Source organism: Pseudophryne corroboree, chromosome 10 (assembly GCF_028390025.1).
Source record: "Pseudophryne corroboree isolate aPseCor3 chromosome 10, aPseCor3.hap2, whole genome shotgun sequence".
Taxonomy (NCBI): Eukaryota; Metazoa; Chordata; class Amphibia; order Anura; family Myobatrachidae; genus Pseudophryne; species Pseudophryne corroboree.
Window position 1 is genome coordinate 312,324,432 of NC_086453.1, and position 142,259 is coordinate 312,466,690.

General features: G+C 47.6%; 1 protein-coding gene across 1 annotated transcript; it reads left to right on the forward strand.

Moving 5' to 3' along the window:
• Positions 1 to 25,107: 25,107 nt before the first annotated feature.
• Positions 25,108 to 99,364, forward strand: HYOU1 (hypoxia up-regulated 1). The gene is made up of 25 exons (XM_063943472.1): positions 25,108 to 25,284; positions 26,127 to 26,231; positions 39,627 to 39,720; positions 48,127 to 48,205; positions 49,595 to 49,749; positions 52,456 to 52,532; positions 58,052 to 58,233; positions 58,511 to 58,626; positions 77,164 to 77,350; positions 77,520 to 77,654; positions 77,772 to 77,854; positions 77,963 to 78,095; positions 78,206 to 78,393; positions 84,350 to 84,488; positions 84,757 to 84,817; positions 86,496 to 86,578; positions 87,183 to 87,332; positions 92,940 to 93,118; positions 93,215 to 93,302; positions 93,429 to 93,551; positions 94,328 to 94,461; positions 94,761 to 94,845; positions 95,980 to 96,232; positions 96,359 to 96,439; positions 96,847 to 99,364. The coding sequence occupies exons 2-25, from the start codon at positions 26,159 to 26,161 to the stop codon at positions 96,894 to 96,896; spliced, it is 2,928 nt and encodes a 975-aa protein (XP_063799542.1). The 5' UTR covers positions 25,108 to 25,284; positions 26,127 to 26,158; the 3' UTR covers positions 96,897 to 99,364.
• The last annotated feature ends 42,895 nt before the right edge of the window (positions 99,365 to 142,259 follow it).

Below are 142,259 nucleotides of genomic sequence, written 5' to 3' on the forward strand. Positions count from 1 at the left end.
AGCGTATTTCATGCCCAAACCAGTGTCGGGCAAGGCAAAATCCATGTGGGTCATATGCAAGTGACCCGACTCAGTTGATTTCAGCTGTCAAAATTGTTGCCCGAGACTCGTTAACCCTTGCAAAACTACAGCTACTTATTCAAAAAAGTAATTCATAATTCTGTGTATATGCCCACCTTGCCAGCGTATTTCATGCCCAAACCAGTGTCGGGCAAGGCAAAATCCATGTGGGTCATATGCAAGTGACCCGACTCTGTTGATTTCAGGTGTCAAAATTGTTGCCCGAGACTCGTTAACCCTTGCCAAACTATAGCTACTTATTCATAATAGAAAATGATAGTGTTAAGGTGCCCACTTGGGCAGCATATTTCATGCCCAAACCAGTGTTGGGCAAGGCAAAATCCATGTAGGTCATATGCAAGTGACCCGACTCAGTTGATTTCAGGTGTCAAAATTGTTGCCCGAGATTCGTTAACCCTTGCAAAACTACAGCTACTTATTCATAATGGAAAATGATAGTGTTAAGGTGCCCACTTGGGCAGCGTATTTCATGCCCAAACCAGTGTTGGGCAAGGCAAAATCCATATGGGTCATATGCAAGTGACCCGACTCAGTTGATTTCAGCTGTCAAAATTGTTGCCCGAGACTCGGTAACCCTTGCAAAACTACAGCTACTTATTCAAAATAGTAATTCGTAATACTGTGTATGTGCCCACCTTGCCAGCGTATTTCATGCCCAAACCAGTGTCGGGCAAGGCAAAATCCATGTGGGTCATATGCAAGTGACCCGACTCAGTTGATTTCAGCTGTCAAAATTGTTGCCCGAGACTCGTTAACCCTTGCAAAACTACAGCTACTTATTCAAAATAGTAATTCATAATACTGTGTATATGCCCACCTTGCCAGCGTATTTCATGCCCAAACCAGTGTCGGGCAAGGCAAAATCCATGTGGGTCATATGCAAGTGACCCGACTCAGTTGATTTCAGGTGTCAAAATTGTTGCCCGAGATTCGTTAACCCTTGCAAAACTACAGCTACTTATTCATAATGGAAAATGATAGTGTTAAGGTGCCCACTTGGGCAGCGTATTTCATGCCCAAACCAGTGTTGGGCAAGGCAAAATCCATATGGGTTATATGCAAGTGACCCGACTCAGTTGATTTCAGCTGTCAAAATTGTTGCCCGAGACTCGGTAACCCTTGCAAAACTACAGCTACTTATTCAAAATAGTAATTCGTAATACTGTGTATATGCCCACCTTGCCAGCGTATTTCATGCCCAAACCAGTGTCGGGCAAGGCAAAATCCATGTGGGTCATATGCAAGTGACCCGACTCAGTTGATTTCAGCTGTCAAAATTGTTGCCCGAGACTCGTTAACCCTTGCAAAACTACAGCTACTTATTCAAAATAGTAATTCATAATACTGTGTATATGCCCACCTTGCCAGCGTATTTCATGCCCAAACCAGTGTCGGGCAAGGCAAAATCCATGTGGGTCATATGCAAGTGACCCGACTCTGTTGATTTCAGGTGTCAAAATTGTTGCCCGAGACTCGTTAACCCTTGCCAAACTATAGCTACTTATTCATAATAGAAAATGATAGTGTTAAGGTGCCCACTTGGGCAGCATATTTCATGCCCAAACCAGTGTCGGGCAAGGCAAAATCCATGTGGGTCATATGCAAGTGACCCGACTCAGTTGATTTCAGCTGTCAAAATTGTTGCCCGAGACTCGTTAACTCTTGCAAAACTACAGCTACTTATTCAAAATAGTAATTCATAATACTGTGTATATGCCCACCTTGCCAGCGTATTTCATGCCCAAACCAGTGTCGGGCAAGGCAAAATCCATGTGGGTCATATGCAAGTGACCCGACTCTGTTGATTTCAGGTGTCAAAATTGTTGCCCGAGACTCGTTAACCCTTGCCAAACTATAGCTACTTATTCATAATAGAAAATGATAGTGTTAAGGTGCCCACTTGGGCAGCATATTTCATGCCCAAACCAGTGTCGGGCAAGGCAAAATCCATGTGGGTCATATGCAAGTGACCCGACTCAGTTGATTTCAGCTGTCAAAATTGTTGCCCGAGACTCGTTAACTCTTGCAAAACTACAGCTACTTATTCAAAATAGTAATTCATAATACTGTGTATATGCCCACCTTGCCAGCGTATTTCATGCCCAAACCAGTGTCGGGCAAGGCAAAATCCATGTGGGTCATATGCAAGTGACCCGACTCTGTTGATTTCAGGTGTCAAAATTGTTGCCCGAGACTCGTTAACCCTTGCCAAACTATAGCTACTTATTCATAATAGAAAATTATAGTGTTAAGGTGCCCACTTGGGCAGCATATTTCATTCCCAAACCAGTGTTGGGCAAGGCAAAATCCATGTGGGTCATATGCAAGTGACCCGACTCAGTTGATTTCAGCTGTCAAAATTGTTGCCCGATACTCGTTAACCCTTGCAAAACTACAGCTACTTATTCAAAATGGTGAATTATAGTGTATGTGCCCACTTTGCCAGCGTATTTCATGCCCAAACCAGCGTTGGGCAAGCCAAAATACATGTGGGTCATATGAAAGGGACCCTACTCTGTGAATTTCAGTTGTCAAATGTGTTGCCCAAGTCTCATTAACCCTTGCCAAATTGAATGATCTGAATAAGAAGCTGGAGCTCGAATAAGAAGTGAATAAGAAGCTGGAGCTTGAATAAGAAGTGAATAAGAAACTGGCCGAATAAGAAGCTAACTTCAGCCTCGTGGCCTGCGTATCCGTTTTAGTGCAGCATGACTGCACGGGTTAATTCATTTACATATTTAATTATTAGGGGAATTGGAAGTTTAAAATCACATAGTTTGTGTGAATTTTACTAGCAATAGTGAAACCCTAAATCATACCTCCCAACTGTCCCGCTGTCCCATTTTCCAAGGATTGTCCCGCTGTCCCACCTGCGGGCCGCAGTGTCTGCATAACACGGCACCTATTGACAGTGGCAGAAACTGTTTCTTAATCTGGGGTTATGTAGATAATGTAGTCCCATATATTGAACCTCTGGGGATTATAGCTACAATGTATCTCAATTCGTATTCATTTCAGTTGTTTAGATATTAAAATAACTTATTGCACAATGTTTTGGCAGACTGCCAGTGCCTCCACTGAGGACCTAATTCACACCTGATCCCTAGGCAGTAGCGGATCTTGCCACGGGCAAGCAGGACTTTTGCCCGGGGCGCCGGCGCCATCCAGAGGACGCCGCACCATGGCAAGATCCGCTGCTGCTGTGGTGCCCCCCGCTTCCGCGGCCCGTTGTGAAGGGAAACTAGACGCGTCGTGGGCTTCCCGCTGTGAAGGGAAACTAGACGCTACGCGTCTAATTTCCCTTCCTGGAGAGGACGCTTAGCGTCTAGTTTACCTTCGTGGAGAGGACCTTTGCTGTGCGGTGCGTGATGACGTCATCGCGCACTGCGCATCCTACAACAGTACATGGGGCGTAACTAACCACGCCCCCTGTATGAAGCCACGTCCCTAATGCCGCCCGGGGCGCCAGAAGCCCCGGAACCGGCCCTGTCCCTAGGCTGCATTATCATACAGCCTGCGATCAGGTCTGAACTGCGCATGCACCACAATGCACAGGCGCTTCGGTCCACAGCGAAAGGGAGCGCCAGGCAGCGACAGGATGGTGCAAGAAAAGTGATTGCACGGGCGATCGCAAAGTGACTGACAGGAAGAGGCCGTTTGTGGGTGGCAACTGACCGTTTTAGAGGAGTGTCCGGAAAAACGCTGGGAGGGTTTCTGACGTCAGCTCCGGCCCCGATCATCGCACTGGAAGAGAAAGTCCTGGTCTGTGCAGAGACATTTGTGCAGCTCTTCTGCACATGCGATCGCACCCCTACACAGCGATTTCCCCCTCCCCCTGTAGGCGGCGACTACCTGATCGCAGGGATGCAAAAAACACACCCTAGCGATTAGGTCTGAATTAGACCCTTAAACCCTTGCTGCAGATACAGTCCTGTGTAATATCTCCCATTCCACACATCAGACGTTGGAATGCTTAAAGTATATTAGATTTGAACAGAGACTAAATATTTGCTATATCCCTCCTGTAGTCAGTTCTTGTAAGACGATTTTTCATACATAGGGCAACCGAGTTCGACGGCCGAACCGGGATGTTTTTTTTAAAGGGGCAATCCCTTACTAGCCAAAACCATGCCTTGTAAGGGATTGCCTCTTTCAAAAAATGTCAGGTGGCATTACATCTGGACCCTGGTTTTTCTTCTATACCAGCGGTTCCCAAACTGTGCTATGCGCACTCCCAGGGGTACGCTGCGCACTGCTCGGGGGTACTTAAAAAACAAAGCCAGTAATGGCGGAAGTCTCCAGCGTCCCCCCAGCGCATGCCTGTCATTATTGGAGGACGCTGGGCAGCCCTGAAAGTGTGGCGCCAAACGCCACCTCCATTTCCCGGCCTGCTCGGAGCGTGACTGTGATGTAATCCCCTGGGTCCCCCTGGGGGGCTGGCTGGGTATGTTGTATAGGTCGCAGTGTCTCTGTCATCGCCGCTTCTAGTTTTCTTATTGCTGGCAGCGGGCAGGCAGGGACCAGGGCGGCAGGAGTCAGGGCTCAGAGGTAACTGCAAGAATTTTAATCATTCAGCATTTTGAATTCTGTGGAATTGAATATATATATAATAAGAATTTACTTACCGATAATTCTATTTCTCGTAGTCCGTAGTGGATGCTGGGGACTCCGTAAGGACCATGGGGAATAGCGGCTCCGCAGGAGACTGGGCACATCTAAAGAAAGCTTTAGGACTATCTGGTGTGCACTGGCTCCTCCCCCTATGACCCTCCTCCAAGCCTCAGTTAGGATACTGTGCCCGGACGAGCGTACACAAGAAGGAAGGATTTTGAATCCCGGGTAAGACTCATACCAGCCACACCAATCACACTGTACAACTTGTGATCTGAACCCAGTTAACAGCATGATAACAGAGGAGCCTCTAGAAAAGATGGCTCACTACAGCAATAACCCTATTTTTTGGTAACAATAACTATGTACCAGTATTGCAGACAATCCGCACTTGGGATGGGCGCCCAGCATCCACTACGGACTACGAGAAATAGAATTATCGGTAAGTAAATTCTTATTTTCTCTAACGTCCTAAGTGGATGCTGGGGACTCCGTAAGGACCATGGGGATTATACCAAAGCTCCCAAACGGGCGGGAGAGTGCGGATGACTCTGCAGCACCAAATGAGAGAACTCCAGGTCCTCCTCAGCCAGGGTATCAATTTTGTAGAATTTTACAAACGTATTTGCTCCTGACCAAGTAGCTGCTCGGCAAAGTTGTAAAGCCGAGACCCCTCGGGCAGCCGCCCAAGATGAGCCCACCTTCCTTTTGGAGTGGGCATTTACAGATTTTTGGCTGTGGCAGGCCTGCCACAGAATGTGCAAGCTGAATTGTACTACAAATCCAACGAGCAATAGTCTGCTTAGAAGCAGGAGCACCCAGCTTGTTGGGTGCATACAGGATAAACAGCGAGTCAGTTTTCCTGACTCCAGCCGTCCTGGAAACATATATTTTCAGGGCCCTGACAACGTCTAGCAACTTGGAGTCCTCCAAGTCTCTAGTAGCCACAGGCACCACAACAGGCTGGTTCAGGTGAAACGCTGAAACCACCTTAGGGAGAAACTGAGGACGAGTCCTCAATTCCGCCCTGTCCGAATGGAAAATCAGATAAGGGTTTTTACAGGATAAAGCCGCCAATTCTGACACGCGCCTGGCCCAGGCCAGGGCCAACAGCATGACCACTTTCCATGTGAGATATTTTAACTCCACAGATTTAAGTGGTTCAAACCAATGTGACTTTTGGAACCCAAAAACTACATTGAGATCCCAAAGTGCCACTGAAGGCACAAAAGGAGGCTGTATATGCAGTAACCCTTTTACAAACGTCTGAACTTCAGGGACTGAAGCTAGTTCTTTTTGGAAGAAAATTGACAGGGCCGAAATTTTAACCTTAATGGACCCCAATTTCAGGCCCATAGACACTCCTGTTTGCAGGAAATGTAGGAATCGACCCAGTTGAATTTCCTCCGTCGGGCCTTACTGGCCTCGCACCACGCAACATATTTTCGCCAAATGCGGTGATAATGTTTTGCGGTTACATCCTTCCTGGCTTTGATCAGGATAGGGATGACTTCATCCGGAATGCCTTTTTTCCTTCAGGATCCGGCGTTCAACCGCCATGCCGTCAAACGCAGCCGCGGTAAGTCTTGGAACAGACAGGGTCCTTGCTGGAGCAGGTCCCTTCTTAGAGGTAGAGGCCACGGATCCTCCGTGAGCATCTCTTGAAGTTCCGGTTACCAAGTCCTTCTTGGCCAATCCGGAGCCACGAATATAGTGCTTACTCCTCTCCATCTTATCAATCTCAGTACCTTGGGTATGAGAGGCAGAGGAGGGAACACATACACTGACTGGCACACCCACGGTGTCACCAGAGCGCCCACAGCTATTGCCTGAGGGTCCCTTGACCTGGCGCAATACCTGTCGAGTTTTTAATCATGTGGAAGACTTCTGGGTGAAGTCCCCACTCTCCCGGGTGGAGGTCGTGCTGAGGAAGTCTGCTTCCCAGTTGTCCACTCCCGGAATGAATACTGCTGACAGTGCTATCACATGATTTTCCGCCCAGCGAAGAATCCTTGCAGCTTCTGCCATTGCCCTCCTGCTTCTTGTGCCACCCTGTCTGTTTACGTGGGTGACTGCCGTGATGTTGTCCAACTGGATCAACACCGGCTGACCTTGAAGCAGAGGTCTTGCTAAGCTTAGAGCATTGTAAATGGCCCTTAGCTTCAGGATATTTATGTGAAGTGATGTCTCTAGGCTTGACCATAAGCCCTGGATATTCCTTCCCTGTGTGACTGCTCCCCAGCCTCGCAGGCTGGCATCCGTGGTCATCAGGACCCAGTCCTGAATGCCGAATCTGCGGCCCTCTAGAAGATGAGCACTCTGCAACCACCACAGGAGGGACACCCTTGTCCTTGGTGACAGGGTTACCTGCTGATGCATCTGAAGATGCGACCCGGACCATTTGTCCAGCAGGTCCCACTGGAAAGTTCTTGCGTGGAATCTGCTGAATGGGATTGCTTTGTAGGAAGCCACCATTTTACCCAGAACCCTTGTGTACTGAGACTTGGCTCGGTTTTAGGAGGTTCCTGACTAGCTCGGATAACTCCCTGGCTTTCTCCTCCGGGAGAAACACCTTTTTCTGGACTGTGTCCAGGATCATCCCTAGGAACAGAAGACAAGTCGTCGGAACCAGCTGCGATTTTGGAATATTGAGAATCCAAACGTGCTGCCGCAACACTACCTGAGATAGTGCTACACCGACCTCCAACTGTTCCCTGGATCTTACCCTTATTAGGGAATCGTCCAAGTAAGGGATAACTAAAATTCCCTTCCTTCGAAGGAATATCATCATTTCGGCCATTACCTTGGTAAAGACCCGGGGTGCCGTGGACCATCCATACGGCAGCGTCTGAACTGATAGTGACAGTTCTGTACCATAAACCTGAGGTACCCTTGGTGAGAAGGGTAAATTTTGACATGAAGGTAAGCATCCTTGATGTCCCGAGACATCATGTAGTCCCCTTCTTCCAGGTTCGCAATCACTGCTCTGAGTGACTCAATCTTGAATTTGAACCTCTGTATGTAAGTGTTCAAAGATTTTAGATTTAGAATCGGTCTCACCGAGCCGTCCGGCTTCGGTACCACAACAGTGTGGAATAATACCCCGTACCCTGTTGCAGGAGGGGTACCTTGATTATCACCTGCTGGGAATACAGCTTGTGAATGGCTTCCAAAACTGTCTCCCTGTCAGAAGGAGACATCGGTAAAGCCGACTTTAGGAACCGGCGAGGGGGAGACGTCTCGAATTCTAATTTGTACCCCTGAGATATCACCTGAAGGATCCAGGGGTCTACTTGCGAGTGAGCCCACTGCGCGCTGAAATTCATTGAGACGGGCCCCCCACCGTGCCTGATTCTGCTTGTAAAGCCCCAGCGTCATACTGAGGGCTTGGCAGAGGCGGGAGAGGGTTTCTGTTCCTGGGAACTGGCTGATTTCTGCAGCCTTTTTCCCCCCCTCTGTCACGGGGCAGAAATGAGGAACCTTTTGCCCGCTTGTCCACGAAAAGACTGCGCCTGATAATACGGCGTCTTCTCATGTTGAGAGGCGACCTGGGGTACAAACGTGGATTTCCCAGCTGTTGCCGTGGCCACCAGGTCTGAAAGACCGACCCCAAATAACTCCTCCCCTTAATAAGGCAATACTTCCAAATGCCGTTTGGAATACGCATCACCTGACCACTGACGTGTCCATAACCCTCTACTGGTAGAAATGGACAACGCACTTAAACTTGATGCCAGTCGGCAAATATTCCTCTGTGCATCACGCATATATAGAAATGCATCTTAGTGACTGCAGGGGAGAGACAGGGAGCTTCCCTCCAACGGAGCTGTGAGGGAAAATGGCGCCAGTGTGCTGAGGAGATAGGCTCCGCCCCCTTATCGGCGGCCTTATCTCCCATTTTTCTATGTATTCTGGCAGGGGTTAAATGCATCCATATAGCCCAGGAGCTATATGTGATGCATTTTTTGCCATCCAAAGTGTTTTTTATTGCGTCTCAGGGCGCCCCCCCCAGCGCCCTGCACCCTCAGTGACCGGAGTGTGAAGTGTGCTGAGAGCAATGGCGCACAGCTGCAGTGCTGTGCGCTACCTTGTTGAAGACAGGACGTCTTCTGCCGCCGATTTTCCGGACCTCTTCTGCCTTCTGGCACTGTAAGGGGGCCGGCGGCGCGGCTCCGGGACCCATCCAGGCTGGGCCTGTGATCGTCCCTCTGGAGCTAATGTCCAGTAGCCTAAGAAGCCCAATCCACTCTGCACGCAGGTGAGTTCGCTTCTTCTCCCCTTAGTCCCTCGATGCAGTGAGCCTGTTGCCAGCAGGTCTCACTGAAAATAAAAAACCTAAACTAAAACTTTCACTAAGAAGCTCAGGAGAGCCCCTAGTGTGCACCCTTCTCGTTCGGGCACAGAGATCTAACTGAGGCTTGGAGGAGGGTCATAGGGGGAGGAGCCAGTGCACACCAGATAGTCCTAAAGCTTTCTTTAGATGTGCCCAGTCTCCTGCGGAGCCGCTATTCCCCATGGTCCTTACGGAGTCCCCAGCATCCACTTAGGACGTTAGAGAAATATATTTATGTATTAACAGTTATATAGCGCACAAATATTCTGCAGCGCTTTACAGAGAATACTTGGCCATGCACATCAGTCCTTGCCCCAGTGGAGCTTACAGTCTATATTCCCTATCACATGTACAAAAACAAACTTTTCTGGCAAGGACGGATGGGTGGGAGGATTTATGAGACGAGGGGGTACTCATAAATGAAAAGCCTAATCAAGGGGTACGGGAGAGAAAAAAGCTTAGGAACCGCTGTTCTATACAATAGCAGAGATTACTGCACACTTGCACAGTCACTTATAATGTATGCAGTATGGAAGTAAGCAGTGCAGTATAATATTTCCCTCCAATGTGTTCTAGAGATATCTGCACTTTCTGCTTGTATCATGGGGGTAGTTCATCGCAGCAGCAAATTTGTTAGCAGATGAGCAAAACCATGGGGGTCATTCCGACCTGTTCACACGCTGCCGTTTTTCACAGTGCAGCGATCAGGTTACAACTGCGCATATATATGCATCGCAATGCGCAGGCGTGTCGTATGGGTACAAAGCGGATCGTTGCTGAGCGATGAATTTAATGAAGAATCCATTCGCACAGCCGATCGCAAGGAGATTGACAGGAAGAAGGTGTTTGTGGGTGGCAACTGACCGTTTTCTCTGAGTGTTTGGGAAAACGCAGGCGTGTCCATCGTTTGCAGGGCGGGTGTCTGATGTCAATTCTGGGACCGGACAGGCTGAAGTGATCGCAGCGGCTGAGTAAGTTCAGACCTACTCAGAAACTGCACAAAATGTTTTTGCTGAGCTCAGCTGCACAGGCGTTTGCACACTTGCAAAGCGAAAATACACTCCCCTATAAGCTGAGACTATCTGATTGCAGCGCTGCAAAAAGTAGCTAGTGAGTGATCAACTCGGAATGACCCTCCATGTGCACTGCAGGTGTGGCAGATATAACATTTGCAGAGAGAGTTAGATTTGGGTGGGTTATTTTGTTTCTGTGCAGGGTAAATAATGGCTGCTTTATTTTTACACTGCAATTTAGATTTCAGTTTGAACAAACCCCACCCAAATCTAACTCTCTCTGCACATGTTATATGTGCCCCCCCTGAAGTGCACATGGAGGGTCATTCCGAGTTGATCGCTAGCTGCCGTTGTTCGCAGAGCAGCGATCAGGCAAAAAAACGGCACTTCTGCGCATGCGTATGGTGCGTACTTTCACACAAGCCGATGCAGTTTCACACAAGGTCTAGCGACGCTTTACAGTCGCACTGCTGATCGGTGAGTGATTGACAGGAATGGGGCGTTTCTGGGAGGTAACTGACCATTTTCCGGTAGTGTGCTGAAAAACGCAGGCGTGTCAGATACAAACGCAGGCGTGCCTGGGGAAACGGGGGAGTGGCTGGCCGAACGCAGGGCGTGTTTGTGACGTCAAAACAGGAACTAAACAGACTGAAGTGATCGCTAGCTAGGAGTAAGTCTCGAGTTACTCTGAAACTGCACAATCTTTTTTTGTAGCAATGCTGCGATCCTTTTGTTCGCACTTCTGCTAAGCTAAGATACACTCCCAGAGGGCGGCGGCTTAGCGTTTGCACTGCTGCTAAAAGCAGCTAGCGAGCGATCAACTCGGAATGACCCCCATGGTTTTGCCCAACTGCTAACAAATTTGCTGCTGCGATCAACTCTGAATTAGACCCCATGGGGGTAATTCAGATCTGATTGCAGCAGCAAATTTGTTAGCTGATGGGCAAAACCATGTGCACTGCAGGGGGGGGGGGGCAGATATAACATGTACAGAGAGAGTTAGATTTGGGTGGGTTATATTGTTTCTGTGCAGGGCAAAAACTGGCTTCTTTATTTTTACACTGCAATTTAGATTTCAGTTTGAATACACCCCACCCCGATCTAACTCTCTCTGCACGTTATATCTGCCCCCCCCCCCCCCTGCAGTGCACATGGTTTATCCCAACTGCTAACAAATTTGCTGCTGCAATCAACTCTGAATTAGGCCCCATGTCCGTGATTAATGCTTAAGAGATTCTTAGTGCAGCACTATATCCCCATATAACCTGGAATATGAATGGTTGTGCAGCTTAATATAACATATACAAAATACTAACATAACAGGAGGTTAGTACAGCATAATAATGTGCATAGGCGTCCGGATGGTAAGTCAACATGGATTAGGTCGACAGTCCATAGGTTGACCACTATTGGGCGACATAGAGAAAATGTTGACACATTAGAGAGTGTACAAAGAAGGGCAACTAAAATGGTGCATGGCCTACATCACAAAACTTACCCGGAAAGGCTAAAAGATCTTAACATGTATAGTATGGAGGAGAGAAGGGAAAGGGGAGACATGATAGAAACTTTCAAATATACCAAAGGTTTTCACAAAGTTCAGGAGGGAAACATTCTTCAAAGGAAGAGAAGTATTAGAACTCGAGGACATACACTGAAACTGGAGGGGGGGGGGGGGGGGGGTTCAGGGGAAATTTAAGGAAAAACTACTTCACAGAAAGGGTAGTGGATAAGTGGAATAGCCTCCCAGAGGTGGTAGAGGCTAAGACTGTAGAGCAATTTAAACATGCTTGGGATAGGCATATGAATATCCTTACAAAGAATTAAGGTTCAAAAAGGGTTGAGATTACCTAAAGGATAAAAAGTAAAAGGGGCAGACTAGATGGGCCAAGTGGTTCTTATCTGCCGTCAAATTCTATGTTTCTATTAAAATATATATTCATACTTTACCATCCACGTGGGCTACGATTGGGAAGAGTAACCGGTGCCGGGTGCAGCGGTAGCAGAGCATGGCACCTTGCCTGCAGCATAGCGAGTAAAGCGAGACATGCATGGGGACGCGGTACACTAATTGGGGTTCCTGGTCATGTTACACAAAAAAACGACACCAAAAAAGTTGAAAATTTATGTGTTGACCATTTTAATGTGTCGCCCATTTTCCTGTGTTGACCATGCAATGTTGACCAATAGTGGTCGACCTATTGAGTGTCGGCCTAATCCATGTCGACCCATTGATCCATAACCTTGGTAAGGCGCAGACCGAAGCAGTATCATATTATTCTTTTGTTAATATAAGAATGAGAGCGACGTTTCTGCTGCAAAGGTGACTCCCTATTCTATGGATCACATCCACATATATCATTTAGGTAATGTAGTCAGCGTCATGCATATAACCTCGGCTACTGTCTATCTGAAGCCCGTTAATGGGTCCTCATTGGAGTAGCCATGGGTAGAAAATTAGTTCATTCATTAGTAAGCTTCCATGCAGTGGAATGATCTGGTATAAGTTAGCAGTCTAGTGTTCCTAAAATATAGGTAGAGTAGTGACAGTCCTCTACATAATAGATTGTATCAGCTGTATGTGGTGCTCGGTTAAGGGGTGTACATATGGAGAGATCCGTGCTTAAATTCTAAGCAATCTGACTAGATTGCTTAGAAATGAAGCACGGATCTCTCCGTGTGTAGGGTGCCGGCGACATCGATTCGCGGTACCACGCGAAGCTATCGCCGGATCTAGATTTGGCATGCATGCCTGCCAAATCTAGTGAGATCGCGCTATTCATGGCTGGATGAAATGAGCGCCCCCCCCCCACCTCGCTCAGCACACATTCCCCCATGTGATTGGCACAGACAATCTGTATTAGTAGAATAACTTTCTCATATTGTGACTCGTCCATACACAGTTCTACAGTCGTTAAACATTCAGCATTGTGTAGAGACAGTGGGCATCGGCATACAGAGCCCGCGCCTTGTTCCCGGGGACTTTTCCAGTGCGCATGCGGAAATCACTCGGAAATGGACTCCAGAGTGGTAAGTATACTATATGGGTGCAGTGTGTGCGGTGTGGGCCCCCCCCCCCACCCCTGGACCTAAGGGCCCGTGTGCACTGCAGGTGCAGGTACTTCATGTTAAATGGGCCCCATAATGAGATAAATTACCAATACAGATTTAGATGTTCAGGAGGAATAAACTAATACAATAGGATTCAGAAAATGTGAAAGACTAACTAATGTGTCTCTATATTTAACTGGGTTGGAAAATCCTCCTAAATGATATAGGTCTTATAGTATACTACACTAAACATTGATCTTCCGAGTCATTAAGATGCTCCGCCCCCTCCTGTCCCATTATACATAACCTTGTTCCCACACCTCTTCTGTCCTATCGCTGCAGCATACCCCATGCCGCAGCTGCGATTAGTCCTGCTTTCAGCGGGACAGGCCCCCAAGTATTTATTTCTATATGGGTGTTAGAGCAGTGATTGCCAAGTTATATTACCAACAACTATTTGCTGTTATATTCTAATGTCCAGCTAGTCTACTCTGTAGATATAGATTGGTGTTAATAAAAAGTTATGTAAAAAAACAAATGTATATCTTGGAAACTAATGCCCCTTTTAAACTGAAATGCCAGATATCACCCAGGATTTTGTGTAAGGGTCCAACCCAGATGCAAACCGTCTGAGACCACTTTCAGAGTGGTGGCTGGACCCGATGACATCACCGCCAGTGAGATGCGGTGAGATCAATGGCTGAGGAAGCACTGGCTAGTATCAGAGCAAGATTTACACACACATATAATTTGTTAGTGAGTTTTGACTATAATTTTTATTAGAATAACACAAAGATGATATTTATAAGTATTAAAATATATTCTTTGTATTATTCTAATCATTTTTATAGTCAAAACTCTGGATTGTACTGGAATATGACAGGTGAGGCTCTGCCTACTCTAACTGCACGTCACTGGTCACCTCACGTGTGACCAGTGCCAGCGTCTGGAGATTAGATCATCTCTTAATGTCGGCTCTCCCTATGCTATAAATAGGTGCCGAGTCGCATCGATATGGCTTACCCGTATACACTGCACCACGAACCGGGTCTTTCCTGGGACCAACCATGAAAGTCAGCCGGCTTGGATTCCCGGGTCACTAGACTCTCCCTGGTTATCACGCAAATAACCCGGATTTTTAGCGGCAGTGGAAAAGGGGTATAAGTGATTAAGATGATGAACGTTCAGTCTTTCTATGTGTAATAACTAGTTCTTAATGAGAAATAATAGCTGGAACAGAGTATATTTCAAGAGGGAAAGGGAATATCAAGTTCTAAATTAGTATAGAATATATAAGTAGAATATAAAATACAGTGCCTTGCTAAAGTATTCACCCCCCTTGGCTTTTTATGTATTTTGTTAGATTACAACCTTTAATTAAATTTTTTTTAAATCTGGATTTTATGTGATGGATCTGCACAAAAGTAAGTTGGTTTAGTGAAATGAGAAAAATTTATATAAAAAAATAATTTTTATAAATAAAAATTAGAAAATTGGCATGTGCATATGTATTCACCCCCTTTGCTATGAAGCCCCTCAAAAGTTCTGGTGCAACCAATTACCATCAGAAGTCACATAATTAGTGAAATGAAGTCCACCTGTGTGCAATCTAAGTGTCACATGATCTGTCAGTATAAACACACCTTTTCTGAAAGGCCCCAGAGGCTGCAACACCACTAAGCAAGAGGCATCACACCATGAAGACCCCGGAGCACCATCAAATCCATCATCGTCAAATGGAAACAACATGGTACCGCAATAAACCTGCCAAGAGAGGGCCGGCCACCAAAACTCACAGACCGGGCAAGGAGGGCATTAATCAGAGAGGCAGCACAGAGACCAAAGGTAACCCTGAAGGAACTGCAGAGTTCCACAGCAGAGACTGGTGTATCTGCACGTGACCACAATAAGCCTTACACTCTATAGAGATGAGCTTTATGGAAGAGTGGCCAGAAAAATAGGATTTTAATTACCTATCTGTAAATCCTTTTCTCGTAGTCCGTAGGGGATACTGGGAATTCATTTAGTACTATGAGGTATAGATGGGTCCACTAGGAGCCTTGGCAACTTTAAGAATTTGATTGTGTGCGCTGGCTCCTCCCTCTATGCCCCTCCTACCAGACTCAGTATAGGAAACTGTGCCCGAGGAGACAGACATACTTTGAGAGAAGGATAGATAAGAAAAGTGGTGAAATTACGAACCAGCACACACACAACAATAGGAAAGCCATGCCAACCAAACCTGAAACAGGAACAGTAACAGGTGAACAAACCCGAATACTTAACTAAGTAACAGTGCAGGAAAAACGGAGCACTGGGCGCCCCATACGGACTACGAGAAAAGGATTTACCGGTAGGTAATTAAAATTCTATTTTCTCTTACGTCCTAGAGGATACTGGGAATCCATTTAGTACCATGGGGAAGTACCAAAGCTCCCAAATCGGGTGGGAGAGTGCTGAGGTTCCTGCAGAACTGATTGACCAAACTGAAGGTCCTCAGAGGCCAAAGTATCGAACTTGTAAAACTTTGCAAACATGTTCAAACCTGACCAAGTAGCTGCTGCAAAGACGAGACACCCCGGGCAGCCGCCCAAGAAGAACACACCGACCTAGTAGAGTGGGCCTGTACAAATTTTAGAACCGGCAATCCTGCCATGGAATAAGCATGCTGGATATTGAGTCTGATCTAGCGAGCAAGAGACTGCTTTGAAGTAGGACACCCAATTTTATTGGGATCATAGAGAACGAACAGCGAGTAAGATTTCCGGAACCACAATAGGCTGGAGCCACAATAGGTTGGTTGATGTGAAACGCAGACACCACCTTAGGAAGACATTGCTGACGAGTTCTGAGTTCAGCTCTATCCTCATGGAAAATTAAGTAGGGGCTTTTGTGAGATAACGCCCCTAGCTCTGACACACGTCTTGCTGAAACCAAGGCCAACAGTGTGACGGTCTTCCACGTAAGGTACTTTACGTCAACCTCCTGTAACGGTTAAAACCAGTCCGATTGGAGAAACTGCAGCACCAAATTGAGATCCCAAGGTGCCGTGGGAGGCACAAAGGGAGGCTGGATGTGCAGGACACCTTTCAAGAACGTCTGGACCTCAGGGAGAGAAGCCAATTGTTTCTGAAAGTAAATAGACAAAGCCGAAATCTGGACTTTAATGGAGCTTAGGCGTAGGCCCACATCCACTCCTGACTGCAGAAAAAGCAGGAGACGTCCCAGATGAAATTCCACTGCAGAATATTGTCTGCTCTCACACCAAGAGACATACTTTTTCCATATACGGTGGTAATGTTTAGACGTTACCCCCTTCCTGGCTTGGATCATAGTCGGGATGACCTTGTAAAGAATTCCTCTCCTGGCTAGAATCAGCCGTTCAACTTCCATGCCGTTAAACGTAGCCGCGGTAAGTCTTGATAGACGAACGGGCCCAATTGCAGAAGATCCTCGCGAAGAGGTAGAGGCCACGGATCTTCGAGTCTGGCTTTTGGCGAAAGACAGATCCTCTGGTGCATGTGAAGATACGATCCGGACTATTTGTCCAACAGATCCAGCTGAAAAGGCCTCGAATGAAACCTTCTGTACTGAAGCGCCACGTAAGAGGCCACCATTTTCCCTAGAAGGCGAATACACAGTTGCACAGAGATCTGGGTTGGCTTCAGGACAGCCCGAACCATCGACTGGATTATCATAGCCTTAGCCAAGGGAAGGAACACTCTCTGAGACTCTGTGTCCAGTATCATTCCCAGGAAAGGAAGCCTCTGCGTTGGTTCTAGGTGAGATTTTGGTATGTTCAGAATCCACCAGTAGTCTGGTTGAGAGGCCAATGCTGTCCAACAACCACTCCCTGGACGGTGCCTTTATCAGAAGATCGTCCAGGTACGGAATTATGTTCACTCCCTGTTTGCAGAGTAGAAACATCATCTCTGCCATCACCTTGGTGAACACTCTCGGTGCCGTGGAGAGACCAAATGGCAGGGCCTGGTACTGGTAGTGGCAGTCCTGCAGTGCAAACCATAGATAAGCCTGATGAGGCGGCCAGATCGGAATGTGAAGGTACGCATCCTTGATATCCAGAGACATTAGGAATTCCCCCTCCTCCAGACCTGAGATCATCACTCTCAGAGACTCCATCTTGAATTTGAACACTCGTAAGTACGGGTTCAACGACTTGAGGTTAAAAATCGGTCTTACCGAACCATCCGGTTTCGGTACTATAAACAAATTGGAATAATATTCCTTGTTTTGTAGATGAGGTGGAACTGGAAGAATGACCTGAGTCTGTACCAGCTTTTGAATGGCGTCCTGTAAGGTTACACTTGCCTCTTGTCAAACTGGTAAGCCTGATTTGAAGAATCTGTGAGGTGGGAGCTCCTGAAACTCCAGTCTGTAGTCCTGGGAAATAAGGTCTATGATCCAGGGATCCTGGCATGAACCTGTCCAGATGTGACTGAAAATTTTTAGTCGGGCTCCCACCTGCCAGGCATTGCTGTCCATCATCATGCTGAAGGATTTGTGCCTAAAATGGAGTCAGACCCCTTTTAAGTCTGTAATGCCAGTCTGGGTACTGAGACCCAGTTCGCTCCCTCAGAAGCTGTGCGTCTGCACTGTGGGGGTCATTCCGAGTTGTTCGCTCGGTAAATTTCTTCGCATCGCAGCGATTTTCCGCTTAGTGCGCATGCGCAATGTCCGCACTGCGACTGCGCCAAGTAAATTTGCTATGCAGTTAGGAATTTTACTCACGGATTTTTCCTCGTTCTGGTGATCGTAATGTGATTGACAGGAAGTGGGTGTTTCTGGGCGGAAACTGGCCGTTTTATGGGTGTGTGTGAAAAAACGCTACCGTTTCTGGGATAAACGCGGGAGTGGCTGGAGAAACGGAGGAGTGTCTGGGCGAACGCTGGGTGTGTTTGTGACGTCAAACCTGGAATGACAAGCACTGAACTAATCGCAGATGCCGAGTAAGTCTCGAGTTACTCAGAAACTGCACAGAGATGTCTTATCGCAATATTGCGAATCTTTTGTTCGCAATTTTGATAAGCTAAGATTCACTCCCAGTAGGCGGCGGCTTAGCGTGTGCAAAGCTGCTAAAAGCAGCTTGCGAGCGAACAACTCGGAATGACCACCGGTGCACAAAGTCTGGAGACCCAGCCGCCCCATGTAGAAGCCGTGCATCTCCGTACCCTCGTGCTGCCATAATGGGCGGCGACCCGCTAACAGGGACGCCGTCTTAGTACTCACCACTCTTCTATCTTCTGGCTCTGTTAGGGGCGGCGGCATGCTGCTGGAATGTACGCTCACTGTGGTGGGGCTTGCGAATAGTTATCCTCAGAAGCTAGTGTCCTGTCAGCGAGGAATGGGACCATTAACCCTTCAAGAGGTTGGGCCGTCCCCCCCTCCCCCCCAAGTCCCACGAAGCAGGCAGGCTAGTGCCATCCAGTCCTGAAAATAACAAACAGATAAAATAAATGCAGAAAACTCTTCAGGAGCTTCCAGCGACGTGACCGGCTCATCCGGGCACATTTTCTAAACTGAGTCTGGTAGGAGGGACATAGAGGGAGGAGCCAACGCACACTATTAAATTCCCGGGATTGGCTTCCTTACTGTGTCCGCCCGTCCTCCAAGCCCTGCCCCACCCACCCCGCAGTCATAAATTAACTCACAAAACTGCAAGGCCGGGCGGGTGGGAAACTTAATTCAGACGTGATGACTGCAGGGGGAGCTGGGAGGATGCGACGGGTGACGGCCGCCATACCATCGGGCTCTGTGGTTGGAGACTGCGCAGCGTGACCTCATAGAGGTCACACTGCGCAGAGGGAGCCAGGCAAACTTATCTTCTCATCCTACAGTGCTGCCCTTTCTCTTGCTAAACAGTCATACTTCAAGAACCTCATAACCTCCGATTCTTCCAACCCCCGGCGCCTCTTTGCCACTCTCAACTCACTCCTCTGCCCACCTCCACCTCGTCTCCCTTCCTCATTCTCTGCTCTTGACTTTGCCACTTACTTCACATCCAAAATTAACTCCATACGTCAGGACATCACATCACACCAGACCATCAGCAACCAGCCTCCTCCCATCCCTTACCACCCCTCCCCATCCCTCTCACCAACTCTGACATCTTTCTCCCTTGCATCTGGTGAGGAAGTCATGGCCCTCACTCGTTCCTGTCCCCTCACCACTTCCTCACTTGACCCTATCCCCTTCCACCTCCTCTGCTACCTCTCTCCTTCTGCCTATTCCCATCTTTCCCACCTTCTCAATCTCTCCCTCTCGTCAGGCACTGTCCCCTCTGCCTTCAAGCATGCACTCATCTCTCCTATTCTTAAAAAAACCTACCCTTGATCCAAACACTCTCTCCAACTACCGACCCATCTCTCTTCTCCCTTTTGACTAAAAACTCCTTGAGCATATTGACTACAACTGCCTTACTTCCTATCTTTCCTCACACTCAATGCTTGACCCATTCCAGTCTGGTTTCGGGCCTCTCCTCTCCACTGAAACTGCCCGTACAAAAGTCTGCAATGACCTCCATGATGCTAAATCTAAGGGTCAATACTCTCTACTTATTCTTCTTGATCTCTCTGTTGCTTTTGACACTGTGGACCACCCTCTCCTACTGCAAATCCTTCACTCCATTGGTCTGCGTGATACTGCCCTCTCTTGGCTGTCTTCCTACCTCTCTGACCATTCCGTCTCCGTTCACTTCCACTAACTGTAGGTGTACCCCAAGGTTCTGTCCTTGGTCCTCTCCTTTTCTCTCTCCCTATACATCCTCCTTAGGAGATCTTATTAGCTCTTTTGATTTCCAATATCATCTCTATGCTGATGACACTCAAATCTATCTTTCCTCTCCAGACCTCTCCCCTGCTCTCCTCACTCGTATCTCCAACTGTCTCCCTGCTATCTCTGTTTTAACTTAATATGTCTAAGACTGAGCTGATCATCTTCCCTCCCTCCCGCATAACCTCACCTCCCACAATCTAATTATCTATTGATGGCACTACTATCTCCTCTAGCCCCCAAGTGCGCTGTCTTGGAGTAATCCTTGACTCCTCCCTCTCCTTCAAACCACTCATTCAGCACCTCTCCCAAACCTGCCGTTTTCATCTAAAAAATATTTCCAGGATCAGACCCTTTCTGACTCAGGATGCTACGAAGACCCTTATCAACTCACTGGTCATCTCCAGACTGGACTACTGTAATCTCCTCCTGACTGGCATTCCTGACAAATACCTCTCTCAACTCCAATCTATCCTCAATGCTGCTGACCGGATCATCTTCCTCACCAAACGAACTACGTCCACCTCCCCTCTCTTACAAGCCCTTCACTGGCTCCCCTTCCCTATCAGAATCAATTTCAAGCTTCTCACACTCACTTACAAATCCCTCACCCATTCCTCTCCGATTTACATCTCCGACCTTATTGTAGCATACTGGACTGTTAGGAGACAAGAGATTTGGACAGTTCCAAAAGCCATTTGATTCTTACAGTGAGTGGGAAGTTTATGGCCCCAGAAAGGAAGAAAAACAAAGGATAGAGGAGATGAACAGTGTGAGCGGAGAACTGGGTTGGAAGGCACAGACTAAGTGACCAGGAATGAGAGCCCATGCTAGGGCTGTGGCACAGGCATGGTACTCCACAGCCCCTGACATTATGGAGCAGCATGTAGGTGCTGCTAGGAAGAACAAGAGATATCCAGATTTGCAGTGGGAGAGCAGCAACGGCATGAGCAACCAGTGGAAGAAACAAAGGGGGTCCTCACCTTCAGGGGTACCATAGAAGCAGAACAGGAGGTGTGAGTCTTCGGGAGATGACTATCTGGGTGAGTGGTAGGAAACCACGTGAGGCATGAAAGGCCCCCAGCGATGAGTCCAGAAGAGATCCCACTTAGAATGTGGAGAACCCCCTGTGAATAGGGGTAGAACGCACCAAAAATGAATCTGTTTGCGGCCGCCGCACTACTGATTCCCAGAGACTGCGCCAGTATGTAATGTAATACTAACCCATCATTGTTTATGCTGTTATTGCCAGTGAAGCGAATGGAAGGAAATGCTGACCTGATCTAACCCATATGAATATTGTGCTGGAGAGAGAACAAGAAATTAAATGTTATTGTCGTGATAACCCTGTCTGAACTGTGAATAAACTGCTTGCTGTTTGTGATGAGATGGCCTGGCGTGCAATACTTTAAAATGAAAGACGGACCTGTTGCTGCCCTGCTATCACAATTATCTCCCTTTACACACCCACCCGTCCTCTACACTCTGCTAATGCACGCCGACTCTCCTGCCTTTTGATTTCCTCTTCTCACTCCTATCTCCAAGATTTTTCACGTGCTGCTCCATTGTTTATTTTAGTGTGCGCACTGGGAGCCAAATTGTCTAGAAATGGTTAAAGTGCCCGATAAGCGGGACTGTCCCACTGTGCACTCGGGACAGTTGGGACCAGTAACGGACTGGGGACACTTTTCGGCTCCGGTGTGGCGCCATACCGCGCGCGCACCGTGACACTGTGCTGCGAGTCGGGGGGGGGGGGGGGGGGGTCGTGGACTTGCGGCCCGTCCCCATATTTGTAAGAAACAGGTACTTCGCAGCGCGCAGCCTTCCCAGCAGGCCCGGCGCTACCCGCTCAGCAGAGTCTGCAAAGCAGGGAGGCGCTGTGCAGGAGAGGCGCTCTCCCTGCTCTGCTACTCCGCTGTGTGCGCTGTTGCTGTCGGCTGCCGCTGCACCCGTTAGCAGTATGACAGCACAGCGGCGCCGGCTTGGGGCTCCTCTTCGGTCAGTTCATACTTCTCCCGTCACTTCCTCCCTCCCAGGAACGCACGCAGCGGAGGTATTCTCCCCCCTTCCATGCACAGTGTCACAGACACACACACACCAACAGCAGGCAACTTCATCCGCACAGGCTGTCTCTCCTCTGTCACTGTGCTTTATGTTCCTGCACGTGAGACCGTGATGTGAGGTAAAGAACATTCTCTCTTCACTGTGTTCTCTGTGCCCTCCCCCGCTACATGCTGCAGGGAGCGTATTCAGGGCATCCCGTCTTTCTTAATACTGAGTTTAACTCTTTGAAATCCTTGATGTTTTCTTCAGTAATTGCTCATGAATGCTCCTGATGTGAGTGTACCCTTGCAATTATTATTTTTTTACCAGACCACTATATATCTCAATCATATGTCCCTGCCCATGTGAAATATCAAAAAGTGCAAATGAATCAAAACTGAGATCTCTATTCTATAGTAATATTTAATATATATAGCATTTTTCTCTGTGCATGCTAATATTTCATTTAAACACAATAAGGGTCAATTATGAACATGAGAAAAACAGACACAAATGTCTGTTGTTTTGTGACTGCGTACTCCTATCTTGTTACATCCCCATATGCACACAGTATACGTTTAGGATCCCGGCTGCCAGAATACCGACGGCAGCATCCCGAAAGGATCAGGACCCTGACGGCGGACAGGGAGGGTTAGGGGATAGAAGAGGTAGGTCAGGATGCTGAATTCACCCATGTCAGGTTTGCCGCCATCGTGATGCTGCTGTCGGTCTAATGACTGCCGGAATCCCAACTGCCAGCATTTAATACTGACTCCATGCGCATGCAAGGATGATGGTGAGCTCAGTTTTCACATATCATGATGGACGAAGTGGGCTGAGTATATAAGCATACCTCCCAACATGACCTCTCCAGGAGGACACAATACTCTGCTCCTGCACTTCTCTCTTACTGTATGATTACCATCATCTGTGCTGTACCCTAATACTGACCCAGTGCTCATACCTATGTCATACCTCCCAACATGACCCTCTCCAGGAGGACACAATGCTCTGCTCCTGCTCTTCTCTCTTACTGTATGATTACCATCACCTGTGCTGTACCCTAATACTGACCCAGTGCTCATACCTATGTCATACCTCCCAACATGACCCTCTCCAGGAGGGACAGAATGCTCTGCTTCTGGACTTTTCTCTTAACGTATGATAGCCATCACCTGTGCTGAAACACCTTTCTTATCCATTATCCTGTTCAACACAGGTGCCGGCAATCATACAGTAAGAGGGAAGTCCATGAGCAGAGCATTGTGTCCCTCCTGGAGAGGTCATGTTGGGAGGAATGGTATAAAGGGCCCCATACACCTCTGCGACATGTCCCTCTGACATGTCACAGGCAATCACCCTGGCAGCCTCCCGGGGGGGCAGGATCGCCCAAGATACATTGTATGCTGTCCTTTTGCATACGATATATCTTGGGGGATCCTGGCCGATCCCAGCCACTCCTGCGGGGTCGGACCAGATTGAATGTGCAGCGCATTCAATCTGGTGGATCCGATCCGATGCTCACGGGAACGCGCATCAGATCAGATTGAAACGCCTCCAAAATGCCCGATTTCATCCGATATATTGGGCCAAATGCCCAAAATCGGATGAAATCGGGCATTATTGTCCTAGTATATGGGGCCCTTAAGACAGGAATAGCAATATGCCTGGTTTTAATCACAAAGGCATTCGCACCACAACATTGTGCATTTACACTCTAGTAAGTGAGCATTAATGGCAGTAACTAACAAAAAGAAAAACGTGGAGGAAATACTATTCTTTACAGTGCAGTTCTGACCTTGGTTCTGCCTGAATGCTTATCTCTGTTCATTCCAAATTAAAATAACTATGATTTTAAATGTTTATTAGGAATAATACGCACCCCTTATTTTTTATTTTTTCCCCCCATGATTCAAGATTTGGAAACCCTCCTTTAATTATCCTGAATTTGCCCCTGGCCTCCCTTCCCCCCTGCACCTGTATGACAGACAGGCAGCAGCGGCAGGCACTTTCATTCTTCAGCACTGCCCCCTCCTTCCCTTCTCTCCTGTGGACATTATGTGTAAGAGGCACTAGTCCTTTGGACATTATGTGTATTAGGGGCAGTACTACTGTGGGCATTATGTCTATAAGCGGCATTACTACTGTGGGCATTATGTGTAAGGGCCACTTTTACTGTAAACATTATGGGGGAAATTCAGACCTGATCGCTTGGCTGCGTTTTTTGCTGTCCTGCGATCAGATAGTCACCGCCTACAGGGGGAGTGTATTTTCGCTGTGCAAGTCTCTGCGCAGCCCAGGACTTACTCTTCCAGTGTGATTGAATCCTGCTGATCAGGGCCGGAGCTGACGTCTGACACCCTCCCTCAAAACGCTCGAGCCCACTTGCGTTTTTCCGGACACTCCCTGAAAACGGTCAGTTGCCACCCACAAATGGCCTCTTCCTGTCAATTACCTTGTGAATGCCCGTGCTAATGGATCCTTCGCACCATCCCGTCACTGACCGTCAATGCCCATTGTAGCCATCCGATGCGCCTGCGCAATGCGACTCAGATGCATGCGCAGTTCGGATCTGATCGCCCCCTGTGCGAAAATGCACAGCAGAGATCAGAACTTGGAATTACCCCCTATGTGCAGTGTTATGTACGATTGTACTTCTGTGTGGCGTAATTAGAATTGGGGATACTATTATGTGGCCACGTCCCTTTCTTGTGAGACCACACTACTTTATGCGACGCGCGCCTTCAGCGTATGCTGTTCCTTTATTAAGTATGGGAGAGAGGGCGCAAATTTTTAGTTTGCAGGGAGGCGCCAGACACCCTAGCACCGGCCCTGCTTCCCAGCTATCTCTGTGATTGAACTGGCCATTCAGCCCTTCTGGCATTTGCCATACGTGCCAGATGGACAGTCCAGCCCTGGTTGGGACATTAGAACCACTGACAATGTAGCTATCATTTACCTAGCACCCTCTATAAACGGCTAGAAGCTGAGGCACACGTCACCTGCCCCTAATCTGCTGCTGCTACCATCACCTGTCACTACTACACCAAGGACACGCCGGAGATCTGATTCTGATGAAAGAAAGAAGAAACTCATTGCGTGACGTCACGGGGTCGTGGACCAATCCTCGCTTCTCGGAACGTGGACCAATGAGAACGGGGACCTAGAATAATCCCCGGAGGCCCATTGGCTAGTTCCCCGCGCTCGGCTGACGCTGCAGCTGCCGGCACAGCGTCCAATCAGCGGGCGCCGCGTTCCGGCCTGTGCGCGAGAGACCTGCCGCCGCCGCTTCACCCGCAGCGCGAGAGTCAGAGACAGGCAGCGCACACAGCGGGCACGGAGCACCGGGAGGGGCGGACACAGGTGAGAGACGCGTGGTGACAGGAGCCCCACGCTGCAAGGAGGCAGCAGTTCGGTGTAGTGCAGGTGTACGCCGGTGTGTTATAGTGGTGGCTTGAATGGCTCTGACACACGCCGTAGCGTGTATATACGGGGTATGGAGGCTGCCTGGTTATCTATTACATCATGTCAGAGTTCTCTCTGAGGTGTGCAGTGGGTGGCACCGGGGCATGCAATGGGCACAGGGGTGTGGGCATTTGTGGGGCTCAGGTAAGGGTATGTGTGGGGCACACTGAGTGGCACATGGGTATGTGTGAGACATGTGTGGTGCACAGTGGGTTTGCATGGAGCTCAGAGGTGTGGTTATGTATGGGGCACAGGGGTGTGGACATATGAGACACAGGTGTGGGGCACAGTAGGTGCCACGTGGATATGTGTGGGCTATAGGTGTGGTTGTGTGTGCACAGGGGTGTGGGCCACAGTGGCACATGAGTATGTGTAGGGCACAGGGGAGTGGGCATTCATGAGGCATAGAGGTGAGGGGCACAGGGGAGTGGGCATTCATGAGGCATAGAGGTGAGGGGCACAGTGGGTGGCACATGGGCATGTGTTGGGGGCTCAGGGGTGTGTGTGGGGCACAGTGGGTGGCACATGGGCATGTGTTGGGGGCACAGGGATGTGTGTATGCGTGGGGCACAGTTTGTACTATTCATGGAGGCAGGGTCATGATAGAAGGGGTAAAACTGGGCAAGGAATACACGTGAACGCCACGTGGGGATGTGTGTCTTTAACTGCACTTTATGAGCTGGGATTTGTGGTGATCTAATAAGTAGGTTTGTGTAATCCATGTTGTGTTCTCCCTGCAGCTGTGTATAGTGTGTGAAGAGCTACCTGGACAATGGGGCTTTCAACACGGATTGCCATATTACTGCTGCCGTTCTGCCTGCTGGCATTCCTGGCCACCCACACAGGTGAGACAGGGGTTACAATAGTCTGGGTTACCCCGGCATACATTTTATTGCAACATCAGTAGTCTGTTGCTAGGGCTAATCTGTGTTATGCAGCGGCAAAATAAAGTGTTGCATTTAGCATTGCTATTGTAGGGAGGGATGTGGGGCCTTCTGTTATAGTGCATCTTTTACATTTCCATACATCCCTGTACAATCTATATAATCCTTGCCCAACTCTCTAATCTGGGATTTTCTTCCCCAGTGGTGTGATTTCTCCTACATTTCAGTGTTCCTTTCTTTGTACTGTGTTTTCATTTAGAAAACCTATTGTAGTGTTAAGCACATAGAAATGAATGTAAAAAGCTCAGGAGTATGTAGGCCAATCCCGGGCTGTTTTTTTCAATCCCGGGATTCGGGATTGAAAAACAGTCAATCCCGGGATTGCAGTAGGGACCAGTAAAGGTTGTAGGTAGCGGTGCGGGAGGCAGGGAGGGTGTAGGTAGCGGTGCGGGAGGTAGGTAGTGGTGCGGGACGGAGGATGTAGGTAGCGGCGCAGGAGGGTTGGTAGCGGCGCGGGAGGGTGGGTGTAGGTAATAACACTTAATATTAGGCGGGCGGCAGCCATGGACACACTGAACGTGGCGGCATTTCAAATGAAGCGCCGGCCGCCAGACAACCAGAACTGGCAGACCGGCAGCCAATCAGGGAAGCGGCAGCAGCAGTCGCTCCTGATTGGCTGCGGCAGCTTCCCTGATTGGCTGCCGGTACGCCAGCTCTGATTGGCTGGCGGCCGGCGCTACATTTGAAGTGCCGTCGCGTTCAGCTTGTCCATGGCTGCCGCCCGCCTAATAGTGTTATTACTTACACCCACCCTCCCGCGCCGCTGCCAACCCTCCCGCACATGCGCACTGTAATCCCTTGCAGTGAGGAGTCCGTGCTATAACGGCCCTACGCACGGACTCCTCACTGCAGGGGGAGCCGTGATCAGCAGCAGCAATTCTAAGTGATCGAGCGGCTTGGATCGACCGAATCCGGAGACACCGCGGCCAGCAGCGGTGACTTATAGCGATCAGCGCTTTAGATACTACAATCCGGTACTCCCCACACCTTCTCCCCCTTTCTCTTTTCCCCATCACGGACGGACATTTGGTTTCCGGTGGCGCATCCGGACCCTGTAAGGCAATTTAGCACCAAGGTCCGCCTAACGCCACATACGGCTTCTCAAGTTGCCATCCGCTTTTCTCTTTTTCTCACGGCACAGCCCACGATCCTACTCTCATCTGTCCTCCGCTCATTTGATGAGGTCAGACAGCAGATGGGATCAGTGAACTGGAGTGCCTACTATCCTTTTTTTAGCTTTCACTTGTTTGGGAATTTTCAATGTATTTATTCTATTGCAATAGGTATCAACCTCTTTGAACAGTATGGCAATGTGTAACCAATGTGGATATATTAATACCTGAGATCTCATTTATTCTGTGCTCACAAAGATATGTACCAAAATCATTCTCTAATAGCAACATTATCTATTAGGAACAATTTAGGTGTGGGCAATTGCAGCTTAAATTTAACCTTGCTCTAAAGAACAAGAGATTTATTGATCTCAGCCCTCATATTATAAATTGATAGCACTAATTTAATTTGTTCCCTGTCTATTATTTTTTCTCTCATTTCGGACTCTGGCTCTGGCCCAAGTGGCGTATTTAGACCCTGCAAGGCTCATAAGCATCAGGGCCCATCTACCACCACGACGGGGTCTTCAGCCAGTGTGCCTATCTCTCTTATCTCCACGGCACAGTCGACGGTCCCACTCTCATCTTTCCTCCGCTCTTGGATGAGGTCAGACAGCAGATGGGATCAGTTTACTAGAGTGTCTATATTTATTTTCTTTACTTTTCTCGTTATATCACAATATAATTTGCCTATATGCAGTTATGTGAATCCAGAATACAGTTATTTACCAGTAGTATAGGATCTGTATTGAATATTGTTACCTGTTACCTTTTTTCCAAATGTTATCATGTGTTGATTGATTCACGTGGTTTTGCTACATTGTGACTAGAATTTGGCCCTAACATAAGGTAGCTGCCTAGGCACCTGCATCTGTCCTACACACTATTGGATACAAAATGTGTCAGGTTCTTGCTTAAGAACACATAAAAAGGATACATATGAACTAACAAATGCAGATGAGGTGCCCAGCATAGTCAAATCGCAACCATGTATTCTTTATTCACTAACACAGATATGGATAGCATTTTTGTTTAATTTCTATGGTAAAGGTATCAGTCTTTCATGCACAAGTTCTACTGAAGTGTGGGGAGAAGCCTATCCTAAGAAGATAATTAGCATCACTCACACCGCTTGGTAAAATCCAGACACATATAATTGGTCTGAATTTAAAGTTCTAATACCTAAACACTAATGAATTTTTTGATTATATGTGAGTAAATAAATATCACTACTGCTGCTTATCTGAAAGTCTGATAGATTACTATCATTGCCTTTTCATTATTTTCTGAGCAAAATACATAATTTTAAAATGACAGTATTTGCTCCCACTTATAGATTTTTACCACTGTTAATAAGGGGATTCACCAATTGATATTTATAGCATACCCCTTTCATTTTTTAGTCAAGTACTGAATAATAAAAGCTAAGTTTTAATCATTATAAATTTTTCACTAATTCATATATGTTATTGGTTTTGCTCCCAAATACTTTTGTAGGTTAACTACACCTATGGAGGGAAAGGAAAGATGAAATAAATCCTTTTTGGGAGCACTCTTATTTGAAAATTATAACAATAATAAATCATAATGTACAATGAGATGATGTGAAAATGAATAATCTAAAACTTAACATTTATTCTGTTCCTTAAAATATCGACCTGTACGGTCCGAAATAATTATAGGAAGGTGAAAATATAGATTAAAATAGTGAGAGTGAGCAGCATAGAACTGCTCCACCAGTGTTTTTCAATTGAAAATATAGGTGATCATCTTGGTGATATCCACAGTGCCTGGTATTCCTGAGTGGTCCCCCTTCAGAGTACTAGCCAGGTCTATCCTATCAGCTTCCGAGGTTGAAGATCGGGCTACTTTCAGGATAGTACGACCTTGAATAGTAAAGATGACATATGAAGGAAGAAAGAACCCACTTCTGCTGTCTGTACTCTGCCTGCTACTGCCTGCTACGTGTCACTGGAAAAATTGGCCCCAGGCTTTTCCAGATGAGAGTGTTGGAAAAGAGAGCCATGAGCTGTCTTAAAGTGGACTAAGATTATATACGGAAATTTTCTTCCACTTTAAATGGGAGAAAGAAGAGAAAAAGAAACACTTCTGCTTTCTGTTATGACAGCAAAATGTACGCTGAAGAGGGCAAAGCCCTTGCCAGCACTGCTGTCAACCAGATGAGAGTGATGAAAAAAAGGTAAAGGTAAAGCTCAAATAGAATGTTTAGGATAATTATAACTAAATAGTATGGAAGACAACAATAAATAGGCTGATGTTTCTGAGTGAGGAACTAATGTTCACACACTAATTAATTCAGTTGTATTTCCTAGGTATTGGTCATTCAACAAATAATAGTAATCCAGTTGGATAATCAAACAGGAGTAACAATATCTGTGGGGATGAACAAGCTCTTATTCACCTATAACGCATTTAAATGGTGGATCATTTGTAAAACTCTGGTCTCTCACATAAAAATGAAACAATGTTGCAGAAAAAATCCTCAAACATTTGGTCTGCAGAATTAATTCAAAGAATTCATTGATCAGATGCAATAAACCTGTGTCAATTCAACATGAAGATATATATATATATATATATATATATATATATATATATATATATATATATATACACATATATACACACACACACACACACACACACACACATCCTTAATTGTGCTCGTTGAATAGCACAGTATTGCAGAAGATATATCATCAGAAATAATTAGGCTAATTGATTCAAAAATTCATTTATCTTCGGATGGACAGATTATAGATTAGATCTATACAGATTCTGACACATTAAAAATGCTAATCAATAGTATGAACAATTCAATATAAATGTATCCATATATATGTATCCTTAATTGTGTTCATGAAGTAGCACCTCATTGCTAAAGGTATGTCATCAGAGATCATTAGGCCAATTAATTCAAAAACTCATTCATCAGATCGTAAGTTAGGTCTGTAAGGATTCTGACACTTTTAGAATACTAATCAATAGTGTAAACAGTCCTGAAAGAGCTTTTTGAAAAGAAAACTGCAACATGTGTAACACGTATAATAAAGCACCTCAATAGTAATTAAGGGATATGTGTAAATAAGCATAAATCCCAGATGGTAATCCTTAGCGTGAAGTATGGGAGGCGGGAGGGGGGAGCAGGGACAAATACAGCCGTGTATGAGCACTAGATGGTGACAGACATTACATTACCGGTTGCCGCTCCAAACCAGTTTGGATGCCGGCGTTTGTCAGTCTCCTCCGCTGCTTCGGCGTGGCCTGCTTCCGATCGGCCTCACACACCTCTCACATACACAGAGGTGCAGCGGCTGCCCGAACCAAGGAGGGGGGGCGTGACCGCACGACGTCCTTGATGACGTCAGTTCCTACGTACGTTTCACCGCTGGGCTTGTTCACGGGAGCCTCAATCCCACAAGCCCAGCCGTGAATTTATAAAGGAATACGTAAATGATCAAATGGTAATTGGAATCAATCCACTTAATCAGATGAAGTCTTTTCAGTTCATATGTAGTTTACAATCCGAATGATTCCAAAATAATGAATAACATTGCGCTAGATTTCATCTATATATTTAGTACAAAAATCTAAAAAATTAATCCACCCAAGTTGATTGGTAAATTAGTGTAGCAGTTGAATTGACGGACAAATCTAATTTAATTCATGATGTAATTAGACCGAAAAGCCAGGGAAGAGAAGTATTTCCTCATTAGAAAAAAATAATTAACTCTGATAGAGCAGCAAAAACCATATATATACAAAGATGTATATAGGAGGAGATTTTATATGCATGAATAGGACTACACAAAATGAGTGTCAAAGTGAATAGCTCTATAAAGATACTAAAAGAAGAAGGCATATATATGTATATGGGCATAGATCTGACACAAAAATTCATAGATTTAAATTTGAGCCAAGCAAAAAATTGAAAATATGAAATTGATTTATTTACAACAGCTGATTTTATATTTGTGGAGACTTAGATCTATGCCCATATACATATATATGCCTTCTTCTTTTAGTATCTTTATAGAGCTATTCACTTTGACACTCATTTTGTGTAGTGCTATTCATGCATGATTATTATATAAAATCTCCTCCTATATACATCTTTGTATATATATATGGTTTTTGCTGCTCTATCAGAGTTAATTAATTTTTTCTAATGAGGAAATACTTCTCTTCCCTGGCTTTTCGGTCTAATTACATCATGAATTAAATTAGATTTGTCTGTCAATTCAACTGCTACACTAATTTACCAATCAACTTGGGTGGATTCATTTTAGATTTTTGTACTAAATATATAGATGAAATCTAGCGCAATGTTATTCATTATTTTGGAATCATTCGGATTGTAAACTACATATGAACTGAAAAGACTTCATCTGATTAAGTGGATTGATTCCAATTACCATTTGATCATTTACGTATTCCTTTATAAATTCACGGCTGGGCTTGTGGGATTGAGGCTCCCGTGAACAAGCCCAGCGGTGAAACGTACGTAGGGACTGACGTCATCAAGGACGTCGTGCGGTCACGCCCCCCCTCCTTGGTTCGGGCAGCCGCTGCACCTCTGTGTATGTGAGAGGCGTGTGAGGCCGATCGGAAGCAGGCCACGCCGAAGCAGCGTAGGAGACTGACAAACGCCGGCATCCAAACTGGTTTGAAGCGGCGACCGGTAATGTAATGTCTGTCACCATCTAGTGCTCATACACGGCTGTATTTGTCCCTGCTCCCTCCTCCCATACTTCACGCTAAGGATTACCATCTGGGATTTATGCTTATTTACACATATCCCTTTATTACTATTGAGGTGCTTTATTATACGTGTTACACATGTTGCAGTTTTCTTTGCAAAAAGCTCTTTCAGGGCTGTTTACACTATTGATTAGTATTCTAAAAGTGTCAGAATCCTTACAGACCTAAGTTACGATCTGATGAATGAGTTTTTGAATTAATTGGCCTAATGATCTCTGATGACATACCTTTAGCAATGAGGTGCTACTTAATGAACACTTAAGGGATACATATATATGGATACCTTTTATATTGAATTGTTCATACTATTGATTAGCATTTTTAATGTTAGAATCTGTATAGATCTAATCTATAATCTGTCCATCCGAAGATTGATTCAAAAATTAATTTATCAGCCTAATTATTTCTGATATATCTTCTGCAATACTGTGCTATTCAACGAGCACAATTAAGGATATTTGTATATATATATATATATATATGTGGATATCTTCATGTTGAATTGACACAGGTTTATTGCATCTGATCAATGAATTCTTTGAATTAATTCTGCAGACCAAATGTTTGAGGATTTTTTCTGCAACATTGTTTCATTTTTATGTGAGACCAGAGTTTTACAAATGATCCACCATTTAAATGTGTTATAGGTTTATAAGAGCTTGTTCATCCCCACAGATATTGTTACTCCTGTTTGATTATCCAACTGGATTACTATTATTTGTTGAATGACCAATACCTAGGAAATACAACTGAATTAATTAGTGTGTGAACATTAGTTCCTCACTCAGAAACATCAGCCTATTTATTGTTGTCTTCCATACTATTTAGTTATAATTATCCTAAACATTCTATTTGAGCTGTACCTTTCCCTTTTTTTCATCACTCTCTCATCTGGTTGACAGCAGTGCTGGCAAGGGCTTTGCCCTCTTCAGCGTACATTTTGCTGTCACAACAGAAAGCAGAAGTGTTTTTCTCTTCTTTCTCCCATTTAAAGTGGAAGAAAATTTCCGTATTTAATCTTAGTCCACTTTAAGACAGCTCATGGCACTCTTTTCCAACACTCTCTCATCTGGAAAAGCCTGGGGCCAATTTTTCCAGTGACGCGTAGCAGGCAGAGTACAGACAGCAGAAGTGGGTTCTTTCTTCCTTCATATATCATCTTTACTATTCAAGGTCGTACTATCCTGAAAGTAGCCCGATCTTCAACCTCGGAAGCTGATAGGATAGACCTGCCTAGTACTCTGAAGGGGGACCACTCAGGAATACCAGGCACTGTGGATATCGCCAAGATGATCACCTATATTTTCAATTGAAAAACACTGGTGGAGCAGTTCTATGCTGCTCACTCTCACTATTTTAATCTATATTTTCACCCTCCTATAATTATTTCGGACCGTACAGGTCGATATTTTAAGGAACAGAATAAATGTTAAGTTTTTGATTATTCATTTTCACATCATCTCATTGTACATTATGATTTATTATTGTTATAATTTTCAAATAAGAGTGCTCCCAAAAAGGATTTATTTTGTCTTTCCTTTCCCTCCATATGTATAAATACAGAACATCCCTGAATATCAGTAAGCAAAAATGGAAAGTGTAGAAGAGTCGGTAGGTTTTTATGGGTGTGGTATGAAGGGTCAACCACACTTAGGTCGACAGTATCTAGATCAGGCCTGGCCAACCTGTGGCTCTCCAGCTGTTGTAAAACTACAAGTTCCATCATGCGTTGCCACAGTTTTGCTATTAAGGAATGCTAAAACCGTTGCAGGGCATGCTGGGATGTGTAGTTTCACAACATCTGGAGAGCCACAGGTTGGCCAGGCCTGATCTAGATCAACCAAAATTGGTCGACAGGTCAAAATGTCGATGTGAGTTTTTTTTTTTTTTTTTTTTTTTTAAAGTTGTTAGTGACCGGGAACCCGAATTAGTGCACCGTGTTTCTTCGCTTCGCTCGCCATGCTTCGGGCAGGGTGCCTCGCTCGACACAGGTTACTATTCGCAATCGTAGGCCTTGTGTATCGTTAAGTATGAAAAAGTAAAAAAAAAAAAAATTGTGAAACACTCATGTCGACCTAGAGACCCTGTCACCGGTTTTTATTTAGTTCTTGTTTTTCTGATGCCTTCAACATATTGCGGAAAGCACTGTGTAATTATTAGAGGCTGACCTGTAAGCACAGTCCAGCTTGGGATTTCTGTGCATAGGAGTGCATGAACGTTACTGCAGTTGACAGAGCAGGTGGCATTTTCTCACCAATATCCAGGCAGTGTTCCTGTCCCCTGTTGATCAGACAGGATGTTTGATGTAAGTGGCAGCTGTACAGCACTAGGTCAATGTTTACATAGCTAATGATTCGCATGGTTAAGATTGTTGGGGAAAGTAATAGAAAAGTAAGGTTTTACAGGCCACATGTTAAAAGGTTTCTTTAACCCTTTCACTGCGGAGTGTGACGTGTCATCTGCATATACCTTAAAACTGGTGAGGACAAGAAGCCCTCTCGTTATATGAAGCTAAGGAGCAAAAAGAAAATAAAACTAATTTACAGTATTTTTTCCCATCCTTTTGTAGCCAAAGCTGGAGTTCACTGATGCGGATATGGAGTGACGACGTTGCACGTCACTCTTGTATTTAAAATAAAAAAATATAGGATGTTTTTTCATTTACTCTATTTTCCCAACCATAGAACTTTCATGGTTGGTTTTGCCTTGTGTTCAGTGTGATCCCCAGGCAGTAAAAGTAAAGAATCATTGCTCCCCCTGGCTTCCAACAAATAATGGGCACCCATATTATAAAGTGGGCTGGGGATTCCCCTATTAGAATGATGGGGCTACTTAGTACTTATTGTCTTTTCACCTGTGAGAAAGATGATTGTTATTCTCTAATTAAAAAAAAAAAAAAAAAATTAAATAAAAGGTATAATTTGTTTGATTTTGTATCCAGTGTTTATAGAAATGTGAGTGTGAAGTTGTAATGACAGTTTTGCTGTCAGTGTCTATTGAAGTGGATAGTACTGTGCTACAGTATTATGGCTACGCACATCAGACCGTTACAGTACCCCAAACACAACGGTTACAGTGGAATGTTTTCTGGTTGTCTTTTTTTATTGATTTCATTAAGCATGAGATAATCCGGGTAAGAAGGTTTGCTTCATCATACATTTCTACGCTCAAGGTATTTGAATTGCAAATGACTTTGCTGAGCTGACACTGAAGTATAGTGAAGGCAAGGCAACACATGCACACATTTAAAGTGGATCCAAATGTGCTTTTTAGGCTCCGTTCGACTTTTAAGCCACCTATGATATTTGGCGGTTTGTGGCACATAATGGCTACTAAAGTGCTCATCTTTTTTACAAGGAGAAATCTCTTATGCCTTAGTGCGTATAAATGCTAGCCAGGTATGCTACGTGTGCACACAAGTATAAAAATACCCCCACAGTTTAAATGTGATACTCTGAATTTCATTATTGGCTTATATAGCTATGTGGCATATAATAAAAAAACAAAGCTCTTACGATGACAAAAATACCTTCTTTATCAAGTACTATGACACATGTCTGGGAATGTTAAGATATTTCCTGTTGTTATTCCCCACATACCCCATGTAGAAAACAAGCCAAATGTAACTGGAGAAAAATGTTGCTGTCAAGGATTATTGATTTACATGCTGGTATGGGAAAAACAGAGCATGGACCACGGTGGAAGAAAATGGTGCATGGATCATTCCATAACAAGTGAGATCAGGGTAGGGGTGCCCTCTCCTGCGGTAGATGGGCACCTCCAAACACACAGCAGCCAGGAAAACAGCGCACCATTCCTGGGTTTTTTTGTGTTTTCTAGCCGTGGCTAGTTTTATTGTGCAATACATAAAACAATAAATAAATCCTAGCACATCTGGGCACTAACTAAACATAATAGATGCCCACTTAGGGTGGTAAGACCTAATGTCCCTACCACAAACAGGCATATGCACAGTACTTACAGACAGTGAATGACCGTGTCTAATAACAGGCCTGTTTCCACAGGTAGAGAGACCCTGAGCCAAGCCCTGACACTGCTTTTTATCAGCCTCTTACAGGGGCAGACACTAATTAGCCTGTTTTCAGACTGGAGGCCAAAAGACCCAAAGTGGTCCTTTTGGGTTGGGTACTCACTTCTCTTTCACATCCACACCCCAGGATCCTTTATCCGGCTTTTACCAAAAGCCAAAAAACTCTCAGCAGAGCAACCACAAACACCTTCCTGGGGCTTTAAAATAGAGAAGAAACCTGGGGCTAACATATCTCCCAATTATCACTTTACCAGTGCTTCTATCACACAAGATATCAGGGTTTTTTTCTGCTTTGTTTAATGCTTTGCGTTGCAGTAGAACAAAGCAACCAATAATCAATCCGCAATGTGTTGGTTCTGACACCCTTCCCTGTGTGTTTTGTAGAATGTAGCTGATGGAAACTGAAATAATAGCTGCACACAGTGGAAATAACATTGTCCTGTCCTTTTTATTTTATGGGTCCTCGGATGCCTGTAACTTTCTAAGCAGAACAGCGACTTTTTTTATGAAACTGCTTCTTCATTGTCGAGGCCCCTCCCTCATACACTGACTCATACAAACAGAGCAACGGGGACTGGACCTCGACAACACCTGTAGCAGCTTGCCCAAAACCTAGCCTTGGGCAGGGGAGGGGTCTTGAACTGTGATGGACCATATTTCTGCCTATTTTCTTTATGGGCGAACTCCCTTTCGGTAGAGTTCTTCTATAAAGAGCTTGTGTAACTGATCCTTAATTTACAGGTGCAGTCTCTTTTTTTATTAAAGAACTCGTGCACATATCTTTATTATCTGTTGTAACCCATTCTTTAAAATCTAGCTTCCATTAGAGTAGAAGCGCAACAATAAGAGACCTTTCCACCTAGAGCACAATTGTAATGTGCAAGGTGGGACCTGTGTAATAACGGACTGTGCTGCTGCCTCTCATTTTGCCAAGGATAGATGTTTTTACATAGCAGTTGGGTTGCAGTGCATGCATCTGCCTTGCAAATACGTGACTTTGCATTGTTGGACAAGTCAATGGGGCAGATGTATTAACCCGGAGAAGGCATAAGGAAGTGATTAAACCAGTGATAAATGCAAGGGGATAAATGCGCCAGCCAATAAACTCCAATATGTAAATGAACAGTTAGGAGCTGATTGGCTGGTGTGTTTATCACCTTGCATTTATCACTGGTTTATCACTTCCTTATGCCTTCTCCGGGTTAATACGTCTGCCCCAATGTGCGATAAGCCTACTGGGCTGAGGTTGGAGAATACGCAGAAATTGAATGTACTCCGTGTGCGCCACACAATTTTAATAGTGAGCACTGTTTATTTACCTCTCTCCACTCCAATCTATCCTCAATGCTGCTGCCCGGCTCATCTTCCTCACCAAACGCACTACGTCTACCTCCCCTCTCCTACAGGCCCTCCACTGGCTTCCCTTCCCTTTCAGAATCCAATTCAAACTTCTCACACTCGCTTACAAAGCTCTCACCCACTCCTCTCCCATCTACATATCTGACCTTATCTCCCTTTACTCTCCCACCCGTCCTCTTCGCTCTGCTAATGCATGCCGACTCTCCTGTCTTCTGATTACTTCCTCCCACTCCTATCTCCAAGATTTTTCACATGCTGCTCCCTTTCTCTGGAATTCTTTACCTCTCCCCCTCAGACTCTCCACCTCTCTACAAAACTTCAAACGGGCTCTTAAGACCCATTTCTTTACCAAACCTAGCCAAATATCAACCTAACCCTCTGTTCCATGCTCTCTATGTACCCCATCTGTGTCACCCCTGTCTGTCTACCCCTCCCCTTAGAATGTAAGCTCTCACGAGTAGGGCCCTCTTCCCTCATGTGCTTATACTTTTCTTAATTTAACAATCCTCAACTGCCCAGATCCCGCAGTTTTTTGGCCACCTGGAACTTATCTCTATGTTTACTGGTGTAGTTATGCTTAGTTGCCCTGTACTTGTCCTATATTGTCTTCAACTGTAAGTCACTGTTTTCCTGTTTTGATTATGTGCATATGTACTCTGTAATTGGGCGCTGCGGAACCCTTGTGGCGCCATATAAATAAAGGATAATAATAATAATTGGCTATACCATTTAATGGTTTTTATTTATTTTTTTTTAAACCGTTTTTTATTTCCCACATTTTGTTTATTTTTGTGTAGTGGGAATAATAAGCTTATTGGGAGTGTGCCATTTTTCTGTGATGCCCCTTAGTATCTGTGTATGCTCGCACAATACAGCAAGTAATAGCCATGCTGATTACTGTGTGACTGCATGTTACTGAAACCTAACCGGCAAGACTACTGTGGAACCTTTGAAGTCCACCCGTCCTCCGTAATTGAAATGTTTTATGAAGCATGAAGATAAAAGGTGCGATTCAGCAGCAGCAGCCTCACCCGTGCAGCTGCAATAAGAGAACCGTGCCGCAGGAACACTGAGCCCCCCCGCCAATTTTAGAAATGAGTCCCCAGTCCTCAAAACTGGGTAAAATACGCACTGTAGCATGTTTTTGCGATCATTGGATTCGTGTATTAACAGGGTTGTTAAAACACGAATATGTGCTGCCAGTGGGACTAATTGAATAGCCCCAGGTGATCAGTTAGCCTGGGGTAAAATACCGTGGCTAATTGAATCCCCCCCAAGCATAATTACGCAATTGCTGAATTGTTAGAGCACGTAAAGGCAAATTTGGGTATTGGAACTTTATACATACGTTGCTGAGACAAATAATATCTAATGATGGTTAGTGTTACGTGGACTATAAATCTTCCAATAACTCTGAGAACATCTGTTCCTTATTAGTGTCATTGTTTTTTATGTTTGCTCCATTATTTTGTTTCTGCCCTGTCTATTTTTAATCATGGACTGTTCACGGAAGTGGCAGAACCACATATTACTGGCATCCATCCAGCCCTTGGCACCATATGAGAACTTTGAATCTATCAACAGATTTGCTGATAGAGTTGCCTCAGAGGGAGGATGAACTAAAAAATAAATTGAGATTCTTGTAAATAACTCTGTAGTGGGTGGGAAATCAGTATGGTGCGTATGCTGAGAGGTTGCACTATATTAGGGAGTGCGGCTGCGGTACATTACTTATTAGCAGCTATAATACTCTGCTACTTCTTTAGACAGTCTCTTGACTAACAGAGTAATGCATACAAGTAATCTATGGGGTATTTGTATTCCATTCATACAAAATGTAAAACTTCATTCTGAGAAATCATTTTGTAATATGTTCTTGAATACAGACTTCCGCTTCATCTCTTCCATTTAACAATATCCTATTAGTGCTTTGCTTTATATACTGCTGATCAACCCAGAATCAAGTGTTCTCCTTCTTCTTTCCCCTTGCAGAGTCTGTGGCAGTCATGTCTGTGGATTTGGGCTCTGAATGGGTGAAAGTTGCCATTGTCAAACCTGGAGTTCCTATGGAAATTGTGCTGAACAAGTAAGAGACATTGAGGCTGTATACGCAAACAAAATGCAAATGTATGACTATGTAAAAGGAGAAAGGGGAATAAAGTAACAACTTACACATCTGTGTAAGTGAAGTGTAAAACAGAAGCACAAACGTGTGATTGGGATCTCGCATGCATAGGTTTGCAAAAAGAGGTAGGATGCAAAAGCTGGTACCAGTTGTGGGAGGAGCTTGGCAGATCAGGGATGTTTCTTGCTGCATTCTGATAGGTGGAGGAACAACCCTGTTCTTACACTCTATAAATGGGACAATACTGTATCGGAGTTGTCGCCTCCAGAGAAGGGCAGGTCAGAATAAAGAAAATTTGACTGCACATAGGTCTAACTGCTGTTAATTCAATGCCATAAAAGTAGCATCCAGAAAGAAACAATGTTAAACTGCAACAATTTATATTATCAGAGTGCAGACCAGCTGTAAAGTTCAATGTAAACACGTTCTGCCTGAGTGCAGATCCTTTATAAAGATACAATGTTCATGTGGATGCACTGATTGCTTGAAACTAAGTTAATAACGTTAAGTAGGCACAATAGTGAGTACTCAAACCGGGCGTCTTAAGGGCCTAATTCAGCATGGATCGTAGATGTGCTAAAAATCACACATCTGCGATCCATTACACTGACTTGCGGGGGGACGCTCAGCACAGGGCAAGTCCGCCCCGCATGCCATCACAGCGGCTATGCTTTCGCATGTTTAGGGTAGCCCTCTGCCTACGCAACCTTGCTGCAAAGGCAGGTGTCTACTTGCCATGTTTTGCGTCGCTGTGTGACGTCACACAGCCATCACGGCCTACCCCGCAAATGGCCCGGACACGCTTGCATTGTCCAGACCGCGCCGCCGCCTAAACACCAAGTTGACTCCTCCTACCGCCCCACAAACGCCTCTATTTGTCAATCATGCAAAGGCATTGGCACAAGTGACAAGCCACAGCAGCGTTCCATGCTGAATTAGGCCCTAAGCCTCCACAGTCTTTAAGAGACTATTCTAACTGCGTCTATTCTCCACAGTCCCCGCTGGGTGATCATAATCTATCAGGCACTAATAATGCTTGATTTGATGTTTCAGCCTCCGTATAGGGTAAAATAACATAGTAGCTTTTAAAGTCCCTAAGCGGTTGGACATTTGTTTGTCTCCGAGTTAGAGTAGCGGTTAGGGAAATGCTGTGTGCAAATTTGTGATTTTCTGCTGCACAGCCAGCTAAAGATGGTAGTGCTGGGAGTAAATTCTGTTCCGGCACCAGTTAGCTGGACTTGTCAGTGTGGTCAGCTGTATTGGTACCGCACACTGGTGTTTGGTGCTGATGTGTCAGTGAATTCCAATACAGCTAGTAGCCAGTATCTGTCTTATAGGAAGTGGCCACCCACGGTCTGCAGACAGTCACAGTAAGTGGTGAACTTCTTTCTGTACATTCATCAGGAGTAGGGGAAGTGCCTGATAATACTGACTTTAAAGGAATATAATTTAGAAGATTCCTCTAAAAGGCAGGAAATTAAGGGCCTATTTAATAATGAGTAATATGCTTGATATAGCTCATTACTAATCTTAAATGGTGCTCCGACCAATCTAGTTTGTTTGAAAAATGACAGTTATGCTGAGCATACACACTACAGTTATCTGGCCAATTATCCAGCTTGTCCGTCCAATGCGTTACCTTCTAAAGGTTCGGTCAGCCGCATCGGGCAGTGACCAACTGACATTTCCCCTATTCCTTCATATGGGAGGGAATGCTGAAATGTCTCTTCCCCGGGGGCGGAGCGCTGATATCACGGCCAATACGCCGTGAGAGATCTCGGTGTATGCCTGTGATATCGGCACTGTCCGAGGCTGACCGATAAAATGTCTGTCGGTCTGGTCAGATCTGACCTGAGATCTGTTGAGTCAATTACACTTTCAGGCAATGTCTTTTATTCTGAAGCGCAACAAAACCAGCAACTAGAGAACAGTAGGCAGCAGCTTCTTTTTTGCTTCCAAAAGTCCCACGTGGAAAGGAGGTCAGGTATAAATACTAATTGAGCTGGTGGATGGGGAGGGTGATTAACACGAATGATATTCCCCATCATGGCACTTCCACAGTCTTGTTTGAAAGAGGGGAGCCAATTCTTTCAAACAATGTAACTCTTAGTAGTTATTATTTGGTGATCAGTCAGCAGACGGTAACACACTAGACTACAGAAAGTATACCAGAAATAATGGGGTTCTAATGACCAGACCTCCCTTATCCTGGCATCAGTGATACAGGGGTCACTTCAGTTCTTTGTGTAATAGGTTGTCTGTTTTATCAAAATGGGATGTCTTGTTATGCCTTCACATTTTATACCTTTTACTCAAACACCTTTTTATTTATTTTGTTAAAGGGAAAATGTGTGATTATTGTCAAATGCAGATTTTAATATTCAGTATAATTTGACCTATGCTATTATGGATTAATGCAGATACAGGTGATGGGCAAAAGGAAAGAATAGACACATTTGCAATTTAGCTGCACTAAACCTTACGCTGTCAGTAAGTAGTATCGCTTAAATTTATTATTTCATTTGCCCTGTACCAGTGGAGGTTTAATACAACTTTCTCCTTCGTCCTAGAGGATGCTGAGGACTCCAAAAGGACCATGGGGTATAGACGGGATCCGCAGGAGACATGGGCACACTTTAAGACTTTGAATGGGTGTGAACTGGCTCCTCCCTTTATGCCCCTCCTCCAGACCTCAGTTAGATTCTGTGCCCAGAGGAGACTGGTCACACACTAGGGGAGCTCTACAGAGTTTCTCTAAAAGACTTTTGTTAGGTTTATTTTTTTCAGGGAGCACTGCTGGCAACAGACTCCCTGCATCGTGGGACTGAGGGGAGAGAAGCAGACCTACTTCTGTGAGACTGATAGGCTCTGCTTCTTAGGCTACTGGACACCATTAGCTCCAGAGGGTCTGATCGCTTGGGTCGCCCTGCAGCTCACTCCCGTAGCCACGCCGCCGTCCCCCTCACAGAGCCAGAAGATTGAAGACAGGTGAGTAACCGAAGCAAAGAAGACATCGGAAGGCGGCAGAAGACTTCAGTCTTCCTGAGGTACCGTGCAGCGGTAGCGCTGCGCGCCATTGCTCCCGCTGACACAGGCACTGCATGGGTGCAGGGGGGGTGCCCTGGGCTGCAATATAAACCTTTTGGGCAATATCTAGCTAAAATAAAGTTCATAGGCACTGTTTTGAGGCCCCCGCCAGTATAATTATAGCGGGACCGAAGCGCGCCTTGTAGGGGGCGGTGCTTCCTCCTCAGCTCTGACCAGAGTCCTCTTCTCTCCACAGCTTGCTGCAGAGACGCTGCTCCTGGCCCTTCCACTGCTGTCACAAGTAACAGGGTGCTAAAAACGAAGGGGGGGGGGGGGGGGCACATAATTTGGTGATTGGTGGTATCATATTAAAGCGCTTATAGGTCTGGGGCATTTTGTTTTCAGACTGGTGCGGCGCTGCGTGTGAGCTGGCAAACTCCTTCTCTGTCTCTCTGAAAGGCCTTATTGTGGGTCTGTCCCCTTTAGTCCAGTGTGTGTGGGGGTGTCGGTACGTGTGTGTCGACATGGCAGAAACTGAATGCTCTTCCCAGGAGGAGGTTAGTGTGAGTGCCGAACAAAATGAAGGAGTGACTGTCGGCACCGCCGACTGCTGATTGGGTTGATATGTGGAATGTGTTGAATAGCAGTGTGGCTTTGTTGCACAAGAGGTTGGACAAATCTGAGTCTCAGAACCAAGCATGGAGGCAATCCATGGGAGACGTGGTGCCACACACTCTGGCCCCCTCGGAGTCCCAAAAACGTTCATTTACCCAGATAGCAGACACTGATACCGACACAGATTCTGATTCCAGTGTCTACTATAATGATGCGAGGTTACATCCTAAGGTGGCTAAGAGTATTCAGTACATGATTGTGGCTATAAAAGACGTGTTACATATTACGGAAGACCCTGCTGTCCCTGAGACAAGGGTCTGTATGTATAAGGGGAAGAAACCGGAGGTTGCATTCCCTCCCTCTCATGAACTGAATGCCCTTTTTGAAAAAGCCTGGGAAACGCCAGACAAGAGGTGGCACATTCCCAGGAGAATTGCTATGGCATACCCGTTTTCTTCTCAGGATAGGGTTGGGTGGGAGACAACACCCACGGTAGACAAAGCTCTAGCGCGCTTATCCAAGAAAGTGGCGCTGCCATCTCCTGAAATGGCATCCCTTAAAGATCCTGCTGATCGGAGGCAGGAAGCTACCTTGAAATCTATTTATGTCACAACAGGTACACTCCTCAGACCTGCTGTCGCTTCGGCGTGGGTGAGTAACACGATTGAAAAATGGGCGGATAATTTGTCATCAGACCTAGACACCCTGGATCGAGATAGCGTGCTGTTGACTCTGGGTCATATCGGGGACGCTGCAGTCTATTTACAAGAGACGGCGAGGGATATTGGCCTCTTGGGATCAAGGGCCAATACCATGGCAGTCTCGGCTAGAAGGGTGTTGTGGACTCATCAATGGAATGGTGATGCTGATTCTAAGAAGGCTATGGAGGCTCTGCCCTACAAGGGTGGGGTTTTGTTTGAAGGCCTCGCGGACCTGGTTTCTACAGCTACCGCGGGTAAGTCCTTTTTTCTGCCTTATGTTCCTCCACAGCAAAAGAAAACGCCTCCATATCAAATGCAGTCCTTTCGGTCGCAGAAATTCCGGAAAGGACGTGGGTCATCCTTCCTTGAGGGTAAGGGAAGGGGAAAAAGATGGCCAGCTGTGGCAAGCTCCCAGGAGCAGAAGTCCTCCCCGGCTAATGCCAAATCCACCGCATGACGCTGGGGCTCCCCTGCGGGAGGCCGCACCGGTGGGAGCGCGTCTTCAACTCTTCAGTCAGGTCTGGGTTCTCTCGGGCCTGGATCCTTGGGTTCTGGAAATTGTGACCCAAGGTTACAAGCTGGAGTTTAAAGACGTGCCCCCATGCCAATTTTTCAAATCTGCCTTGCCAGCTTCTCTTCCGGAAAGAGAGGTAGTGTGTGCGGCAATACAAAAGCTGTGTCAGCAGCGGGTCATTGTCGAGGTTCCCCTATCACAGCGGGGAGAAGGGTTTTATTCAAGCCTGTTTGTGGTGCCGAAGCCGGACGGCTCGGTCAGACCAATTCTGAATTTCAAATCCCTCAATGTGTATTTGAAAAGTTTCAAATTCAAGATGGAGTCTCTCCAAGCGGGGATCTCCATTCTGGAGGGGGGGGGGGATTTTATGGTGTCAGTCGACATAAAGGATGCTTATCTGCATGTCCCCGTTTATCCTCCTCATCAGGCGTACCTGAGGTTCGCTGTTCAGGATTGTCACTACCAATTTCAGACGTTGCCGTTTGGTCTTTCCACGGCCCCGAGGATTTTCACCAAGGTAATGGCGGAAATGATGGTACTCCTGCGCATGCAAGGGGTCACAATTATCCCGTACTTGGACGATCTCCTGATAAAGGCGAGATCACAGGAGTAGTTGCTAAAAAGCCTTGCGCTCTCCCTGCAGGTGCTGCAACAGCATGGCTGGCTCCTAAATTTGCCAAAGTCGCAGCTGATTCCGACAACTCGGCTGTCGTTTTTGGGCATGATCCTGGACACGGAATGGCAGAGGATTTTTCTCCCGTTGGAAAAAGCTCAGGAAATCCAGAACATGGTCAAGGAACTTCTGAAACCGGCAAGAGTGTCGATTCATCAATGCACTCGAGTGCTGGGGAAAATGGTGGCGGCCTACGAGGCCATTCCGTTTGGCAGGTTCCATGCAAGAACGTTTCAGTGGTACATACTGGACAAGTGGTCAGGGTCCCATCTACAGATGCACCGGAAAATAACTCTGTCCCCCAGGACCAGGGTTTCTCTCCTGTGGTGGCTCCAAAGTTCTCACCTTCTAGAAGGTCGCAGGTTCGGCATCCAAGATTGGATTCTGGTGACCACAGACGCGAGTGTCCGAGGTTGGGGAGCAGTCACACAGGGAAAAAATTTCCAGGGAAAATGGTCAAGCCAGGAAGCTTGTCTGCACATAAACATTCTGGAATTAAGGGCCATCTACAACGGCCTGCTACAAGCGGAACATCTTCGCGACCTGCCTGTCCTGATTCAGTCGGACAACATAACAGCCGTGGCGCACATAAACCGCCAGGGCGGGACGAAGAGCAGAGTGGCGATGGCGGAGGCCACCAGGATCCTTCGCTGGGCGGAAAAGCATGCAAGCGCTCTGTCAGCGGTCTTCATTCCAGGCGTGGACAACTGGGAAGCAGACTTCCTCAGCAGACACGATCTCCATCCAGGAGAGTGGGGTCTTCATCAAGAGGTCTTTGCAGAAGTGACAAGTTGTTGGGGACTTCCTCAAATAGACATGATGGCGTCACGCCTCAACAAGAAGCTGCCGACATATTGTTCCAGATCGAGGGACCCTCAAGCAGTAGCGGTAGACGCTCTGGTGACACCGTGGGTGTTTCAGTCGGTCTAATGTGTTCCCTCCACTTCCACTCATCCCAAAGGTGATGAGGATCATAAGAAGAACAAGGGTCCAGGTGATACTCGTTGTTCCAGATTGGCCACGGAGGGCCTGCTATCCGAATCTTCAGGAATTACTCACAGGAGATCCCTGGCCTCTTCCTCTGAGAGGATCTGTTACAGCAGGGACCGTGTGTGTTCCAGGACTTACCGCGGTTGCGTTTGACGGCATGGCGGTTGAACGCCAAATCCTAGCCAGAAAGGGTATTCCTGGGGAAGTCATCCCCACTCTACTTAAGGCTAGAAAGGAGGGAACGGCGAAGCATTATCACCGTATTTGGAGAAAATTATGTGTCTTGGTGTGAATCCAAGAAGGCTCCTACGGAAGAATTTCAGCTGGGTCGGTTCCTCCATTTGTTGCAAGCGGGTGTGGATGCGGGCCTGAAGTTAGGCTCCATTAAAGTGTAGGTTTCGGCATTGTCAATTCTCTTTCAAAGGGAGTTGGTTTTCGCTTCCAGAAGTACAGACCTTCGTGAAAGGCGTGCTGCACATCCAACCTCCATTTGTGCCCCCAGTGGCACCAAGGGACCTTAACGCGGTGTTACAGTTCCTTACGTCACATTGGTTTGAACCTTTCCAAAAGGTTGAGTTGAAATTTCTCACTTGGAAAGTGGTCATGCTATTGGCCTTAGCATCCGCAAGGCGGGTGTCCGAATTGGCGGCTTTGTCTCACAAAAGCCCCTATCTGATTTTTCATGAGGATAGAGCGGAGTTGAGAACTCGTCAACAATTTCTACCGAAGGTGGTTTCTTCTTTTCACATGAACCAACCTATTGTGGTGCCTGTGGCTACTGAAGCCTTGGCTGATTCAAAGTCCCTTGATGTGGTCAGAGCTTTGAAAATTTATGTAGCCAGAACGGCTCGGGTGAGGAAAACAAAGTTGGCGCTCCTGCTTCTAAGCAGACTATTGCACGCTGGATCTGTAGTATGATTCAGCAGGCTCATTCTACGGCTGGATTGCCGTTACCGAAATCGGTGAAGGCCCATTCCACTAGGAAGGTGGGCTCATTCTGGGCGGCTGCCCGGGGCGTCTCGGCATTACAGCTTTGCCGGGCAGCTACTTGGTCGGGGTCAAACACTTTTGCTAAGTTCTACAAGTTTGATACCCTGGCTGATGAGGACCTCATGTTTGCTCAATCGGTGCTGCAGAGTCATCCGCACTCTCCTGCCCGGTTTGGAGCTTTGGTATAAACCCCATGGTCCTTTGGGAGTCCCCAGCATCCTCTAGGACGAAGGAGAAAATAGGATTTTAATACCTACCGGTAAATCCTTTTCTCTTAGTCCGTAGAGGATGCTGGGTGCCCGTCCCAGTGCGGACTCTATATGCAGTAATTGTTCATAGTTATTGTTTAAGTTACACAACGGTTGTGTTTGAAAAAGGTCAGGCTGTTGCTGATCTGTTTTGGTTCACCCTGTTAACTGGGTTTAGCTGAGTGCCTTGTTCGGTGTGGTGTGAGCTGGTATGTATCTCACCCTTAGTTTCACAAAATCCTTTTCCTCGAAATGTCCGTCTCCTCTGGGCACAGTTCCTATAACTGAGGTCTGGAGGAGGGGCATAGAGGGAGGAGCCAGTTCACACCCATTCAAAGTCTTATAGTGTGCCCATGTCTCCTGCGGATCCCGTCTATACCCCATGGTCCTTTTGGAGTCCCCAGCATCCTCCTACGGACTAAGAGAAAAGGATTTACCGGTAGTTATTAAAATCCTATTTTTTATCATGAACTAAGTTCTCAGACTTCACAATTAAAACTTAGTAAAATGACTCAGTTGGATGTACTACATTTCCGACCATTACTGCTACTGTGGTTCAGTATAAATCCTTGATTGTGCTTCCCTAATGTTTGTTGCTTAATTCTGCAGGGAATCAAGGAGGAAAACCCCTCTTGCTGTTACATTGAAAGATAACGAGCGTCTGTTTGGTGATAGCGCTGTAGGAATGGTAAGTAACTATCCTCGTCCAATGCTTATTAGGCTACATAATAAAACTAACAAGTGCTTTTGATTAACACAAATCTCTAAGTTTATATAAACATAACTGTTCTGAGGGCTGTATTTATATGTAAGATTAGCAACTAATTTTCTTATTTCTATTCTATGTATTTGTCAGGGCTTCCTTTTTATCAGTCATTTAACTTTAGTTTTCTGCAGTGCGCTTCCTGTCTTCTCGCTGTATGAGTGACTGGCCTAATCTCAGTGCGCTTCCCGTCTCCTCGCTGTATGAGTGACTGGCCCGGTTTTGCAGTGCGCTTCCTGTCTCCTCGCTGTATGAGTGACTGGCCCAATCTCAGTGCGCTTCCTGTCTCCTCGCTGTATGAGTGACTGGCCCGGTTTTGCAGTGCGCTTCCTGTCTCCTCGCTGTATGAGTGACTGACCTAATCTCAGTGCGCTTCCCGTCTCCTCGCTGTATGAGTGACTGGCCTGGTTTGCAGTGCGCTTCCTGTCTCCTCGCTGTATGAGTGACTGACCTAATCTCAGTGCGCTTCCTGTCTCCTCGCTGTATGAGTGACTGGCCTGGTCTGCAGCGCGCTTCCTGTCTCCTCGCTGTATGAGTGACTGGCCTGGTCTGCAGCGCGCTTCCTGTCTCCTCGCTGTATGAGTGACTGGCCAGGTCTGCAGCGTGCTTCCTGTCTCCTCGCTGTATGAGTGACTGGCCTGGTCTGCAGCGCGCTTCCTGTCTCCTCGCTGTATGAGTGACTGGCCAGGTCTGCAGCGTGCTTCCTGTCTCCTCGCTGTATGAGTGACTGGCCTGGTCTGCAGCGCGCTTCCTGTCTCCTCGCTGTATGAGTGACTGGCCAGGTCTGCAGCGTGCTTCCTGTCTCCTCGCTGTATGAGTAACTGGCCTGGTCTCTAGTGCGCTTCCTGTCTCCTCGCTGTATGAGTGACTGGCCTGGTCTGCAGCGCGCTTCCTGTCTCCTCGCTGTATGAGTGACTGGCCAGGTCTGCAGCGTGCTTCCTGTCTCCTCGCTGTATGAGTAACTGGCCTGGTCTCTAGCGCGCTTCCTGTCTCCTCGCTGCATAAGTGACTGGCTTGGTCTGCAGTGCGCTTCCCGTCTCCTCGCTGTATGAGTGACTGGCCTGGTCTCCAGCGTGCTTCCCGTCTCCTTGCTGTATGAATTACTATTATTGCTTGTGACTGGAAGCATGCGAGATGGGTGAGAGCAAGGAGGGACTCCACACACACATTTAGCAGGCATTCATAGCCAGAACACAGTGATTATTATAGCTGTAGCCATAAGCTATTCATTTATTTGTTTTGCTTTTACAACCTAATTAAAGAGTTGACTGTACAAACTAACGTATGTCCTACTGCTTGAAATCTTCCCTACAGGCAGCTAAGAACCCCAAAGTGACTTTTCGCTACTTCCAGGACTTGTTAGGGAAGCGAGCAGAGAACCCACAAGTTGAGGCTTTTAAAAATAGGTTCCCAGAGTACAACATTGTGGCGGATGAGCAGCGCGGCACAGTTCTATTCAAGCTGTCAGAGTAAGTGTTCTCATGTCAGCAATGTTACTTTTGTTTCCCCAAGTACAAGTATGGGCTTCATAGGATACCATGACATGAAGTAAGCATAAATGTTAAAGCTGCACTGCCACCTGCACAATATAGATGTTAATGGGACTCCACACGAGAAGCCAAAATATCACACAGCCTCAGTCTTTAGCCGCTGTTGTGAGTGTCCCCAGCCGGTAGCCGGCAGGGTGCTATTTCCAAAGGTGGTATTGCAGCTTTAATTACACTGTAAAGATTTGCCTAAGATGAGCTTATAAAGTCACTTAGTCCAAATGTTTTGGTTGTCTAGACTCTAGCAAATGCCTCAGTGATGGTCATTTTATGGTCTGAACAAGTTTGACAATGGAACCTTTTTCTCTTTAATACATTGGAGTGACACTGTCAAGGAGTTTGGCAATTTGTTTGAATTGTGCACAAATGTGAGAAGCTCCTCCTGTCATTGATCCATCCATGTTGGCTAGGTGACCTAGGTGTAAGGGAGGCACTTCTGTGCAATGTGTTTTTTATTTAATTCCTATCTGTTATGGCGGTTAAAATCCATAATTAGTGTTGCGCAACAGCACCCACTTCTGGTTTCCTTACATATATCATGGATGCATATCTTCATGTGCCTGTGTGGGAAGAACGTCCATGTCTACACACGTCACCATTAGCAAATTTGTGATCTTTCTGTCTGGCTACAGAGCCAAGGGTATTCCCAACGAATACAGTGGTAATGACTGGCCTCCTAAGAGCCGTATCTTACAGTGGTTCCTATTTGGACATTCTGCTAATCAAAGCAGGATCCTTGTCCCAGTTCCTCTTACACCTCCAGGCTATGGAGTCACATAGACTGCTAATACATTACCAGTGTCGAAGGTCTATACCAGCAATTTTTCTGGAATTACTGTTTGATACTGCACTTCAGAACGTTCTAGATCCTAGATCTACGAAGACTAATAAGGTGTCTCCTGGATCTCAAGAGCATGTTATTTCTGTTATGTATGATGGATCTGGAGAATATAATTTCAATCTACGCAGCAGTTCAATATACACGGTGGGCAAAGTTAGGATATCGCCTGTCTATCCAAATAATATCTATCCCATCAGGTGTGCCAGCTGTATGTTCTGGAGGCTGAGGGTCAGCAACTTCCACAAGGGACTTTCTTCAGTTACTATATACTATACCTATAGACTCTAGTCCTGGGTGGAACAAAATTCCCCATCAACGTTCTAGAGTTTAGAGCAGTGTTGAATGATCTGGTCTAAGGTGGAAGACTGTAAAAATGAAGTTGGGATTGAGGTGTTCCTTCCTTCAAATTTTGGTTGAACACAGATGCTGTCATGCGGAGTCCATTTTTGAGCAAAGTAGACCTGTTTATGCTCAAGAGCCAGAGATCCAAAGGCATTTCTGGTGGACACCATGCCAGTTTCCTGGAAATTTCACCTAGGTTACCTTTTTCCCTATAATTCCTCAAAAGATCAAGAGAGGAGTCTGGTGTTATTCTAAGGGTGCCAGATTGGCAAAGGAGGTTTTGATTCTCAGACTTCCAAAAGATGGTACATTTTTCTTCCTGGCGACTTTTTCTGCAGTTAAACTTTTAAGGTTCACTTCTTTGGCATAACTGTCATTTGGCTTTACCAGCATTACAACTGAAGCCAACCATGGGGCAGATGTATTTAACCTGGAGAAGGCATAAGGAAGTGATAAACCAGTGATAAGTGCAAGGTGATAAATGCACCATCCAATCAGCTTCAATATGTAAATTGACAGGAGCTGACTGGCTGGTGCCTTTCAGCTCCTGTCAATTCACATATTGAAGCTGATTGGATGGTGCGTTTATCACCTTGCACTTATCACTGGTTTATCACTTCCTTATGCCTTCTCCAGGTTAATACATCTGCCCCCATGATTCTAAAGGGTAAGGGGTCTGTCAGACACCTAGGAAACCTGTTTCTGCTAGATACCACCATGCAGTTGTAAATTATATATCTTGGTGCAATAGTAGAGCGTTTTTTATACTTCCTGCCTTTGTTAGCCTGCCGGTTTTCTTTGACACCGAGTACGTTGATTTGCTAACGACTTAACAAACCTTTTACAGATAGATCACTTTGATTATTCATCCGAGAACGTCCATTTGGTCCCATTGTCCTTCAGTGCCATGACAGAAAAGAGGATGCCTGAGCTTTTGTTCAATCTGTCATTGTCCAGTTGGGGACACTATTCTCCATCTACACCCCTTTATGCTCATTTCTTTGTTGTTCATTTACATTTTTGTTTCAATGTTGGAGCCTTGTTTTCCTATTATTCTTGTATGGTGTTGTCCCTTTTTCTGAGGATTATTAGTATATTTAATAATGGAGTTTCCCTTATGGGTGGGGATTATGGGAGGATCTTTTGGAACGTGTGCAGAATTCTTACAAAGTGCCTAACTCCTGAAACCCCTCACCCCCCACCCCTTCCGTGGTCATTGTGTGTACCAGTAAACTGGGAGAACTGGAGTTAACAGAAGTACAAAAATACTGTGTGGAGGTGTGTTTTTTTATTTTATTTATTGACAATTATTCTAATTTGTCTAGAATAAATTCTATTATTGTAATGTATTGCCAGTTTCGCACAATCAGATGTGTTCTTGAAGAAGAAAAAAAAAAAGGTTTAATGTTCAAGCTGCTCTTCTGTGTCTTGGCATATTTTTATAGGGAACTGAGCTATTCACCCGAAGAGTTACTGGCAATGATGCTGAACTACTCCAGATCCTTGGCTGAGGAATTTGCAGGTGGGTTCTAAACAATGTAGTGTAGCTTGATCATTCATATGCAGGGACAGCTCACCATACCGAAGTTGCAGTTGCCATAAATTCTGCGGCAGCAGGAAAAAGTGCATTTTGTTCTTGGCCGCAGTTAATAAGTCTGAGAAAAATAGATGGGATGCCCCAAAGTCTTTTCAACATGTGGGTAATCTGGCATAAGAGCCAGCCCTCACTAATGGGGCACTGAGCTCCAAGTGTTTCTCTACGTAATCGTGCCTAACAAGAAGAATTGTCAAAAATGTATCTGGTATTCCTTTCCACAGGTACTTTAATAAAGTGCCATACCTGCTCATTCTGGATAAAGGGACAATGCCATCTGGTTCACCTGCCGTATAGGAATAGTGGTTTCTTGTTACCCTTAATAACTGCCTGTTACTGACTTCTCCTGCAGCGTTATGAGAGTTTTAGTTGCTGCCATCACTAGGTTCTTGCAGCAGAACCAGGAAGAGCTGCTTGTATGTGTGGTAATGCTGCTGTTGCAGCCCCACCACCACCTGGATAGTGACTGCTTATGCCCACTGATCACTTATGAGGGGTGTGCAATAAGTTTCCGGATGCACAAAAAGATTTATATTTACAAAGTGAACATTGCATTTATTTATTTATTTTTGTCAAAGTATTTGCCAAAGGAGTATATACAAAGATGCATGCGCTCAAATCACTTGGTAAAGCAGCTGGACCAGTCGGAAGCAGGTATGTATTCTACATGCTGGATGAAGGTCTCCATTGCAGCTTCCAGTGACTCCAAATTAATCCCACACATTTTGTGCTTGATTTGTGGGAACACTAAGTCGCAGGCGGCCAAGTCTGGACTGTATGGTGGATGACCAAGCTCCTGGATGCGTTTATGGGCCTGAGAAAACAACCACCTTACTATGGAGAAGGGCACAACGAACGCAAGTTCTTGAATGCTGCTTGGAAATAGCTTCCAGCACTTGTGGCAGGCATTGATTGGCGTACCAGTCCCAGCTGACAGTGCTGCATGAGTAGTACGTAGCTGCATGACCAGTCTTGGCCACAAAACAGCCACCACCTGCTTGGCCATTCTGCAGTCGTGTCGGAACTTCTGTGGCAGCGCACCTCCAACTATTGTCCACTGGGCAGACTGTTTGTTCTCTGGGATGTAACTGTAGATCCAGGATTAATCGCCACTAACGAATGCCCAGACAAAGGGCCTAATTCAGACCTGAGCACATCTACGATCAAAGTTTCGGACATGTGGGGGGACGCCCAGCACAGGGCTTGTCTACCCCACATGCTAGACCCTACCGCACCGCCCCCCCCCCCCCCTTCCCGCAGACGTGCAAAAGCATTGCACAGCATCGATTCTTTCGCACCTGCCGAGTAGCTCCCTGCGAAGGCAGGTGGCTACCCGCCATGTTTTTGGCCACAGTGGTTACGTATGACGTCATGCAGCTGCTGTGGCCCAGCCCGCAAACTTTCTGGACACGCCTGCATTGTCCGGAATGCACCCTCCGACGCTGTCCCAACGCCCCCGACACGCCCCCGACTGCCTCTGTCAGTAAGGCAGAGGCGATTGCACAAGTGAGATGCCTTTGCATCTCACTGTCTGCATATGCGCACTGTGACTGCTGCATGTCTGCACACATCACTGGGCTTCAGCCTGCTGCAGCATCCACGTATGAATTAGGCCCAAAGTTTGAGAGACTGCCATCACACTTGGCCAGCATGTAGCAGCACCAAGTCACCCGAGCCTCCTTCTGCTCTCGAGTCCTATGGGGCACCCATCGTGCAGAAAACTTGTACAGGCCAAGCTTTTAAAGGAGTATCAGGCGGATGGATCCTGGTGAGTTGCATATCTCATTATCTAATTGGGCCACGGTAACCCTGGTGTCCACCTCCACTGTGGCTCGCACCGAACCAACCTACCTTTTATAGGGTTAATGGTCCATATCCCCGATGAGAGAACAAAGCTCCTGAGGTGGTGTTTCACTTTACCCCTAGGGTGTGCGCGCACGCCGACAGCTTGCCGCCACCCCTAACAGAGCTGAAGATGCTGTTGCGGTGAGTACACAAACCGTGGTCCCGGTTAGCAGGTCCCCAGTTACAATGGCTGCATAAGGGCACGGCAAGCACTTAGCTGCGGTGCCCGCTGCAGAGACGCACACTGGCGCTGGCACAGAAGGGGGTATTTAACCTTGGTTTCTGCATTATGGAAAAAAAGCCAGTATAATTATACACCGGGACTGCGTGCCATTTAGGGGCGGGGCATCCCAGAGAGCAGGACCAGTGGCTCAGTGGCGCCATTTCCTGCTGCATCAGACTCCAGGCTGCATGCAGGGAAGCGCTGCTCCAAGGATCCTCTAAAGTCACCTTAAACTGGTACCAGGGGGATTTGTAGAAGGGGGGGAACCAATATATTGTCAGAAAAACTAGTTACCTTATCTAAGGCTCTAGTTTATGCCCTGCAAAGCACTGCTTGGCTGTGTGGCATTGTGTGCTGGTTTTATCCCTCTCTATATCGCTCCGTCCAGGCTGTCTGGGGTTCTGTTATTTCATTGCCACTGTTATTTCACTGCTAGTGTGTGTGTGTGTGCGTTCGTTCGTTCGTTCGTTCGTTCGTTCGTTCTGCTGTATCACCATGTCTGGCAAAAAGGCTGTGTGTCCATCCTGTAACACAAAGTTTTTCCCTTCTCCAGAGGGATCTTTGTTGTGTACTCAATGCACTCTCCCTTCTCAGGGAAGCAGCACACTGGAACCAGAATGGCTGGATTCATTTAAAGGAATATCATATAACATTAACTCTGAATTGGCTACTGCAAGGCAGGAAAGACAAATGCTTTTGTGGATGACTTTTTAGTTCATGCTTCTGACCACAGACCGGTTCCTCAGCCCCCCCTGCTGGTCTCACGGAAACACACACTCCCACATGTACTCCAGCTTCACCTGTAGCAAGAGTTACCTTGCAGGACGCCATTCAAAAACTACTACAAACACAGGTGATTATTCCAGTCCCTCCTCTGCTCCGAAGCAAGGGATTTTATTCAAGCCTGTTTGTGCTTCCGAAACTGGACGTTTCGGTACGGCCGATATTGAACCACAAATCTCTGAACCCGTATCTGCGTGTGTTCACATTCAATATGGAATCTCTAAAAGTGGTGGTTTCTGGCCTGGAAGAAGGGGAATTCCTGGTATCCCTGGATATCGAGGATGCATCCCTGCACATCCCGATATGGCCCCCTCGTCAGGTTTGTGTTACAGGACCGCCACTTCCAGTTCTGGGCCTTGCCTTTTGGACTCTCCACGGCACCGAGGGTGTTCACAGAAGTTATGCCGGAAATGATGCTGCAACTCCGCATGATGGGTGTAAACATCATCCCCTACTTGGACGATCTCCTCATAAAAGCGGTGTCCATGGAGCGTCTGTTGCAAAGCATCAACCTGACTACGCGTCTTCTTACGGACCATGGGTGGATCGTAAATCTCCAGAAATCACACCTGGAACCGTTGCAGAGACTTCAGTTCCTGGGGATGATACTGAACACTGTGTCTCAAAGTTTTTCTCCCTATGGACAAATCCATGACAATTTAGGCTATGGTCCGCTCTGTGCTCGAGACCCGCAAGATTCCGGTGCACCTTTGCAGCCGCCTACTAGGCAAGATGTGGCCTCCTGTGAGGCAATTCAGTACGGAAGGTTCCATGCCTGTTCTGTTCCAACTGGATCTGCTGGACAAGTGGTCGGGGTTGCACCTACACAGCACCAGAGAATATCCCTTTCACCGAAAGCGAAGATTTCCCTGTTGTGGTGGTTAGAGATCTCTCACCTAGTGGAGGATCGACAGTTCGGAATCCAGTCTTGGATTCTGTTGAAAACGGATTTGAGTCTCCGTGGTTGGGGTGCTGTGACCCAAGGGGTTCAGTTCCAAGGACTGTGGTCGCATCAGGAGTCTTCTCTTCCGACAAACATTCTGGAACTCGGGGCGTTTTACAATGCCCTTCTACAAGCCTGACTTTTCTCCAATCAGACTGGTTTGATCCTTCACACAGGGTGGTCTTGAAATATCTAACTTGGAGGACTGTAATGTTGCTGGCATTGGCTTCTGGAAGGCGTGTGTCGGAATTGGGGGCCTTATCCTCTAAGAACCCATATTTGATATTCCACGATGATAGGGCGGAGCTCAGGACTCGCCTGCACTTTTTGCTTAAAGTGCTGTCAGATTTTCACAAATCAACCGATAGTGGTTCCGGTAGTGTCTGATACGTTGGTTGCTCCAAAGTTCCTGGACGTGGTTCGGGCTTTTAAGACTTATGTCAAGAGGACAGCTCGTCACAGAAAGACCGACTCCCTTTTTGTCCTTTGCGACGCTACCAAGATTGGATGTCCTGCTTCCAAGCAGTCCATTGCTCGTTGGATCAGGATGACTATCCAATAGGCTTACTTTTGAGTTCTATTCAGGCCCACTCCACTAAGTTGGGTTCTTCCTGGGCGACTGCCCATGATGTCTCGGCCTTAAAGTTGTGCCGGGCAGCTACTTGGTCTGGTACGAACACGTTTGTAAAGTTCTACAAGTTCGATACATTGGCTGGTGAGGACCTTGAGTTTGATCAACCGGTTTTGCAGGGTTCTCAGCGCACTCCCACCCGTTCTGGGAGCTTTGGGTCTTCCCCATGGTACTAATACCATCCTAGTATCCCCTAGGACGTTAGAGAAAATAGGAATTTAATACCTACCGGTAATTCCTTTTCGCGTAGTCCGTAGGGGATAATGGGCGACTGCCTCAGTGCTACGTGTTTCCTGATTACATTGTTGTAAGTTTTCTTGGTTGGGTCTGCTGTTGCTGTCCTTGTTCTGGTTAGCGTTGCTATCCTTTGATACTGTTGTGTGTTGATTCGTTGACTCGCTGCTATTATCTATTGTCCGTCTCCTCTGGCACAGTTTTCCTAGACTGAGTCTGCAGGAGGGGCAGAGAGGGGAGGAGCCAGCTCACACTGATGATTTTTAAAGTGCCAAGGCTCCAATGGACCCAATCTATACCCCACGGTACTAATACCATCCCAGTATCCCCTACAGACTACGAGAAAAGGAATTACAGGTAGGTATTAAATTCCTATTTTCTTGTCTGTAAGATCCATTAGGAACGAGGGTCATTGTGGGCTTTTACAAGCTCGCTGTGGGGTATTCACCTCTTGCAGGATACTGACGTCAGATTTGGCCCACACCTTTAAAACAGATCCTCTCTCTGGTGAGAGGGAGGGAAGGAAATAAACAGTTTCTTTTCTGCCTTGAAAGTTAAGGGCTTGTGATACTGCCAAGAGCAGGTCATTTATTCGCTGCCATCAAGAGGAATACTCATCCAAATCTTTTCCCGCCCCACTGCATCTGAATGTTTGCATGACTGTAGCATGGCAGGGTGCCTCTGATATGTTGTTAGGGTTTTTTTTTTTTCACCTTGTTCTACTCATTGTATGTGTATCGTTATTAACATGCAATAAATGTAATACCCTTTTATTTCCTCTTTGCTAGAGCAACCCGTTAAGGATATTGTGATTACGGTTCCTGCCTTCTTTAACCAGGCGGAGCGCAGAGCAGTTCTCCAAGCTGCTCAGCTTGCTGGTCTTAAAGTGCTTCAGCTTATAAATGATAACACGGCAGTGGCTCTGAATTATGGGGTCTTCCGGAGGAAAGATATAAATTCCACTGCCCAGGTTTGCATCCCCTTGTTCTCTACATCAAATTTTATGCTACTCTCTCCCTTCACGTCTCCCTTTTGTTTCTCACCATAGATACTACTTGGTGGGCCTTTTCTGTTTTATAGATGATCACATTGCCCCCCATCCCCCTCCTCACTTATTCTTTTTGACATAACGCTACTTTTGCTGTTGTCACGTAGCTTTTCTTAGTTTAGTAAATACATTGTCATAAAAATACCTGTGATTGCTTTGGGGATCAATCTTCTCACCTACAGTTTATCATATATTACAGACCATTATGTTCTATGACATGGGATCAAGGAGTACAACATGCACCATTGTGACTTATCAGACTACAAAGACTAAAGATTCCGGGACGCAACCACAGCTACAGGTTCTAGGAGTTGGGTACGTAACACGTTGACCTTGTTCTGGGAAACGGAGTTGTGTAGGCTTACTACTGAAATTAAATGCTGCATAGATGGGCTTTTTTGATGCGAAAAGGTCTGTGGTTTGACACAGGTAATGTATATTTGTCCCTGTCAATGGACTGGTTGCTATTCCATGCAAGTCTTATAGAAAGGCATTCCCCGTTGGCAAAGATTGTAATTGATAATATAGCCTATTTGCTGTTTACACATTCACCTTCCTCTTTACCAAATAAAGGGAAAGTATTAAATCTTAACCCTTCTTGGTGCAGACAATGAGTGGGACTCATTATTCACATATACCTTAAAGTAGATTACTGGTGGGGAGTTGCAGCGAGTGGAATGGTGTGTGGAAGTGATGTCATTGTGCGTATGTGGAGTGTGTGGGGAAGAGTTAACTATCCATTCTTATCCTGGCATGTAGAAAGATGAGGGCACCCTTGCTTAAACTAGTGCCATCCTCTAACCTACTAGGTAGGCTTACCATACTGACCCTTTAAAGTGGTACACTTGAATAACACAGGTTCTGTGGCTGGCTGACTTCAAGCCTGCTTTCTCTAACGTCCTAGTGGATGCTGGGGACTCCGTCAGGACCATGGGGATTAGCGGCTCCGCAGGAGACAGGGCACAAAAATAAAGCTTTAGGATCAGGTGGTGTGCACTGGCTCCTCCCCCTATGACCCTCCTCCAAGCCTCAGTTAGGTTTTTGTGCCCGTCCGAGCAGGGTGCAATCTAGGTGGCTCTCCTAAAGAGCTGCTTAGAAAAAGTTTTTAGGTTTTTTATTTTCAGTGAGTCCTGCTGGCAACAGACTCACTGCATCGAGGGACTTAGGGGAGAGAAGTCAACTCACCTGCCATGGAGTCCGGTCCCGGAGCCGCGCCGCCGACCACCCTTGCAGATGCCGAAGATGGAAGAGGTCCAGAAGCAGGCGGCAGAAGACTTTTCAGTCTTCCTGAGGTAGCACACAGCACTGCAGCTGTGCGCCATTGTTGTCAGCACACTTCACACAGCGGTCACGGAGGGTGCAGGGCGCTGGGGGGGCGCCCTGGGCAGCAATGTATAATACCTTTTTATGTCTAAAAAATACATCACATATAGCCCTTGAGGCTATATGGATGTATTTAACCCCTGCCAGATCTCACAAACTCAGGAGAAGAGCCCGCCGAAATAGGGGGCGGGGCTTATTCTCCTCAGCACACAGCGCCATTTTCCTGCTCAGCTCCGCTGTGAGGAAGGCTCCCAGGACTCTCCCCTGCACTGCACTACAGAAACAGGGTAAAACAGAGAGGGGGGGCACTTTTTTTGGCGATATTACTATATTTAAGCTGCTATAAGGATACAACACTTATATAGGGTTGTTCCCATATATATTATAGCGCTTGGGTGTGTGCTGGCAAACTCTCCCTCTGTCTCCCCAAAGGGCTAGTGGGGTCCTGTCTTCAATAGAGCATTCCCTGTGTGTCTGCTGTGTGTCGGTACGTGTGTCGACATGTATGAGGACGATGTTGGTGTGGAGGCAGAGCAATTGCCGATAATGGTGATGTCACCCCCCAGGGAGTCGACACCGGAATGGATGGCTTTGTTTATGGAATTACGTGATAATGTCAGCACATTACAAAAATCAGTTGACGACATGAGACGGCCGGCAAACCAGTTAGTACCTGCCCAGGCGTCTCAGACACCGTCAGGGGCTGTAAAACGCCCTTTACCTCAGTCGGTCGACACAGACCCAGACACGGACACTGAATCTAGTGTCGACGGTGAAGAAACAAACGTATTTTCCAGTAGGGCCACACGTTATATGATCACGGCAATGAAGGAAGCTTTGCATATCTCTGATACTACAAGTACCACAAAAAGGGGTATTATGTGGGGGGTGAAAAAACTACCTGTAGTTTTTCCTGAATCAGAGGAATTGAATGATGTATGTGATGAAGCGTGGGTTAACCCAGATAGAAAAGTGCTAATTTCAAAAAAGTTATTGGCATTATACCCTTTCCCGCCAGAGGTTAGGGCGCGCTGGGAAACCCCCTAAGGTGGATAAGGCGCTCACACGCTTATCAAAACAAGTGGCGTTACCGTCTCCTGATACGGCCGCCCTCAAGGATCCAGCTGATAGGAGGCTGGAAACTACCCTAAAAAGTATATACACACATACTGGTGTTATACTGCGACCAGCCATCGCCTCAGCCTGGATGTGCAGTGCTGGGTTGGTCTGGTCGGATTCCCTGACTGAAAATATTGATACCCTGGATAGGGACAGTATTTTACAGACTTTAGAGCAATTAAAGGATGCTTTTCTTTATATGCGAGATGCTCAGAGGGATATTTGCACTCTGGCATCGAGAGTAAGTGCGATGTCCATATCTGCCAGAAGAAGTTTATGGACACGACAGTGGTCAGGTGATGCGGATTCCAAACGGCATATGGAAGTATTGCCGTATAAAGGGGAGGAATTATTTGGCGCCGGTCTATCGGATTTGGTGGCCACGGCAACTGCCGGGAAATCCACATTTTTACCTCAGACCCCCTCCCAACAGAAAAAGACACCGTCTTTTCAGCCGCAGTCCTTTCGGTCCTATAAGAAGCGGGCAAAAGGACAGTCATATCTACCCCGAGGCAGAGGAAAGGGTAAGAGAGGGCAGCAAGCAGCTCCTTCCCAGGAACAGAAGCCCTCCGCGGGTTCTGCAAAGCCCTCAGCATGACGCTGGGGCTTTACAAGCGGACTCAGGAACGGTGGGGGGTCGACTCAAGAATTTCAGCGCGCAGTGGGCTTGCTCACAGGTGGACCCCTGGATCCTGCAGGTAGTATCTCAGGGTTACAGGTTGGAATTCGAGAAGTCTCCCCCTCGCCGGTTCCTAAAGTCTGCTTTGCCAACGTCTCCCTCAGACAGGGCGACGGTATTGGGAGCCATTCACAAGCTGTTTTCTCAGCAGGTGATAGTCAAGGTACCCCTCCTACAACAATAAAAGGGGTATTACTCCACGCTATTTGTGGTACCGAAGCCGGACGGCTCGGTAAGACCTATTCTAAATCTGAAATCTTTGAACCTGTACATACAAAAATTCAAGTTCAAGATGGAATCACTCAGAGCAGTGATAGCGAATCTGGAAGAAGGGGACTTTATGGTGTCCCTGGACATAAAAGATGCTTACCTGCATGTCCCAATTTGCCCTTCACATCAAGGGTACCTCAGGTTCGTGGTGCAAAACTGTCATTATCAGTTTCAGACGCTGCCGTTTGGATTGTCCACGGCACCTCGGGTCTTTACCAAGGTAATGGCCGAAATGATGATTCTTCTGCGAAGAAGAGGCGTATTAATTATTAGAGATGAGCGGATTCGGTTTTACTCGGTTCTCAAAACCGAATCTTATTGGCTATCCAAAACACGTGACATCCGTGAGCCAATTAGATGCGGTTTTGAGAACCGAGTAAAACCGAGTAAAACCGAACCCGCTCATCTCTATTAATTATCCCTTACTTGGACGATCTCCTGATAAGGGCAAGGTCCAGAGAACAGCTGGAGGACGGAGTAGCACTAACCCAAGTAGTGCTGCAACAACACGGGTGGATTCTGAATTTTCCAAAATCTCAGTTGACCCCGACAACACGTCTGCTGTTCCTGGGAATGATTCTGGACACGGTTCAGAAAAAGGTGTTTCTTCCGGAGGAGAAAGCCAAGGAGTTATCCGAACTTGTCAGGAACCTCCTAAAACCAGGAAAAGTGTCTGTGCATCAATGCACAAGAGTCCTGGGAAAGATGGTGGCTTCTTACGAAGCAATCCCATTCGGCAGATTCCACGCACGAACTTTTCAGTGGGATCTGCTGGACAAATGGTCCGGATCGCATCTGCAGATGCATCAGCGGATAACCTTATCGCCACGGACAAGGGTGTCTCATCTGTGGTGGTTGCAGAGTGCTCATCTGTTAGAAGGCCGCAGATTCGGCATACAGGACTGGGTCCTGGTGACCACGGATGCCAGTCTGAGAGGCTGGGGAGCGGTCACACAGGGAAGAAACTTCCAGGGAGTATGGTCAAGCCTGGAGATGTCTCTTCACATAAATATACTGGAGCTAAGAGCGATTTACAATGCTCTAAGCCTGGCAAAACCCCTGCTTCAGGGTCAGCCGGTGTTGATCCAGTCGGACAACATCACGGCAGTCGCCCACGTAAACAGACAGGGCGGCACAAGAAGCAGGAGAGCAATGGCAGAAGCTGCAAGGATTCTTCGCTGGGCGGAAGATCATGTGATAGCACTGTCAGCAGTGTTCATTCCGGGAGTGGACAACTGGGAAGCAGACTTCCTCAGCAGACACGATCTACACCCGGGAGAGTGGGGACTTCATCCAGAAGTCTTCCACATGATTGTGAACCGCTGGGAAAAACCAAAGGTGGATATGATGGCGTCTCGCCTCAACAAAAAACTGGACAGGTATTGCGCCAGGTCAAGAGACCCTCAGGCAATAGCTGTGGACGCTCTGGTAACACCGTGGGTGTTCCAGTCGGTGTATGTGTTTCCTCCTCTGCCTCTCATACCCAAAGTACTGAGAATTATACGGCAAAGGGGAGTAAGAACGATACTCGTGGCTCCGGATTGGCCAAGAAGAACTTGGTACCCGGAACTTCAGGAGATGCTCACGGAAAATCCGTGGCCTCTACCTCTAAGACGGGACCTGATTCAGCAGGGACCGTGTCTATTCCAAGACTTACCGCGGCTGCGTTTGACGGCGTGGCGGTTGAACGCCGAATTCTAAGGGAAAAAGGCATTCCAGAAGAGGTCATTCCTACACTGGTTAAAGCCAGGAAGGAGGTGACTGCACAACATTATCACCGCATTTGGAGAAAATATGTTGCGTGGTGTGAGGCCAGGAAGGCCCCCACGGAGGAATTTCAATTGGGTCGATTCCTACATTTCCTGCAAACAGGATTGTCTATGGGCCTCAAGTTGGGGTCCATTAAGGTTCAAATTTCGGCCCTGTCGATTTTCTTCCAGAAAGAATTGGCTTCAGTTCCTGAAGTCCAGACTTTTGTAAAAGGAGTACTACATATACAGCCCCCGGTTGTTCCCCCAGTGGCTCCGTGGGACCTTAATGTAGTTTTGGATTTTCTCAAATCCCATTGGTTTGAGCCACTCAAATCGGCGGATTTGAAATATCTTACATGGAAAGTAACCATGCTACTGGCCCTGGCTTCAGCCAGGAGAGTGTCAGAATTGGCGGCTTTATCGTATAAAAGCCCATATCTGATTTTCCATTCGGACAGGGCAGAACTGCGGACGCGTCCTCATTTTCTGCCTAAGGTGGTGTCAGCGTTTCACCTGAACCAGCCTATTGTGGTGCCTGCGGCTACTAGCGATTTGGAGGATTCCAAGTTGCTGGACGTTGTCAGGGCATTGAAAATATATATTTCAAGGACGGCTGGAGTCAGAAAATCTGACTCGCTGTTTATACTGTATGCACCCAACAAGCTGGGTGCTCCTGCTTCTAAGCAGACGATTGCTCGTTGGATTTGTAGCACAATTCAACTTGCACATTCTGTGGCAGGCCTGCCACAGCCTAAATCTGTCAAGGCCCATTCCACAAGGAAGGTGGGCTCATCCTGGGCGGCTGCCCGAGGGGTCTCGGCATTACAACTCTGCCGAGCAGCTACGTGGTCGGGGGAGAACACGTTTGTAAAATTCTACAAATTTGATACCCTGGCTAAAGAGGACCTGGAGTTCTCTCATTCGGTGCTGCAGAGTCATCCGCACTCTCCCGCCCGTTTGGGAGCTTTGGTATAATCCCCATGGTCCTGACGGAGTCCCAGCATCCACTAGGACGTTAGAGAAAATAAGATTTTACTTACCGATAAATCTATTTCTCGTAGTCCGTAGTGGATGCTGGGCGCCCATCCCAAGTGCGGATTGTCTGCAATACTTGTACATAGTTATTGTTACAAAAAAATCGGGTTGTTCTTGTTGTGTGCCGTCTGTTCAGAGGCTCCTACGTTGTCATACTGTTAACTGGGTTCAGATCACAAGTTGTACGGTGTGATTGGTGTGGCTGGTATGAGTCTTACCCGGGATTCAAAATCCTTCCTTATTGTGTACGCTCGTCCGGGCACAGTATCCTAACTGAGGCTTGGAGGAGGGTCATAGGGGGAGGAGCCAGTGCACACCACCTGATCCTAAAGCTTTATTTTTGTGCCCTGTCTCCTGCGGAGCCGCTAATCCCCATGGTCCTGACGGAGTCCCCAGCATCCACTACGGACTACGAGAAATAGATTTATCGGTAAGTAAAATCTTATTTTTCACCTTGTTTTAATCAGCCACAGAACCTGTGTTTGGGTGTGTACACACGGTGAGATCCTTGCTATGCCCGATTTTCACTTGCGATTTCCCCTGAACTCCGGGAGCCCAGCACCACCGATTTTGACTAACTTTTCTTGAGATATGGACTATGTGTGCTTACGATTTTGGCTTATGTGAGATGGAATTGACATGTGAGATGAACTAGATAGTACACCGATCTAGCAAGGATTGACTTGCCTGCACAGTCTATCTTTTCTTGCGATGCAGACCTGGCAGGACTATGCATCGGGATCGCAAGGCGACTTTCACTTTGCGATCTGCACTAACTTTTCTTACGATTTTGACTATATAGTCAAAACCGAAAGAATATCTCACCGTGTGTACACACCCTTAATTCATGAGTGTCCCAGTTTAAAGGGGGATAGTATGGTAAGCATACTACTAGGTGCTCTCTTTTTATTTTAGTTAATTTTTTATGAGACAATGGGAATAAGATTTCACATGATAAATTTTAAGTGCAGATTTTATTAAGAAAACCTCCAACATAGAATCTTGCTTTATACTGTTTTGTAAAGGTAGATTAATTGCTAAGCAAGCAGCATAGACTTTCTGTGGGAGGCGTTAAAGGTGAAGATTTGTTTTCAGATCGTGGTCTTGCAATTTCAAGGGGGAAAAAAAAAACCTTTATTGGTTGAAGATTGACATTTTAGGAGTATAGGAGCTGATTGGCAGGTGCGATATCACCATACACTTATCAATGCTTTATCACTTCTCCAGACTTAATACATCTGCCCCACAAAGACATATTTTGTGAGGTTTTTTGAAGAAAAAAAAGTTACTTTGTGAAAGGATTGCATAACAAATTTGCTGAGCGTGATGTTGGAGTGTGAGAAGTGCAAACGTGAGAAACAAACAGCCCAGCACAAGTGAGAGAACACGGCAGCGAAAGGGGTTAAATGTTAGGTCTAATCTCTCCACCGCTATATATGCATTCACAGTTGGGACACATGAAAGTTCATGGTTTTCTCTGACGTCCTAAGTGGATGCTGGGACTCCGTAAGGACCATGGGGAATAGCGGCTCCGCAGGAGACTGGGCACAACTATAAAGAAAGCTTTAGGTCTAACTGGTGTGCACTGGCTCCTCCCACTATGACCCTCCTCCAGACTTCAGTTAGAATCTTGTGCCCGGCTGAGCTGGATGCACACTAGGGGCTCTCCTGAGCTCCTAGAAAAGAAAGTATATGTTAGGTTTTTTATTTTCAGTGAGATCTGCTGGCAACAGACTCACTGCTACGAGGGACTAAGGGGAGAAGAAGCGAACCTACCTGACTGGAGATAGTTTGGGCTTCTTAGGCTACTGGACACCATTCGCTCCAGAGGGATCGAACACAGGACCCGACCTCGATCATTCGGTCCCGGAGCCGCGCCGCCGTCCCCCTTACAGAGCCAGAAGCATGAAGATGGTCCTGGAAATCGGCGGCATTAGACTTCGGTCTTCAACAAGGTAGCGCACAGCACTGCAGCTGTGCGCCATTGCTCCTCATGCACACCTCACACTCCGGTCACTGATGGGTGCAGGGCGCTGGGGGGGGGGGGGCGCCCTGAGCAGCAATATTAACACCTTGGCTGGCAAAACATCACAATATATAGTCCCAGAGGCTATATATGTGATAAATACCCCTGCCAGAATCCATGAAAAAAGCGGGAGAAAAGTCCGCAGAAAAAGGGGCGGGGCTATCTCCCTCAGCACACTGGCGCCATTTTTCCCTCACAGCTCCGCTGGAAGGATCGCTCCCTGGCTCTCCCCTGCAGTTTCAAGCACAAAAGGGTAAAAAAGAGAGGGGGGGCACTAAATTTAGGCGCAGCAAATATAGAATATAAGCAGCTATAAGGGAAAACACTCAATTATAGTGTAAATCCCTGTGTTATATAGCGCTCTGGTGTGTGCTGGCATACTCTCTCTCTCTGTCTCCCCAAAGGGTTTGTGGGGTCCTGTCCTCTCAGAGCATTCCCTGTGTGTGTGTGCGGTGTGTCGGTACGGCTGTGTCGACATGTTTGATGAGGAGGCTTATGTGGAGGCGGAGCAGATGCCGATAAATGTGATGTCACCCCCTGCGGGGTCGACACCTGAATGGATGGTTCTGTGGAAGGAATTACGCGACCGTGTCGACTCCTTGCATAAAAGGTTTGACGACATACCAAATATGGGACACCCGGCTTCTCAGCCTGTACCTGCCCAAGCGTCTTAAAAGCCATCAAGGGCTCTAAAACGCCCGCTACCTCAGATGGCAGACACAGATGTCGACACGGATACTGACTCCAGTGTCGTCGACGATGAGACAAATGTAACTTCCAATAGGGCCACACGTTATATGATTGAGGCAATGAAAAATGTGTTGCATATTTCTGATGTTACCCCGGGTACCACAAAAAAGGGTATTAAGTTTGGAGAGAAAAAACTACCAGTAGTTTTTCCTCCATCTGAGGAATTAAATGAAGTGTGTGAAGAAGCATGGGCTTCCCCCGATAAGAAACTGGTAATTTCTAAAAGGTTACTAATGGCGTACCCTTTCCCGCCAGAGGATAGGTCACGTTGGGAAACATCCCCTATGGTGGATAAAGCACTCACACGCTTGTCAAAAAAGGTGGCACTACCGTCTCCGGATACGGCCGCCCTAAAGGAACCTGCTGATAGAAAGCAGGAGGCTATCCTGAAGTCTGTATATACACACACTGGTATTATACTGAGACCAGCTATTGCTTCAGCATGGATGTGCAGTGCTGCAGCTGCGTGGTCAGATTCCCTGTCGGAAAATATTGATACCCTAGACAGGGACACTATATTGATAACCGTAGAGCATATTAAAGACGCAGTCTTATACATGAGAGATGCACAGAGGGATATTTGCCGGCTGGCATCTAAAATAAGTGCAATGTCCATTTCTGCCAGGAGAGGGTTATGGACTCGGCAGTGGACAGGTGATGCAGATTCTAAAAGGCACATGGAAGTTTTGCCTTATAAGGGTGAGGAGTTGTTCGGGGATGGTATCTCGGACCTCGTTTCCACAGCAACAGCTGGGAAGTCTACATTTTTACCCCATGTTCCCTCACAGCCACAGAAAGCACCGTATTATCAGGTACAGTCCTTTCGGCCCAATAAGGGCAAGCGTGTTAAAGGCGCGTCCTTTCTGCCCAGAGGCAGAGGTAGAGGGAAAAAGCTGCAGCATACAGCCAGTTCCCAGGAGCAAAAGTCCTCCCCCGCTTCCTCCAAGTCCACCGCATGACGCTGGGGCTCCACAGGCGGAGCCAGGTACGGTGGGGGCCCGTCTCAAAAACTTCAGCAATCAGTGGGCTCGCTCACGGGTGGATCCCTGGATCCTTCATGTAGTATCTCAGGGGTACAAGCTGGAATTCGAGACGTCTCCCCCCCGCCGTTTCCTCAAATCTGCCTTACCAACAACTCCCTCAGGCAGGGAGGCAGTGTTAGAGGCAATCCACAAGCTGTATTCCCAGCAGGTGATAGTCAAAGTGCCCCTACTTCAACAAGGAAGGGGTTACTATTCCACAATGTTTGTGGTACCGAAACCGGACGGTTCGGTGAGACCCATTTTAAATTTGAAATCCTTGAACACATACATAAAAAAAAATCAAGTTCAAGATGGAATCGCTCAGGGCGGTTATTGCAAGCCTGGACGAGGGGGATTACATGGTATCACTGGACATCAAGGATGCTTACCTGCATGTCCCCATTTACCATCCTCACAAGGAGTACCTCAGATTTGTGGTACAGGATTGTCATTACCAATTCCAGATGTTGCCGTTTGGTCTATCCACGGCTCCGAGGGTATTTTACCAAGGTAATGGCCGAAATGATGATACTCCTTCGAAAGAAGGGAGTTTTAATTATCCCATACTTGGACGATCTCCTGATAAAGGCGAGGTCCAGGGAGCAGTTGTTGGTCGGGGTAGCACTATCTCGGGAGGTGCTACAACAGCACGGCTGGATTCTAAATATTCCAAAGTCACAGCTGGTCCCTACGACACGTCTACTGTTCCTGCGGATGGTTCTGGACACAGAACAGAAAAAAGTGTTTCTCCCGGAGGAGAAGGCCAAGGAGCTGTCATCTCTAGTCAGAGGCCTCCTAAAACCAAAACAGGTGTCTGTGCATCACTGCACGCGGATCCTGGGAAAGATGGTTGCTTCCTACGAAGCAATTCCATTCGGCAGGTTCCATGCAAGAACCTTTCAGTGGGACCTGTTGGACAAGTGGTCCGGATCGCATCTTCAGATGCATCGGCTGATAACCCTGTCTCCGAGGACCAGGGTGTCTCTGCTGTGGTGGCTGCAAAGTGCTCATCTTCAAGAGGGCCGCAGATTCTGCATACAGGACTGGGTCCTGGTGACCACGGATGCCAGCCTTCGGGGCTGGGGGGCAGTCACACTGGGAAGAAACTTCCAAGGACTATGGTCAAGTCAGGAGACTTCCCTACACATAAATATTCTGGAACTGAGGGCCATTTACAATTCCCTAAGTCAGGCAAAACCCCTGCTTCAAAACCAGCCGGTACTGATCCAGTCAGACAACATCACGGCAGTCGCCCATGTAAACCGACAGGGCGGCACAAGAAGCAGGACAGCGATGGCAGAAGCCACAAGGATTCTCAGATGGGCGGAAAATCACGTGTTAGCACTGTCAGCAGTGTTCATTCCGGGAGTGGACAACTGGAAGCAGACTTCCTCAGCAGACACGACCTCCACCCGGGAGAGTGGGGACTTCATCCGGAAGTCTTTCAACTGATTGTAAACCGTTGGGAATAGCCACAGGTGGACATGATGGCGTCCCGCCTAAACAAAAAGCTAGAAAGATATTGCGCCAGGTCGAGAGACCCTCAGGCGATAGCTGTGGACGCTCTAGTGACACCGTGGGTGTACCGGTCGGTTTGTGTTCCCTCCTCTTCCTCTCATACCAAAGGTACTGAGGATAATAAGGAGAAGAGGAGTAAGAACTATACTCATTGTTCCGGATTGGCCAAGAAGAGCTTGGTACCCGGAACTTCAAGAAATGATCTGAGGACCCATGGCCTCTGCCGCTCAGACAGGACCTGCTGCAGCAGGGGCCCTGTCTGTTCCAAGACTTACCGCGGCTGCGTTTGACGGCATGGCGGTTGAACACCGGATCCTGAAGGAAAAGGGCATTCCGGAGGAAGTCATTCCTACGCTGATTAAAGCTAGGAAAGAAGTTACCGCAAACCATTATCACCGCATTTGGCGAAAATATGTTGCGTGGTGTGAGGCCAGGAAGGCCCCAACGGAGGAATTTCAGCTGGGCCGTTTTCTGCACTTCCTACAGTCAGGGGTGACTATGGGCCTAAAATTGGGTTCCATTAAGGTCCAGATTTCGGCTCTATCGATTTTCTTCCAGAGAGAACTGGCTTCACTACCTGAAGTTCAGACTTTTGTTAAGGGAGTGCTGCATATTCAGCCCCCTTTTGTGCCTCCAGTGGCACCTTGGGATCTCAACGTGGTGTTGGATTTCCTAAAGTCACATTGGTTTGAGCCACTTAAAACCGTGGAATTGAAATATCTCACGTGGAAAGTGGTCATGTTGTTGGCCTTGGCTTCGGCCAGGCGTGTATCAGAATTGGCGGCTTTGTCATGTAATAGCCCTTATCTGATTTTCCATATGGATAGGGCAGAATTGAGGACAGTTTCTCCCTAAGGTGGTATCAGCTTTTCATCTGAACCAACCTATCGTGGTGCCTGCGGCTACTAAAGACTTGTAGGCTTCCAAGTTGTTGGACGTAGTCAGGGCCCTGAAAATCTATGTTTCCAGGACAGCTGGAGTCAGAAAGACTGACTCGCTATTTATCCTGTATGCGCCCATCAAGTTGGGTGCACCTGCTTCAAAGCAGACTATTGCTCGCTGGATCTGTAGTACGATTCAGCTTGCACATTCTGCGGCTGGACTGCCGCATCCTAAATCAGTGAAAGCCCATTCCACGAGGAAGGTGGGCTCTTCTTGGGCGGCTGCCCGAGGGGTCTCGGCTTTACAACTTTGCCGAGCAGCTACTTGGTCGGGGTCAAACACATTTGCTAAATTCTACAAGTTTGACACCCTGGCTGAGGAGGACCTAGAGTTTGCCCATTCGGTGCTGCAGAGTCATCCGCGCACTCCCGCCCGTTTGGGAGCTTTGGTATAATCCCCATGGTCCTTACGGAGTCCCAGCATCCACTTAGGACGTCAGAGAAAATAAGAATTTACTCACCAGTAATTCTATTTCTCGTAGTCCGTAGTGGATGCTGGGCGCCCGTCCCAAGTGCGGATTGTCTGCAATACTTGTATATAGTTATTGTTTAACTAAAGGGTTATTGTTGAGCCATCTGTTGAGAGGCTCAGTTGTTGTCATACTGTTAACTGGGTATTGTATCACGAGTTATACAGTGTGATTGGTGTGGCTGGTATGAGTCTTACCCGGGATTCAAAATCCTTCCTTATTGTGTCAGCTCTTCCGGGCACAGTATCCTAACTGAAGTCTGGAGGAGGGTCATAGTGGGAGGAGCCAGTGCACACCAGTTAGACCTAAAGCTTTCTTTATAGTTGTGCCTAGTCTCCTGCGGAGCCGCTATTCCCCATGGTCCTTACGGAGTCCCAGCATCCACTACGGACTACGAGAAATAGAATTACCGGTGAGTAAATTCTTATTTCTCTATCGTCCTAGTGGATGCTGGGGTTCCTGAAAGGACCATGGGGAATAGCGGCTCCGCAGGAGACAGGGCACAAAAAGTAAAGCTTTAGGATCAGGTGGTGTGCACTGGCTCCTCCCCCTATGACCCTCCTCCAAGCCTCAGTTAGATTTTTGTGCCCGGCCGAGAAGGGTGCAATCTAGGTGGCTCTCCTAAAGAGCTGCTTAGAAAAGTTTAGCTGGCAACAGGATCACTGCAACGAGGGACTTAGGGGAGAAGAAGTGAACTCACCTGCGTGCAGGATGGATTGGCTTCTTGGCTACTGGACATTAGCTCCAGAGGGACGATCACAGGTACAGCCTGGATGGTCACCGGAGCCTCGCCGCCGGCCCCCTTGCAGATGCTGAAACGAGAAGAGGTCCAGAATCGGCGGCAGAAGACTCCTCAGTCTTCTTAAGGTAGCGCACAGCACTGCAGCTGTGCGCCATTTTCCTCTCAGCACACTTCACACGGCAGTCACTGAGGGTGCAGGGCGCTGGGAGGGGGGCGCCCTGGGAGGCAAATGAAAACCTTTTTTGGCTAAAAATACCTCACATATAGCCTCCGGGGGCTATATGGAGATATTTAACCCCTGCCAGAATCCGTTAGGAGCGGGAGACGAGGCCGCCGAAAAAGGGGCGGGGCCTATCTCCTCAGCACACAGCGCCATTTTCCCTCACAGAAAGGCTGGAGGGAAGGCTCCCAGGCTCTCCCCTGCACTGCACTACAGAAACAGGGTTAAAACAGAGAGGGGGGGCACTAATTTGGCGTTAGAAATATATAAAAAAGATGCTATAAGGGAAAACACTTATATAAGGTTGTCCCTATATAATTATAGCGTTTTTGGTGTGTGCTGGCAAACTCTCCAAACTCTGTCTCTCCAAAGGGCTAGTGGGTCCTGTCCTCTATCAGAGCATTCCCTGTGTGTGTGCTGTGTGTCGGTACGTGTGTGTCGACATGTATGAGGACGATGTTGGTGAGGAGGCGGAGCAATTGCCTGTAATGGTGATGTCACTCTCTAGGGAGTCGACACCGGAATGGATGGCTTATTTAGGGAATTACGTGATAATGTCAACACGCGCCAAGGTCGGTTGACGACATGAGACGGCCGACAAACAATTAGTACCGGTCCAGACGTCTCAAAAACACCGTCAGGGGTTTTAAAACGCCCGTTTACTTTAGTCGGTCGACACAGACACAGACAGGGACACTGAATCCAGTGTCGACGGTGAATAAACAAACGTATTCCTTATTAGGGCCACACGTTAAGGGCAATGAAGGAGGTGTTACATATTTCTGATACTACAAGTACCACAAAAGAGGGTATTATGTGGGATGTGAAAAAACTACCGTAGTTTTTCCTGAATCAGATAAATTAAATGAAGTGTGTGATGATGCGTGGGTTCCCCCCGATAGAAAATATGGGCGGTATACCCTTTCCCGCCAGAAGTTAGGGCGCGTTGGGAAACACCCCTTAGGGTGGATAAGGCGCTCACACGCTTATCAGAACAAGTGGCGGTACCGTCTATAGATAGGGCCGTCCTCAAGGAGCCAGCTGACAGGAGGCTGGAAAAATATCATAAAAAGTATATACACATATACTGGTGTTATGCTGCGACCAGCGATCGCCTCAGCCTGGATGTGCAGAGCTGGGGTGGCTTGGTCGGATTCCCTGACTAAAAATATTGATACCCTTGACAGGGACAGTATTTTATTGACTATAGAGCATTTAAAGGATGTATTTCTATATATGCGAGATGCACAGAGGGATATTTGCACTCTGGCATCAAGAGTAACTGCGATGTCCATATCTGCCAGAAGATGTTTATGGACACGACAGTGGTCAGGTGATGCAGATTCCAAACGGCACAAAGGTGTATTGCCGTATAAAGGAAGAGGAGTTATTTGGGGTCGGTCCATCGGACCTGGTGGCCACGGCAACTGCTGGAAAATCCACCGTTTTTACCCTAAGTCACATCTCTGCAGAAAAAGACACCGTCTTTTCAGCTTCAGTCCTTTCGTCCCTATAAGAGTCATATCTGCCCAGGGATAGAGGAAAGGGAAGAAGACTGCAGCAGGCAGCCCATTCCCAGGAACAGAAGCGTTCCAACCCTTCTGACAAGCTCTCAGCATGACGCTGAGACCGTACAGGACCCCTGGATCCTACAAGTAGTATCCCAGGGGTACAGTTTGGAATGTCGAGACGTTTCCCCTGCGCAGGCTCCTGAAGGCTGCTTTACCAAGGTCTCCCTCCGACAAGGAGGCAGTATGGGAAAAAATTCACGAGCTGTATTCCCAGCAGGTGATAATTAAATTACCCCTCCTACAACAAGAAAAGGGGTATTATTCCACACTATATTGTGGTACTGAAGCCAGAAGGCTAGGTGAGACCTATTCTAAATCTAAAAAAATTTGAACACTTACAAAGGTTCAAATCAAGATGGAGTCACTCAGAGCAGTGATAACGAACCGGGAAGAAGGGGACTATCTGGTGTCCCGAGACATCAGGGATGCTTACCTCCATGTCCCAAATTTGCCCTTATCACTAAGGGTACCTCAGGTTCGTGGTACAGAACTGTCACTATCAGTTTCAGACGCTGCCGTTTGGATTGTCTACGGCACCCCGGGTCTTTACCAAGGTAATGGCCGAAATGATGGTTCTTCTTCGAAGAAAAGGCGTCTTAATTATCCCTTACTTGGACGATCTCCTGATAAGGGCAAAGTCCAGGGAACAGTTGGAGGTCGGAGTAGCACTATCTCGGATACTGTTACAACAGCAGGGGTGGATTCTAAAGATTCCAAAATCGCAGCTGATCCCGACAACAAGTCTCCTGTGCTTAGGGATGATTCTGGACACAGTCCAGAAAAAGGTGTTTCTCCCGGAAGAGAAAGCCAGGGAGTTATCCGAGCTAGTCAGGAACCTCCTAAAATCAGTGCATCATTGCACAAGGGCCATGGTAAAAAAATGGTGACTTCCTTCGAAGCAATTCCAGTCGGCAGATTTCATGCAAGAACTTTTCAGTGGGATCTGCTGGACAAATGGTCCGGATCGCATCTTCAGATGCATCAGCGGATAACCCTATATCCAAGGACAAGGGTGTCTCTCCTGTGGTGGTTACAGAGTGCTCATCTTCTAGAGGGCCGCAGATTCGGCATTCAGTTTTGGATGTTGGTGACCACGGAGGCCAGCCCGAGAGGCTGGGGAGCAGTCACACAAGGAAAAAATTTCCAGGGAGTGTGATCAAGTCTGGAGATTTTTCTCCACATAAATATAGCTAAGGGTAAATTTATAATGCTCTAAGCTTAGCAAGACCTCTGCTTCAAGGTCAGCCGGTATTGATCCAGTGGGATAAAACATCACGGCAGTCGCCCACGTAAATAGACAGGGCAGCACAAGAAGCAGGAGGGCAGTGGCAAAAACTGCAAGGACTTTTCGCTGGGCGGAAAATCATGTGATAGCACTGTCAGCAGTGTTTCATTCCGGGAATGGAAACTGGGAAGCAGACTTCCTCAGTAGGCACGACCTCCACCCGGCAGAGTGGGAACTTCATGGGGAAGTTTTCCACATAATTGTAAACCGTTGGGAATTACCAAAGGTGGACATGATGGCGTCCCGTCTGAACAAAAAACGGGACAGGTATTGCGCCAGGTTAAGAGACCCTCAGGCAATAGCTGTGGACGTTCTGGTAACACCGTGGGTGTACCAGTCGGTGTATGTGTTCCATCCTCTGCTTTTCATACCTAAGGTACTGAGAATTATAAGACGTAGAGGAGTAAGAACTATACTCATGGCTCCGGATTGGCCAAGAAGGACTTGGTACCCGGAACTTCAAGAGATGCTCACAGAGGACTTATGGCCTCTGCCGCTAAGAAGGGACTTGTTTCAGCAAGTACCATGTCTGTTCCAAGACTTACCGCAGCTGCGTTTGACGGCATGGCGGTGGAACGCCGGATCCTAAGGGAAAAGGCATTCAGGAAGAGGTCATTCCTACCCTGGTCAAAGCCAGAAAGGAGGTGACCGCACAACATTATCACCACATGTGGCGAAAATATGTTGCGTGGTGTGAGGCCAGGAAGGCCCCACGAAGAAATTTCAACTCGGTCGATTCCTGCATTTCTTGCAAACAGGAGTGTCTATGGGCCTCAAATTGGGGTCCATTAAGGTTCAAATTTCGGCCCTGTCGATTTTTCTTCCAGAAAGAAGTGGCTTCAGTTCCTGAAGTCCAGAAGTTTGTCAAGGGAGTATTGCATATACAACCCCCTTTTGTGCCTCCAGTGGCACTGTGGGATCTCAACGTAGTTCTGGGATTCCTCAAAACACATTGGTTTAAAACCAGTCAAATCTGTGGATTTGAAGCATCTCACATGAAAAGTGAACATGCTCTTGGACCTTGCCTGGACCAGGCGAGTGTCAAATTGGTGGTTTTTTTCTCAAAAAAGCCCATATCTGTTTGTCCATTCGGACAGGGCAGAGCTGCGGACTCGTCCCCAGTTCTCTCCCTAAGGTGGTGTCAGTGTTTCACCTGAACCAGCTTATTGTGGTGTCTTGCGCCTACTAGGGACTTGGAGGACTCCAAGTTGCTAGATGTGGTCAGGGCCCTGAAAATATAGGTTCCAGGACGGCTGGAGTCAGGAAAACTGACTTGCTGTTATCCTGTATGCACCCAACAAACTGGGTGCTCTTGCTTTTAAGCAGACTTTTGCTAGTTGGATGTGTAATACAATTCAGCTTGCACATTCTGTGGCAGGCCTGCCACAGCCAAAATATGTAAATGCCCATTCCACAAGGAAGGTGGGCTCATCTTGGGCGGCTGCCCGAGGGGTCTCTGCTTTACAACTTTGCCGAGCGGCTATTTAGTCAGGGGCAAACACGTTTGTAAAATCCTACAAATTTGATACCCTGGCTAAGGAGGACCTGGAGTTCTCTCATTTGGTGCTGCAGAGTCATCCGCACTCTCCCGCCCGTTTGGGAGCTTTGGTATAATCCCCATGGTCCTTTCAGGAACCCCAGCATCCACTAGGACGATAGAGAAAATAAGAATTTACTTGCCGATAATTCTATTTCTCGGAGTCCGTAGTGGATGCTGGGCGCCCATCCCAAGTGCGGATTATCTGCATTACTTGTACATAGTTACAAAAATCGGGTTATTATTGTTGTGAGCCATCTTTTCAGAGGCTCCGCTGTTATCATACTGTTAACTGGGTTCAGATCACAGGTTGTACAGTGTGATTGGTGTGGCTGGTATGAGTCTTACCCGGGATTCATAAATCCTTCCTTATTGTGTACGCTCGTCCGGGCACAGTACCTAACTGAGGCTTGGAGGAGGGTCATAGGGGGAGGAGCCAGTGCACACCACCTGATCCTAAAGCTTTACTTTTTGTGCCCTGTCTCCTGCGGAGCCGCTATTCCCCATGGTCCTTTCAGGAACCCCAGCATCCACTACGGACTCCGAGAAATAGAATTATCGGTAAGTAAATTCTTATTTTTTTGCCATTGCAGGTTTGACCGTACACTTGGTGGGCTTGAGATAGACTTGAGACTTCGGGACCGTTTGGCCGTGCTGTTCAATGAACAGAAGAAATCCAAAAAAGATGTTCGGGAGAACCCCAGAGCAATGGTTAAGCTTCTGAAGGAGGCGAACCGTGTAAAGACCATTCTGAGCGCCAACAATGACCACATGGCGCAGGTATGTTTTTTACCTGCACACCTCTTAGAGCTATCTGGGGATGATAGGCTTTCTCAATTGTTGTAAATAATAAAGTCTTCTGGAAGTAGACATTGACTGAGCATATGGCTGTTAGGTGGCCTCGAGCATACACTGTTTTCTGACTATGAAATATTTTCTTTGTGCCTAGATCGAGGGTCTTATGGATGATATTGACTTCAAAACTAAGATGACTCGTCAAGAACTAGAGGATCTGTGTGCCGATCTCTTCAATAGGGTGTCCGCTCCCGTGCAGAAAGCTTTGCGCAGTGCGGAGCTGACGCTGGTGAGAACACTGGATTAGATCATTCAGCCAAGGCTCCTTTTTGTTTTTTCTCTCCATGTTGCCTAATGTGCAATATATCTGACATATTTACATTTTTTTTTTTTTTTTTTTTAATAGGATCAAATTGATCAGGTGATCATTGTGGGTGGTGCCACTCGTGTCCCCAAAGTCCAAGATCTGCTGCTCAAAGCTGTGGGCAAGTGAGTATAGTACACAGTGCTGGTTGTATAGTTAATCAGTTTACTGTATATTTGTAATTCTCATGTTGTCGCTTCCTCATTGAATTACATAACGTTGTGTTGTCATAGGGAGGAGCTCTCGAAGAACATCAATGCAGATGAGGCAGCCGCTATGGGCGCTGTATATCAGGCAGCTGCTCTCAGCAAGGCATTTAAAGTCAAGCCGTTTGTTGTGCGAGATGCTGCGTTTTATCCAATACAGGTAAGCGCTCTTAACCAGACACTTCACCTGAAGAACCCCATAGGGGAAAATGTGCTTAGAGATTAAATTAGGGCTTCTCTCTGATGTCCAATGCCTCTTTCGTCATTCAGGTGGAGTTCACTCGGGAGCTGCAAGAAGAAAACAACGTAAAGAGCATAAAGCACAATAAGAGAGTCCTCTTCCAGAGGCTGGCCCCATACCCACAGCGCAAAGTGATCACCTTCAATCGCTACACTGATGACTTTGACTTCAACATCAACTATGGAGACCTCAGTTTCTTGGACCCTGAGGAGCTGAAGTGAGTGTGTCTCCAAGGCTTTTCTGAAAAGAAAAAAGTATATAGACCAAAACACTTATTTCTCTAACGTCCTAGTGGATGCTGGGGACTCCGTAAGGACCATTGGGAATAGACGGGCTCTGCAGGAGACTGGGCACTCTAAAGAAAGATTTAGTACTACTGGTGTGCACTGGCTCCTCCCTCTATGCCCCTCCTCCAGACCTCAGTTAGAATCTGTGCCCGGACAGAGCTGGGTGCTGTTAGTGAGCTCTCCTGAGCTTGCTAATAAGAAAGTATTTTAGTTAGGTTTTTTATTTTCAGAGAGCTTCTGCTGGCAACAGACTCTCTGCTACGTGGGACTGAGGGGAGAGAAGCAAACCTACTAACTGCGGCTAGGTTGCGCTTCTTAGGCTACTGGACACCATTAGCTCCAGAGGGATCGAACACAGGACCTGACCTTGTCGTCCGTTCCCGGAGCCGCGCCGCCGCCCCCCTCGCAGAGCGAGAAGACAGAAGCCGGCAGAAGCGGAGAAGACATCGAAATCGGCGGCAGATGACTCCTGTCTTCACATGAGGTAGCGCACAGCACTGCAGCTGTGCGCCATTGCGCCCACACTAACCCACACACTCCGGTCACTGTAGGGTGCAGGGCGCAGGGGGGGCGCCCTGGGCAGCAATTGATACCTCCTGGCGAAAGCTGCATATAGACAGTTGGACACTGTTATATGCATGAGCCCCCGCCATTATTTTTACACAAAATCGCGGGACAGAAGCCCGCCACTGAGGGGGCGGGGCCTTCTTCCTCAGCACTCACCAGCGCCATTTTCCTTCCACAGCTCCGCTGAGAGGAAGCTCCCCAGGCTCTCCCCTGCAGAATCACGGTAGAAGGGTAAAAAAGAGAGGGGGGGCACATAAATTTAGGCGCATTAATCATATACAGCAGCTACGGGGTAAACACTAAGTTACTGTGTAATCCCTGGGTTATATAGCGCTGGGGTGTGTGCTGGCATACTCTCTCTCTGTCTCTCCAAAAGGCCTTGTGGGGGTCCTGTCCTCATTTAGAGCTTCCCCTGTGTGTGTGGTGTGTCGGTACGCGTGTGTCTACATGTTTGACGAAGAAGGCTATGTGGAGGCAGAGCAAGTGCAGTTGACTGACGTGTCGCCGCTGACGGTGCCGACACCTGATTGGATGGATATGTGGAAGGTGTTAAATGATAATGTAAACTCCTTACATAAAAGGTTGGATAAAGCTGATACCTCGGGCCAGTCAGGGTCTCAACCCATGCCTGATCCTACAGCGCAGAGGCCCTCAGGGTCTCAAAAGCGCCCACTACCCAAAATGGTTGACACAGATGTCGACACGGATTCTGACTCGTGTCGACGACGATTATGCAAAATTGCAACCGAAAATGACAAAAATGTATGGGGAGAAAAAGCAAGAGGTGACTTTTCCCCCTTCACATGAGTTAAATGAGTTATGTGAAAGAGCGTGGGATTCCCCAGATAAAAGGTTACTTATGGCGTACCCTTTCCCGCCAGAGGACAGGGTGCGCTGGGAATCCTCCCCTAGGGTAGATAAAGCTCTTGCACGCTTATCTAAGAAGGTGGCCCTGCCGTCACAGGATACGGCCGCCCTAAAGGATCCTGCAGATAGAAAGCAGGAAAGTATCCTGAAATCTGTTTATACACATTCAGGGACTCTACTGAGGCCGGCAATTGCGTCGGCGTGGATGTGTAGTGCTGTAGCAGCGTGGACAGATAATCTGTCTGAGGAAATGGATACCTTGGACAGGGATACCATTATGCTGACCCTGGGGCATATAAAAGACAGTGTCCTATATATGAGGTATGCCCAGAGGGACATTTGCCTACTGGGCTCTAGAATTAATGCAATGTCCATTTCTGCCAGGAGGGTCCTGTGGACTCGGCAGTGGACAGGTGATGCCGACTCCAAAAAACACATGGAGGTGTTACCTTACAAGGGTGAGGAATTGTTTGGGGATGGTCTCTCGGACCTGGTTTCCACAGCTACTGCTGGGAAGTCAAACTTTTTGCCATATATTCCCTCACAACCTAAGAAAGCACCGTATTACCAAATGCAGTCCTTTCGCGCACAAAGAAGTAAGAAGGTCAGAGGTGCTTCCTTTCTTGCTAGAGGCAGGGGTAGAGGAAAAAAGCTGCACCTTACAGCTAGTTCCCAGGAACAGAAGTCCTCCCGGCTTCCACTAAATCCACCGCATGACGCTGGGGCTCCACGGGTGAAGCCAGGAGCGGTGGGGGCGCGTCTCCGACATTTCAGCCACCAGTGGGTTCGCTCACTGGTGGATTCCTGGGCCATACAGATTGTCTCAGGGATACAAGCTGGAATTCGAGGTGATGCCCCCTCAACGTTATCTAAAATCGTCCCTGCCAGCTTCCCCCATAGAAAGGGAAGTAGTGGTAGCGGCAATTCACAAGCTATTTCTCCAGCAGGTGGTGGTAAAGGTTCCCCTTCTTCAACAGGGAAAGGGATACTATTCCACAATACTATTGTGGTACCGAAACCGGACGGTTTGGTCAGACCTATATTAAATTTAAAGTCCCTGAACATTTATCTGAAAAGATTCAAGTTCAAAAGGGAATCGCTCAGGGCGGTCATTGCAAGCCTGGAAGAAGGGGATTTTATGGTGTCTCTGGACATCAAGGATGCTTACTTGCATGTCCCCATTTATCCGCCTCATCAGGAGTACCTCAGATTTGTGGTACAGGACTGTCATTACCATTTCCAGACGTTGCCATTTGGGCTCTCCACGGCACCGAGAATATTTACCAAGGTAATGGCAGAAATGATGGTGATCCTGAGAAAGCAAGGAGTCACAGTTATCCCATACTTGGACGATCTCCTCATTAAGGCGAGGTCAAGGGAGCAGTTGCAGATCAGCGTAGCGCACTCTCAGGAAGTGTTGCAACAGCATGGCTGGATTCTGAATATCCCAAAGTCGCAGCTGATTTCTCCGACGCGTCTGCCCTTTCTAGGCATGATTCTGGACACAGACCAGAAGAAGGTGTTTCTCCCGACGGAGAATGCTCAAGAGCTTGTGACTCTAGTCAGAGACCTCTTAAAACCGAAACCGGTGTCGGTGCATCACTGCACGCGAGTCCTGGGAAAGATGGTGGCATCGTACGAAGCCATTCCCTTCGGCAGGTTCCATGCGAGGATCTTTCAATGGGATCTGTTGGACAAATGGTCCGGATCGCATCTTCAGATGCATCGGCTGATCACCCTGTCCCCCAGGGCCAGGGTGTCTCTTCTGTGGTGGCTACAGAGTGCTCACCTTCTCGAGGGCCGCAGGTTCGGCATACAGGACTGGGTCCTGGTGACCACGGATGCGAGCCTCCGAGGGTGGGGGGCAGTCACTCAGGGAAGAAACTTCCAAGGGTTGTTGTCAAGTCAGGAGGCTTGTCTGCACATAAATATCCTGGAACTAAGGGCCATATTCAACGCCCTGAGTCAAGCGGAGCCCCTGCTTCGCAACCAACCGGTGCTGATTCAGTCAGACAACATCACCGCGGTGGCTCATGTAAACCGCCAGGGCGGCACAAGAAGCAGAGTCGCGATGGCGGAAGCCACCAGGATTCTTCGGTGGGCGGAGAATCACGTGCAAGCACTGTCAGCAGTGTTCATTCTGGGGGTGGACAACTGGGAAGCAGACTTCCTCAGCAGGCACGACCTTCACCCGGGAGAGTGGGGACTTCATCACGAAGTCTTCATTCAGATTACAAATCGATGGGAACTGCCAAAGGTAGACATGATGGCGTCCCGTCTCACCAAAAAGCTACAACGGTATTGCGCCAGGTCAAGAGACCCTCAGGCGATAGCTGTGGACGCCCTGGTAACACCGTGGGTGTTCCAGTCGATCTATGTGTTTCCTCCTCTTCCTCTCATACCCAAGGTGCTGAGAATCGTAAGAAGAAGAGGAGTGAGAACAATACTCATTGTTCCGGATTGGCCAAGAAGGTCTTGGTACCCAGAACTGCAAGAAATGCTCACAGAGGACCCATGGCCTCTGCCTCTCAGACAGGACCTGTTGCAACAGGGGCCCTGCCTGTTCCAAGACTTACCGCGGCTGCGTTTGACGGCATGGCGGTTGAACGCCGGATCCTAGCGGAAAAAGGCATTCCGGAGGAAGTTATTCCTACGCTGATAAAGGCTAGGAAGGACGTGACGGCAAAGCATTATCACCGCATATGGCGAAAATATGTTGCTTGGTATGAGGCCAGGAAGGCCCCTACAGAGGAATTCCAACTGGGCAGATTTCTGCACTTTCTACAGTCTGGAGTGACTATGGGCTTGAAGTTGGGATCCATAAAGGTCCAGATTTCGGCCCTATCCATTTTCTTTCAAAAGGAACTGGCGTCTCTTCCTGAAGTTCTGACGTTTGTTAAGGGAGTGCTGCATATTCAGCCCCCTTTTGTGCCACCAGTGGCACCTTGGGATCTCAACGTGGTGTTGGGTTTCCTGAAATCCCACTGGTTTGAACTACTTAAGACCGTGGAGCTAAAGTATCTCACGTCGAAGGTGGTCATGCTATTGGCCTTAGCTTCGGCTAGGCGTGTGTCAGAATTGGCGGCTTTGTCATGTAAAAGCCCCTATCTGGTTTTTCATATGGACAGGGCAGAATTGTGGACTCGTCCCCAATTTCTGCCAAAGGTGGTGTCATCTTTTCATTTGAACCAACCTATTGCAGTGCCTGCGGCTACTCGTGACTTGGAGTATTCCAGGTTACTAGATGTAGTCAGGGCTTTGAAGATTTATGTAGCCAGAATGGCTGTAGTCAGGAAAACTGACTCGCTGTTTATCCTGTATGCCCCCAACAAGTTGGGTGCTCCTGCTTCAAAGCAAACCGTTGCCCGCTGGATCTGTAACACGATTCAGCAGGCTCATTCTGCGGCTGGATTGCCGCATCCAAAATCAGTGAAAGCCCATTCCACAAGGAAGGTGGGCTCTTCTTGGGCGGCTGCCCGAGGGGTCTCGGCATTACAGCTTTGCCGAGCTGCTACTTGGTCGGGTTCAAACACATTTGCAAAATTCTACAAGTTTGATACCCTGGCTGAGGAGGACCTTGAGTTTGCCCATTCGGTGCTGCAGATTTATCCGGACTCTCTCGCCCGTTTGGGAGCTTTGGTATAATCCCCATGGTCCTTACGGAGTCCCCAGCATCCACTAGGACGTTAAAGAAAATAAGATTTTACTCACCGGTAAATCTATTTCTCGTAGTCCGTAGTGGATGCTGGGCGCCCGTCCCTAGTGCGGACTTTCTGCAATACGTGTATATAGTTATTGCTTAATAATGGGTTATGTTATGTTGGCATCCATTGTTTGATGCTCTGTTGTTGTTCATACTGTTGACTGGATAAGTGTATCACAAGTTATACGGTGTGGCTGGTATGAGTCTTACCCGGGATTCCAAAATCCTTTCCTTATAATGTCTGCTCTTCCGGGCACAGTTTCCTTAACTGAGGTCTGGAGGAGGGGCATAGAGGGAGGAGCCAGTGCACACCAGATAGTACTAAATCTTTCTTTAGAGTGCCCAGTCTCCTGCGGAGCCCGTCTATTCCCCATGGTCCTTACGGAGTCCCCAGCATCCACTACGGACTACGAGAAATAGATTTACCGGTGAGTAAAATCTTATTTTTCCTTTCTAATACGTTCTTTGAACATTTTCTTCCATCAAAATGTCTCTTGATGCTTAGCCGGGCTTTTAGCGCAATACTTGTATCAAGTGTAATTTGCATACATGTGCTAATGACCATTATTGCAAATATTGCGTTTGGTGTTCGTACTGAACTTTGACCCATCCGCATTGTATTAATATAATGTATCCCTGCCACATAACTTTCTCCCCCCCCCCCCCCCCCCCCACACTTCTAACCCCTAATACCTATTGTGTATTAACATGTAGGGTTTTATTTTATTTTTTTATTTTTTTTATCTTAGGATTTTTGGTTCTCTGAATCTCACTACTGTTAAACTCAGTGGGGTTGGGGAAAGTTTTCAGAAGAAGTCTGACTATGAGTCCAAAGGCATCAAGGCCCACTTCAACATGGATGAAAGCGGAATACTCAGTCTTGACAGGGTAAGGCTCACTGATGTTGGCATAGTGGTATCTAGGCATACAGAGGGGGGGGTGTGTGTGTGTGTGTGTGTATACAGTATATGAAAGTCTTCACATTCACAATAAGGTGATACAAATACAGTCATTAGTACAATTATAAAGTTGCATTACTTTCTCTTCATATATTCAAGTCGGCTGCCACAAAAGGACCTACCTTTGCGATTGCATGAAAAGGTTTTGCTATGATAGCCCAGGGCAGAAACAATGCGTTTTTCTTTTCTCTTTCCAGGTGGAAGCTGTTTTTGAGACTGCAGTGGAAGAAAAGCCAGAAATAGAATCTACGTTGACAAGTGAGTTAAATGTCCAGGCTCTTTACGGATCTAGCTAAGAATAAAAAGGTGGAAGGTTTGTGTGTTCAAGATTGATATTGCACAGTTACACAATAAGGAAAGGATAAGTGCAGCTTCTGTGTAGTTTTAGAACTATGTGCACCTCTTTCCGTATCACATGCACAGATTTGGGGCTTCAAAAACTGTGCTGTGGGGTAGATTTGCAGAAGCAAGCCGCCGCTTAGTGAGAAATCTTATACTGCATTACTGTTCAAGTCAAAACACTGCATTTGGCCAGCCTGTAAGCAATCCATTGATAGTTGGATACTTCTACCACTCATGGTTACAGTGGTCTGGGCCACCTACTCCTGAAAATCCTAAGGCACCTTTTACCAGATTGGCGATGGGCATGCGACCTCTGCTGAGCAGCTGTGTAGGGCCTGCCATCTGATAGTCTTCATTCATGTGTCTGCTCTCTGGTGCCAGTTTCAGAAAGAGGTGACTTCCTTTGATTGTACCCAGCAGATGAGGCATCTTTAGGATTCCAATTGATTGGAAGAGGAAACAAGGGGATTTTCCGTTGCGGGACCCTGAACGCCAACAGTGTACACTATTGTTTTTTAGTTATGATTTTGTATAGCATTGTAGGAGGACATTGTTCTTCTCTTCCTTGTTTGTTGTTATCTATATAGTCCTGTACTCAGTCGCGTCACTAGGGCGGTGCGGACAGCACCGGGTGACAACATCTGAGGAAAGGGACTTCAAAGTAATAGAGGCAGGCTCTGTGGTGTGTGGGTGCAGCTGCAGTCACCCCACTGGTGCGGTTAGTCTGGCAACTAGGGATGTAGCTGTACTGTCACAGCCGCCGCCGGGATATAACTCCGATCCGGACACATCCTTTCTCTTCCTAGAGTGCTGGAAGGAGCACAGTGATGTGGAGAGCTGTGCTTCTCTGGTGTGCCTCAACCGCTGCATTCTGACATGAGCCACTGTAGGGGACCCATTTGGGATATTATTTAAATTAATTTTGGCATTTGAATGCGCCCCTGTCGGCGGCAGATCATCGTGCCTGCCGCCAGTGTCCTAGTCTTGACAGTGGCTGCTCTGAACCGCTTTGGCCCCCTTCTGTAAGGTGTTTGGTTATGGTGGGTAACACCATGAGTTACTGCACAGGGTGACACCACTGCTGTGCTGCTTGGTTAAACCTTACTAGAGTCCTTGCAGGCGCAGGATATAGAGGCGAGGAGCTGCGTACGACTTTCAAACTTAAATTGTCCACAATCCCGATCCACTACTATAACCCAACTCCAGTATCGCCCAATCGGCTCAGAGAAAAAGGGTTTAAAACCCAGATTGTACTGCTGTGTGCTAGGAAATGCTTTGCTAACTCATTTTTATTTAATAGTTACATTAGGCACATACTTTTACATATTTGGAATAGATAATTAAATTGCCTTTACTCTAAGCACATTATGAGCATGAAAGTGGAATGGGTTTCTTTCATATTGCTATCTCTATGCTGTAACTATCTGTCCTGATGGTGGATCGGTTTCTTCGAACTTCTTCCTTACCCTCACCGAGGGGATAGTTTAATAGGGAGTACTTTTCGTGCACCCTGCTGTTACCTGTATGTGTTACGTTACACAAGCGGTGTCACCATCATGTTGTATGTGTAGTAATACTGCCTTGCCCTCCACAGAGCTGGGAAATACCATATCAAGCTTATTCGGAGGCGGAAGCTCCACCGCAGAGAATAAGGAAAACGCTACAGACACTGTCCAGGTGAGAGACCCTCATTTATTTAAAATACCCTCATTCTTTTTTTTTTTTTTTTTTTTTTTAGCTGTGGGTGAACGTTGGCAGTTATAATATATAATGCTGTACTCCATATATCGTGTCCCGATACTGCTGCACCTGTTTGTTTTTGTTTTGTTTTAGCGTGCCAACAGGACGTGCTACCATTTTCCCATTGGGGTTTAGTGTGATTGGCTTTAGTGGTGTGGTTCTTGAAACCATGCTGCTTAAGAAAACTATTCATAGTTCTAGAAGTGTAGGCTTTTAGAGTGACCACACATACAGAATGATCTGTTCTGTGGCTGTCTTGGCAACACATACATGTCTATATTGTGCAGATGTGATCATTTTGAAAGCTGACTTAAGATCTGATTGGAAGGGCCCCTTACAATGTGGTTGGCTGCAAAACCAGTATGCGGTATCTTCCAATCATCGTCGGACCCCAAATGCCAGTCATATAAATAATCAGTAATGCCCTGTTTTATGTTTTTGTTGTGTCTTTGATCACTCAAATGTAGTGTGTGTATATGTGTATATATATATATATAATTTTTTTTTTTTTTTTTAATTTCTAATTGGATTCCTTTTGAAGGAAGAAGAGGAAGTGCCAACTGAGGCGACAAAGGAGTATGATCAGGAGCAACCAGAGCCAGCAAGTGACGAGAAGGATTCCGATTCAGCAACTAAAGAGGAAGGCAAAAAGCAGGAGGAGAAGACTGAGGGAGAGAAGGTAGAGACCAAGGTAAAGTGAAAAAGGTGTCACTGAGCCCTTACATCATATGCTAAAATATTCTAGACAAGAATATTTCTTTTTCATCCACTAGGGGTCACTGGAGTACTCTTGGGATATGGACGGTGTTAGCAAGGACTGGGCACTGAATATTCAAATTTCAGTAACTCTCCTCCCCTCCATACTCCCCGAATACCCCAGTGTTTTTTCGGTGCTCACATGGATAGGAGCACAAAGTGTGGAGTTCCACATATTCTACTTTTAGATAATTTTTTATACTTTTTTTTTCAATTACAATCCTTTCCCAGCTTAAACAAAAGCTCTGGGTCCAGGATTATAGAAGCTGCTGCGTGCAGCTCTTGGCGTGTCGGGCCTCACAAAGGAGCCCCCTCACAGCCACAAGCAGCTCAGCTAACAACAGCTGAGGCTGCAGAAGGGACTGGACGGCACTTGATCAAGAAGCCCCGCCAGAGCCCATGAGCACAGTGCTGCAGAGGAGAAGCCGACAAAAGGTATTTCTGAACGGGGCGGTCAGTCACGCTGCCGCCCCGCCGTGTGGGGGACTATTACAACCGCCCCTCCCCCCTTCCCCGAAACTACCGCTCTCCGCTGATGTCCGCTCCCCGCCTAGCAGTCCTGCGCCCTGCGCCGCTGCTCTCTCCCTCCCTCCCGCTTCAGAGCTCTGGGCCGCGAACGGCGGCTGGCGCTGCTCTGTCTGCCGGGAGAGGGGAGACTGACCGCAGTCAGTGCTTGGGGAGGTCGCGCGGCCAACCGCCGCTCAGAGAGATGCGCTGCAGGGCCGCTCCAAGCGCCGTTGAGCCGGGGTCTGTCCCTGTCACGGCGCCAGCTCAGCACTCAGAAGGGCACGCTGGGGGGGGGAGTTGCCGGCGGCTCTGCTCACTCAGACCGCGGACAGCGCTCAGTGCTGCCGCGGTCTGTCCCTAAAAACAGTCCTAGTAGTTACTGGGCTCATGCTGGACAGACAGGAGTTTCACTGCCCCTATTCCATGCAGGGCAACTGCAGGGGGGGGGGGGGGGGGGGGGGGGGGAAGGAGAGTGTGTGCCCTCATCAGCAGCAATAGACTGCTTTTGCTAAAGAAGGCTGTATTGTGTTATATGTGCATAAGGGCACGTTTTATAACATTTATATGCAATATGTAGTATGCTCTGTGTAAAGGACTATATGCACATGGCTGGAGGCCATTTTTAACAATGCTTCCTGTTTCTTTTCTAGAACTTTCCTGTCCTACAACACCCTCCAGCAGATGGCGCAGGGGTGTTAGTAGGAATTTTCACTCGTGCACTGTTCTTCAGCCATATACAGAATTTTACTGAGTCGTGGAATTTGTCTGGTTACATAATAGGTAAGGCGCCAGCAAAACCTCACTGCGCAAGATAGTGGGGATATTAACAGCCGGCCAGTTTTAATTTCACCAGGGCTGTGCGTCAGTCTCTGAAGTTTACGAGACCGAAGAAACTCTAATGCCTGATGGGGTAATATTTACTAGACGAAACAGAGCTCCGGTGTGTTTTCCGGTTTCGGAATTTCTTAATAAGATGTTAGTAGAAACACGGAAGAAACCAGATAACCGGGTTTCTATACCTCGCAGATTTAAGTCTAGTTGCCCATTTCCACAGTTTGTAACATCTACAGAATTCGTCTGTGTCTAAACTTACTCAAAATATTAACATTCCAGTAACAACTGCTACTACGCTTCAAGACCCGTCAGAGCGTAAACTAGAAGCAATGCTAGAGTCCATGTATACGGCAGCAGGAGTGTTGCTTAGACCTGGTTTGATTGCCATTTGGGTAACTAAGGTGCTAATGGTATGGATACCGAAACACAAGTCTGGTCTACATGACGATCACCTTATACTTCTCACAGATCACATCTGTGAAGCTGCTGAGTATCTAGGTACAGCTTCTACTGACGTCTGTCAGCTCACTTCTTGCATTTCCTCGTCGCTAGTTACGACACGACAAACACTCTGACTGCTGTCTTAGCAAGCGGAGGCAGAGGTTAATAGAGGTATAGAGGCGTTACCTTACGGAACTACTCTGGCCCGGCCTTCAAATCCTTTAGACCTCAGCCCTTTTGAGGCCGTGGTAGAACAACAGCCATGCCTAGTAGACGAGGTCGAGGACGTGGTTTTCAACAAACCAACACCTGTAATCAGGAAGCTAAGGTCACCCACAAGCCGGTGGCATGAGGAGCTCCCAGCCCTTCTCGGATCTCCAGTTGTGGGAGCACGCCTTAAGATGTTCCAGTTGGCGTGGTTCCAGACTTCCACAGATGGGTGGATACGCAGTTTAGTGTTAAAAGGTTACAATATAGAGTTCTACTGTCTACCGCCTCTGCGCAAGACAGGACTGCCTGTGTCGGACGACAAGAGGGCGGTTCTGCAAATTGCCATTCAGTCTCTGCTGGATTCAGCTGTTTTGATTCAGGTCCCTGTACAAGACAATGTCAGGGTTCTTATTCCAGTCTGTTTATGGTACCAAAGCCGGATGGCTCGGTCAGGCCAATATTGAAATGACAGGGCCTCAATCAGTACGTCATTTACTACAGATTCAAGATGGAATCTCTGCGGTCAGTAATTGCAGGTTTAGAGCCACAGGAATTCATGATTACGCTGGATGTCAAGGATGCGTACTTAAACATTCCGATTTGGCCACCTCATCAGAGGTTCTTGCGGTTTGCGATACGACAGAACCCGTATCAGTTTCACGTTTTACCGTTTGGCCTCTCGTCAGCGCCTCGGGTATTCACCAAAGTGATGTCTCTGATGATAGCTCATCTCAGATCCTTAGGAGTTATAATAGTTCCGTACTTGGACGATCTGCTCATTAAAGCTCCGTCTCAACAGATGCTCCTCCAACATGCGTTGCTAACATACAATGTACTCGTTCAGCACGGTTGGATTGTCAACTTCAAGAAATCGCATCTAATTCCGTCTCAACGACTTCAATTCCTAGGTATGATTCTCGATACGGTAAATCAAAGAATTTACCTACCAGATCAGAAAGTACAGATTATTCGTCATCTGGTACAATTAGTGCTCAAGCCACGCACAGTCTCGGTACATTTGTGCATTCGCCTCTTAGGCACAATGATGTTGGCTTTGGAAGCGCTTCAGGTCGGAAGATTTCACTTGCGTCCTTTTCAACTGGATGTGCGCGCACAGTGGTCGGGCTCGCATCTGCAGATTCACCACAGGGTGAGGTTGTCGCCAAGGGCAAGGGTGTCTCTACTCTGGTGGCTCAAAGTACACAATCTAACTGCAGGGAAACGGTTCGACGCCTGGAATTGGATAATTCTAACGACGGACGCCAGTCTCAGAGGTTGGGGAGCTGTAGTTCAAAATTGTCAGCTCCAGGGTCTCTGGGCAGATCACGAAAGATTGCTGTCTCTAAATGTCCTGGAACTCCAGGTAATTTACAATGCGCTACGACAAGCAGTACACATGCTTCGGTCTCCGACTGTCCAGGTGCAGTCAGACAACGCGACGGCAGTCGCATACATCAACAAACAAGGAGGAACGAGAAGCCGCATGGCAATGCGAGAAGTAGTTCGAATCCTCATTTGGCCCGAGCCTCACCAAGTGATATTGTCGGCAGTGTTCATTCCGGGAGTGGACAACTGGGAAGCGGATTATCTCAGTCGTCGGGATTTTCATCCAGGAAAATGGGCATTAAATCCAGAAGTGTTTTACATGTTGGTCCAAAGGGGGGGGTTACCCTGAAGTGGACCTGATGGCATCTCGCCACAATCGCCAAACACCCCAGTATGGATCCAGAACGAGAGATCCAAAGGCAGTGGCGGTGGATGCTCTCACAATCGCGTGGCCGTACAGCCTCGTGTATCTGTTTCCACCGTTTCCACTGCTCCCTCTGTTGCTAAAACGGATCAAAAGAGAGTCCGCCACAGTCATACTAGTGGCGCCTCATTGGCCTCGGAGAGCTGGGTTCTCGGATCTCCGCGGATTACTCGCAGACTATCCTTGGCCGCTCCCACTACGTCCGGACTTGTTACAACAGGGTCCGTTCCTTTACCCCGATTTAGCGCGGCTGCGTTTGACGGGGTGACTTTGGAGACCGCCCTCTTAAGAAGAGAGGGCATTCCACAATCGGTTAAACCAACCATGTTACGTGCTAGGAAGCCAGTTACGGCAGCTCATTATTACAGAATTTGGCGTGCCTATATAGGTTGGTGTGAAGCTCGGAAGTTTCCGACATCTTTCAAGTTATTCCGTCTTTTGTTATTTCTACAGACTGGATTAGATGGAGGACTGCGTTTATCTACACTAAAGGTGCAGGTATCTGCTTTGTCAATTTGCTTTCAAAGACGATTGGCTCTATTGCCATCTGTACACACCTTTCTGCAAGGTGTCCTCAGAGTACAGCCTCCATTCATTCCACCTACAGCGCCATGGGACTTGAATCTGGTTTTAGATTTCTTACAGTTGTCATATTTTGAACCCTTACAGCAAGTGGATATTAAGTTTCTCACTTGGAAAACAATTTTTCTTCTAGCTTTAGCTTCGGCAAGGCGTGTTTCAGATTTGGGTGCCTTGTCATGCAAGCCACCGTTTTTGGGGTTTCATGATGACAGAACGGAACTTCGAACGAATTCCGTTTTATTGCCAAGGGTAGTGTCATCTTTTTCACATCAATCAACCAATGGTAGTTTCTGTGTGAACAGGTAATTCGGGAACTTTGGATGTGGTACGCGCATTACGCGTTTAGGTATCCCGAATGTTTACAGTTCGTAAGCCGGATATCTCTATCATGCTGCCAAGATGGGTTGGCCAGCTTCTAAGCAGACCTTATCCAGATGGATAAAACTGACCATACGTCAGGCTTACCTTCATGCTAGGTTACAGCCGTCTACATCAGTAACAGCTCATTCCACACGTTCTGTGGGAACTTCATGGGCAGCTGGTCGTGGAGCTTCTACGACGCAGCTTTGCCGTGCGGCTACATGCTTATCAGTGCACACGTGTGTGCGCTTTTACAAGTTTGATACGTTTGCGGCATCAGCATATAGCTTTGGCCGCTTAGTGTTACAGGTGCCAAACAGCTCTCCCGCCCACAGGGGAAGCTTTGGTACGTCCCAAGAGTACTCCAGTGACCCCTAGTGGATGAAAAAGAAAATAGGATTTTGGTACTTACCAGGTAAATCCTTTTCTTTGAATCCATAGGGGGCACTGGACGCCCACCCAGAGCAGTTTTACCTGGTTGTGGTAAGTTCAGTGGATCTTATGGTAACACATTCTCACCGATTTTATCGGTTATGGTGTCAACTGGTTAGTTGTCAGTTACGTTATGTGTCAACTTTATTGTTGTCCGTTATGTTATAATGTTATAGGTAATTCTCCATTGTTCATCCTCTCTATCCTGTTCGCCTCAGGAAAAAACACTGAGGTATTCGGGGAGTATGGAGGGGAGGAGAGTTACTGAAATTTGAATATTCAGTGCCCAGTCCTTGCTAACACCGTCCATATCCCAAGAGTACTCCAGTGCTCCCTATGGATTCAAGAAAAGGATTTACCTGGTAAGTACCAAAATCCTATTTTCTGGAACCCTGCTTCTAATGAATATTACTCTGATTCCACTAGGACACTAAAGACCAGGATGAACCCGCAAAAGAGGGCGATGCTGCAAAGACCCCAGAGGAAGAGCCCAAGAAACCTGTGCCTCCCAAGAAGCAGAAGCTGGTTGATGAAATTGGAGCAGCACAGACAGTAAACGATATACCAGATCTGCCAGAGGAGCAAATGAAGACATCTGCCAAGAAGTAAGTGACTCTCATCCACCCTTAATCCAGTTCTCACCATTGTAACATTGTATGACAAGTGTTGGAGAACTAAATGAGATTTTATCACTGCCTCAGACTCCAGGAGCTCAGCGAGCGAGACTTTGAGAAACACGAGCGAGAAAAGGCCGCCAATAGCCTGGAAGCATTCGTATTTGAGACACAGGTATGTTAGAAGTCGTTGTTTCTGTTAAAGGAAATCTGTGCAAGCCAGGATTTTCAGAGTAGCAACGATGGAGTTGTAAGTAATACTGAACTTCTAAAGCTAGAATCTGTGTACGATTTGTCTTAGGATAAGCTTGAGCAGAAGGAGTACCGCAAGGTCTCTACGGAGGAGCAGAGGGAGGAGATCTCCAATAAACTCAGCCAGGCTTCCTCTTGGCTGGAAGATGAGGGATACACGGCAACCACAAAGGTACAGGAATGTTGGCGTCAGGCCTGACTTCAAGTGATAAACTGGCTATGCGATGAGCTGAAATTGATCAGTTTGCTTCCAAACCACAAGGGGTCCATTGATGCATAAATGGTCAATAGCCGCACAGCTTCTCATACAGTATATTGGGGAGAATAGCATGTTCTAAAACCTCTGATTCAGGCTTCCTAGTTGTAGCACAGAAGGGAGAGAGCACAAGGTTGAAGCCATACATTGGGCCTAATTCAGACCTGATCGCAAAATCTTTCTCTAATGGGCAAAACCATGTGCACTGCAGGGGGGGGGCAGATATCACATGTGCAGAGAGAGTTATATTTGGGTGGGTTATTTTGTTTCTGTGCAGGGTAAATACTGGCTGCTTTATTTTTACGCTGCAATTTAGATTTCAGTTTGAACACACCCCACCCAAATCTAACTCTCTCTGCACATGTTATATCTGCCCCACCTGCAGCGCACATTGGTTTTGCCCAGTAGAGAAAAACGTTGCTGTTGCGATCAGGTCTGAATTAGGTCCATTGGTTTTTTGCAGCATCTACAGACACGCATCTACTTTCTGTGGCACACTTCATCTGCATTTGGAAAATGTGAGAAAACTCAGTGTGTATACTTGGCGTTGAAGGAACAGCACTATCGTTCAGTGTTCTGTTGTACAGTGCCCTGAATTGTTTTCATTCGTGTTGACTGGTTCCATCACATAGGGAGAGACCCTGTAAAATAATAAGTGATTTTCTGTTACTTTAATTTATGTTTCCTTGCAGGAGCTTAAAGACAAGCTGAGTGAACTGAAGAAGTTGTGCAAGGCGTTGTTTTTCAAGGTCGAGGAGAGAAGAAAGTGGCCGGACAGACTGACGGCACTGGACAGTTTGCTTAATCACTCCAGCATTTTCTTGAAGTAAGTGAAATATGTTTGATGGGATTATGAGGTTGTCTATATTGGGAACTGAACGACAGCATAATTACCATATCCTAGGCTGTTTTTTGTTCCTTAACGGCACCTGAAATTCAGTTGACCTTGAAACGGCAGAAATTATCGAGCAGCAGTTTTGATTTGAATTCTCTATATAAATGGGTCTGACATGTTACATTTGTGCCGTAGCCTTGGTTTTAAATCTGCATGGTCTTGCTGACTGCATTCGCTTTGCTGCCGGTCTCCTGCGTCTCTCATTTCGCTGTTTTGTCTTTGTGACTCAGGAGTGCGAGAATGATCCCTCAGGACGATCAGATATTCACAGATGTTGAGCTGAGTACATTAGAAAAGTTGATCAACGACAGCTGGGTAAGAGAAGAAAAGACCTGTGTGTGAACTGAACACTGCAGTGGTTCTCAAACTCTAGAGGGGCAGATGTATTAAGCCTGGAGAAGTGATAAAAGCAGTGATAAGTAGAAGGTGATAACGCACCAGCCAATCATTATGGGTTTGAAAAATGACAGTCGGGAGCGGATTGGCTGGTGCGTTATCACCTTCCACTTATCACTACTCCAGGTTTAATACATCTGCTCCTCTCTCCTTAGGACACCACACCGCTCACATTTTCTAGATCACTTTGCAGGTGCACAGGTGTACTCATTACTCACGAACACATTTTAAAAAGATCCACAGGTGGCGCTGATTATTTCATTTGCAATTCTGTGAGGAGACCTGGAAAACATGAAATGCTTGAGAGAGTGAGAACCTGTGGAATACTGAACCTCTTTGAGGTCACTTGCGTTCAGTTGCGCTGAGGCTCCTCAGTTGCCATCAAACCACGTGTGTTTGCGAAACATGGTAGCATTTCTAGAGGAGCAGTGATGCTCATATGCAGATGGGAGGAGTTGGCGGAGTTAGTTGTGAACTATGGAGTTTGCCTGATATATAATTAAGAATTGGAGAGGATGCATTTGTAGCGTTTTGCTTGCTTGGCAGAAGCTTACACAATAGTGTACAGTCTACAATAGGATTTTTTATTTTGTAGCTTGGAATTGGAAGACTTTTTGTAATAGGGCACGACTTGCTCCTTCACCAGAGAAGCACATTTGTTAGCACACTTTGCACAATACAAGAAAAAACATTAAAATACCCAAACCAGGGCAGTCCCATGTCACCTCACTTCCTTAACTACGGATTTGATTGAGACTAAGTCCAGCAGTATTCTATGGGACCCGTTTAATGAAAGGTGTTCAGTAGTGATAGGAGGTCTGACATTGGTGTGATAATTACATGTTTGCACCGTGCTCCTATTCTCTCTGCCTCCCCTGACTTTAAATTAGTAATTCCGCTCCCTTGGTGTGTTCTAAGAGGACTATCTAGGCAACGTTAAAGCCATCTCATGTACATATAGTGCACTTTATAAATGAGATCTATTGTATTCTCCCGATATCTCAAATATTTGGGTCTACAAATTGGTTAGAACTTCCATACATTTATTTCCAGACTTGGAAGAATGAAACCCTGGCAGAACAAGCCAAGTTATCATCCACAGATAAACCTGTCCTGTTATCCAAGGATATTGAGCAGAAACTGGGAGCTTTGGATAGAGAGGTCCAGTACTTGCTGAACAAGGCCAAGTTCTCTAAGCCAAAACCTAAACCCAAGCCGAAAAGCAATACCACCAAATTGGAGAATGGAGCGAATACAACGGAGACCGATGAAAAGGTTATTCCCCCTGCAAAGGAGGGCACAGAAGGTGAGCTAATGGAAAATACCTGTAACCATGCTACTATCATACTGAAACCGCGGTGCTGACGCATCTTGACAAATGTTTAGCTGTTGCATTACTAAGCATGTCATTTCCACCTCCTCCCCTCTCCAGAACCACCTAGTGATCCTGAGCCTGCAAAGGAGCCTCCAGTACCAGAGGAGAAGATTCTAGAGATCGCAGGTTCAGAATCAGGTAAACCCGGGCACGCACAGGAGTTTTAAGTCTCTGGTCACATTGTAAAGATTGTGAGTATGTGCATTGTAAGCTTGCGAGCAGGACCTTCCTACCTCTGTCTGTCTGCTATTACACAATTTGTCCTATCATTGTTGTTTCTAACTGTGAAGCGCAACAGATTATGCTGCGCTATATAAGAAACTGTAAAAAAATGTTAAGTTTAATGTTTGTGTCAAAACACCCCTCCCCATTGTAACATTTTTCACAAGATCAGCCACAGTTTGTCATAAGAAGTATTAATCTTACCTAAAGCACAACCAAATACATATCCCACTCTGGGGTTAGATCAGTGTATTGTTGTACTGCGAAGCTTCATTTATGATGGATCATTGGAAAATATATATTTTTATTTTATTTTTTGCCAGATTCAACGACGCAGGAAACTCCAGACGAGAATCAGAAGACAGAGTTATAGCCAACGTCATCCTCCACCCGTGTTGGCATCCATATTTATTGACATTACTTTTTTGTAATGGACCCTTACGGTTTCATACCAACTAAACTTTTTTTTTTTGAGGTTGATATTTCTCACACAAACTGCTAATAAGATGTACATTTGTCCTGTCAGAGCAAACATTAGAATATATATTTTTTTTTTCTCTTGTGTATTTGCTGTGTTTTATTGAACTCAGAGTGTACATGGGGAAAATACGGAAATATCACCAGAAAAGAGAAAAAAAAGCCCCTTTAGTCCATGTTCTGTTTTCTTTTTGTCTGGTTCACTCATTCAGGCAGTATAGTACCTTTTTTAATGTAACGCCTAACAGTTGTGGTCTTCACAGAAGCTCAGCAATGCCAGGTTGTGTTAGATATTCGCTTTCTCAAGTGAAGAAACATAAACCAAATGTTTTTATAATATGATTACGTAATTGTGAATCGGACAGGATCCTGTTAAGCACAGATACGGGACACCACATTCTCACACAAAGTTTTGGATTTTGTGGTCCAACACTATTGCCTGATTAAGAAGACAAAGCATCCTTACCTTTGGTGTTTTGGGGAGACCCCCGACCCCATTCACCTACTCTGCAGATAGATCGGTGGCTTGTTTTGAGGGTCTTTCTTCACGCCCATCCTTTTGCCCTCATTAAAGAATGGTCTGCTGATGTGTACAGCACTGTTCTTTAAGACAGGGGTCATTTGAATGATGATTTTTAAAATAAGGGGAGCACACTGCTGTCTTGCTGCATCTTTAACAAGCCCTAACATCCTATTTACTTTGCGTGGGGAAATGAAATAAATCCTACTGGTCCTTAGCACTTATAATATCAGCACTACCCTTCATTTCTGTGAAAGTAAGTGGGGCTGGGTTATTTTTCTTGTAAGAGTCCCTCTCCTGTATGTTCATGGACTCTAATAAAACACTTTATTTATAATTGTCATGTGGGTGTTTTTTTTTTTGTTTTTTTTCACTTTACATTTTGCAGAGTAGTCTGATTTGTCAGAAGTTAGAACAGCGCAGTCCACCATTACACTGTGAGTAATATGTTAGTCAATATTTGACTAGTCACTGGAGAAAAAGAAGACTTACACATTTACAGGACCTGACATATTTGCACCTATTTTCTTGCAGTGGAAATTCCCAAATGCCAAATTACGTCGTTTTGTAGAGTTGTTGGAGGAAAACGGTTGGAAAGGTCTTGCGTTTGAAATTTGGTTTAACAGTTTGTGACCGGCGGTCAGGAGATCACCAGTCACAATGCCGACACCGGGATCCCGGCATCTGAAAAACCCAGCGGTCGGCATGCCGACCAACAGGGGCTATTCCCACTCTCTCGTGTCCACGACACCCATAGGGGTCGATTCAATTCGGCAACTTATGAATAGCGCCGGGAATTAGCTCCAGATGCTATTCAATTCAGCTGCTAGTTACCCGCAATTGTCGGGAATTCTTCTCTCATCCCCGGGGGGTGAGAGAAGAAAACCGACAAAAGTGCGGCCGGCGCGAGGCTGATTCTGTCGGGAATCAGCATCGCCGCGGGTAGTTAAGTCGGAGAATGCCCGTTCTCCCGACAAAAACTACCTGTTAAGTCGGCGAGAACAGGCTTTCGCCGACTTAACTTTAGCTGAATTGAATAGCGTCGGGAGCTAATTCCCGGCGCTACTCATAAGTTGCCGAATTGAATCGACCCCATAGAGTGGAAACAGAACATGTGGCGAGCCACCGAGCCTGGGATCCCTGCGTCGTTATTGTGACCGCCGGTAACACATACCCAACCCATTTGCTAATACATGTCTGTAATAACAGCAACATATATTTGTTTGTGGAATGTTGCCCAATTCTGCAGGTTTTTTTTTTTTTTTTTTAAATTAATTCATTTGCTTACTTGACCACTTATAGAATTGTCATGTTTCATTATGTTCATGTGTGTGGGTTATGTTTTTTCATCTTTAGTTTCCTCTGCTGCTGGGTTTATCATTTTTGTTTTTTGCCAGTCTGTCTTATTTTAATTTTTTTGCTGGTTCTCGTTGTCTTACTGGTCACTGCCTCATATTTGATCCACCTTACCAAAATGTGTTGCCTAGTGGGTGGAATATGAGGTTGGGTTCTAATTGCTTTCACAACCAAAGCAAAGTTGCAGAACCGGAGGTCATAAAAAAATGAATCTGGACAATTCTTTAGTCACAAGGTTCCTGAATGTATTGTAAAGACCGTTATAATTGCTTCTCCTTTGTGTTTGGATTGGGAAAATCAATCGTTGGCTTTCCAAACCTCACAGGAAAGTCTGTATTTTGTACAACCTGTGAGAGGTTCTCTGACTGCATGGAATAAGACAATGGCTACTGATGAATTGCGTCCAATTGCTCTTTCGTTACTTGTCCGTGCTGTTTTACCATTTGACAGATTCTAGGAAAATAATAAAAATTCTTTATATTTCTGAACGTGAGCTTGTGTATTGTTTGTGTCCACCCAACGTTGGTCCTGGTTTGTTTACAGCTTCATGGATGTCTACTTACTGTCTTCTATTGCTCTTTATTTTTTTCCCCTTTGGCCAGGCTTGTTCCAGTGTAAAGACTGCTGCAACCTGTGGCTCTTCAGCTGTGTTGCGAAACTACAAGTCCCAGCATGCCCTGCCAGTTTTGCTATTAGGGAATGCTAAAACTGCGGCAGGACATGCTAGGATGTGTAGTTTCCCAACAGCTGGAGAGCCGCAGGTTGACCGGGTCTGCACTGGAAGCAAGGATTTACATGCTATGTACCATATTAAAGGGGTCAATACAATCTGTAGTACTTAAGAGGGTTTAGTTCCCACAGCAGGCAATCCTAACCTCTGTCCTCAAGGCATGCTAAGGGGTACGTTTACTAAGGTGGGAGTTTTTAAGAACTGGTGGTGTTGCCCTTAGCAACCAGTCAGATTCTATCTATTATCTTCTAGAAGCAGCTAAATGTTAAGTAGTCTGGTTGCTATGAGCAACATTACCAGTTCTAAAAAAACCTCTGACCTTAGTAAAGTTACTTCTAACAGTCCAGGTTTTAGTGATATCCAGGCTTGAGCACAGGTGACTTAATTAGTACCTCAGTTATTTTGATTTTATCCATCTGTGCTGAAGTCTGAATATCACTAAAACCTGCACTGTTAGGAGTAAATTTACTAAAGCTTCTAAAAAGGAAAAGTGGTGATGTTGCCCATGGCAACCAATCAGATTCTACCATTTTCTAGGATGCAACAGAGAAATTATACTCTGGTTGCTATGGCCAACATCACCCCTTTTTCCTTTTTAGAAGCTTTAGTAAATTTACCCCTCAGTGTGCTTTGAGGACTGAGGTTGGGAATGCCTCTCCTAAAGGATCTATGAGCATCAAATAAACTTAATTCTGTGTTTGCCTAATAGTGGAAATCTTTCCTGCACCCTTAGAACAGTGTCCTCGCGTGATTTGATGCCGTTTTCAAAAAGCATAGGTTGCAGTCACTTTAGCTGCTGTGACACCACTAGTACTCATTTTCAATGTAAGGCTGTCAGTCACCTGCCTGCAATGACACTAATAAGGAATATGTGGGAAGGTGCATCAAACAGAAAACAAGTATACACTGTTCCATACATTTGATGTGGGTGTGCAGCCTAAACCCCCCCCCCCCCCCCCCCTTAAAGAAAAAAAACCTTAGTGACATTAACCATTATTTAGATTGCGCACTTGTTCTATAGAGCTTTACAGATCATGTTTTAGTCATTCGCATCAATCCCTGCCCAGTGGAGCCTGCATCTCTGTTGCCCACTACATGTACCCACAAGTTAGGGTTCATTGTTATCAGAACCCTGTTTACCCACCAGTATGATTGTGGAATGAAAACGAGGCAACCAGCTAAAGCCTATGCAATCAAAGGTACGACATACAAACTCCACACAGATGGGACCTTTGTTGCAATCAGTGCTGTGAGGCAGTAATGCTATTGACTATGCAAACTGTGCTGCTCAAATTGAATCTTCCATGAAAAAAAATGCACTGTATTATAAGTGAAGTGCATAGGAAAGACCTATAATTGTGGTTTCTCTAACGTCCTTGAGGATGCTGGGACTCTGTAAGGACCATGGGGAATAGACTGGCTCCGCAGGAGATAGGGCACTTTAAGAAAGCTTTGGATTCTGGGTGTGCACTGGCTCCTCCCTCTATGACCCTCCTCCAGACCTCCGTTTTTACACTGTGCCCAGAGCAAGATGGGTGCACTGCAGAGAGCTCTCCAGAGTTCTCTGCATGAAAGCATGTTTATTTGGATTTTTCTTTCTACTTTTTACTGCTTTTTCACAGGGAGCACTGCTGGCAACAGGCTCCCTGCATCGAGGGACTGAGGAGTGAGGAGCAGACCACCTTGTCAAAGATAGGCTCTGCTTCCTCGGCTACTGGACACCATTAGCTCCAGAAGGGGTGAACGCAGGTTCTTACTGGGCGTCTACCCCCGGAGCCGCGCCGCCGTTCTCCTCACAGAGCCAGAAGTACAGAAGTCAGAAGACGTCTCAGGCGGCAGAAGCCTTCAGCTTCACTGAGGTAACGCACAGCACTGCAGCTGTGCGTCATTGCTCCCATACACCTCACACACTCCGGTCACTGTAAGGGCGCAGGGGGGGCGCCCTGGGCAGCAATATAAACCTCTGCATGGAAAAAGACTATATACATGTACAGGTGGGCTCTGTACATGTATATAAAAGAGCCCCCGCCATATTTTACTAAGTTTGAGAGGGACAGAAGCCCGTCGCCGAGGGGGGCGGGGCTTCTCCCTCAGCACTCACCAGCGCCATTTTCTCTCCACAGCACTGCTGAGAGGAAGCTCCCCGGACTCTCCCCTGCTTACACACGGTGAAAGGGTGCTTAAAAGAGAGGGGGGGGGGGGGCACATAATTGGCGGTTTACATATTACACAGCGCTGCTGGGGAAAAACATTTTGTGTTGGTCTCCAGGGTTATTGCGCTGGGGTGTGTGCTGGCATACTCTCTCTCTGTTTCTCCAAAGGGCCTTGACAGGGATACTGTCTTCAGAAAAGGGGTTCCCTGTGTGTGTGTGTGAAGTGTCAGTACGCGTGTGTCTACATGTTTGACGAGGAAGGCTCGCTTACTGTGGAGGGGGGAGTGTTTGAATGTCAGGTCGGCAACGCCGACACCGGAATAGGTGGATATGCTGAATGTCTTGAATGCAAATGTCAATCTATTGCATAAAAGGTTAGACAAGGCAGAAGCTAGGGATCAGTCAGGTACCCAGTCCATGCCTGTCCCAGTGGCGCCAGGCCCATCGGGGTCTCAGAAGCGCACCATAACCCAGATCGATGACACAGATACCGACACAGATTCTGACTCTAGTGTCGACTATGAAGATGCAAAATTACAGCCGAAGGTGGCAAAAGGTATTCGGTACATGATTATGGCCATTAAAGAGGTTTTGCATATTACTGAGGAACCCCCTGTCCCTGACACGAGGGTACACATGTATAAAGAGAAAAAGCCTGAAGTCACTTTTCCATCATAATTTGAATTAAGTGAATTGTGCGAAAAGGCTTGGGACTCTCCAGATAGGAGACCACAAGTTCCCAAAAGGATTCTTATGGCATATCCTTTTCCACAAACTGATAGGATACGCTGGGAATCTTCACCAAAGGTGGACAAGGCGCTGACACGCTTGTCCAAAAAAGTGGCACTGCCTTCTCAGGATACGGCTTCCCTCAAGGAACCGGCTGATCGCAGGCAGGAAATTACCTTGAAGCACATTTACACTCACTCCGGTACTATTGCTAGACCGGCTATGGCGTCGGCCTGGGTTTGTAGTGCGGTTGTGGCATGGGCAGATTCCTTATCTGCGGAGATTGACACCTTAGATAGGGATGCCATTCAAATGACCATAGAGCATATCAGAGATGCTGCATTGTATATGAGAGATGCTCAGAGAGACATTTGTTTATTAAGCTCCAGAATAAATGCTATGTCTATTTCTGCTAGGTGACTCCTGTGGACCCGGCAGTGGACGGAAGATGCCGATTCTAAGCGGCACATGGAGTCCTTGCCGTACAAGGGGGAGGAGTTGTTTGGAGACGGCCTCTCGGACCTTGTCGCTACGGCTGGTAAGTCGAATTTCTTTTTCATCCACTAGGGGTCACGAGTACTCTTGGGATATGGACGGTTTCCGTAGGGACAGGACACTGAATATTTAAATTTAGAACACTCCACCCCTCCATATCCCCGAGTACCTCAGTGTTTTTTCTGTGCTCGAAGTAGCAACAGGTCGTTTGTGGCTGGGTCCACAATTCTTTTGAATTTTTCTTTTAAGATTTTGATTTTTTTTTTTTTTTCACATCCCTTTCCCCCTTCCAAAAGGCAGGGTCAGGGATAGTGCAAGCTGCTGATAGCAGCAGTGGCGTGTCGGTCCTCACTGAATGAGCTCCCTCACAGCCACACACAGATCCTCCTGCACAGGCTGGCCGGCGCTTGTACATAAGCCCCGTCGGAGCCTCATCACACGCTGCAGGAGTGAAGGTATGTGAACGGGGCGGTCAGCTCCCGCTGCCGCCCCGAGGTGTGGGGACATTGTTATGCACCGGGATCCCTCTGCAGACGCCCCCCGCCGCCGGCTCCGGCCGCTGCTCTGCCCGCTCACGCTGCTCCGGCCCCCACCGCTGCTCACAGCGCTCGATACCCGGCTCCCGCTGCTCACAGCACTTTACGATCCCCGCTCTCTGTCTTTCTGTCATTGCGCCCGATACCTGGCTCCCGCTGGCGGCCCCACACGCTGCGCTGCCCGCCGCTCTGCATCTGAAAGATCATGCAGGGGGAAGAGGGGGCATTACCTCACGGAGTGGGGCAATAAACGGAGATAGATAACAGAGGGGCAATAGAAGGGGGCAATACAGCGGCATAAGATAAACCTGCAGCAACAGCAGATGCTAGGTTGCAGGGGTATTTACACAGGCTTTCATAGTAACTGCACTGTGATTATATGTGTAAGCATGGCAGCCATTTTAACCATGCTTCCTGTGTCTTCCTCTGTGATTCCAGAACGTTCCAGTACTACATCTCTACTCCACCGGAGGCGCAGGGGTGTTAGTGGGAATTTGGGATCACATTTCATAGTACTGGCCACGTGTACTGCACTTGCCCAGATATATATATATATATATATATATATATATATATATATATATATATATATATAGAGACACCTTTAGTACTATTTTACTGAGTCGTGCAAGTGTCTGTGTTTTGTGTATTGTATTGTCTGTCGCCATAATGAGTAAGGCACCAGCAAAAATTGAAAAGTCTGTAGCAGTGTGTTACCGGATGGATCTACCACATGTACAGTATGTTTTGTGGATTCGGTTCAGAATACAATTTCTGCTCCGGTTTTAAAGCCAATTTCCTCCCCGAACCCTCCTTGGGAAATGCTAGCCAATGTACTGGCTGGGTTGCAATCAGAATTGACCGCCGCTCGACAGGAGCGGGAAACGGCAAGATCTGAGTCTAGGGTGAGACCGCCAGAACTACCGGAGGCGAAGGTCTAAATCCATTTTGGGTAGAGGGGATAAATTTCATATGTCTTATGATTTACCAGTTTCTGCTATGTTGCATTCTGACGATTCCATGCCAGACCTCACGGCACAAGAGGGTGAGGAGGGCGAAGTGGAGTCAGATGGTGAGGATTTTAACAGCTCCGGCATTGATAATCTCATCAGAGCGGTGCGTCAGTCTCTGAAGTTTACAGAAACTGAGGAGCCTCTCACAAATGATCAGGTTGTCTTTACTAAATGACAAAGAACTCCAATAAGTTTTCCTGCGTCGGAGTCTCTTAATAAGATGTTAGTGGAAACACGACAGGCTCCAGATAAACGGTTTTCTATACCTCGCAGATTTAAGTCTAGTTACCCGTTTCCAGATTCTGTGACATGTACATGGGAGAATCCACCAATAGTTGATTCGTCAGTGTCGAAGCTTACAAAGAAATTAACCATACCAGTGCCAGCGGCTACTACGCTTAAAGACCCTTCAGATCGCAAAATAGAAACTATGCTAAAGTCCATGTATGTAGCAGCAGGAGTGCTACTGAGACCTGGCTTGGTTGGTATCTGGGTCACTAAGGCGCTCATAGTATGGATAACAGAACTTAAGTCTGCCTTACATGACGAACACCTTTATACTTCTTGCTGATCAAATGTGTGAGGCTGCAGAGTATCTCTGTACAGCTTCTACTGACGTCTGTCAGCTCACTTCTCGTATTTCATCGTCGCTAGTTACGGCACGACGAGCACTCTGGCTGCGGGCTTGGCAAGCGGAGGCAGAGGTCAAACGAGGTATAGAGGCGTTACCTTACGATGGCAAGAAGTTGTTTGGTCCTGAATTGGACACATGGATTGCTGAGGCTAAGGGAGGAAAGTTGGTTTTCTTACCATTGCCTCCACCGGTACCAAGAAGGAGGTACTCTGGACCTTCGTTCAAATCCTTTAGACCTCAGTCCTTTCGAGGACGTGGCAGAGGAACAGCCACGCCTGGTAGACGTGGACGTGGTTTCCAACAAACCAACACAAGTCGTCAGGACGCTAAGGTTACCGACAAGCCAGTGGCATGACGGGCTCCCAGCCCATCTCGGTTCTCCGATTGTGGGAGCACGCCTTCAGACGTTCCAGTTGGCGTGGTTCCAGACATCCGCGGATGGGTGGATCCGCAATTTAGTGTTAAAAGGTTACAAAATAGAGTTCGACTGTCTTCCGCCACTGCGGTTTTTCAAGACAGGATTGCCTCTGTCGGACGACTAGAGGGCGGTTCTGCAAATTGCCATTCAGTCCCTACTGGATTCAGCAGTTTTGATTCCGGTCCCTGTACACCAACAGGGTCAGGGTTATTATTCCAGTCTGTTTGTGGTACCGAAGCCGGATGGCTCAGTCAGACCAATATTGAACTTGAAGGGTCTCAATCGGTACTTACTACAGATTCAAGATGGAATCTCTGCGTTCCGTGATTGCGGGTTTGGAGCCAAAGGAATTCATGATTGCGCTAGATCTCAAGGATGCGTACTTACACATTCCGATTTGGCAGCCTCATCAGAGATTCTTGCGGTTTGCAATACGCCAGAACCATTACCAGTTTCAGGCTCTACCGTTTGGCCTATCGTCAGCGCCTCGGGTGTTCACCAAAGTGATGTCTGTGATGATAGCTCATCTCAGATCCCTGGGAGTGACAATAGTTCCGTATTTAGACGATCTACTCATCAAAGCCCCGTCTCAACACATACTTCTCCAACATGCGCTGCTAACGTACAATGTACTGGTTCACCATGGTTGGATTGTCAACTACAAGAAATCACATCTAATTCCGTCTCAACGCCTTCAATTCCTAGGTATGATTTTCGATACGGTCAATCAAAGAATTTACCTACCACAACAGAAAGTACAGATTCTACGCCATCTGGTACAATTAGTGCTCAAGCCACGCACAGTGTCGGTACATTTGTGCATTCGCCTCTTAGGCACAATGGTGGCAGCTTTCGAAGCGCTTCAGTTCGGAAGATTTCACTCGCGTCCATTTCAACTGGATGTACTCGCACAGTGGTCGGGCCCGCATCTGCAGATTCACCACAGGGTGAGGTTGTCGGCAAGGGTGTCTCTGCTCTGGTGGCTCAAGGAACACAATCTAACCGCAGGGAGACTGTTCGGCGGCTGGAATTGGATAATTGTAACGACGTACGCCAGTCTCAGAGGTTGGGGAGCTGTAGTTCAAAATTGTCAGCTCCAGGGTCTCTGGGCGGATCACGAGAGATTGCTGTCTATAAATGTACTGGAACTCCGCGCAATTTACAATGCGTTACGACAAGCAGTGCACATGCTTCGGTCTCACACTGTCCAGGTGCAGTCAGACAATGCGACGGCGGTCGCATACATCAACAAACAAGGAGGAATGAGAAGCCGCATGGCAATGCGGGAAGTAGCTCGAATCCTCAATTGGGCGGAATACCACCAGGTGATATTGTCGGCAGTGTTCATTCCGGGAGTGGACAACTGGGAAGCGGATTATCTCAGTCGTCGGGATTTTCATCCAGGAGAATGGGCATTAAATCCAGAAGTGTTTCACATGTTGGTTCAGCGGTGGGGTTATCCTCAGGTGGACCTGATGGCGTCTCGACACAATCACCAGACGCTCCAGTATGTGTCCAGAACGAGAGATCCAAAGGCAGTGGCGGTGGATGCTCTCACCGTCGCGTGGCCGTACAGCCTTGTGTATCTGTTTCCACCGTTTCCGTTGCTACCTCTGGTGCTAAAACGGATCAAAAGAGAGTCTGTCAGTCATATTAGTGGCGCCTCATTGGCCTCGGAGAGCTTGGTTCTCGGATCTCCGCGGACTACTCTCAGACGAACCTTGGCCGCTCCCTCTACGTCCGGACTTGTTACAACAGGGTCCGTTCCTTTACCCCGATTTAGCGCGGCTGCGTTTGACGGGGTGGCTGTTGAGACCGCCCTCTTAAGAAAAGAGAGCATTCCAGAATCGGTTATACCAACAATATTACGTGCTAGGAAGCCAGTTACGGCAGCTCATTATTACAGAATTTGGCGTGCCTATATAGGTTGGTGTGAAACTTGTAAGTTTCCGACATCATCTTTCAAGTTATCCCGTCTTCTGTTATTTCTACAGATTGGGTTGGATGGAGGACTGCGTTTATCTACACTTAAGGTGCAGGTATCTGCATTGTCAATTTATTTTCAAAGACGATTGGCTTTATTGCCGTCGGTACACACTTTTCTGCAGGGTGTCCTCAGAGTACAGCCTCCATTCATTCCACCTACAGCGCCATGGGACTTGAATCTGGTTTTAGATTTCTTACAGTCTTCATATTTTGAACCCTTACAACAAGTGGATATAAAGTTTCTCACTTGGAAAACAATTTTTCTTCTAGCCTTAGCTTCGGCAAGGCGTGTTTCAGATTTGGGTGCCTTGTCATGCAAGCCACCGTATTTGGTGTTTCATGATGACAGAGCGGAACTTCGGACGAATCCCGCTTTCTTACCAAAGGTAGTGTCATCTTTTCACATCAACCAATAGTAGTTCCTGTGTTGACAGCACATTCTGGAACTCTAGATGTGGTATGTGCTTTACGCGTTTATGTATCCCGAACGTCTACAGTTCGTAAGACGGATACGTTGTTTGTTCTCTATGATGCTGCCAAGATGGGTTGGCCAGCGTCTAAGCAGACCTTATCCAGATGGATAAAACTGACCATACGTCAGGCTTACCTTCATGCTAGGTTACAGCCGCCTACATCGGTAACAGCTCATTCCACACGTTCTGTGGGAACTTCATGGGCAGCTGGTCGTGGAGCTTCTACGACGCAGCTTTGCCGTGCGGCTACATGGTCTTCAGTGCACACGTTTGTGCGCTTTTACAAGTTTGATACGTTTGCGGCATCAGCATCTAGCTTTGGCTGCCTACTGTTACAGGTGCCAAACAGCTCTCCCGCCCACGGGGGAAGCTTTGGTCCGTCCCAAGAGTACTCCAGTGACCCCTAGTGGATGAAAAAGAAGGAAGGATTTTGGTACTTACCAGGTAAATCCTTTTCTTTGAATCCATAGGGGGCACTGGACGCCCACCCAGAGCAGTTTTACCTGGTTTGTGGTAAGTTCAGGGGATCTTATGGTAACACACTCTCACCGACTGGTTCACATTATCAAGTGCTGGTTATGGTGTCAACTGTTTAGTTGTCAGTAACGTTATGTGTCAACTTTGTTGTTGTCCGTTATGTTATATGTAATACTCCATTGTCAACCTCTCTATAGTTCCTGTTCGGCTCAGTAAAAAACACTGAGGTACTCGGGGATATGGAGGGGTGGAGTGTTCTAAATTTAAATATTCAGTGCCCTGTTCCTACGGAAACCGTCCATATCCCAAGAGTACTCCAGTGCCCCCTGTGGATTCAAAGAAAAGGATTTACCTGGTAAGTACCAAAATCCTACCTTCTTACCTTATGTCCCCCCGCAGCATACTAAGAAGGCACCTCATTATCAAATGCAATCCTTTCGTTCCAATAAAAACAAGAAGGTGCGGGGATCGTCCTTTGTTACCAGAGGAAAAGGCAGGGGAATGAAGCTGCACACAGCTAGTTCCCAAGAGCAGAAGTCCTCCCCTGCGTCTGCAAAGTCCACCGCATGACGCTAAGGCTTCCTGGGGGGAGGCAGATCTGGTGGGGGCTCGTCTTCGGTTTTTCAGCCACGTCTGGGTTCAGTCGCAGGTGGATCCCTGGGCAGTAGAGATTGTTGCTCAGGGATACAGGCTAGAATTCGAAGACTTGCCTCCTCGCCGGTTTTTCAAATCGGCTCTGCCGACGTCCCCGTCAGAGAGGGAGTCAGTGTTGACAGCAATCCAACAATTGTATGTTCAACAGGTGATTGTCACAGTTCCTCATCTCCAGCAGGGAGAGGGATATTATTCAACCGTTTGTGGTCCCGAAACCGGACGGTTCGGTCAGGCCCATTTTAAACATGAAATCTCTGAACTTGTACTTGAAAAGGTTCAAGTTCAAAATGGAATCACTCCGGGCGGTCATCGCCAGCCTGGAGGGGGGGGATTGGATGGTGTCCCTGGACATAAAGGATGCATACCTTCATGTTCCAATATTCCCCCCCCCCATCAGGCGTTCCTGAGATTTGCAGTGCAGGACTGTCACTACCAATTTCAGACGTTGCTGTTTGGGCTGTCCACGGCCCCGAGGGTTTTCACCAAGGTAATGGCGGAAATGATGGTGCTCCTGCGCAGGCAGGGGGTCACAATTATCCCATACTTGGACGATCTCCTAATAAAGGCGAGATCTCGGGAGAAGTTGCTGGACAGCGTGTCTCTGTCCATGAAGACGTTGCCGCTACATGGCTGGATTCTCAATATACCGAAGTCCCAGCTAGTTCCTACAACGCGTCTGACCTTTCTGGGCCTGATCCTAGACACAGACAAGAAAAAATAAGAATTTACTTACCGATAATTCTATTTCTCATAGTCCGTAGTGGATGCTGGGACTCCGTAAGGACCATGGGGAATAGCGGCTCCGCAGGAGACTGGGCACAAAAGTAAAAGCTTGAACTAGCTGGTGTGCACTGGCTCCTCCCCCTATGACCCTCCTCCAAGCCTCAGTTGGGATACTGTGCCCGGACGAGCGTACATAATAAGGAAGGATCTTGAATCCCGGGTAAGACTCATACCAGCCACACCAATCACACCGTACAACCTGTGATCCGAACCCAGTTAACAGTATGATAAACGAAGGAGCCTCTGAAAAGATGGCTCACAACAATAATAACCCGAATTTTGTAACAATAACTATATACAAGTATTGCAGACAATCCGCACTTGGGATGGGCGCCCAGCATCCACTACGGACTATGAGAAATAGAATTATCGGTAAGTAAATTCTTATTTTCTCTAACGTCCTAAGTGGATGCTGGGACTCCGTAAGGACCATGGGGATTATACCAAAGCTCCCAAACGGGCGGGAGAGTGCGGATGACTCTGCAGCACCGAATGAGAGAACTCCAGGTCCTCCTCAGCCAGGGTATCAAATTTGTAGAATTTAGCAAACGTGTTTGCCCCTGACCAAGTAGCTGCTCGGCAAAGTTGTAAAGCCGAGACCCCTCGGGCAGCCGCCCAAGATGAGCCCACCTTCCTTGTGGAATGGGCTTTTACAGATTTTGGCTGTGGCAGGCCTGCCACAGAATGTGCAAGCTGAATTGTACTACAAATCCAACGAGCAATCGTCTGCTTAGAAGCAGGAGCACCCAGCTTGTTGGGTGCATACAGGATAAACAGCGAGTCAGATTTCCTGACTCCAGCCGTCCTGGAAATATATATTTTCAGGGCCCTGACTACGTCCAGTAACTTGGAGTCCTCCAAGTCCCTAGTAGCCGCAGGCACCACAATAGGCTGGTTCACGTGAAACGCTGAAACCACCTTTGGGAGAAATTGAGGACGAGTCCTCAATTCTGCCCTATCCGTGTGAAAAATCAGGTAAGGGCTTTTATAAGATAAAGCCGCCAATTCTGAGACACGCCTGGCTGAAGCCAGGGCTAACAGCATTACCACCTTCCATGTGAGATATTTTAATTCCACAGTGGTGAGTGGTTCAAACCAATGTGATTTTAGGAACCCCAAAACCACATTGAGATCCCAAGGTGCCACCGGGGGCACAAAAGGAGGCTGTATATGCAGTACCCCTTTGACAAACGTCTGGACTTCAGGCACTGAAGCCAGTTCTTTTTGGAAGAAAATCGACAGGGCCGAAATTTGAACCTTAATGGACCCTAATTTTAGGCCCATAGACAGTCCTGTTTGCAGGAAATGTAGGAAGCGACCCAGTTTAAATTCCTCTGTAGGGGCCTCTTTGGCCTCACACCACGCAACATATTTTCGCCAAATGCGGTGATAATGTTTTGCGGTTACATCCTTCCTGGCCTTTATCAGGGTAGGGATGACTTCTTCTGGAATGCCTTTTTCCTTCAGGATCCGGCGTTCAACCGCCATGCCGTCAAACGCAGCCGCGGTAAGTCTTGGAACAGACAAGGCCCCTGCTGGAGCAGGTCCTTTCTTAGAGGTAGAGGCCACGGTTCCTCCGTGAGCATCTCTTGAAGTTCCGGGTACCAAGTCCTTCTTGGCCAATCCGGAACCACGAGTATAGTTCTTACTCCTCTCCTTTTTATGATTCTCAGTACTTTTGGTATGAGAGGCAGAGGAGGGAACACATACACTGACTGGTACACCCATGGTGTTACCAGAGCGTCCACCGCTATTGCCTGAGGGTCCCTTGACCTGGCGCAATATCTGTCTAGTTTTTTGTTGAGACGGGACGCCATCATGTCCACCTTTGGTTTTTCCCAACGGTTTACCATCTCTTGGAAGACTTCTGGATGAAGTCCCCACTCCCCCGGGTGAAGGTCGTGTCTGCTGAGGAAGTCCGCTTCCCAGTTGTCCACTCCCGGAATGAACACTGCTGACAGTGCTATCACATGATTCTCCGCCCAGCGAAGAATCCTTGCAGCTTCTGCCATCGCCCTCCTGCTTCTCGTGCCGCCCTGTCTGTTTACGTGGGCGACTGACGTGATGTTGTCCGATTGGATCAATACCGCCTGACCCTGAAGCAGGGGTTTTGCTTGACTTAGGGCATTGTAAATGGCCCTTAGTTCCAGAATGTTTATATGAAGAGATGTTTCCATGCTTGACCACAAGCCCTGGAAATTTCGTCCCTGTGTGACTGCTCCCCAGCCTCTCAGGCTGGCATCCGTGGTCACCAGGATCCAATCCTGAATGCCGAATCTGCGGCCCTCTAGTAGATGAGCACTCTGCAGCCACCACAGAAGAGACACCCTTGTCCTTGGCGACAGGGTTATCCGCTGATGCATCTGAAGATGCGATCCGGACCATTTGTCCAGAAGATCCCACTGAAACGTTCTTGCATGGAATCTTCCGAATGGAATCGCTTCATAAGAAGCCACCATTTTTCCCAGGACCCTCGTGCACTGATGCACTGACACCTGGCCTGGTTTTAGGAGATTCCTGACTAGCTCGGATAACTCCCTGGCCTTCTCCTCTGGGAGAAACACCTTTTTCTGGACTGTGTCCAGAATCATTCCTAGGAACAGGAGACGTGTTGTTGGAATCAGCTGCGATTTTGGAATATTTAGAATCCACCCGTGCTGACGTAACACTAACTGAGATAGTGCTACTCCGACTTCTAACTGTTCCCTGGACCTTGCCCTTATCAGGAGATCGTCCAAGTAAGGGATAATTAAAACGCCTTTTCTTCGAAGAAGAATCATCATTTCGGCCATTACCTTGGTAAAGACCCGAGGTGCCGTGGACAACCCAAACGGCAGCGTCTGAAACTGATAATGACAGTTTTGTACTACAAACCTGAGGTACCCTTGGTGAGAAGGGTAGATTGGGACGTGGAGATAAGCATCTTTGATGTCCAGAGACACCATATAGTCCCCTTCTTCCAGGTTTGCTATCACTGCTCTGAGTGACTCCATCTTGAATTTGAACCTCTTTATGTAAGTGTTCAAGGATTTTAGATTTAAAATTGGTCTCACCGAGCCGTCCGGCTTCGGTACCACAAACAGCGTGGAATAATACCCCTTTCCCTGTTGTAGGAGAGGTACCTTGATTATCACCTGCTGGGAATACAGCTTGTGAATGGCTTCCAAAACTGCCTCCCTGTCGGAGGGAGACTTTGGTAGAGCAGACTTCAGGAACCGGCGAGCGGGAGACGTCTCGAATTCCAGTTTGTACCCCTGTGATACTACCTGCAGAATCCAGGGGTCCACTTGCGAGTGAGCCCACTGCGCGTTGAAATTTTTGAGACGGGCCCCCACCGTGTCCGAGTCCGCTTGTAAAGCCCCAGCGTCATGCTGAAGACTTGGCAGAAGCAGAGGAGAGCTTCTGCTCCTGGGAAGAGGCTGCCTGGTGCAGTCTTTTTCCTCTTCCTCTGCCCTGGGGCAGAAATGAGTGGCCTTTTGCCCGCTTGTACTTATGGGAACGAAAGGACTGAGTTTGAAAAGACGGTGTCTTTTTCTGCTGAGAGGTGACCTGGGGTAAAAAGGTGGACTTTCCGGCCGTTGCCGTGGCCACCAGGTCCGATAGACCGGCCCCAAATAACTCCTCCCCTTTATACGGCAATACTTCCATATGTCGTTTGGAATCCGCATCCCCTGACAACTGTCGCGTCCATAACGCTCTTCTGGCAGAAATGGACATAGCACTCACTCTTGATGCCAGGGTGCAAATATCCCTCTGTGCATCACGCATATATAGTAATGCATCCTTCAAATGCTCTATAGTTAGTAATATACTGTCCCTATCCAGGGTATCAATATTTTCAGTCAGGGAATCCGACCACGCCACTCCAGCACTGCACATCCAGGCTGAGGCGATTGCTGGTCGCAGTATAACACCAGTATGTGTGTATATACCCTTCAGGATATTTCTCTATCGTCCTAAGTGGATGCTGGGGTTCCTGAAAGGACCATGGGGGATAGCGGCTCCGCAGGAGACAGGGCACAAAAGTAAAGCTTTTACAGGTCAGGTGGTGTGTACTGGCTCCTCCCCCTATGACCCTCCTCCAGACTCCAGTTAGATTTTTGTGCCCGGCCGAGAAGGGTGCAATTCTAGGTGGCTCTCATAAAGAGCTGCTTAGAGAGTTTAGCTTAGGTTTTTTATTTTACAGTGATTCCTGCTGGCAACAGGATCACTGCAACGAGGGACAGAGGGGAGAAGAAGTGAACTCACCTGCGTGCAGGATGGATTGGCTTCTTGGCTACTGGACATGAAGCTCCAGAGGGACGATCACAGGTACAGCCTGGATGGTCACCGGAGCCACGCCGCCGGCCCCCTCACAGATGCTGAAGCAAGAAGAGGTCCAGAATCGGCGGCTGAAGACTCCTGCAGTCTTCTTAAGGTAGCGCACAGCACTGCAGCTGTGCGCCATTTTCCTCTCAGCACACTTCACACGGCAGTCGCTGGGGGGGGGGCGCCCTGGGAGGCAAATGAAAACCTTTAAAAAGGCTAAAAATACCTCACATATAGCCCCAGAGGCTATATGGAGATATTTACCCCTGCCTAAATGTACTAAATAGCGGGAGACGAGCCCGCCGAAAAAGGGGTGGGGCCTATCTCCTCAGCACACGGCGCCATTTTCTGTCACAGCTCCGCTGGTCAGGAAGGCTCCCAGGTCTCTCCCCTGCACTGCACTACAGAAACAGGGTATAACAGAGAGGGGGGGCAGAATAAATGGCAATATATTAATATAAAAGCAGCTATAAGGGAGCACTTAATCATAAGGCTATCCCTGTCATATATAGCGCTTTTTGGTGTGTGCTGGCAGACTCTCCCTCTGTCTCCCCAAAGGGCTAGTGGGTCCTGTCTTCGTATAGAGCATTCCCTGTGTGTCTGCTGTGTGTCGGTACGTGTGTGTCGACATGTATGAGGACGTTATTGGTGTGGAGGCGGAGCAATTGCCAAATATGAGGATGTCACCTCCTAGGGGGTCGACACCAGAATGGATGCCTTTATTTGTGGAATTACGGGATAGCGTCAACTCGCTTAAGCAGTCGTTTGCCGACATGAGGCGGCCGGACACTCAATTAGTGTCTGTCCAGGCGCCTCAAACACCGTCAGGGGCTGTAAAACGTCCCTTGCCTCAGTCGGTCGACACAGACCCAGACACAGGCACTGATTCCGGTGGTGAAGGTGACGAATCAACCGTATTTTCCAGTAGGGCCACACGTTATATGATTTTGGCAATAAAGGAGATGTTACATTTAGCTGATACTACAGGTACCACTAAACAGGGTATTATGTGGGGTGTGAAAAAACTACCAGTAGTTTTTACCGAATCAGAAGAATTAAATGACGTGTGTGATGAAGCGTGGGGTGCCCCGATAAAAAACTGCTAATTTCAAAGAAGTTATTGGCTTTATACCCTTTCCCGCCAGAGGTTAGGGAGCGCTGGGAAACACCTCCTAGGGTGGACAAAGCGCTAACACGCTTATCAAAACAAGTGGCGTTACCCTCTCCTGAGACGGACGCACTTAAAGATCCATCGGATAGGAGGATGGAAAATATCCAAAAAGGTATATACACACATGCAGGTGTTATACTACGACCAGCTATTGCGACTGCCTGGATGTGCAGTGCTGGGGTAGTTTGGTCAGAGTCCCTGATCGAAAATATTGATACCCTGGACAGGGACAATATTTTACTGTCGTTAGAACAAATAAAGGATGCATTTCTTTATATGCGTGATGCACAGAGAGATATCTGCACACTGGCATCACGGGTAAGTGCTATGTCCATTTCGGCCAGAAGAGCTTTATGGACACGACAGTGGACAGGCGATGCGTAGAGGAGTTCTTTGAGGTCGGTCTATCGGATTTGGTGGCCACGGCTACGGCCGGGAAATCCACCTTTCTACCTCAAGTCACTCCCCAACAGAAAAAGGCACCGACCTTTCAACCGCAGCCCTTTCGTTCCTTTAAAAATAAGAGAGCAAAGGGCTATTCATATCTGCCACGAGGCAGAGGACGAGGGAAGAGACAGCAACAGGCAGCTCCTTCCCAGGAACAGAAGCCCTCCCCGGCTTCTACAAAAGCCTCAGCATGACGCTGGGGCTTCGCAAGCGGACTCGGGGGCGGTAGGCGGTCGTCTCAAAAATTACAGCGCGCAGTGGGCTCACTCGCAGGTAAATCCCTGGATCCTGCAGATAATATCTCAGGGGTACAGGTTGAAATTAGAGACAGAGCCACCTCGCCGTTTCCTGAAGTCTGCTTTACCAACGTCCCCCTCAGAAAGGGAGACGGTTTTGGAAGCCATTCACAAGCTGTATTCTCAGCAGGTGATAGTCAAGGTACCTCTTCTACAACAAGGGAAGGGGTATTATTCCACTCTATTTGTGGTACCGAAGCCGGATGGCTCGGTAAGGCCTATTCTAAATCTGAAGTCCTTGAACCTATACAAAAAGAAGTTCAAGTTCAAGATGGAGTCACTCAGAGCAGTGATAGCGAACCTGGAAGAAGGGGACTTTATGGTATCCTTGGACATCAAGGATGCGTATCTCCACGTTCCAATTACCCCTCACACCAGGGGTACCTCAGGTTCGTTGTACAAAACTGTCACTATCAGTTTCAGACGCTGCCGTTTGGTTTGTCCACGGCACCTCGGGTCTTTACAAAGGTAATGGCCGAGATAATATTTCTTCTTCGAAGAAAAGGCGTATTAATTATCCCATACTTGGACGATCTCCTAATAAGGGCAAGGTCCAGAGAACAGCTAGAGATGGGTTTAGCACTATCTCAAGAGGTGCTAAAGCAGCACGGATGGATTCTGAATATTCCAAAATCCCAATTAATGCCGACAACTCGTCTGCTGTTCCTGGGGATGATTCTGGACACAGTTCAGAAAAAGGTTTTTCTTCCCGAAGAAAAAGCCAAGGAGTTATCTGACCTGGTCAGGAACCTCCTAAAACCAGGAAAGGTGTCTGTACATCAATGCACAAGAGTCCTGGGAAAAAATGGTAGCTTCTTACGAAGCAATCCCTTTCGGCAGATTCCATGCAAAGGGATCTGTTGGACAAATGGTCAGGGTCGCATCTTCAGATGCACCTGCGGATAACCCTGTCGCCAAGGACAAGGGTATCTCTCCTGTGGTGGTTGCAGGAGGCTCATCTATTGGAGGGCCGCAGATTCGGCATACAGGATTGGATCCTGGTGACCACGGACGCCAGCCTGAGAGGCTGGGGAGCAGTCACACAGGGAAGAAACTTCCAGGGAGTGTGGACGAGCCTGGAAAAGTCTCTTCACATAAACATTCTGGAACTAAGAGCGATCTACAATGCTCTAAGCCAGGCGGAACCTCTGCTTCAAGGAAGACCGGTGTTGATCCAGTCGGACAACATCACGGCAGTCGCCCATGTAAACAGACAGGGCGGCACAAGAAGCAGGAGTGCAATGGCAGAAGCTGCCAGGATCCTTCGCTGGGCGGAGAATCACGTGATAGCTTTGTCAGCAGTATTCATCCCGGGCGTGGACAACTGGGAAGCAGACTTCCTCAGCAGACACGATCTTCACCCGGGAGAGTGGGGACTTCATCCAGAAGTTTTTCACATGCTAATAAACCGTTGGGAAAAACCAATGGTGGACATGATGGCGTCTCGCCTCAACAAAAAACTGGACAGGTATTGCGCCAGGTCAAGAGATCCGCAGGCAATAGCTGTGGACGCGCTGGTAACACCTTGGGTGTATCAGTCGGTGTATGTGTTTCCTCCTCTGCCTCTCATACCAAAGGTATTGAGAATTATACGGCGAAGAGGAGTAAGAACGATACTAGTGGCTCCGGATTGGCCAAGAAGGACTTGGTACCCGGAACTTCAAGAGATGGTCACGGACGAGCCGTGGCCTCTACCTCTGAGAAGGGATCTGCTCCAGCAGGGTCCGTGTCTCTTTCAAGACTTACCGCGGCTGCGTTTGACGGCATGGCGGTTGAACGCCAGATCCTAAAAGGAAAAGGCATTCCAGAAGAAGTCATTCCTACCTTGATAAAGGCAAGGAAGGAAGTCACCGCGAAACATTATCACCGTATTTGGCGAAAATATGTTGCGTGGTGCGAGGATCGGAGTGCTCCGACGGAGGAATTTCAACTGGGTCGTTTCCTACATTTCCTGCAATCAGGATTGTCTATGGGTCTCAAATTGGGATCTATAAAGGTTCAAATTTCGGCCCTGTCAATATTCTTCCAAAAAGAATTGGCCTCAGTCCCTGAGGTCCAGACTTTTGTCAAAGGAGTACTGCATATACAGCCTCCTGTGGTGCCTCCGGTGGCACCGTGGGATCTAAATGTAGTTTTAGATTTCCTCAAATCCCATTGGTTTGAACCACTAAAGAATGTGGATTTGAAATATCTCACATGGAAAGTGACTATGTTACTGGCCCTGGCTTCGGCCAGGAGAGTATCTGAACTGGCGGCTTTATCTTATAAAAGCCCTTATTTAATTTTCCATTCGGATAGGGCAGAGCTGCGGACGCGTCCGCATTTTCTCCCTAAGGTGGTATCAGCGTTTCACCTGAACCAGCCTATTGTAGTGCCTGCGGCTACAGACGACTTGGAGGACTCCAAGTTGTTAGACGTTGTCAGAGCCTTAAAAATATATATTTCAAGGACGGCTGGAGTCAGAAAATCTGTCTCGCTGTTTATACTGTATGCACCCAACAAGTTGGGTGCTCCTGCTTCTAAGCAGTCGATTGCTCGTTGGATTTGTAACACAATTCAACTTGCACATTCTGTGGCAGGCCTGCCACAGCCTAAATCTGTTAAGGCCCATTCCACAAGGAAGGTGGGCTCATCTTGGGCGGCTGCCCGAGGGGTCTCGGCATTACAACTCTGCCGAGCAGCTACGTGGTCAGGGGAGAACACGTTTGTAAAATTTTACAAATTTGATACCCTGGCAAAAGAGGACCTGGAGTTCTCTCATTCGGTGCTGCAGAGTCATCCGCACTCTCCCGCCCGTTTGGGAGCTTTGGTATAATCCCCATGGTCCTTTCAGGAACCCCAGCATCCACTTAGGACGATAGAGAAAATAAGAATTTACTTACCGATAATTCTATTTCTCGGAGTCCGTAGTGGATGCTGGGCGCCCATCCCAAGTGCGGATTATCTGCAATACTTGTACATAGTTATTGTTAACTAATTCGGGTTATTGTTTAGGAAGCCATCTTTCAGAGGCTCCTCTGTTATCATACTGTTAACTGGGTTTAGATCACAAGTTGTACGGTGTGATTGGTGTGGCTGGTATGAGTCTTACCCGGGATTCAAAATCCTCCCTTATTGTGTACGCTCGTCCGGGCACAGTACCTAACTGGAGTCTGGAGGAGGGTCATAGGGGGAGGAGCCAGTACACACCACCTGACCTGTAAAAGCTTTACTTTTGTGCCCTGTCTCCTGCGGAGCCGCTATCCCCCATGGTCCTTTCAGGAACCCCAGCATCCACTACGGACTCCGAGAAATAGAATTATCGGTAAGTAAATTCTTATTTTTCCAGCCTTCTATCCGCTGGTTCTTTGAGGGCGGCCGTATCAGGAGACGGTAACGCTACTTGTTTAGATAAACGTGTGAGCGCTTTATCTACTCTAGGGGGTGTTTCCCAACGCGCCCTAACCTCTGGCGGGAAAGGGTATAGTGCCAATAATTTTTTTAGAAATTAGCACTTTTTTATCGGGGGAAACCCACGCTTTATCACACACCTCATTTAATTCATCTGACTCAGGAAAAGCTACTGGTAGTTTTTTTACTCCCCACATAATACCCTTCTTTGTGGTACTTGTAGTGTCAGAAATGTTCAATGCCTCCTTCATTGCCGTGATCATGTAACGTGTGGCCCTACTGGACATTACGTTTGTCTCCTCACCGTCGACACTGGACTCAGTATCTGTGTCTGGGTCTGTGTCGACCCACTGAGGTAACGGGCGTTTTATCGCCCCTGACGGTGTCTGAGACGCCTGGACAGGCACTAATTGATTTGTCGGCTGTCTCATGTCGTCAACAGTTTTTTGTAAAGTGCTGACATTGTCACGTAGTTCTTTAAATACAACCATCCAGTCAGGTGTCGACTCCCTAGGGGGTGACATCACTAACACAGGCAATTGCTCTGCTTCCACATCATTTTCCTCCTCATACATGTCGACACAATCGTACCGACACCCAGCACACACACAGGGAATGCTCTGATAGAGGACAGGACCCCACTAGCCCTTTGGGGAGACAGAGGGAGAGTTTGCCAGCACACACCAGAGCGCTATATATATATATATATATATATATATATATATAATATGGATAACCTTATATAAGTGTTACTCCCTTTTATAGCTGCTGTTTATAATTTAGCTGCCAATAGTGCCCCCCCTCTCTCGTTTTTACCCTGATTCTGTAGGGACTGCAGGGGAGAGTCAGGGAGCCGTCCTTCCAGCGGAACTGTGAGGGAAAATGGCGCTTGTGTGCTGAGGAGATAGGCTCCACCCCTTCACGACGGCCTTATCGCCCGCTTTTTTCTGGAAAACTGGCAGGGGTTAAATACATCCATATAGCCCAGGAGCTATATGTGATGTATTTCTTTTGCCATCCTAAGGTATTTCAGTTTTTATTGCGTCTCAGGGCGCTCCCCCCTAGCGCCCTGCACTCTCAGTGACCGGAGTGTGAAGTGTGCTGAGAGCAATGGCGCACAGCTGCAGTGCTGTGCGCTACCTTAGTTGAAGACAGGAACGTCTTCGGCCGCCGATTTCACCGGACCTCTTAGTTCTTCTGGCTCTGTAAGGGGGCCGGCGGCGCGGCTCCGGGACCCATCCAGGCTGAACCTGTGATTGTCCCTCTGGAGCTAATGTCCAGTAGCCTAAGAAGCCCAATCCACTCTGCACGCAGGTGAGTTCGCTTCTTCTCCCCTTAGTCCCGCGATGCAGTGAGCCTGTTGCCAGCAGGACTCACTGAAAATAAAAAACCTAAAATAAACTTTTACTCTGAGCAGCTCAGGAGAGCCACCTAGCATGCACCCTTCTCGTTCGGGCACAAGAATCTAACTGAGGCTTGGAGGAGGGTCATAGGGGGAGGAGCCAGTGCACACCAGCTAGTTCAAGCTTTTACTTTTGTGCCCAGTCTCCTGCGGAGCCGCTATTCCCCATGGTCCTTACGGAGTCCCAGCATCCACTTAGGACGTTAGAGAAAGGTTTTTCTTCCGATCGAAAAGGTTCAGGAACTCATGACCATGGTCAGGAACCTATTGAAACCAAAGAAGGTTTCGGTGCACGCGGGTCCTGGGGAAGATGGTGGCTTCATACGAGGCCATCCCTTTCGGCAGATTCCATGCGAGGACTTTTCAATGGGACCTCTTGGACAAGTGGTCCGGGTCCCATTTACAAATGCATCAAAGGATCACCCTGTCTCCCAGGACCAGGGTATCTCTCCTGTGGTGGCTGAACAGTGCTCACCTTCTAGAGGGTCGCAGGTTCGGCGTTCAGGACTGGGTCCTGGTGACCACGGACGCAAGCCTCCGAGGCTGGGGAGCAGTGGCACTGGGAAGAAATTTCCAAGGTCTCCGGTCAAGCCTGGAGACTTGTCTCCACATCAACGTCCTGGAGTTGAGGGCCATATACAACGCCCTGCATCAAGCGGAGAACTTAATTCGGAGAAGACCGGTTCTGATTCAGTCAGACAATGTCACGGCAGTGGCTCATATAAACCGCCAAGGCGGAACAAGGAGCAGAGTGGCCATGGCAGAAGCGACCAGGATTCTACGCTGGGCGGAAGGCCATGTAAGCGCGCTGTCAGCAGTGTTCATCCCAGGGGTGGACAACTGGGAGGCGGACTTCCTCAGCAGGCACGACCTGCATCCGGGGGAGTGGGGACTTCATCAAGAAGTCTTTGCACAGTTCGCTGATCGGTGGGGCCTGCCTCAAATAGACATGATGGCGTCCCGTCTCAACAAAAAGCTAAAGCGGTATTGCGCCAGGTCAAGGGACCCTCAGGCGGTAGCGGTAGACGCTCTGGTGACACCTTGGGTGTTCAGATCGGTCTATGTGTTTCCTCCTCTTCCTCTCATACCCAAGGTGTTAAGAATTGTAAGAATAAGCAGGGTCAGAACAATCCTCATTGTTCCAGATTGGCCACGGAGGACTTGGTATCCGGAACTGCAAGAGTTGCTCACAGAAGATCCGTGGCCTCTTCCTCTAAGGCAGCACCTGCTGCAGCAGGGGCCCTGTCTGTTCCAAGACTTACCGCGGCTGCGTTTGACGGCATGGCGGTTGAATGCCAGATCCTAGCGGAAAAAGGAATTCCGGAGGAAGTCATTCCTACCCTGATCAAGGCTAGGAAAGACGTGACGTTGAAACATTATCACCGTATATGGCGGAAATATGTTTCTTGGTGTGAGGCCACAGCTGCTCCTACGGAGGAGTTCCATTTGGGCTGTCTACTTCACTTCCTTCAAACAGGAGTGACCTTGGGCCTAAAATTAGGGTCCATAAAGGTCCAGATTTGGGCCTTATCCATTTTCTTTCAAAGAGAATTAGCCTCTCTTCCTGAGGTACAGACTTTTGTGAAGGGGGTGCTGCATATTCAGCCTCCCTTTGTGCCTCCGGTGGTGCCTTGGGATCTTAACGTGGTGTTACGTTTCCTCAAGTCACCTTGGTTTGAACCACTCAAAACTGTGGAGTTGAAATACCTCACGTGGAAAGTGGTCATGTTGTTGGCGCTCGCTTCGGCGAGACGTGTTTCAGAATTGGCGGCTTTATCGCATAAAAGCCATACTTTGTTTTTCACGTGGATAGGGCAGAGTTGAGGCCTCGTCCTCACTTTCTGCCAAAAGTGGTCTCATCTTTTCATGTGAACCAACCTATTGTCGTGCCTGTGGCTACAAGGGACTTGGAGGATTCCGAGTCCCTGGATGTGGTCAGGGCTTTGAAGATTTATGTGACCAGAACGGCTCGGATCAGGAAGACTGAAGCTTTGTTTGTTCTGTATGCGGCCAACAAGGTTGGCGCCCCTGCTTCAAAGCAGACTATTGCTCGCTGGATCTGTAACACGATTCAGCAGGCGCATTCTACGGCAGGATTGCCGTTACCGAAATCGGTGAAGGCTCAGTCCACTAGGAAAGTGGTCTCTTCTTGGGCGGCTGCCCGAGGGGTCTCGGCATTACAGTTGAGCCGAGCAGCTACTTTGTCGGGGATAAACACCTTTGCAAAGTTCTATAAGTTTGATACCCTGGCTGAGGAGGACCTCCTGTTTGCTCAATCGGTGCTGCAGAGTCATCCGCGCTCTCCTGCCTGTTTGGGAGTTTTGGTATAATCCCCATGGTCCTTACGGAGTCCCAGCATCCTCAAGGACGTTAGAGAAAATAAGATTTTACTTACCGGTAAATCTATTTCTCGTAGTCTGTAGAGGATGCTGGGCACCCGTCCCAAGTGCGGACTTCTTCTGCATGACTTGTATAAAGTTATTGCTTACATAAGGGTTATGTTATAGTTTTCGGTGATACCGTGGCTATGTTGTTTGTTCATACTGTTGACTGGGTAAGTTTATCTTAAGTAATACGGTGTGATTGGTATGAATTCCGCCCTTAGATTTACAAAAATCCTTCCACGTACTGTCCATCTCCTCTGGGCACAGTTTCCCTAACTGAGGTCTGGAGGAGGGGCAGAGAGGGAGGAGCCAGTGCACACCCAGAATCTAAAGCTTTCTTAAAGTGCCCTATCTCCTGCGGAGCCCGTCTATTCCCCCATGGTCCTTACGGAGTCCCAGCATCATCTACGGACTATGAGAAATAGATTTACCGGTAAGTAAAATCTTATTTTCTGGTTTACCTCTCCCATTTTTTTTATTTTTTTTCAATTGTTTAATTCAAATCTTACATCTAGGATACCATGCCAGTATTTGACAAGTTGGTTTTAAATTATGACCAGGGAAATTACCTGAAGAGGAGAAAAACAAAGGGATTTTTCCCACGCCCTCTGCTAGCTGTTAGTAAGAAGAACTATATACTATGTAATAATAGAAAATTTAGAGCTCTTCGTTACATATGTTTTGCAAAAAATCTGATAAGCCTCCAAGCCACTTCACAGCTGCTCTATTACTGGAGGTCCCTAACTAAGCATAAGTCCAGGGCTTGGACCCCACAAAGTCGGCTCAGGCCCGACCACCCTAGGGCAGCACACCATTGAGATACTAAAGCGTTAATAAGAAAGAAGCAGAAGCTATAGGTTAGAAAGTGATACAAAAATAAGGGTGTTAATAAAAATACTCAAAAGAGTAGTAATAGTGGAAAAATAGGAGTGTTACATAAGTGCTAAATAAATATTATTGCGTGCTACCTCAAGGTAGCCCAGTCACACCAGACCTGGGGGGGTACCACTCCCCAAACTCACACACAGCATAATAATAATAATATCCACTATGGGTCATACAATTGCTTAATGTACAGCCACATGATAATGGCACATATAAAACATATCCAGATTGAGAGCTAGCTTACCTGGAGGCACCCCTGTATCCTCCAAATGGCACCACAGGACCCAGCATTCCCTCCTAATGCTTGCTCCATCTATGCCTGTGTTGATTTCAGGTGTCAAATTTGTGGCCCAAGACTAGTCAACCCTTGCAAAACTACAGCTACTATTCAAAATGGCAATTTATAAAATAGTGTTTGTGCCCACTTTGCCAGTGTATTTCATGCCCAAAACAGTGTTGGGCCAAGCAAAAATAAGATTTTACTTACCGGTAAATCTATTTCTCGTAGTCTGTAGAGGATGCTGGGGACTCCATAAGGTCCATGGGGAACAGACGGGCTCCGCAGGAGATAGGGCACTTTAAGAAAGCTTTGGATTCTGGGTGTGCACTGGCTCCTCCCTCTATGTCCCTCCTCCAGACTTCAGAGAAACTGTGCCCAGAGGAGATGAACAGTACGAGGAAAGGATTTTTGTAAATCTCAGGGCAAGATTCATACCAATCACACCGTAAAACTTGTGATAAACTACCCAGTTAACAGTATGAACAATAACATAGCCTCGGTTCAAACCCGATCAACTATAACATAACCCTTATGTAAGCAATAACTATATACAAGTACAGGTTGAGTATCCCATATCCATATATTCCGAAATACGGAATATTCCGAAATACGGACTTTTTTGAGTGAGAGTGAGATAGTGAAACCTTTGTTTTCTGATGCCTCAATGTACACAAACTTTGTTTAATACACAAAGTTATTAAAAATATTGTATTAAATGACCTTCAGGCTGTGTGTATAAGGTGTATATGAAACATAAATGAATTGTGTGAATGTAAACACACTTTGTTTAATGCACAAAGTTATAAAAAATATTGGCTAAAATGACCTTCAGGCTGTGTGTATAAGATGTATATGTAACATAAATGCTTTCTGTGCTTAGATTTAGGTCCCATCACCATGATATCTCACTATGGTATGCAATTATTCCAAAATACGGAAAAATCCCATATCCAAAGTACCTCTGGTCCCAAGCATTTTGGATAAGGGAGACTCAACCTGTATTGCAGAAGAAGTCCGCACTTGGGACGGGCGCCCAGCATCCTCTACGGACTACGAGAAATAGATTTACTGGTAAGTAAAATCTTATTTTCTCTAACGTCCTAGAGGATGCTGGGGACTCCGTAAGGACCATGGAGATTATACCAAAGCTCCCAAACGGGCGGGAGAATGCGGATGACTCTGCAGCACCGATTGAGCAAACAGGAGGTCCTTCTCAGCCAGGGTATCAAACTTATAGAACTTTGCAAAGGTGTTTGACCCCGACCAAGTAGCAGCTCGGCACAGTTGTAGTGCCGAGACCCCTCGGGCAGCCGCCCAAGAAGAGCCCACCTTCCTAGTGGAATGGGCCTTAACCGATTTAGGAAATGGCAATCCTGCCGAAGAATGCGCCTGCTGAATCGTGTTACAGATCCAGCGAGCAATAGTCTGCTTTGAAGCAGGAGCGCCAACCTTGTTGGCCGCATACAGAACAAACAGAGCTTTGGTCTTCCTGATCCTAGCCGTTCTGGTCACCTAAATCTTCAAAGCCCTGACCACATCCAGGGACTCGGAATCCTCCAAGTCCCGTATAGCCACAGGCACGACAATAGGTTGGTTCATATGAAAAGATGAGACCACCTTGGGCAGAAATTGAGGACGAGTCCTCAACTCTGCCCTATCCACGTGAAAAATCAGGTATGGGCTTTTATATGATAAAACCGCCAATTCCGAAACCCGCCTTGCAGAAGCTAAGGCCAACAACATGACCACTTTCCAAGTGAGGTATTTCAACTCTACTGTTTTGAGTGGTTCAAACCAAGGTGACTTGAGGAAACTTAATACCACGTTAAGGTCCCAAGGCGCCACCGGCGGTACAAAGGGAGGCTGATTATGCAGCACGCCCTTCACAAAAGTCTGTACTTCAGGAAGAGAAGCCAATTCTCTTTGAAAGAAAATGGATAAGGCCGAAATTTGAACCTTTATGGACCCTAATTTTAGGCCCAAATTCACTCCCGTTTGAAGGAAGTGAAGCAGACGGCCCAACTGGAACTCCTCCGTAGGAGCAGTTCTGGCCTCACACCAAGAAACATATTTTCGCCATATACGGTGATAACGTTTCGACGTCACGTCCTTCCTAGCCTTGATCAGGGTAGGAATGACCTCCTCCAGAATCCCTTTCTCCGCTAGGATCCGGCGTTTAACCGCCATGCCGTCAAAAGCAGCAGCGGTAAGTCTTGGAACAGACAGGGCCCCTGCTGCAGCAGGTCCTGCCTTAGAGGAAGAGGCCACGGATCTTCTGTGAGCAACTCTTGCAGATCCGGATACCAAATCCTCCTTGGCCAATCTGGAACAATGAGGATTGTTCTGACCCTTCTTATTCTTATTATCCTCAACACCTTGGGTATGAGAGGTAGAGGAGGAAACACATAGACCGATCTGAACACCCGAGGTGTCACCAGAGCGTCTACCGCAACCGCCTGAGGGTCTCTTGACCTGGCGCAATACCTCTTTAGCTTTTTGTTGAGGCGGGACGCCATCATGTCTATCTGAGGCAGTCCCCACCGATCCGTGATCTGTGTGAAGACTTCTTGATGAAGTCCCCACTCTCCCGGATGCAGGTCGTGCCTGCTGAGAAAGTCCGCCTCCCAGTTGTCCACCCCCGGGATGAACACTGCTGATAGTGCGCTTACATAGCCTTCCGCCCAGCGTAGAATCCTGGACGCCTCTGCCATGGCCACTCTGCTCCTTGTGCCGCCTTGGCGGTTTACATGAGCCACTGCCGTGACATTGTCTGACTGAATTAGAACCGGTTTGTTCCGAAGCCATTCCTCCGCTTGGCGTAGGGCGTTGTATATGGCCCTCAACTCCAGGACATTGATGTGGAGACCAGTCTCTAGGCTTGACCAGAGACCCTGGAAATTTCTTCCTAGTGCGACAGCTCCCCAACCTCGGAGGCTCGCGTCCGTGGTTACCAGGACCCAGTCCTGAATGCCGATCCTGCGACCCTCCTGGAGGTGAGCACTGCGCAGCCACCACAGGAGAGACACCCTGGCCCTGGGAGACAGGGTGATCCGTTTTTGCATGTGTAGATGGGACCCGTTTCATTTGTCCAATAGGTCCCATTGAAAGGTCCTGGCATGGAACCTGCCGAAGGGGATGGCCTCGTATGAAGCCACCATCTTCCCCAGAACCCTCGTGCAATGATGCACTGAAACCTTTTTTGGCTTCAATAGGTTCCTGACCAGAGCTACGAGCTCCTGAGCCTTCTCCACTGGAAGAAAAACCCTTTTTTGGTCTGTGTCTAGAATCAGGCCCAGAAAGGTCAGACGCGTTGCAGGGACTAGCTGGGATTTCGGTAAATTGAGAATCCAGCCGTGCCTCTGCAACGTCTTCACGGACAGAGACACACTGTCCAGCAACTTCTCCCGAGATCTCGCCTTTATGAGGAGATCGTCCAAGTATGGGATAATTGTGATGCCCTGCCTGCGCAGGAGCACCATCATTTCCGCCATTACCTTGGTGAAAATTCCCGGGGCCATGGAAAGACCAAACGGCAACGTCTGAAATTGGTAGTGACAGTCTTGTACTGCAAATCTCAGGAACGCCTGGTGAGGAGAGAAAATCGGAACATGAAGGTACGCATCCTTTATGTCCAGGGACACCATCCAATCCCCTCCCTCCAGGCTGGCGATGACCGCTCTGAGCGATTCCATTTTGAACTTGAACCTCTTCCAGTACAGGTTCAGGGATTTCAGATTTAAAATGGGTCTGACCGAACCGTCCGGTTTCGGTACCACAAACAGGGATGAATAATATCCCTCTCCTTGCTGGAGATGAGGAACTTCGACGATCACCTGTTGAATGTACAATTTGTGAATTGCAGCTAACACCAGCTCCCTCTCCGACGGGGAAGCCGATTTTAAAAACCGGCGAGGAGGCATGTCTTCGAATTCCAGTCTGTATCTTTGGGAAACAATCTCTATTGCCCAGGGATCCACCTGTGAGAGAACCCAGACGTGGCTGAAAAGACGAAGACGTGCCCCCACTTGATCTGACCCCCCCCCCGGAAAGCCCCAGCGTCATGCGGTGGACTTTGCGGAAGTATGGGAGGACTTCTGCTCTTGGGAACTAGCCGAGTGCAGCTTTTTTCCCTTGCCTCTACCTCTGGCAACAAAGGACGATCCTCGTACCTTCTTGCTTTTATTGGAACGAAAGGACTGCATTTGATAATGCGGTACCTTCTTAGCATGCTGCGGGGGAACATAAGGTAAAAAATTCGATTTACCGGCCGTAGCAGTAGAGACAAGGTCCGAGAGGCCTTCTCCAAACAACTCCTCCCCCTTGTAAGGCAATGACTCCATATGCCGCTTTGAGTCGGCGCCTCCCGTCCACTGTCGGGTCCACAAGAGTCGCCTAGCAGAAATAGACATAGGGGTAAATTTACTAAGGTGGGAGATTTTTAGAACTGGTGATGTTGCCCATAGCAACCAATCAGATTATATCTATTATCTGCTAGAAGCAGCTAGATAAATGGTAAGTAGAATCTGATTGGTTGCCATGGGCAACATCACCAGTTCTAAAAATCTCCCACCTTAGTAAATTTACCCCATAGCGTTTATTCTGGAGCTTAGTAAACAAATGTCTCTCTGAGCATCCCTCATATACAAGGCAGCATCTCTGATATGCTCAATGGTCATTAGAATGGTATTCCTATCTAAGGTGACAATCTCCGTAGATAAGGAGTCTGCCCATGCCACGACAGCACTACAAACCCAGGCCGACGCCATGGCCGGTCTAACAATAGTTCCTGAATGTGTGTAAATGTGCTTCATGGTAATTTCCTGCTTGCGATCAGCAGGATCCTTGAGGGAAGCCGTATCCGGAGAAGGCAGTGCCACCTTCTTGGATAAGCGTGTCAGTGCCTTGTCTACCTTAGGCGAAGATTCCCATCGTATCCTATCCTTCTATGGAAAAGGATACGCCATAAGAATCCTTTTGGGAACATGTAGTCTCCTATCCGGAGACTCCCAAGCCTTTTCGCACAATTCGCTTAGCTCAAATGAGGACGGAAAGGTGACCTCAGGCTTTTTCCCTTTATACATGTGAACCCTCGTGTCAGGGACAGGGGGTTCCTCAGTGATATGCAAAACCTCTTTTATGGCAATAATCATGTATCGAATACCCTTTGCCACCTTCGGCTGTAATTTTGCATCCTCATAGTCGACACTAGAGTCAGTATCTGTGTCAGCGACCTGGGATATGGGGTGCTTTTGAGACCCTGAAGGTCCTGGCGCCACAGGGACAGGCACGGTCTGGCTACCTGACTGATCCCTAGCCTCAGCCTTGTCTAACCTTTTATGCAGGAGATTCACATTTGCATTTAAGACATTCAGCATATCCACCCAGTCCGGTGTCGGCGTTGCCGACGGCGACCTGACATTCAAACACTCCCCCTCCACATTAAGCGAGCCTTCCTCGTCAAACATGTCGACACACACGTACCGACACCCTTCACACACACAGGGAAATTCTTTTCTGAAGACAGTATCCCCTTTAAGGCCCTTTGGAGAGACAGAGAGAGAGTATGCCAGCACACACCCCAGCGCAATGACCCTGGAGACCAACACAAAACGTTTTTCCCCAGCAGCGCTGTATAATATCTTATCCGCAAATTATGTGCCCCCCCCCCCTCTCTTTTAAACACCCCTTCACCGTGTGTAAGCAGGGGAGAGTCCGGGGAGCTTCCTCTCAGCGTTCTGTGGAGAGAAAAATGGCGCTGGTGAGTGCTGAGGGAGAAGCCCCGCCCCCTCGGCGGCAGGCTTCGGTCCCGCTCAAATTTGTGTAAAAATGGCGGGGGCTCTTTTATATACATGTACAGTGCCCAGCTGTACATGTATATATCTTTTTGCCATGTTTTGAGGCGTTATTATTGCTGCCCAGGGCGCCCCCTCTGCGCCCTGCACCCATACAGTGACCGGAGTGTGTGAGGTGTGTGGTGCAATGACGCACAGCTGCGGTGCTGTGCGTTACCTCAGTGAAGCCGCTGAAAGCTTCTGCCGCCTGTGACGTCTTCTTGCTTCTGTTCTTCTGGCTCAGTGAGGAGAACGGCAACGTGGCTCCGGGGGTGGACGCCCAGGACGAACCTCTGGAGCTAATGGTGTCCAGTAGCCGAGGAAGCAGATCCTATCAGTTAAGTAGGTCTGCCCCTCTCTCCTCGGTCCCTCGATGCAGGGAGCCTGTTGCCAGCAGTGCTCCCTGTGAGAAAAATAAGAATTTACTCACCGGTAATTCTATTTCTCGTAGTCCGTAGTGGATGCTGGGTACTCCGTAAGGACCATGGGGAATAGACGGGCTCCGCAGGAGACTGGGCACTCTTTAAAGAAAGATTAGGTACTACATCTGGTGTGCACTGGCTCCTCCCTCTATGCCCCTACTCCAGACCTCAGTTAGGGAAACTGTGCCCGGAAGAGCTGACATTACTAGGAAAGGATTTGGAATCCAGGGTAAGACTCATACCAGCCACACCGTACAACTTGTGATAACTATACCCAGGTAACAGTATGAACAACAGCTGAGCCTCATTCAACAGATGGCTCAGAACAATAACCCTATAGTTAAGCAATAACTATATACAAGTATTACAGAAGTCCGCACTTGGGACGGGCTCCCAGCATCCACTACGGACTACGAGAAATAGAATTATCGGTGAGTAAATTCTTATTTTCTCTGACGTCCTAGTGGATGCTGGGTACTCCATAAGGACCATGGGGATTATACCAAAGCTCCCAAACGGGCGGGAGAGTGCGGATGACTCTGCAGCACCGAATGAGCAAACTCAAGGTCCTCCTCAGCCAGGGTATCAAACTTGAAGAATTAGAGCCCACCTTCCTCGTGGAATGGGCTTTTACAGATTTAGGGTGCGGCAGTCCAGCCGCAGCATGTGCAAGTTGAATCGTGCTACAGATCCAGCGAGCAAAAGTCTGCTTAGAAGCAGGAGCACCCAGCTTGTTGGGTGCATGCAGGATAAACAGCGAGTCAGTTTTTCTGACTCTAGCCGTCCTGGAAACATAGATTTTCAGGGCCCGGACTACGTCCAGCAACTTGGAATCCTCCAAGTCCCGAGTAGCCGCAGGCACCACAATAGGTTGGTTCAAATGAAACGCTGATACCACCTTAGGGAGAAATTGGGGACGAGTCCTCAATTCTGCCCTGTCCATATGGAAGATCAGATAAGGGCTTTACATGACAAAGCCGCCAATTCTGACACACGCCTAGCCGAAGCCAAGGCCAAAAGCATGACCACTTTCCACGTGAGATACTTCAACTCCACGGTCTGAAGTGGCTCAAACCAATGTGATTTTAGGAAATCCAACACTACGTTGAGATCCCAAGGTGCCACTGGAGGCACAAAAGGGGGCTGAATATGCAGCACTCCCTTAACGAACGTCTGAACTTCAGGCAGTGAAGCCAGTTCTTTTTGAAAGAAAATAGACAGGGACGAAATCTGGACTTTTATGGATCCCAATTTTAGGCCCATAGTCACTCCTGACTGTAGGAAGTGCAGAAATCGACCCAGCTGAAATTCCTCTGTTGGGGCCTTCATAGCCTCACACCAAGCAACATATTTTCGCCATATGCGGTGATAATGTTTTGCTGTCACATCCTTCCTAGCTTTTAGCAGCGTAGGAATGACTTCAACCGGAATGCCCTTTTCCATCAGGATCCGGCGTTCAACCGCCATGCCGTCAAACGCAGCCGCGGTAAGTCTTGGAACAGACAGGGTCCCTGCTGTAGCAGGTCCTGTCGGAGCGGCAGAGGCCAAGGGTCCTCTGAGATCATTTCTTGTAGTTCCGGGTACGAAGTTCTTCTTGGCCAATCCGGAACGATGAGTATAGTTCTTACTCCTCTCTTTCTTATTATCCTCAGTACCTTTGGTATGAGAGGAAGAGGAGGGAACACATAAACCGACTGGTACACCCACGGTGTCACTAGAGCGTCCACAGCTATCGCCTGAGGGTCCCTTGACCTGGCGCAATATCTTTTTAGCTTTTTGTTTAGGCGGGACGCCATCATGTCCACCTGTGGCCTTTCCCAACGGTTTACAAGCAGCTGGAAGACTTCTGGATGAAGTCCCCACTCTCCCGGGTGGAGGTCGTGCCTGCTGAGGAAGTCTGCTTCCCAGTTGTCCACTCCCGGAATGAACACTGCTGACAGTGCTATCACGTGATTCTTCGCCCATCGGAGAATCCTTGTGGCTTCTGCCATTGCCATCCTGCTTCTTGTGCCGCCCTGTCGGTTTACATGGGTGACCGCCGTGATGTTGTCTGACTGAATCAGCACCGGCTGGTTTTGAAGCAGGGGTTTTGCTTGACTTAGGGCATTGTAAATGGCCCTTAGTTCCAGAATATTTACGTGTAGGGAAGTCTCCTGACTCGACCATTGTCCTTGGAAGTTTCTTCCCTGAGTGACTGCCCTCCAACCTCGGAGGCTTGCATCTGTGGTCACCAGGACCCAGTCCTGAATGCTGAATCTGCGGCCCTCGAGAAGATGAGCACTCTGCAGCCACCACAGCAGAGACACCCTGGCCCTCGGGGACAGGGTGATCAACCGATGCATCTGAAGATGCGATCCGGACCACTTGTCTAACAGATCCCACTGAAAGATCCTTGCATGGAAGCTGCCGAAGGGAATTGCTTCGTAAGAAGCTACCATCTTTCCCAGGACTCGCGTGCAGTGATGCACCGACACCTGTTTTGGTTTCAGGAGGTCTCTGACCAGAGATGACAACTCCTTGGCCTTCTCCTCCGGGAGAAACACCTTCTTCTGTTCTGTGTCCAGAATCATACCCAAGAACAGCAGACGCGTCGTAGGAACCAGCTGCGACTTTGGGATATTCAGAATCCAGCCGTGCTGCTGTAGCACTTCCTGAGATAGTGCTACTCCGACCAACAACTGCTCTATGGACCTCGCCTTTATAAGGAGATCGTCCAAGTACGGGATAATTATAACTCCCTTCTTTCGAAGGAGTATCATCATTTCGGCCATTACCTTGGTAAATACCCTCGGTGCCGTGGACAGACCAAACGGCAACGTCTGGAATTGGTAATGGCAGCCCTGTACCACAAACCGGAGGTACTCCTGGTGAGGTGGTTAAATGGGGACATGTAGGTAAGCATCCTTGATGTCCAGTGATACCATAAAATCCCCCTCTTCCAGGCTTGCAATAACCGCCCTTAGCGATTCCATTTTGAACTTCCTTATATAAGTGTTCAAGGATTTCAAATTTAGAATGGGTCTCACCGAACCGTCTGGTTTCGGTACCACAAACATTGTGGAATAGTAACCCCGTCCCTGTTGAAGGAGGGGAACTTTGATTATCACCTGCTGGAGGTACAGCTTGTGAATTGCCGCCAGTACTACCTCCCTTTCCTTGGGAGTAGCTGGCAAGGCTGATTTGAGGTAACGGCGAGGGGGAGACATCTCGAACTCCAGCTTGTATCCCTGAGATACCACTTGTAAAACCCAGAGATCCACCTGTGAGCGAACCCACTGGTCGCTGAAGTTCCGGAGACGGGCCCCCACCGCACCTGGCTCCACCTGTGGAGCCCCAGCGTCATGCGGTGGACTTAGTGGAAGCAGGGGAGGATTTTTGTTCCTGGGAACTGGCTGTCTGGTGCAGCTTTTTCCCTCTACCCCTGCCTCTGGGCAGAAAGGACGCGCCTCTGACCCGCTTGCCTTTCTGGGGCCGAAAGGACTGTACTTGATAATACGGTGCTTTCTTAGGCTGTGAGGGAACCTGAGGTAAAAAGGTCGACTTCCCAGCTGTTGCTGTGGACACGAGGTCCGAGAGACCGTCCCCAAACAATTCCTCACCCTTATAAGGCAAAACTTCCATGTGCCTTTTAGAATCAGCATCACCTGTCCACTGCCGAGTCCATAATACTCTCCTGGCAGAAATGGACACTGCATTAATTCTAGATGCCAGCCGGCAAATGTCCCTCTGTGCATCCCTCATATATAAGACTAAGTCTTTAATATGCTCTATGGTTAGCAAAATAGTATCCCTGTCAAGGGAATCAATGTTATCTGACAGGGAATCAGACCATGCTGCTGCAGCACTACACATCCATGCTGAAGCAATAGCAGGTCGCAGTATAGTACCTGAGTGTGTATACACAGACTTCAGGATAGCCTCCTGCTTTCTATCTGCAGGTTCCTTTAAGGCGGCCGTATCCTGAGACGGCAGTGCCACCTTTTTCGATAAGCGTGTGAGCGCCTTGTCCACCCTAGGGGATGTCTCCCAGCGTAACCTATCCGTTGGCGGGAAAGGGTACGCCATTAGTAACCGCTTAGAAATCACTAGTTTCTTATCTGGGGAACACCACGCTTCTTCACACAATTCATTTAACTCATCAGATGGGGGAAAAGTCACTGGCTGCTTTTTCTCCCCAAACATAATACCCTTTTTTGTGGTAACCGGGTTAATGTCAGAAATGTGCAACACATTTTTCATTGCCGTAATCATGTATCGGATGGCCCTTGTGGATTGTACATTTGTCTCATCCTCGTCGACACTGGAGTCAGACTCCGTGTCGACATCTGTGTCTGCCATCTGAGGTAGCGGGCGTTTTTGAGCCCCTGATGGCCTCTGAGACGCTTGGGCAGGCGCGGGCTGAGATGCCGGCTGTCCCAAAGCTGTTACGTCATCGAACCTTTTATGCAAGGAGTTGACACTGTCCGTTAATACCTTCCACATATCCATCCACTCTGGTGTCGGCCCCGCAGGGGGCGACATCACACTTATCGGCTCCTGCTCCGCCTCCACGTAAGCGTCCTCATCAAACATGTCGACACAGCCGTACCGACACACTGCACACACACACAGGGAATGCTCTGACTGAGGACAGGACCCCACAAAGTCCTTTGGGGAGACAGAGAGAGAGTATGCCAGCACACACCAGAGCGCTATATAACAGAGGGATTTACACTAATACAAAGTGAATTTTCCCCCAATAGCTGCTTATTATCACAATTTGCGCCTAAATTTATGTGCCCCCCCTCTCTTTTTTTACCCTTTCCGTAGTGTATACTGCAGGGGAGAGCCTGGGGAGCGTCCTTCCAGCGGAGCTGTGAAGAGAAAATGGCGCTGGCTGTGCTGAGGAAGATAGCCCCGCCCCTTCAGCGGCGGGCTTCTCCCGCTTTTTTTAATAATATTTATGGCGGGGGATCAGGCACATATACAGTTTAGAACTGTATTATGTGCATTTTGCCAAGTAAGGTATACTAATTGCAGCCCAGGGCGCCCCCCCCAGCGCCCTGCACCCACCAGTGACCGGAGCGTGTGGTGTGCTGTGGGAGCAATGGCGCACAGCTGCAGTGCTGTGCGCTACCTTATTGAAGACCAGAGTCTTCAGCCGCCGATTTTCTCTGGAATCTTCCGTCTTCTGGCTCTGCAAGGGGGACGGCGGCGCGGCTCCAGGAACGGACGATCGAGGTCGGGCCCTGTGTTCGATCCCTCTGGAGCTAATGGTGTCCAGTAGCCTTAGAAGCACAAGCTAGCTGCAAGCAGGTAGGTTTGCTTCTCTCCCCTAAGTCCCACGTAGCAGTGAGTCTGTTGCCAGCAGATCTCACTGAAAATAAAAAACCTAACAAATACTTTCTTTTTTAGTGAACTCAGGAGAGCCCACTAAGTGCATCCAGCTCTGGCCGGGCACAGATTCTAACTGAGGTCTGGAGGAGGGGCATAGAGGGAGGAGCCAGTGCACACCAGATGTAGTACCTAATCTTTCTTTAAAGAGTGCCAAGTCTCCTGCGGAGCCCGTCTATTCCCCATGGTCCTTACGGAGTACCCAGCATCCACTAGGACGTCAGAGAAAGTACCTTACGGAGTACCCAGCATCCACTAGGACGTCAGAGAAAGTAAAAATCCAAACAAAAAATAAGATTTTACTCACCGGTAAATCTATTTCTCGTAGTCCGTAGTGGATGCTGGGAACTCCGAAAGGACCATGGGGAATAGCGGGCTCCGAAGGAGGCTGGGCACTCTAGAAAGATTTATGACTACCTGGTGTGCACTGGCTCCTCCCACTATGACCCTCCTCCAAGCCTCAGTTAGGACACTGTGCCCGGACGAGCTGACATAATAAGGAAGGATTTTGAATCCCGGGTAAGACTCATACCAGCCACACCAATCACACCGTACAACTCGTGATACTATATCCAGTTTGACAGTATGAAAGCAACTGAGCCTCTCAACAGATAACCCTTTAGTTAGCAATAACTATTTACTACAAGTATTGCAGACAATCCGCACTTGGGATGGGCGCCCAGCATCCACTACGGACTACGAGAAATAGATTTACCGGTGAGTAAAATCTTATTTTCTCTGACGTCCTAGTGGATGCTGGGAACTCCGAAAGGACCATGGGGATTATACCAAAGCTCCCAAACGGGCGGGAGAGTGCGGATGACTCTGCAGCACCGAATGAGAGAACTCAAGGTCCTCCTCAGCCAGGGTATCAAATTTGTAGAATTTTGCAAACGTGTTTGCCCCTGACCAAGTAACAGCTCGGCAAAGTTGTAAAGCCGAGACCCCTCGGGCAGCCGCCCAAGATGAGCCCACCTTCCCTGTGGAATGGGCTTTCACTGATTTAGGATGCGGCAGTCCAGCCGCAGAATGCGCCTGCTGAATCGTGTCACAGATCCAGCGAGCGATAGTCTGCTTAGAAGCAGGAGCACCCAGCCTGTTGGGTGCATACAGGATAAATAGCGAGTCAATTTTCCTGACTCTAGCCGTCCTGGAAACATAATTTTTCAAGGCCCTGACTACGTCCAGTAACTTGGAATCCTCCAAGTCCCTAGTAGCCGCAGGCACCACAATAGGTTGGTTCAAGTGAAAAGCTGATACCACCTTAGGGAGAAACTGGGGACGAGTCCTCAATTCTGCCCTATCCATATGGAAAATCAGATAAGGACTTTTATATTACAAAGCCGCCAATTCTGATACACGCCTGGCCGAAGCCAAGGCCAATAACATGACCACTTTCCGCGTGAGATATTTTAGATCCACGGTTTTTAGTGGTTCAAACCAATGTGATTTTAAGAAACTCAACACCACGTTGAGATCCCAAGGTGCCACTGGAGGCACAACCGGGGGCTGAATATGCAGCACTCCTTTTACAATGTCTGAACTTCAGGTACTGAAGCTAATTCTTTCTGGAAGAAAATCGACAGAGCCGAGATCTGTATCTTAATGGAGCCTAATTTTAGGCCCATAGACACTCCTGCTTGTACGAAATGCAGAAATCGACCTAGTTGAAATTCCTCTGTTGGGGCCTTTTTTTTTTTGGCCTCACAGCAAGCAACATATTTCCACCATATGCGGTGATAATGTTTTGCAGTTACATCTTTCCTGGCTTGAATCAGCGTAGGAATGACTTCCACCGGAATACCCTTTTCCTTTAGGATCCGGCGTTCAACCGCCATGCCATCAAAACGTAGCCGCGGTAAGTCTTGGAACAGACAGTGCCCCTGCTGCAGCAGGTCCTGTCTGAGCGGCAGAGGCCATGGGTCCTCTGATATAATTTCTTGAAGTTCTGGGTACCAGGCTCTTCTTGGCCAATCCGGAACCACGAGTATCGTTCTTACTCCTCGCCTTCTTATTATTCTCAGTACCTTTGGTATGAGAGGCAGAGGGGGGAACACATAAACCGACTGGTACACCCACGGTGTTACCAGAGCGTCCACAGCTATCGCCTGAAGGTCCCTTGACCTGGCGCAATATCTTTTATAGCTTTTTGTTGAGGCGGGACGCCTTCATGTCCACCTGTGGCCTTTCCCAATGGTGTACAATCCTTTGGAAGACTTCTGGATGAAGTCCCCACTCTCTCGGGTGGAAGTCGTGTCTGCTGAGAAGATCTGCTTCCCAGTTGTCCACTCCGGGAATGAACACTGCTGACAGTGCTAACACATGATTTTCCGCCCATCGGAGAATCCTTGTGGCTTCTGCCATCGCCATCCTGCTTCTTGTGCCGCCCTGTTGGTTTACATGGGCGACTGCCGTGATGTTGTCTGATTGGATCAGGACCGGCTGGTTTTGAAGCAGAGGCCTTGCCTGACTCAGGGCATTGTAAATGGCCCTCAGTTCCAGAATATTTATGTAGGGAAGTCACCTGACTTGACCAAAGTCCCTGGAAGTTTCTTCCCTGTGTGACTGCCCCCCAGCCTCAAAGGCTGGCATCCATGGTCACTAGGACCTAGTCCTGTATGTCGAACCTGCGGCCCTCTTGAAGATGGGCACTCTGCAGCCACTACAGTAGAGATACCCTGGTCCTTGGAGACAGGGTTATCAGCCGATGCATCTGAAGATGTGATCCGGACCACTTGTCTAACAGGTCCCCCTGAAAAGTTCTTGCATGGAACCTGCCGAATGGGATTGCTTCGTAGGAAGCTATCATTTTTCCCAGGACTCGCGTGCAATGATGCACCGATAACTGTTTTGGCTTCAGGAGGTCTCTGACTAGAGATGACAGCTCCTTGGCTTTCTCCTCCGGGAGAAACACTTATTTCTGGTCTGTGTCCAGAACCATCCCCAGGAACAGTAGACGTGTCGTAGGAACCAGCTGTGACTTTGGACTGTTTAGAATCCAACCGTGCTGTTGTAGCACTTTCCAAAATAGTGCTACCCCGACTAGCAACTGCTCCTTGGACCTCGCCCTTATAAGGAGATTGTCCAAGTACGGGATAATTAAAAACTCCCCCTTTTCGAAGGAGTATCATCATTCCGGCCATTACCTTGGTAACACCCTCGGTGCCATGTACAGTCCAAACGGCCGAGTCTGGACTTGGTAATGGTAATCCTGTACCACAAATCTGAGGTACTCCTGGCGAGGATAGTAAATGGGGACATGCAGGTAAGCATCCTTGATGTCCCGGGATACCATGTAATCCCCCTCGTCCAGGCTTGCAATAACCGCCCTGAGCGATTCCATCTTGAACTTGAATTTTTTTATGTATGTGTTCAAGGATTTTAAATATAAAAAAGGGTCACACCGAACCATGCGGTTTCGGTACCCCAAACCGTGTGGAATAGTAACCCCGTCCTTGTTGAAGTAGGGGCACCTTAAGTATTACCTGCTGGGAATACAGCTTATTAATTGCCTCTAGCACAGCCTCCCTGCCTGAGGGAGTTGTCGGCAAGGCATATTTGAGGAAACGGCGGGGGGAAGACATCTCGAATTCCAGCTTGTACCCCTGAAATACTACTTGAATGAAACAGGGATCCACCTGTGAGCGAGCCCACTGATCGCTGAAATTTTTGAGACGGCCCCCCACCGTACCTGGCTACACCTGTGGAGCCCCTGCGTCATGCTGTGGACTCAGAGGAAGCGAGAGAAGAATTATGATTCTGGGAACAGGCTGACTGGTGCAGCTTTTTCCCTCTTCCCTTGTCTCTGTACAGAAAGGAAGCGCCTTTGACCCGCTTGCTTTTCTGAAGCCGAAAGGACTGTACCTGATAATACAGTGCTTTCTTAGTCTGTGAGGAAAACTGAGGTAAAAATATTTCTTCCCCGCTGTTGCTGCGGATACGAGGTCCCAGAGACCATCCCCAAATAATTCCTCACCCTTATAAGGCAGAATCCTTTTTAAAGTCAGCATCACCTGTCCAGTGACAGGTCTCTAATACCCTCCTGACAGAATGGACATTACATTCATTTTGGATGCCAGCCGGCAAAATATCCCTCTGTGCATCCCTCATATATAAGACGACGTCTTTAATATGTTCTCATGTTAGCAAACTAGTATGTTTGACAGGGTCACCGACCACGCTGCAGCAGCACGCTCTGCAGGTTTCAGTCTAGTACCTGAGTGTGTAAATACAGACTTCAGGATAGCCTCCTGCTTTTTATCAACAGGTACCTTCAAAGTGGCCGTTCCTAAAACGGCAGTGCCACCTATTTTGACAACCGTGTGAGCGCCTTATCCACCCTAGGGGATATCTTCCAGCGTAACTTATCCTCTGGCGGGAAAAGGTACGCCATCAGTAACTTTTTAGAAATTACCAGTTTCTTATCAGGGGGAACCCACGCTTTTCACACACTTCATTCATTCATCTGATGGGGGAACAAAACACTGCCTGCTTTTTCTCCCCAAACATAAAAACCCATTTTTAGAGGTTAAATGTCAGAAATGTGTAACACATTTTTTATTGCCGGGATCAAGTCACGGATGTTCCTAGTGGATTGTGTATATGTCTCAACCTTGTCAACACTGGAGTCAGACTCCGTGTCGACATCTGTGTCTGCCATCTGAATGAGCGGGCGTTTTTGAGCCCCTGATGGCCTTTGAGACGCCTGGGCAGGCGCGGGCTGAGAAGCCGGCTGTCCCACAGCTGTTACGTCATCCAGCCTTTTATGTAAGGAGTTGACACTGTCGGTTAATACCTTTCACCTAACCATCCACTCTGGTGTCGGCCCCACAGGGGGCGACATCACATTTATCGGCATCTGCTCCGTCACTATATAAGCCTCCTCCTCAAACATGTCGACACAGCCGTACCGACACACCGCACACACACAGGGAATGCTCTGACTGAGGACAGGACCCCACAAAGCCCTTTGGGGAGACAGAGAGAGAGTATGCCAGCACACACCAGAGCGCTATATAATGTGGGGATTAACACTATAACTGAGTGAATTTTCCCCCATAGCTGCTTGTATATACAATATTGCGCCTAAATTTAGTGCCCCCCCTCTCTTTTTAACCCTTTGAGCCTGAAAACTACAGGGGAGAGCCTGGGGAGCTTTCTTCCAGCTGCACTGTGAAGAGAAAATGGCGCCAGTGTGTCTGAGGGAGATAGCTCCGCCCCTTTTCCGCGGCCTATTCTCCCGCTTTTTTCTGGATTCTGGCAGGGGTATTTACCACATATATAGCCTCTGGGGCTATATATTGTGGTATTTTTGCCAGCCAAGGTGTTTTTATTGCTGCTCAGGGCGCCCCCCCCAAGCGCCCTGCACCCTCAGTGACCGGAGTGTGAAGTGTGTATGAGGAGCAATGGCGCACAGCTGCAGTGCTGTGCGCTACCTTGGTGAAGACTGATGTCTTCTGCCGCCGCTTTTCCGGACCTCTTCTTGCTTCTGGCTCTGTAAGGGGGACGGCGGCGCGGCTCCGGGACCGAACACCAAGGCTGGGCCTGCGGTCGATCCCTCTGGAGCTAATGGTGTCCAGTAGCCTAAGAAGCCCAAGCTGGCTGCAAGCAGGCAGGTTCGCTTCTTCTCCCCTTAGTCCCTCGCTGCAGTGAGCCTGTTGCCAGCAGGTCTCACTGAAAATAAAAAACCTAATTCTATACTTTCTTTCTAGAGGCTCAGGAGAGCCCCTAGTGTGCATCCAACCTCGGCCGGGCACAAGATCTAACTGAGGCTTGGAGGAGGGTCATAGTGGGAGGAGCCAGTGCACACCAGGTAGTCATAAATCTTTCTAGAGTGCCCAGCCTCCTTCGGAGCCCGCTATTCCCCATGGTCCTTTCGGAGTTCCCAGCATCCACTAGGACGTCAGAGAAATGCTTTCTGTAGCAAAGAACTCAAGAGAGCTCCCTGCAGTGCGCCCTTCATCCTCTGGGCACAGTGTAAAACTGAGGTCTGGAGGAGGGACATAGAGGGAGGAGCCAGTGCACACCCAGAATCAAAAGATTTCTTAAAGTGCCCTATCTCCTGCGGAGCCCGTCTATTCCCCATGGTCCTTACGGAGTCCCCAGCATCCTCT

Coding starts and splice junctions, on each gene's coding strand:
- HYOU1 (XM_063943472.1), top strand. CDS start 26,159: ATGGGGCTTTCAACACGGATTGCCATATTACTGCTGCCGTTCTGCCTG. Junction 84,818..86,495: donor AATAGAATCTACGTTGACAA/GTGAGTTAAATG, acceptor TGCCCTCCACAG/AGCTGGGAAATACCATATCA. Junction 96,440..96,846: donor GATCGCAGGTTCAGAATCAG/GTAAACCCGGGC, acceptor ATTTTTTGCCAG/ATTCAACGACGCAGGAAACT.